Here is a 124,689-nt window from a genome sequence, read left to right as displayed (position 1 = left end):
GCCCCACTCTTTATTACTATAAGTTATTATCTTAAAAAGTTATAAGCAATTGAAAATTCGCCTCACTTTACTTACTTTTTATTTTAAAGACATAACTTTAAAGCTTAATATCTCGCTTAATATCCACATTTTAAGGTTAATTTTTAAAAATTTAGAATCACGTGATTTTTAGCTTTATTTGAATATATAATATGCTTATCTAAGCATTTATTTCTATTATTAGATATTTTATAGCCTTATAATACATTTATAGGTATTCTTATCTTATAATGTATTGTAATATATTACAATACAATACATTACAATACAGTATAGTAAAAAATACAAAAAATACAATACATTTAAAGGTCTACTTAATATAAGCTAAGGCTTATAAATAGTATAATAAGTTCTCTTTTATTAATTAATATATTAAAATAATTAATATATTTAGTAAAATTTATCTTTAATACTTTAATCAATTATTCTATTAAGAAATATTATTACTTTATATTTTATCTTAAAGATTTTATGAAGTATAAGAACTATTAAATTAAGTGAGTTAATAGCAGAGCATTAAAAGTAGTATAGTTTTATAGTTTTTATAGTTTCGAACAGACCTCTAAATGTATTGTATTTTTTGTATTTTTTACTATACTGTATTGTATTGTATTGTAATGTAATATATTACAATACATTACAAGATTAGAATACCTATAAATGTATTATAAGGCTATAAAATATTTAATATTATAAATAAATGCTTATATAAGCATATTATATATTAAAATAAAGCCAAAAATCACGTGATTTTAAATCTTTAAGAATTAACCTTAAAATGTGGATATTAAGCGAGATATTAAGCTTTAAAGTTATGTCTTAAAATAAAAAGTAAGTAAAGCGGGGCGAATTTTCAATTGCTTATAACTTCTTGATGTGGTAACTTATAATAGTAAAAAGTGGAACATTTTAAAGAGCTGATTTAGCTCTTTTAAATGATATAAAATTTTTCCTTATAACCCTTATAATTAGCCTTATAACTTTAAGTTAAAAAAACAAGGGTCTTTTTTCCTTAAAATACATTTATAGGTATTTTACTAATGTAATGTAATGTATTTAAATACAATACACGAAAATACAATACAATACAAAATACAATACACAATACACTTGTATTTACTATATTTGTAAGAGCTCTGGTTTCGAATATAAAAAATTATATTAAATCTAATAAAATACTTATAGAATTATAAGTTTTACGAATAACTAGTATATATTCTATACCATAAGCTTATATCAAAAAAGTGGGTCCTTATATAGCATTATAAGCTTAAAACTTTAAAAACTATATTTTATAGTTTTTATAGTATAGTATAGTTATAATGGTGGCTTAGGTTCTAAGGCATAGTAGGTCTGTTTCTTAGGAAGTAAGTTAGGTTAAATGCTATAAAGTAGCTTTTAAGTAGTATTATAATAAGGTTATTAAGAGTATAACTCTTAATAGTAAAACTATTACTTAAATTAATTAATAAAGATCTAAACTATTTAATTATAGGAATACCTTCTTCTTAAGTACTCGTTTATCTCTTTATTATAGTTCTAAATTAATTAGCTTAACTATTAATCCCTTTAAACCTTAATTAATTAGCTTAAGGTTTAGTTAATTTAATTCTCTTTAGTTAATATATTTAAATATTAACCTCTTTAATTACCTCTTAAATTACGTAGCTAGTTACGTGCTCTTACCTTCTTCTTATACCTATAGGTTATACCTATTTTAGCTAGTATAGTCTCGTTTTATATCTTATATAGTGTTATTTATAATATTATACCTCTCCTTTATTAGTTTTATTCTTAAGGCTATTAAAACAAGCTAGCTTAAGTATTATACGTTTTCTTTCTTTTATTATTATATGCTATTATATTAATAAATTATATCTTAAAATAGTAGTTTAAAGCTTTATTTACTTTTTCTCTTTACTAGAATAACCTTCTTTTTATAATAATTAATAATTTATCTTTATTCTTTATAAAGGCTTACGCTTATTACGCTTATATAGAACTTTCTTAATATAAAGCTTTTATTTTTAATTTAAGTTATTATATAAAGTATATAGTAGATAAGTAAGAGAATTATAATATTATAGGAGTAATCTTTTAATAGCTTTATAGTATTATAAATTAATATTATAAGCTTAAGAGGGAGCTTAAAGAAGCTAAGAAGTATACTCTAGCTAAGAATTAAAAGGTCTTATATTTATGAAAATAAAAGAAATTATAGTTTAAGAAAATAATACGTGTAATTACGCGTAGTATTAATAACGTTAAAGAGTTAAAACGTGTAAAATATAAGAAAGTAAAATAGCTTTAAAAGACTATAAGAGTTCTTTTTACTTCTTTTAAGAATTTAAATTTTATTTTAGTTTATTTCTTAAATATTAAATTTAATATTAAGTTATTAAATAATACTTAAGAGATTAATTAAAATGCGTTTCTTAGAAATAAAACTATTTAAGTAACGTTAAGTAATTCGTAAGATTTTTAACTAATTTTTAGGTGTTTTTAAAGTTTAAATATTCTTTTTATTTAATAAGGTAATAATAATTTTTTATATTTCCTTATACTTTAAGTATTCGTTTAACTTTATATTTATTAGTATCTTCTATTATAATATTTATAGTAATTCTAGATTTATTTAATGCTTTCTCTAGTAATAATATATAAAATATAAAATAAATTCTTATTCTATTTAGTAATAATAGTTTATAGTTAATATTTAAGATTTTCCGTTTAATAAGAAATAGTTTAATCTTCTTTTAATTAAGTCTATTACTAGGTTACTTAATTTTAATGTTTTTACGAATAAGATATACTTTATATCTCTTCTTTAGAATTAGCATTAATAATCTCTTTTTATTCGCGTAATATTTTATTTAGTTCTATAAAAATATTTATTTCTATTATAGGTGTTTTTATATTTCTATTATAGTCTTTACATGCGTTATAGCTACTAGTACGTTTACCTTTTATACTACGTGCGTCTTAATAATAGGGTTAAATCCGTAATTTACCCTAAATAATAACATTTTTATATTATTAATCTTAGAGCTATTATAAGCCTATTATACTAGTAATAGCTATTTTACCTAATTATTCTATTAGTAGTTAATATAGCTTCGCAAATATTATTCAAGTATTTAGTTTAAGATTTCTATTTACTTATTTAATTATAGGTGGAATATTATTAATAAGCTTTATTTAATCTTTATAGTTTTTATAAGGTATTTTTAAAAGTTTAAGGTAAATAATTTATCGCGATTTAATATAAGCTTTATTAGTAATTTATATTATATAATAACTATTTTAAAGAATATATATATTAAGTTCTTAGTATTACTTAATTTCTTATATAAAATATAATAGGCGTATTCTATAAGTTTATTTATAATAATTAAAATACTATTATAAGTTACTTTTATTATAGGTTCTTTTAACTTTAATAGTTTAACGATAAAGTCTATTATAATAGTTTACTATACTCTTTTAGGTAATAATATTAGTTATAATTCTTCGTATAGTACGTATTACGCTAATTTTACTTTATTACACGTATTATATTTCTTAATAACTTCTTATATTATTTTTTTACTTTCTAAAAAGTTATATAATCTTTTTAGCCTACTAATTATTTTCCTTATACCTTAATATTCGTATAATAAATGCTTATATATTTCTTTAATACGCTATTCTTAAAGTATATTAGAAAATACTATTATTTATTATATAAGAAGGTCTTACCTTTCTTAAATAAATGCGTTTTTATTTCTTAATTATTTAAGTAACTATTATTCTTAATATATAATGTAATTTATTACATTTATATTTTATTTAACTTAACTTACTAGATTATATTAATTTCTTAAATGCCTAATATAAGGTTCTTATTCTTAATAGCATATAATAAAGGTGTATTACTTACTTACTTATTCGATTTTAAGTTCTCTCTTTAGCTAAGCGCGTTTACTCTTTTATTTTTAAATTCTTTATGGTATATAATTTTAAAGTTATAATTTATAAGGGTTTTATACTATTTAATCTATTATTTATTTAAATTCTTTATAGTTAAGAATAATATAAGATTCTTATAATTAATATAAACCTTAATTTAATACTTTACTTTTATAAGGTAATATCTTTATTCTTTAAAGCACTTAATAATAGCTATAAGTTCTTTATTATAAATCCTATAATTAAGTTTAAGTTTATAGAGTTTCTTTAAGAAGAATATAATTAGGTATAATCTTTCTTAATTATCTTATTATTTAAGCTATTCACCTAATATAAAGACTAAGGCGTTTATTTTAAGCTTATAAGGTTTATTTTAATTAAATGCTTTTAATATAAGTTTTAACGTAATTAAATCTTTTATCTTTTAAAATACTATAGCTTTTAGTTTATTCTATTAAAAGCTAACTTCTTTTTTTATTAGATTTATAAGAGGTTATAAAATGTCTTTATATTCGCTTAAGAACTTACGATAAAAGTTTATAAATATTATAAATTCTTTAACTTCTTTTAAATTCTTTAATATAAGCTATTTCTTAATAGTTTTAATCTTATTTAAGCTTATTTATATTTCTTTATATATAAGTATATACCTTAAAAAGTGTATAATATTCTAGTAAAACTAGCATTTTAAGGCTTTAACTAAGAGTTTATTATTCTATAAAGTTTATAGTATTTTATATATATATTATTTATATTTCTTAAGGGTATTTAAATAAATAAGAATATTATTAAGGTATATAACTATAAATACTTTTAGTTATTTTCGTAAGATTATATTAATTATTCTTTAAAAGGTTATTAGTGCGTTAATAAGCTTAAAAGGTATTATTAAATATTTATAGTATTCTCTATTAGTTTAGAATACTATTATTTACTTATAGCCTTCTTTTATTCGTATAAGGTTATAAGCTTCTTTTAAGTTAAGTGTAATAAACTATTTAGCTTTTCTAACTTTATCTCTAATTTCTATTATAAGTGGTAATAGGTATTAATTCTTAATTATAATCTTATTTAAGTATTAGTAATTAATATATAATTATAATTTCCTATTCTTCTTTAATACTTATAAGATTAAGTATTCTACTAGGGACTCTAATAGTTATATATATCCCTTTTATAATATATTCTTTAAATACTCCTTAAGCGCTTTATCTTACTTAAGGTTTTAGGGATAAATTTTATTAAACGTTAGTTTAATACTAGGCTAAAGTTTAATCTTATAGTTTTAGTATAAATACTCTAGTAGTTCTATTTTTAGCTCTCTATTAAATAGCTTATTATACTTTAAGTATTTCTTAGAAATCTCTATTATCTTAGCTTTTAGCTCTCTAGTAATTATATATATTCTTAAAGGCCTATTATAGTTTAAATAAGATGCTCTTTATAAGCTACTCTTAGCTTTATAACTATATTCTAGTAAATTCTATTAAAGTTAACTAGTTCTTTAATTAACTTATAAATTACTCGCTTATAATTAGGGTATTTTTAATATAATATTATATTTTAAGATTACTATAATATTTAATATAACCTAGTATTTTATACCTTATATATTAATAAGAAGTTGCATTACTTTTATATTAACTACTTCTTAGCTATACTTTACCGCGATTTCTTTTATAATTATAAGTTAATAGAGCTTATTTTTAGGTATTTAAGGTAATTATAATCTATTAATAAGATTTAACGAGATAAAATTTCCTTATACTTTACTATTAATTATTACCTAAATCTTTTATTCTATTATAATTATATTAATTATAAGGTATATTATACTATTAATATTTATAGTATATAAAGACCTATTAGATCTCCGTTAAGGAATTAGTTTTAATTGTAATAATAGTTATTATTTCCTAATTCATTAATTTTATTCTTATATTATTCTCTAGCGCATTATTTTAGGCGCTATTATTAATAGTTATCTTTTAACGTATTATTAGAGCTTTCTTAGTAATCGCTTAACCTATTATTTATATTAATTAAACTTAAGCTAAGTAAGTTACTTATAATTATATAGTTCCCTTTCTTCTTATATTATAAGGTTATAGTTTAGGTAATATATACGTTATTCTTAATATAATATCATTTTTCGTTTAATATCTTAGAATTAGTTTATTATAATTTTAGTTATATTATAAGGGTTATTCTTCTTCCCTTTTATTCTTATAGAAACTATTCGTTACTTTACTTACTATTAAGATACGTGTAGTAATTATTATTATAATAGAAGGTTTATGTAACGGTGGCTTAGGTTCTAAGGCATAGTAGGTCTGTTTCTTAGGAAGTAAGTTAGGTTAAATGCTATAGAGTAGCTTTTAAGTAGTATTATAATAAGACCGTTAAGAGTATAACTCTTAATAGTAAAACTATTACTTAGATTAATTAATAGAGATCTAAACTATTTAACTATAGGAATACCTTCTCCTTAAGTACTCGTTTATCTCTTTATTATAGTCCTAGATTAATTAGCTTAACTATTAATCTCTTTAAACCTTAATTAACTAGCTTAAGGTTTAGTTAGTTTAATCCTCTTTAGTTAATATATTTAAATATTAACCTCTTTAATCGCCTCTTAGGTTACGTGGCTAGTTACGTGCTCTTGCCTTCTTCTTATACCTACGAGTTATGCCTATTCTAGCTAGTATAGTCCCGTCCCGTGTCTTATATAGTATTATTTATAATATTATACCCCTTCTTTATTAGTCTTATTCTTAAGGCTATTAAAATAGGCTAGCTTAAGTGTCGTGCGTTTTCTTCCTTTTATTATTATATACTATTATATTAACTAATCGTGTCTTAAAATAGCGGTTTAAAGCTTTATTTACTTCTTCCCTTTACTAGAATAACCTTCTTTCTATAATAATTAATAATTCGTCTTTATCCCTTATAAAAGCTTATACTTATTATACCTATATAGGATTTTTTTAATGTAAAGCTTTTATTTTTAATTTAAGTTATTATATAAAGTATATAGTAAATAAGTAAAGGAATTATAATATTACGAGGGTAACCTCTTAATAGCTTTATAGTATTATAGATTAACATTATAAGCTTAAGAGGGAGCTTAAAGAAGCTAAGAAGCGTGCCTTAACCGAGAATTAAAAGGTCTTACGTTTATAAAAATAAAAGAAATTATAGTTTAAGAAAATAATGCGTGTAGTTACGCGTGGTATTAATAACGTTAAAGAGTTAGAACGTATAAAACGTAAGAAAGTAAAATAGCTTTAAAAGACTATAAGGGTCCTTCTTACTTCTTTTAAGAATTTAAATCCTATTTTAGTTTATTTCTTAGATATTAAATTTAGTATTAAGTTATTAGGTAGTGCTTAAAAGATTAATTAGAATGCGTTTCTTAGGAATAAAACTATTTAAGTAACGTTAAGTAGTTCGTGAGATTTTTAGCTGGTTTCTAGGTGTTTTTAGAGTTTAAATATCCCTTTTATTTAATGAGATAATAATAATTCTTTATACCTTCTTATACTTTAAGTATCCGTTTAACTTTATATTTATTAGTATTTTCCGTTATAATATTTATAGCGATTATAGATTTATCTAGTGCTTTCTTTAATAGTAATATATAAAATATAGAATAGATTCTTATTCTATTTAATAATAATAGTTTATAGTTAATATTTAAGATTTTTCGTTTAATAAGAAATAGTTTAATCTTCTTTTAATTAAGTTTATTATTAGATCGCTTAGTTTTAATGTTTTTACGAATAAGGTATACTTTATATCCCTTCTCTAGGATTAGCGCTAGTAATCTCTTTTTATTCGCGTAGTATTTTATTTGGTTTTATAAAAATATCTATTTCTATTATAAGTGTTTTTATATTTCTATTATAATTACTATATGCGTTATAGCTGCTAGCGCGTTTATATTCTATGTTATATATGTTTTAATAATAGGGTTAAATCCGTATTTTACCCTAAATAGTAATATCTTTATATTATTAATCTTAGAGCTATTATAAGCCTATTATACTAGTAGTAGCTATTCTACCTAATTATTCTATTAGTAGTTAATATAGCTTCGTAAATATTATTCGAGTATTTAGTTTAAGATTTCTATTTGTTTATTTAATTATAGGTGGAATACCGTTAATAAGCTTTATTTAATCTTTATAGTTTCTATAAGGTATTTCTAAAAGTTTAAGGTAAATAATTTATCGTAATTTAATATAAGCTTTATTAGTAATTCGTGCTATATAATAATTGTTTTAAAGAACATATACGCTAAGTTCTTAGTATTACTGAATTTCTTATATGAAATATAATAGGCGTATTTTATAAGTTTATCTATAATAATTAAAATGCTATTATACGCTACTCCTATTATAGGTTCTTTTAACTTTAGTAGTTTAATAATAAAGTCTATTATAATAATTTACTATACTCTTTTAGGTGGTAATATTAGTTGTAATTCTCCGTATAATACGTGTTACGCTAATTTTACTTTATTACACGTGTCGTATTTCTTAATAACTTCTTATACTATTTTTTTGCTTTTTAGGAAGTTATACGATCTTCTTAGCCTATTAATCGTTTTCCTTATACCCTAATATTCGTGTAGTAGGTGCTCGTGTATTTCCTTAATAAGCTGTTCTTAAAGTGTACTAGGAATATACTACCGTTTATTATATAAGAAGGTTTTACCTTCCTTAAATAAATACGTTTTCGTTTTTTAATTATTTAAATAACTATTATTCTTAATATATAATATAATTTAATATATTTATGTTTTATTTAGCTTAACTTACTATATTATATTAATTTCTTAGGTACCTAGTATAAGGTTCTTATTCTTAATAGCGCGTAATAAGAGTGTATTACTTACTTACTTATTTAATTTTAAATCCTCTTTTTAGCTAAGCGCGTTTACTCTTTCGTTTTTAGATTCTTTATAATATATAATTTTAAAGTTATAATTCATAAGGGTTTTATACCATTTAATCTATCGTTTATTTAAATTCTTTATAGTTAAGAATAATATAAGATTCTTATAGTTAGTATAAACCTTAATTTAATGCTTTGCTTCTATAAGATAGTATCTTTATTCTTTAAAGCACTTAATAATAGCTATAAGTTCTTTATTATAAATCCTATAATTAAGTTTAGGTTTATAGAGTTTCTTTAAGAAGAATATAACTAGGTATAGTCTTCCTTAATTATCTTATTATTTAAGCTATTTACCTAGTGTAAAGTTTAAGGCGTTCGTTTTAAGCTTATAAGGTTTATCTTAATTAAGTGCTTTTAATATAGGTTTTAACGTAACTAAATCTTTTATCTTTTAGAATACTATAGCTTTTAATTTATTCTATTAAAAGCTAACTTCTTTCTTTATTAGGTTTATAAGAGGTTATAAGATATCTTTATATTTACTTAAGAACTTATAGTAGAAGTTTACGAATACTATAAATTCTTTAACTTCCTTTAGATTCTTTAATATAAGCTATTCCTTAATGGTTTTAATCTTATTTAAGCTTATTTGTATTTCTTTATATATAAGCACGTACCCTAGAAAGTGTATAGTATTCTAGTAGAACTAGTATTTTAAGGCTTTAATTAAGAGTTTATTATCTTATAGAGTTTATAGTATCTTATATATATATTATTTATATTTCTTAAGGGTATTCAAGTAAATAAGAATATTATTAAGATATATAACTATAAACACTCCTAGTTGTTTCTATAAGATTATATCGATTATTCTTTAAAAGGTTACTAGTGTGTTAGTAAGCCTAAAAGGCATTACTAGATATTTATAGTGTCCTCTATTAGTTTAAAATGCTATTATTTACTTATAGCTTTCTTTTATTCGTATAAGGTTATAGGTTTCTTTTAAGTTAAGTATAGTAAACCATTTAGCTTTTTTAACTTTATCTTTAATTTCCGTTATAAGCAGTAACAGGTATTAATTCTCAATTATAATCTTATTTAAGTATTAGTAATTAATGTATAATTATAGTTTCTCGTTCTTCTTTAATACCTATAAGATTAGATATTCTACTAGGGACTCTAATAGTCTTATATATCCCTTCTATAATATATCCTTTAAATACTTTTAAGCGCCTTATTTTACTTAGGGTTCTAAGAATAAATCTTATTAAACGTTAGTTTAATACTAGGCTAAAGTTTAATCTTATAGTCCTAGCGTAAATGCTCTAGTAGTCTTATTTCTAGCTCTCCGCTAAATAGCTTACTATACTTTAAGTATTTCTTAAAAATCTCTATTATCTTAGCTTTTAGCTTTCTAGTAATTATATATATTTCTAAAGGCCTATTATAGTTTAAATAAGGTGCTCTTTATAGGCTGCTCTTAGCTTTATAACCGTATTCTAGTAAATTCTATTAAAGTTAGCTAGTTCTTTAATTAACTTATAGATTACTTACTTATAACTAGGGTATCCCTAATATAATATCGTGTTTTAAGATTATTATAATATTTAATGTAACCTAGTGTTTCGTGCCTTATATATTAACGAGAAGTTACGCTACTTTTATATTAACTACTCTTTAGCTATACTTTATTATAGTTCCTTTTATAATTATAAGTTAATAGGGCTTATCTTTAAGTATCTAAGGTAATTATAATTTATTAACGAGATTCGGCGAGATAAAATTTTCTTATACTCTACTATTAATTATTACTTAAATCTTTTATCCTATTATAGTTATATTAATTATAAGGTATACTATACTACTAATATTTATAGTATATAAAGACCTATTAGATCTTTATTAAGGAATTAGTTTTAATTACAATAATAACTATTATTTCTTAATTTATTAATCCTATTCTTATATTATTCTCTAGCGCGTTATTTTAGGTACTATTATTAGTAGTTATCTTTTAACGTATTATTAGAGCTTTCTTAGTAATCGCTTAACCTATTATTTATATTAATTAAACTTAAGCTAAGCGAGTTACTTATAGTTATATAGTTCCCTTTCTTCTTATATTATAAGGTTATAGCTTAGGTAGTATGTGCGTTATTTTTAGTATAGTATAACTTCCCGTTTAATATCTTTAAATTAGTTTATTATAATTTTAGTTGTATTATCAGGGTTATTCTCCTTCCCTTTTATTCTTATAGAAACTATCCGCTACCTTACTTACTATTAAGGTGTATATAGCAATTATTATTGTAATAAAAGGTTTAATTAAGAAGTTTATATTCGATTTTAGGTTTATCTTTCTCAGTTAAATAATTCTTTTCTTCTTAGATCTATTCTAATAAAGGTTTACTTTTTAGTAAGGGTGTTTAGTATTCTTAAAAGTTATTAGGTATTAGTTAGGTTTTAAATTCCTAATCTTTATTTAAACTAATATTATTTACTAATATAAGGCTTCCTTTATTACTTATTATACTAAGATTTCGCGTAGGTAAGTCTTTTTAGTTTATAGTATAGAGCTTTTTACCTTTAGGAATTAGCTTTTATAACTTTTTTAAGGCTTTACATTTATTCGTAAAGTGTTTAGTTTTACTATAATTATAATAAGTCTTTCCCCTTTCCTTATTTATAGCGTTAAGTTCTATAAGTTTAGCGTAATACCCGTATACTATTAATATTCGGCGTAGCTTATTATTATTAGGTTTATTAAACCTAGTATATAATTTAAATTTCCTATAACTTTTTTCGTAACGTTACTCGTATAAATAATTATCTGCCTTAATAACTATTTTAATAAAGTTATTAAATAACTTAGAATAATCTTCTTAATAAATATTATTCTTTACTTCTTCTTTAAGTCCTTAATAAAAGACTTTTATTTTAAGTTTAATATTCTAGTTAAGTTTTACTATAATGCGTTTAAACTCCCTAGCGTAATAAGCTGTAGATTTAGTCTACTTAAGTTAAGTAAGTTATCGTGTAGCTTTCTTATACTTATTAGGATTTTTAAATATAGCGAGAAGTTATTCTTTAAAGGTTTTGTAATTAAAGAAAATATAAATAACTTTTACTTTAACTTTAGTATTATACTTAAGATATACGCGAAGGGTTAGCTTTTATTATTCTATTACTTTCCTAGTTAAGAGGTTATTAATATAAAGAATCTATAACTTAAATATTATATAGATTTTTTCGTTAACTTATAGGTAAGCTTAGGCTTATATAAGAAAGTTCCTTATATTACCCTTATAACTATTATATAATTTAGGCTTAGAGAATTTTAGTATATTATTATTATTAATAAAGGATATAGGTATAAGATTTTAAACTATTATAAGTTTCTCTTCTTATACCTTAAGTTTTTTATAGAGATTATTTTATTAGTTAAGAAGCTATTAATTCTACTTCTTAAGCTTAATAGTCTTATTATAAAGGTACTTTATTATCTCTTTAAGGTTAGTAGTTTTTCCGCTTAAAGTAAATATCTTAGAAGTTATTACTACTTAAAGTTTTAAGGTAACTTATTAAATAGAATTAATTAAAATATAATAGTAGCTTAGGTTTTAAGGTATAATAGGTTTATTTCTTAGAAAGTAAGTTAGGTTAAATGCTATAAAGTAGCTTTTAAGTAGTATTATAATAAGACCGTTAAGAGTATAACTCTTAATAGTAAAACTATTACTTAAATTAATTAATAGAGATCTAGACTATTTAACTATAAGAATACCTTCTTCTTAAGTACTTGTTTATCTCTCTATTATAGTTCTAAATTAATTAGCTTAACTATTAATCTCTTTAAACCTTAATTAATTAGCTTAAGGTTTAGTTAGTTTAATTCTCTCTAGTTAATGTGTTTAAACATTAACCTCTTCAATCGCCTCTTAGGTCACGTGGCTAGTCACGTGCCCCTACCTTCTTCTTATACCTACGGGTCGTGCCTGTCCTAGCCGGTACGGTCCCGTCCCGTGTCTTGTGCAGTGTCGTTCGTAATAGTTTAATTAAGAAGTTTATATTTAACTTTAAGTTTATTTTTCTTAGTTAAATAATTTTCTTCTTTTTAAATTAATTCTAGTAAAGGTTTACCTTTTAGTAAAAGCGTTTAATATTCTTAAAAGCTATTAGGTATTAATTAGGTTTTAAATTCTTAATCTTTATTTAAACTAATACTATTTATTAACGTGTAGTTTTCTTTATTACTTATTATACTAAGATTTCGCGTGGGTAAGTTTTTTTAATTTATAGTATAAAGCTTTTTACCTTTAAAAATTAGCTTTTATAGCTTTTTTAGAGCTTTATATTTATTTATAAAGTGTCTAGTCTTACTATAATTATAATAAGTCTTCCCCTTTTTCTTATTTATAACGTTAAGTTCTATAAGTTTAGTATAGTACTTATATATTATTAATATTTAGTATAGCTTACTACTATTAGGTTTATTAAATCTAGTATATAATTTAAATTTCCTGTAACTTTTTTCGTAATATTACTTATATAAACGATTATTTACCTTAATAACTATTTTAATAAAGTTATTAAATAACTTAAAACGATTTTCTTAATAAATATTATTCTTTACTTCTTCTTTAAGTTCTTAATAGAAGACTTTTATTTTAGGTTTAGTATTCTAGTTAAGTTTTATTATAATACGTTTTAAATTTCCTAGTATAATAAGCTATAAATTCGGTCTACTTAAGTTAAGTAAGCTATTATATAGCTTCTTTATACTTATTAGGGTTTTTAAATATAATAAGAAGTTATTCTTTAAAGGTTTTATAATTAAAGAAAATATAAATAACTTTTACTTTAACTTTAATACTATATTTAAGATATACGTAAAGGGTTAGCTTTTATTATTCTATTACCTTTTTAATTAAAAGGTTATTAATATAAAGAATCTATAACTTAAATATCGTATAGATTTTTTCGTTAACTTATAGGTAAGCTTAGGCTTATATAAGAAAGTTCCTTATATTACCCTTATAGCTATTATATAATTTAAGCTTAAAGAATTTTAATATATTATTATCATTAATAAAGAATATAAGTGTAAGATTTTAAACTATTATAAGTTTCTCTTCTTATACCTTAAGTTTTTCGTAAAGATTATTTTATTAATTAAAAAGCTATTAATTCTACTTTTTAAGCTTAATAATCTTATTATAAAGGTACTTTATTATCTCCTTAAAGTTAATAGTTTTTTCGCTTAAAGTAAATATCTTAAAAGTTATTATTACTTAAAGTTTTAAGGTAACTTATTAAATAAAATTAATTAAAATATAATAATAGCTTAGGTTTTAAGGTATAATAGGTTTATTTCTTAAAAAGTAAGTTAAGTTAAATACTATAAAGTAGCTTTTAAGTAGTATTATAATAAAGCTATTAAGAGTATAACTCTTAATAGTAAAACTATTACTTAAATTAATTAATAAAGATTTAAACTATTTAATTATAGAAATACCTTCTTCTTAAATACTTATTTATCTCTTTATTATAATTCTAAATTAATTAGCTTAACTATTAATCCCTTTAAACCTTAATTAATTAGCTTAAGGTTTAATTAGTTTAATTCTTCTTAATTAATATATTTAAATATTAACCTCTTTAATTACCTCTTAGGTTACGTAGCTAATCACGTGCCCTTACCTTCTTCTTATACCTACAGGTCGTGCCTATCCTAGCCGGTGCGGTCCCGTCTCGTGTCTTATGCAGTGTCGTTCGTAATAATAGTATAGTATGTTTTTAGAAAATTACATAATCTAGTTTCTAAGCTTATAATAAGCTAAAAGGACCCACTTTTTTATGTGAGTTAATTGGTTATAATATTAGTTAATTTATGTATTTATTATTATAATTCAAGTATTTTATTAGATTTATTATTAATTATTTAAGCTTTTTTAAAAATTAAAAATGTAGTTTTCTTGTTAATGCTCTGGTTAATAGTATACTTATTTATAAGTATAATTCTTAATAGTATATTTTCCTTTTATTAATTAAAGTAAAGATTTTTTATTAAAAGTATTAATTATTATAAATTCTATTTATTAATATAATAAATTTTATTATAATTATTATTATAATAATTAATATTATAATAAGAAAGTACGTAATTAATAATAAGTTTATAAGCGAATAATAATTACGTTTACTTTTTATTACTTAAAGTTTAAAGATACTTTAAGATCTTATAATTAAGCGAATTAAAAGGGGTAAGCTTTATTAATTTCTATTTATAAATAATTATTAATATATATATAGTAAGATATAACTTATACCTTATAATTATATTTTATATTTCTTATATTTTACCTATTAGTATTTATATATTAGATTTAATAGGTAATTCTTTTTCTTTTTATATAAGAAAACATAAACTTATATTAATATTTTACGTTAAAGAAAGGTAATATAAAGAGAGTAATTTATTATATACTTATAAAGATATTTTCTTTTAAAAAAAATAAAAAAAATTATTATTATATATAAGTATAATATAAAGAATTATAAAAATAATAATTTAAAAGAAAGGTTATATTTAATATTAAAAAGTAATAATTTAATATATTATAATAATAAGACTTAATAGGTTAATAATACTAGTATTATATATACTTTATTTATTTAATTAAAATAAAAAAATTTTTATTATAAGCACTTAATATATTACAAGAGAAGAAATTAATTATAATATATATAAGGTTTAATATTATTTAATATTATCTTATAACCGTCTTATAATTATATTAGTATATTACTAGTACCTAATATACACTATATTAGCACCGTACTAATTTCTAGCACCGTGCTATTCAGGTTAACCGTGCCTTAATAACCTTAGATTTTGGTACAGCTACGGAGGTTACAAGCGGTGCCACACGCCCCGCCCATATTACCATTGACTCTTCTTGGACTAGTGTCTGGTACTTGGCCGCCTCTATGTGCCCCGCGCAAAGGCAACTACGGGCGTTGTTCAAGCTTAACCAGGTAATCGATTCATAAGTCGTCATCGATCTCCTTGCGGAATCGCTTAGACTGATCTATGCCGCTTCAATCACAGAACGTGTTTGTCCAAAAGTTTTGGACTGGGAATAGGAAGATGCCGTTGCAAGCGGAGACTCGCAGGGCTAGGAGGACGCCCAACGCGTAAGAAACCACCAGTTGACCTCTTCCTATTGCTTGCGACATGCCGACTATTGCTTGTTTCCACTATAGTTGCCGAATGTGCAGCAAACATGTGACTGATTTGTTTCCATAGCTGTACGGCATGTCGACAAAGCAAGATTAAATGTTCTGGAAGGCAGCCGTGCCAAAATTGCCAGCGGCGGCTTGTTCCATGCAAGTTCGCGGATGCTAGCAGCCACAAAGTCGTCGTAACAGGCAAATACCTCGACGACCTACGGAGGCGAGCACAAAGGCAACAGCCGTCGCCTTCGACTACAAGGAATTCGGAGCCGCAAGTGTATACACGGAGTCGACCCGGACCGTCTTTGACCACAGAGTCATCGCCACCTCTGGTGTCCGGCAAGACGCCGCCGGCTCCGCAAGACGCCTCCAGTACGGGTCTGTTCCCAAGGACAAAACGGACATTTAATAATGCCCTCGGCCCGGATAGTGACATCCTCACCCCAAATTACTGCCCAACTGATAGTTGCAGGCATCTTACGTCTTCCATGTCGATGTCGGGTGACCAGAGCAGTCTGCAGGCCGAGGAATGCCCCGATGTCGCGATACAACCACAAAGCGAGCCACCGAGTGAGCCAGAGTTTCGGTTGCGCACAGATCCTTTTGTTATACCTTCAAGGACAATTCCAAATTTCCAAAGAAACAGGAGACAATGGAGTAAGTCAGCACCAAAAAACCGCCTACATCTTTGGACCGTAACTGATTCGACTTTGGCTTTGGTAGTCTGGCTCTCTCCCTGGTCAACATGGTCCTTTACCGTGCGTCTGATGCTGACATTGGGTGAGAAGCTACGGCCCGGAAGCCCTTCCCTTCCGCAAAACGTGCTCGAAACAGAGGTGTACGAGTTCCCATGGCCGTCTTTTTCGTCCTCAGAAATGAACATCTCGGGTCTTCCATCGCTAAATCATGCGCTGTATCTCTTTACCACCGTGAAATTCCATCTCGGGCAGACCTATCGACTGTTTGATGAAGAAGAGTTCGAGAGCGAGATCAGGGACTTTTATGCAAACGCGGTACAAAATGTGTCACATTACCGCGTGTGGTTTATTAAATTTCTCCTTGTGTTAGCCTTCGGCACCGCTTTTCCCACATCTCACACGACGGCTCAGCAACCACCGGGTGCCCAATTCTTTTCAAGGGCTATGGCCCTCATGCCAGGCCCTGGTTGTATGTGGAAAGAGAGCATGCTGGGGATCGAAATTTTGGCCATGACGGGCCTGTACCTCTTCTGTATCGATGACAGGGAGTCGGCTCATTGCTATGTAGGTCACACCCCCTTGTGTTATGGCGACTCAGGAAACACTGTTTCTAACGGTCTCCCGTCTTATCAGCTCAGCAATGCGATACGCATCGCCCAAATGGAGGGCCTCCATACACAGCTTCCCCAAGAAGAACTTGGTGCGGAGAAAGTGACGTATTGTCGGGACCTCTGGTGGACATTGTACATTATGGATCGTCACTTCTCTTCGTCGCTCGGGTTGCCCATGTCGGTTCAAGACGGTGACATAACCACACCTGTTAATCCGCCCAATGTAGGCTCGCAAAGTGACAGTGCACGTAGTCTCCAGGTCAATCTTTCTCACCTAATGTCCATCATCGTCACTAGTAAGGCTATGACATCCGTTATTTCCTGTCTCTTGGGCTAACATTCGGGACATAGCGGTCTATTTGCCCACCCGAACCGCTCTGACTTCATTCCTGGAGCAGACTCGATCTATCCTGCATACCCTGGCGCATCATGCACAGGAAATAGAAAGAATCATACGTCTGAAGTTTGACAATTCACCAGGAGCCATGCCTAGAGAGACGCATTATTTAACCATGTTGTACCATCAGGTTCGACCTCATCGATAGTATACCCCCTCTCATTACCACACCCTGCTTATATTTTAACGTAGTGTGTCATATTTGCGACCCGTCCGCCGCTTCTTGCAGCTCTAAAGGAGCGGTCAGAGTTACTGGGCCATCCCGACGATGAGAACTGGGATAGCTTTTTGGCCCAAACGGCGACTGTCATTTCTGCTGGCATCAAATCAGCCGCCAAAACACTTCAGATTCTGTCCAAAGAATACAGCTTGCTGGGTATGTATCTAGTGTGCAGGCAGCAGTCCGCTCAAATTTCTGACACGAGATTCCAGAGGTATTTTTACCGTATGATGTTGAATTTGCCTTTGGAGCCGCCCTTCACCTGACCATGGCCAGCGCCGTCTTCCCCCACGTGGTGGACTATCAGCATTGCCGACATATGGCTCGTCAGATTCTTCATGAGTTGGTCTCTAGAGGCAACCGCATAGCAAGGGCGAGGACGGCTGAGCTTAAATATTTGGAAACCCTGTGTGCCGAGCTGGCGGTTCAAGGAAGGAGACAGGGCCACCAGACCCTGACATTGTCCCATTTGGAGAGCGAGCTGATGGAGTCGTGGGGTGCTGACACTGGAAACGAGGCTAGACTGTCCGTTGGAGATCATAATTTAGGCGCAGGCATGCCAGAACCCGATGTCTCCCTGCAAGATCTTGGCCACGATACGTCGAGCAACATGGATTTGCTCAATAGCATTGGCATCTCGGCTGACAATTTCTTCTCTATAATACAACAGATGCCAGATCCGGAGACACTTTCGGAAAGCATATTGGACTGGGACTTATGGAAGGAAGCAACTTGAGTAAGTACGGAAGAGGGGAGTAGTTCTTATTCTTGGGAGCCGTATAGATTGTCAGGAAGCATGAAAGAAATACATCACTCAGTAGCACTAAGATCAGGGAACTAGGGGATGAGATTTTGTCGCCTTAAACATGCACATAGATATGGCTTCGTTGAGAGAATGCCCCAAGCATCGACTCCCCCTTCAAATCTGAAGACGCAAAATGTATGTGAATGTACAGGTTGTCAATTTTCTGCAAGAAATCCAGTGTGTTTTATTGTGGCTGCCTCGGAAGGATCACGAGTCAGCCGAAAGATCTACGGCCAAGCGTCTTGAATTGGGCATCCCAACCCCTCTATTGCAGCTGAGAATTTACAAAAATTGAAATCAAATACAGCATGCGTCTTTAGAATCCCGTCTTTACAATTTGACACACTAATCCATTAGTATCATTGAGACTTGAAATTGCACATAGTAGGCTCACACTTACCCAGCTACCTCCACACGGCTTTGGGCAGCACGTCTGGCCAGATTGACACCCCTTTTCTAAGCAGCTTTCCGCTCTGCAGTCGGAGATTCCCCCCGTCGGGCACCTTGGATCCCAGCCTTGAGCAGCCACGACTGAACTCAGAACGAGCGCCAAGATTGTTGCCGAAGTCTTCATATTCAAGGATGTTATGATAATTTGATGGTGATTTTTGCTGGATATACCGGCTTCGAGATCAATAAAACACTAAACAAGATGCTTTTATGGATGATAGCTTGAGACATACAGAGGTCCCAGACTAGAGATTAAATACTGCGAACGGGCCGTGCTTTGTTTCCGAGTGTGGCCTCATGGCTCCGAGCTGACAGACTCGTATGACTCGGTTGGCATGGTCTAATCCCGTAAAAGGATCCAAAAAGACAAAAGCCCGCAGGCAATGCCGCAATGACGCAAAATACTATTGGCTGGGGGGAAGGCTGAGCCATAAGCGTGCTGACGTGTCTACGTGTAAATATGTGTTGGGAATAGGGCGGAAAGCCCCTGTCAGCACATTATATGTAGTCTGACTAGCAGTCATGCTTATTTTTTGGCTGTTGATCGGGCGATTCCCAGAGACTCTTCGCGCCTCTGCTTCCGCCAATTGTCCGTCGCTCAAAGTGACTTATCACAACTCAAACAATCGATGCAAAAGAGTCAGCAGACCTCCAAGTTGGGGAAATCACAGGGATGTTTCCATGGAACTAAGCCTAAGCCTCGGTGCGGCTGATTAACACCGAGCCCGAGCATCCGGTTCCAGTCCGCCCGGCTCAGGGGCTTGTTTGCCCTTCGTAACTTGATGGTAAGAACACGCACAGCATTCTCCCTCCTTTATGGAAATGGTGTAAAGTTGATCCAGAGATTATGGTATGTCGAAGACACTGCGCAGTCAATGGCCCAGAGTGTGTTCTACGGCGTCCACCGTGATTCCCAAGTCGCTTGTATGCCCAATGTAAGCAATAGCCAACGGAGATGATTGACGGCTGTATCAACTCAGCCGCAGTTGCCCCAAGAACACCCATTTGTTATTAAAAACCTTTCATCACATTGAATTGCAGGATACGTGGTCGTCGCAAAGTTATCACTCCACGTAGCGTGAGGCGCAGCAAGTGTATCTAGCGTTCAAGTCCGCATGATTATACTATGGCTTGGATTCAGATTTCCTTCTCTTCGCTATTTCCGCCGTCCGGTACGCCCTTTGGTCGAATCGTTCTGAACCCGGCGCCGCACTCCTGGATTACCACGCCGATCTAATTGTCACACGGTTACACGAGGGCTACGATCACGGGACCTAGGGAAAAAGGCCCTCAGCGGCTTCTTGTATTTATAGAGCTTCTTAGTCTATCCATGCCTTGAGAGAACCAAGGACCCTTGATACCAAAGACTGTTATTAGATAAACTGAGCTATTGCTCTAAGCCCTCACTGAGCCTTGTCACACTAACCGCCGCACCTACTCCCGGAAATTGCAACTAGCATTGCTGTAGCCAGTTCAATTCACTATGAAGTGACAAAGGAGTTGGGCAAGGGGGATATTTGCATCGGACTATATGTTGTGGCTGGCCTGCCAAGCCATCCACGATGACGATGTATACCGGCATGTCCGTCCCGTCGCGCCAGCCATGAAACTAGATTGCCCGTCCATAATTTTTGGTTGGCATGGGGTTCGGGGGTCAAGACTTGTTTGCCTCTGATACAGAAATATTGGGAACCAATGAAATACGTCGCCTCGTCTGACACGAGCATCACTAGCTTAGCATCGCAATCAAGCCTTTTCACCAGCCTGCTACCAGACGAATAAGAGGAAACTTGAAATCAAATTTTAAATAATGATATTTTCAACACCACGTGGCTGTTGCTACTCAGAACGGCAAATCTTTTGCCGGGGCTCGACACACTGGCAAATACTTGACGCCGACGCGGAGACTATTGGTGTACCAGAAGCACTGGTTAAAAAGATGTGTTTAGAGTCAACATCATTGTCTTAGTAAGCTTCTCTCGAGCTTTATAACTATAAAATCGCACACCAGTGCCTATGATGGAACTTCAGCCGGAGACCTCGTTCAGCTTCAGGTAGGCATGGGGCCTGATGCAGTAGACGCTGAGAAGCATAAGACCAGATTTCTCCGGAAGAATTGTGATAAAGTAGGGAATACTGCCCAGACTAATAATGTCATTTCGGACTTGTGTATTTAAGGAATCCAATTTTTGCATTCCTAGTCTAGACCTACTTCGAAGGCATTGCTTACATCTAATTTGTAGGGAAGGGATGACTGTCCCAGAAAGGTTGTTTTCCGCCATTCATGACCACACCTGCCTTCATCAACATCAACGGCTCTTGGAAATAAAAGCACCTTGAATATTGTGCAAACAGAATTGTATCATATGTGAAATGCAATAGGCTCAGATCCTTCGGCACAGCCGGCAGCAATCTCCATGATGTGCTGGCTATCGCCAGACATTGGGCTTTCCGGGACCTCTGCTTGGAGTCAATGCATAGCAAGCATAACAAAGAGTACACAATTCCACGACACATACAGGGTGGAGCAATTTTATTGAGAGTTTCTTAAAGACACTGACTACTAGAGTAATGCGCGTGAGCAGCCAGAACTCTAAGAGATGCTCAAGACTCGACAAATATACATTCAGTCTCTCCAGACCCCACCTATCTTCATAATCATCTCGCTACAGCTATTCTGGAATTCATTTATTGCATAAATCTGCCTTTGCAGTTTCTCCAGCCCAAGCTCGTCGAAGCAGTTCGTGAATCCACTCCTTCTCCAATGGACGCGGGTTCGGGTATTGATTACCCGTAGCAATTTCGGTCGCTTTATCAACATCGCCCTCCTCCATTCCCAAGTCCTTCAGTGCCCGTGGCACCCTCAATTCTTGGAGTAACAGCTCCAGACCGTGTAGAGCGTCTCCATTGCTTCCAGGAAAGACAGAGGCCAACTTGGCCATCTGCTCGGGGATGGCAGGTGCATTATAAGACAACGCATGCGGCAGCACGATGGTGTGTGTCTCTGCATGGGAAAGTGCAAACGACCCCCCGAGCACATGGCAGAGCTTATGATGAAGTCCCATAGATGAGCTCCCCAGGACAGTACCGCAAAGCCAAGCGCCGTAGAGAGCCTCCTCTCTTGGAGCTTTGGACCCTGGGTTGTGAACAATCTGCGGCAACGCCTCTGCCAGTGCCTTTATGCCCTCAAGCGCAAGCATGGAAGTGATGGGGTTGGCATTCTTTGCATAGAGCGCCTCTATGGCATGGGCAATCGCGTTGATTCCAGAAGTACTGCAGATTGCGGGCGGCAGCGTCATTGTAAAGTCTGCGTCGTATATGACGACTGCGGGTAGAATTTTGGGATCCGATCGCGTGGTCTTGTTGCCATTATGCGTTTCGCCGAGGATGGGCGTCATTTCCGAGCCTGAGTACGTCGTGGGTATGCTGATATGAGGTACTCCTGTGCGAATGGAGACGGCTTTACCCAGGCCGATCACTGAGCCGCCGCCAATTGAGACTACGCAGTCGGCGGCGACTGAGTCGAGAAAGGCGGTTGCTTCTTCGGTTACAGAGGTCGGCGTGTGTGCTTTTGCGTGGGGGAAAGTGCCGGCCATGGGAATGGAGGCGGCTTGGATGATGTCAGACAGCTGATTTGTGAAGTTGCTCTTCCCGGGCGTAGAGAGGAGAAGTGGTCGAGAAACATGGAGACGTTCCATCTCAGCTGGGAGCTTCTTGACGGAGCCGGAGCCAAAAATGACTCGGCTTGCAAGGACATTGTATTCGAATTCCTTCATCTTGTTTGCGAATTCCGACGAGATTTAGAACAACAATGCTCTTGTCGAGTGCAAATGGGAAGTCGAATCAAAGGTGTGAGGACTTGACGGCTGCGTCCGGCGCCGGCTATGAGTATCCAATCAGTATATCAGCGCATCATGCGCGATGCGGAGCCCCATGGGGAGTCCGGATCGGAAGTTGGAAGCTCGTTCCGGATGAGGCGGGGTTTTCCGGAGATGCCGGGCCCGGCAGATGCCAAGCGTCTTGGTATAGCCAATAACAACTTGAATGATTAAAAGCAGGACACATCCCGGGTGCCGGCGCGCAGTCCTCTTGAAGCCGATCAAAGCCCGCCCCTCGAATGTCGGTTGGAGAAGCGCGTCGTCAATTGAGAGTAATATTCCCACCGCAGTAACCTACTTTCTGTATCCCATCCATTTCAAGCACGCACATTTCGCACCATGGCCGCTCCTGTCAGCTTGAAGGATCTTACAATCGACAACGTTACTGAAAATGTCCACGCCATCAACTCGCAGTGCGGCAATCTGCGGTTGAAATATATCCTGGAGCGAACGGTCGCGCATCTGCACGAGCTTGCGAGAGAAACAAGACTCACTACAGACGAATGGATGACAGCCATCCTCTTCCTAACGCAAGTTGGTCAGATTTCATCCGACGTCAGACAGGTATGAAGTCTATGGATCCATAATGACGCTCAAAGCTTATCTTTCCCCCCAGGAATTCATTCTACTATCAGACGTCTTGGGCCTGTCTCTTCTCGTGGATTCAATCGATCATCCCAAACCGAAGGGCAGCACTGAGGGCACCGTCCTGGGGCCCTTCCACACTCACGAGGCAGAGCACGCCAATGCCGGAAGCCTCATATCGCATGATCCAGACGGCGAGCCCCTCCTTGTCTTATGTACCTTGAAAGACACCGACGGAAACCCAATCTCAGGTGCCGAAATTGATGTGTGGGAGACCGACTCGAAGGGGTTCTACGACGTGCAGTACACGGACAGGGGCGGACCGGATGGCAGGGCCGTGTTGACGAGCGATGACATGGGCAAATTTTGGTTCAAGGCCATCGTCCCGGTGCCGTACCCCATTCCGCACGATGGGCCGGTAGGGAAGCTCCTCAAGGTGCTGAATCGCCACCCGTACCGGCCAAGTCACATGCACTTCATGTTCAAGAAGGATGGGTACGATCCTCTAATCACGTAAGTCCATGCACAGTCTCACAAGCAGCTTCATTGAGCATCCACTGACATGCATCTGCAGCGCGCTGTATCTCAAGGATGACCCTTATGAATCTACCGATGCCGTTTTTGGCGTCAAGGACTCGCTCGTAGTACAGTTGAAGAAGCTTGAGGATGAAGAACTAGCGAAGAAATACGATGTCAAACTAGGTTCTGCTTTGATTACCTATGACTTTGTCCTGGTCAAGGATGAGGCTGCGGCTGCACTGCGCAGACAGAAGGCGGAAGAAGCCATGGCAAGTTTGGGGCGTACATTCAGATTCATTGATGACCTTCCTGTTCCCCATGTAGATTAGAACCATTCACATCGTTTAGGTAAATACTAAACCAGTTTTTGGCAATTTGTAAAAGGTCTTAGTAGAGGGCTTGGGGTCAATGGCTCATTTCATCTGATAACGTCTTTGGTATCAATGCTCTTGGTTCCCTTCAAGGCCTGGATGACTAAAGAGGTCTATGTATACAAGAAGTTAGTGAGAACCTTGTACCCTAGGTCGCGTGATCGTAGCCCCCGTGTAACATCTGTGTGATACAATCCAAACCATTTATTTAGTACATATTCTCAGCAAACAGCCCCTATCCCACTCGACCTAGGCATCACCAACAGCCTTCACACCATCATCGATATTAGATGAACGTCTAGCCCATCTCCATACAAGCTATCAGATGGAAATGTCGCAAACCCTTGGTCCGACACATCCTTATCTGCTGCTGTGAAATCTTGCAGCAAGTTTGGATCTATAATAGACGCCAATAGGGCAGGATCCTGCCCAGGGACAGCATGGGAGAACAACGTCCTTGACAAACTGTTTCCAGCTTGGTTTGGCATATCGTCTACGCCTAACTGGCCCTGAGATTCGCCAAATTCATGCCCATGGTTCGTCGCTTCGGGCCGGGCAGATTGATCCCGCTGGCTCTGAACACATGCTCGCGCCACCTCCAAGCCTTCTCTTATCAAATTCGCACTTCGTCGAGCTACAATAGCTTCCTCCATGGATTGGAGAATATCCTGGGCTTTGATGACGTCGTCGAGGAGTTCGTTACTAGACACAGCAGTATGGCCAAGCATAACAACGTACAGGACGATCATCCCAGCATACAAGGTATACGTGGAGTTGTACCACCACGTCCGAAAGTAGTGTCGATTGGTGTACGCATCGTACATGACTCTGATTGTGTCTCGGGCCGCATCTAGACAAGAGTCGACGTGTCCTGACAACTGTGCTCGCGTTCTGCTCATAGGTGCCTCCAGGAATAGTCGATGCAAGACAATCCTAGCGTTCAGATACCTCAAGTATAGAACGAGCTTCTGCTTTGCCGCCCATTCTGCTTCACGGAAAGATACCCGGCTGAAATCAAGGTACTCGGGTAGCCGATCCTTCCAGTCATCAAGAAGAGCATCAAGCTCCTTTGCAACCGCAGACTTTTGCAGCAAAGTGAGGCCCTTTGAGTCGTAGTACAGTTCTTTCGAGATGCGCCTCAAGATTGCAGCGAAGTAAACCATTTCGTTAATCATTGCAACGCTACAGTTCTCCAGCTCAGATTTGTGGGAGACGGTGGATACCTGGTCTCTGATACGTGGCAGACTAATTTGGTAGTTTCGAGGCTTTCCAAGACTGTCACGGCGACCTGCGCTGCAGCTCATGTCTATTTCGTGAGAGTAGATGCACCACCAGGTGCGTCGCGCGGCTTTGTGATCTTCGATGGAACTCGACATGGATTCTCTTGCTATTCCAATGGCAAGTGCAGTTCGGACAGCGTGCCCACAGTACATATAGCACGCATGCGGCTTGAGAGAGTTTTGACAGTACAGCGACTTCGTAGAGGTTAACATGGCAGGCTCAGAAGACCATGGCTGGAGAGTGACTCACCATTAGAAGAAGGGTTTGGGCGCTCTCCAGTGAGCAAACTTCAAAGACATCTCCGAGCAAAGCCCTGGACTTTCGGAAATATTTCCTCGACAGCGCCTGGCTGGAAAGTGCTGAGCTCGAGTCTTCACATTGTGCTGGCTGCTTCACACACGAGCTGACATCTGGCTCAAAATTCTGGGTTATGCCAGGGTCAGCAATGAGCGCCCCAACCGCTACCACGATGTTGTACAGGGCGAAGAAATGCCTAAGATGCTTGTTCCTTTCAAGCGGCGTGTGTACGCCCCATATTACCTCCTCGCATCTTGCTGTAAACGCAATGGGATCAAGCATGGGATGAAGATGATGCAAGTTGCTCATGTATACACGGACGTATTCTCGTTCTAGCCCTTTCCTGGCAGCCTGCAGAGGACTATCAGGGACGGGATTTCCCTTGGAGGCAGCGTGAGCAGACGAATGAAGATTGCTAGTGCTCTCTCCACTGGCACTATTTTTGGGAGTTGACGTGTGGCCGTCACGGTGCATGAATTCCGTATGACTTTCATTTCTTATGCGGCCCAGAGCAGGAGGAGCATCCACGGAAACGCCTTGTTGGTTTTCAGTTACACGTGGAGGTGTTTTTGGCCTCGACAGCGGCTCTAGTGCTTCTTCGTTTGAAAGAAGATTGACAATGGAAACCGGTGACGGAGCAGTAAGACCAGGTCCCGAAACAATCCCTCCAGATGCCCACGGGCTACTCTGATCCCGAAAGGAGGACGGCTCGCTGGCCCTGCCGCTGGCAGGAGATAGATAGGACGTTTCTTTGAGGCTGCCGGAGTTTGGATGCCCAGGAGGAAGATGCTCCTGAGCATACGCAAAGAATTGATTGAGAAGCACAAAGTTAGAGGACGTGCCGTAGAACTCAGTTCCGTGAGTGTGCTGGTTGACATCTCCTACTACATCAGCATTATCCGACGGTAGAGGTGGTTGCGCAAAGGCTTTGGCCGAATGTTAGCAGAATTTCGTGCAGGTACTTTGGTGAGAGGGAAGAATTGAACTTACCTACACGGTCTGATCCTTGAGAGTGTTCCAAGGTCGGGCACCCCCTCGACAGCTCATCTCTGCCATCTCGAGTAGACGGGACGGTTGGCAAACGGCGTTGCGGACTTCCCGCGCCCCGTCGATCCGAGCCAGGGACACGGCTATTTCTAGTCCGATCATTTCGTCTTCGGAGTCCATACGTGCACTCTTCAAGGTGCTTGATGCAGTTCGCGCACGGCTGTCTCTGGTCACACTTTGCCTTCTTGGCACGGCATCGCTGACACGCGTGCGATGCGCGCGGTAGGTTGCGCCGGCTGGGCAAAGACGGGTTTGGCTCGGCCATTCCTGGGCGTGTTTGTGCAACGGGAAACAGATCTTGACGGCATTCCGTCACCTGTGGTTGAACCCCGATTAACAAGCTAGGGTCGCGAGGTGGACGGAAATTTTCGGTCCTCGTTTGCCTCCAAGCTGGAGATGCGCCCACTCACTTACCTGGTAAGTTACTCCATACTTATGGAGCAATTTGTAATTCCCCCCCGCATCCAAAGGGAGCTAGGGGAACCATTACCGATGCAACAGCCGCTGAAGACACTTTGGGGCCTGGGCAACGTTGGGTGGCGTTTCATCCGGGGCCCCAGCTTCCGGCCGGATAAGTCGTCAAATATCCCGGCCGGAAGCCGGAAGTTCCTGCGAGAACGAGTGGAAAGCACAGGAGCAGACTCCCTTTTTAAGTGTATCCTTCTTACCGAGTTTCTTTTACCTCCCTTTACTTAAGATAACCGCGACTCCGATCATCGGCCTGGCTTCCATTGCCAAGCGGCGTCGAGTCTGCGGTGACAAAAACCACATCCCGTTCGCAGAATGCCCGTCTTCCAGGAAACTTCAAACGCCGCAAGAGATCTCAGAATCTTGCCGTCGCGCGCTCCTCCGCTACCAAGGCTTTCTCACGGGCGCGATGACACGGCAAGCTCCGCGGGGAATCATGAGGTGGTAGTCATAGGTGTAAGCAATATCATTTCGACAAGACGGTCGCACTGCCTACTTACAACCTGATACTAGGCCGGGCCAAGCGGTCTTTTCCTGACCTTGTTACTAGCCAGGTATGGCATCACAGACTCTTCACTCCTCTGCCTGGACTCCAAACCGGGGACACTGAAGGCGGGCCAGGCGGACGGACTGCAGCCCCGAACATTGGAGGTGCTCCAGAGCCTTGGGATAGCCGAAGAAATAATCAGCGAGGGCTGTCATATGGAGGAGGTGGCATTTTGGAACCCGGCGAAATCAGTCGCGCAAACAAACGGCAGTGGCGCGCAGGTCGGTAAAGGCATCGAGAGAACCAGCTTCGTCCCCGATGTCAGCGTGCCTGCGCGCTTCCCTTTTGAAGTCACCATTCACCAAGGCCGCATCGAACGCATCCTTCAGGAGAATCTCCATCTTTATGCGCCCAAAAACACAATTCGAAGGTCGCATCGCTTCCTCGAGTACACATTCGATGACAGCCACCCCGACTTTCCCATCCTGGTCAAGTATGAATACGACCTCCCGGATGGGACGACAGAACAGGGCACCGTTCGAACAAAGTACCTCGTGGGAGCAGACGGCGCCCGCTCACTTGTGCGAAAGTGTATGGGTCTCCAACTCCAGGGCGAGACAACTGATCACATCTGGGGGGTGTGCGACTTTGTTGTAGACACCGACTTTCCCGATATTCGCAAACGGTGTGCGGTTCACTCAGACGCAGGCTCGGTCATGGTGATTCCTAGAGAGCGAATCGCGACTGGTGAGTACCTTACTCGCCTGTACGTTCAGGTATCTGGTGAGGTTGCCCAGGATCGGGACGGTGAAACGGACAAGAAATCAGCGGACAAGAAGAGGCGTGGCGCCGTCACCTTGGAGTACATCTTTGAGCAGGCGCAGGCAGTTTTTGCACCATACAAGATTAAGATAAAAGAAGGTACAGCGCCAGACTGGTGGGCTGCATATCAGATCGGCCAGCGTATGACGCCCAAGTTCACTGCCAGGGCCAATGATGGCGTGGACAGAGTGTTTATCGTGGGGGATGGTGAGTTTTTCCTGCATGCTTTCTTTTTTTGATGACTGCTGATTTGAAAAAGCTTGCCACACTCACAGCCCCAAAGCTGGACAGGGCATGAACGTGTCCATGATGGACTCTTACAACCTGGCATGGAAGCTTGCCCACAGCCTCCACGGGCTGACCCCTTGTGTCCCTTCTGGAGCAGCGGATCCTGTTCTAGAAACCTTTGAAGAGGAGCGTGTGGATGTCGCTCGTCAGCTCATCGAGTTCGATACGCAGTTTTCTCACATGTTTTCCGGCCAGATTGGCTCTGCAGATGCTGAAGCAGCAGGCCTGACGCACGAGGAGTTTCTCCGTGTTTTCAATGAAGGAAACGGCTTCACCAGCGGTTGCGGTCTTCATTACAAACCCAATAGGCTTGTAAGAGCACCTGCCGACACCTCCAGGGAGTTGACCCCAGCCGAGTCGCTTTCTGGCGCGTTGACGCCCGGCAGGCGGCTACTCGATGTCCAGGTGAAGCGATATGCCGATGCCAACACTCGACACCTACAAGATGGTTTGCTTTTACAGTTTCCACTCAACCACGGATAGACATGAGCTGACTTTTCTTATAGAAATGCCATCAACGGGCCGCTACCATGTCCTCTTGCTTGCAAGCAACGACCTCCTTGACAAATTCGGCGCTTCTCAATCAGCCATACTATCGTCCATCGATACTATCCAAAAGTTCCCGACAGGCGCCATCAACCTCGTAATACTTCATCCATTGACTGAGCGATTCGAGTGGGTAGATCTACCTCCAAGTGTCAAGACATTTGCCGAGATGCGGACGTATGGATTGGCGAAGAATGAGGACGCGTACAAGGTGTTTGGCGTATCCAAGGATGAGGGAACCATTGCAGTAATTAGACCTGACGGCTATGTTGGCATGCTAGCGCCTCTTATGGGTTCTAAACTGGTAGAGGGTTATTTCCATGGTTGTTTAATTAGCATTTAAGTTCTCCTTTACTCCTCCTGTAACAATTCAAAAGCCTTGTCTGTGTATGTACACAACAATGAGTTTCACCACCATGGCGATTCAAATACTTCGCATCCTCGGAGGCAGGCGGTTTGCTAAGTGTAGATATGAATGTAAAAGTACGGAGTTCTGCGGCTCAAAAGCTGATTGGGCATAAAGCCCGTGAACGCAGCCTCCATGGATACGATCGAAGCGGTTCTCCGGGAGGACAGGGTGTAGGCTGGTATGCACAGTCACGCCAATAACGGCTCTCATTTACAGCCATGTCAATCAATATTTCGTTTCGGATGCATATCCGAAATATTGACAGGATCCGGGGCCCCGACTCGGTCCCCGGATCTTGCTCTCAGCCGCCTCCGGAAGATTTCCACGTCCGGGGTACCCCAGATTCAGTCACCAAATGCCGGAAGGAAGAACTGAACCATAAAAGTGCTCACCTGTATCCTCTAAGCTCCCATCTATCTTCGTTACTCACTATCCTGGACAAGGCCTTGGTTCTTCGTAATCCCAAAAAAGGCCGTCGTGCAAGTCAGTTGCGTTATTGAGTCTTTTATTTATGCCAGTTACTCATAGCTCCTTTAGCAGAACCTACACCTATGAACCGAGCAGGAAAACCCTGTAAATGGGAAGAAAAACCTCTCGATAGTGCTCGTACCTTGTCCCGCCCATCTCAGTATCCATCCGGGGTCTGTAGTGATGAACTCATGTCCAGTTTCGGGCTTTTAAGAAAGAGTTCAACGACATCAACCACATCTCTATTCATTGCACACGAGAGAGGCGTATCTCCTCCTTCGTTACCGAGTCTACCTTGTCACCGGCATCTAGGAGGGCTTTGCAGATCATTCATGGTTCCGACTTTAGCCTCATGATGGTACGCTGGTTCCTAACATCTTGCGTCCCTTTGCCATTTAATGAGGGTTTCTAGCACATCGGCATGACCTCCCTTGACCGCAAGCTGAATGGGCGTATTCCCGGCTTTAACCCCCATCATGACCAATGTTTCTTCTCTAGCTTTCAGCTTTTCGAGGAGCTGCCGCACCACCTCGATGTGGCCCTCGCGTGCGGCCAAGTGCAACGGCGTGGAACCTTGGTTGTTTTGTGCCTCCATTGCGTCTTGGAGTATCCTAAAGCAGCCATCATCCCCCTGGAGCTTCTCGTAGTAACTTAGAATTATGCCGAAAATGTCCTCGCGGCCAGACTCGGCGGCATGGTGCAACGCTCGATTGTTTTCTCCATCTACAGCGTCAAGCTTAGCACCCCGGTCAAGAAGTTTTTTGACTGCGCCAGGTTGCTGACATCTGATGGCCTCGATGAGAGGCGTCCGACGGTATTTGTCTAATATTTCGACATTCGCGCCGCGGCCTGGATTGGTGTCTGTCTTCGTATTCCCGTCCTCATCAGCCTTCTCCTTTCCGACAAGAAGCGCCTCGATGACGTCGACATGGCCAAACTCGCTGGCGAGATGAAGAGGAGCCTTTCCGAGAAATATGGAGTCTGGTTCGTGATTTGCATTGAGCAGTTCTTTAACCAATTCATGATAGCCAGATTCAGATGCCATGTGCAATGGAGAAAAATCAAGTGAGTCTTCACCCTCCATTTCCAGCATTTTGGTCAGCACCCGACCTCGCCCGGACAGGGCAGCGAGGCACAAAATGGTCTCATTCTCGGCACCAGCTTCCCAGAGGGAATCAATGATTGTCTCGTCTTTATTATCCACGGCAAATACAAGCGCCTCAGAGAGGATATCGGCTTCCCACGTCCGCTTCTTGAGCAGCGTGCGGACAATATCACTACAGCCGAGTAAGATCGCAAGGTGGAGCGGTTCGGAGGCCATCTCTGACCATCCAAAGCCGTCAAAGTGTAGCTGTGACCACATTCGAATAGGCCTGGGCTCCTCCAAGAATGCGCACGCCTTTTCGTGAAGGCTTGGGAAGAGATCATGTTTCGCCAAGTTGTAGTGCTTGGACCAGTACTGGACGGCATAGTTGAGAAAATCGTACTCATTCCCCTCGGGAAACGTGTCGAAATTGCTGTCGTCGAAAATAGGCTTCGAGTTCTCTGTTTGCGAAGTCACCAAAGAGAGGTAGCGGAGGCACGACTCGGCGAATTTCGCATGGTCATCGAGCTCGAACATCCAAGTGCTCTCTTGAGGACCGTGCCGATCTTGGAGGAGGAACTCCCGAAAGCTGCTATGAACAAACAAGACGTTGTCGTGTTGGATCTTGATTAAGTTGCCAAATACATGTTGGATATCTGATGCGAGATCCTGGGGCAACTTTCTCCGCAGTTCAGAGACGGAGACGACGTCGTCTTGAAGAGCCAAGGCGAAGGCAAGCTCGGTCATGCTCAATGGCCGAAACGCATGAACCATCCAAGAGAGTATCTTCCCCGACCACAATCGTCGTTCTACGGGTATCCCGTCAATAAAGTGTTGATATATCCCAAATGTGGTGAGAGGTAGAGAGCTCAGCTCTGTCTCCAGCTCTGCGTAAGACAACTGAGGCTGGCGTACCTGTAGCCATGTTGTAATGAGTGAAATGTTAAAAGCGTCACCAGCGGCTCTCAGTTTCTCCTTTATAATGCTGTCAAACTTGCCCAGTTCCGGTCTGGCTGCAAACAACAAAGAAGTCTCACGAGCAATCACTCTCTCCAGTTCATTCTTCTTTTTATCAGAGTCTTGATCTCTCTCCTGGATAATCTTGATCGCACGTGCAGACAACTTGGCGTCAAGATCGGGAGTCTTATGGCTGGTGACTGCGAGCCTGAAATTGCTGGCTGGGGTTTCCGAGTCCGCCAATAATAGCAGGTCATTCAAAAAGCCGCTGCTGGAAGGGTCGCACTCGTATCATGTTGACAAAGCAAAAGGTCACGCCATGGTCTTTATGTGGGCAGGAGAGCAACGAGCGGAAAAAGGCCCATAAAGGTTCGATTCTCCAGGACGGTGACACACAGTACGTCTTATCCTCAATCTCCTTGTAGAGAAGCTCAACATGTTTGAAGAGGCATGGTTGAAGAATCAGCAGTTGGTAGCTCAAAGAAGCAAACATTTTGTACGTCGATCGACATCGGTCGTCGCGGGCATCGAAGGAATATTTAATGATGTTGGCATCTGGAAATTTCTCACGCGCCTCCCTTTCCAAGACGCTCACCGAGGCGGCGAGGTCTGAATTGGCTCGCCCATATAGCCACAAAGGGCTGCAAGACGGCCCAATCCAGTCCTTGTATGCGGCATTGTCGAGAATCCATTTGAATTCCTCCGGAGTGGACGCAAAGAGTTGGGCATCCCCGCCGAGACAATCTTCTGAGTCAGCCATGGAGATCGATAAGTGTATGAGGCAGTTCCGATATAGAGATCTGAGAGCTGAAAACGGGTTGGTTAGCGACAAGCTCTATGAGTAGACTGGCCATAATCACGAACATTCCTCCCTCCGCGTTATTCCTGTGAGGAATTTTGTAGATTTACCCCTTTTCTCGTTCTCTTGAAGCCCATGACGGACAATACGGTGGTCGTCTATCGGCCTAGAAATTTCCTCGGGAATTCCCATCGTTGATGTTTGCTTGCAAAACGCCTACGGCTTTCATGTTAGCCGATATGTATTTGAAGGATGTGAGTTGGTTCAAATGAGAAGGGGGAAGCGGGACGGGGTTCCAACGCACCGCCTCATCGACATTCTCATAAAAACTAACGATATAGTATATCTTGGCCACGACTTGAAAGCTCTTGCTCAGGTCCATCAACGTCTGAGCTGACTGCTCAAAGTCTTCGGAAAATGTGCAGGCGTCCTGACTTTTTCCCTGCAGCATAACCGTTTTGGTTATACTCTCCCACGACTCGAATTCGGTAGATCGGTGAGGAGTGCCAATGAATACCTGGATGGAGGCGTCAGTGAGAAGAGCATAGATCCTTTATTGCGAAGCTTACCAAGTGGGATGTATTCTTTGCAACGGACAAGTATTTTTCATTGCTCATGGCAATCAAGATGGCCTGCTATATATCAGCTCATGTTGGCCGCGGGGAGCCTAAGAGGCCATCATACTTGCTTAACTACCAACCCTCCAAGGTCATAACCTATGAGGACTAATGATGGAGCCTAGGAACCAGATTCAGGTTAGTTGTAGTTCAAGGCTCGTGGTCTGCGACCAGCGATTCGGGCATGGTAAGCCGGCTGAGAAATGCTTTGCGTGTTCACCGTTGATTGCTCCAGTTCCTTCTTCATTCTCTGTAGGAGCTGAACAGCAGCCTTTCGGATACTCTTGGATGAGATCCCTGCCTGGAGATCCAAGGTGTTTGCGAATTTTGTTATCTCGGGGACTTCGTCACGCTTTCCCATAGACTCTTTCACCCACGTCATGATCTCCCCTGTATCCCAGCCTTTGGGATCCTCTCCGATTCCCTGAATGATGGCGATACTTGCAGACAGCGTCAGCTCGCAGTATCAACGGGCATGAGAATCATTTCCAGTCCGCACAAAGCGGGACAACTTCTCAGTTACATGGTTACGTACTGCAAGTTCCCCTTCCGTTTCTGCATCATACCCCCTCCTGAGCAGAGGTACATCTCTTCTCAGCCGATCAATGTAACGATGAGCAATGCTTTAACCAAGTCTTTTTCGGTGGAAATAAGTATTTTGAACTGCAGGCTAGCCAACTTTTGGGAATAGAACCAGATATATAACTGTCAGGATTCTGGAGTAAAACGTTTCATGACTGGCTCACGGGTCAACTGTCGGCCTTTACGTGTCTGAATGCGGAATGCGACGAGGTACCACACAATGTGGTAAGTGCTCGAGACCATGATCTGACACAATCTCTAATTTTCTTGCCTTGGGTGACATGTTCTTTTTACTTACCTTTATTCTATTCTATTATAACTATTACAGTCAGTATTTGGGTTGCATTAGACTCGGAAGCTTATTCTTTATACGAGCTTGCAAGCTCATACTCCATACAAAGAGACCATATCTAGCTTTTAAGCGGCAAAAGGCAATTATCTGGGGAAATTTTCACAAATTCTCCAGACAAACAATTCTGGAATGCAAAAATTCGAAACTAAGCTCAGACCTCCCAGCAGTATCATAGCTTCTGTTGTACTACCATGAGTGGAGGAACATCCGGCATTCAAGGTTGGTATCTCTCTTTGTCCTTCACACTCCTGACACCTCCCTTCAGGCCAACTGCCGCGACCAACGAGTAGACTGCACATGCACTTCTCGTTTGTTCTATTTATTCACGGTTGATGTTTGGCGGGGATAAAATTTTGCTCCGGAACTGGCTATCTAAATATAGTATCTCAGTCTCCTTTACATCATGATGCCTTTTGTGAAGGTAGTCCATGGATTCTCGTACTTAAAATCATAAATACTGGTTAAAACATAATTTTAAAACCGGGACAGCTCATACCTAGTATAGTCCCAAACGCAGAGGAGACCCGATGGTGGAGGTTGCTTCCACTCGTCTTTTTCACCTTTTCAGGGCCACAGAGGGAAAAGGTAGCGCCGAGGGCACATGTAGAAGCTGAATATAAAGTTTTATCGGCCAAGAGCCGCTACTGCTGGATCTTTTGCTACATGGTTCAATGGTCAAAACCGATAATCACCCCGATAACCTCTCACAGCTGTTACTTTTCCGAGGGTAAAGCAAGCTGAAAGCTCATATACAGCTGATAAGACTTCTTTTAACCTAAGACTGTTCAATGTGGTCGAGTTCGTCAACAGTTGCGTGAAGAGCTGCGACCAGGGCTTAGTTATAAGGGCTTGTAACAATATTCGATTCAGCTAATAATTCGCTTTGGTATTAAAAGTCCTTGGCTTCCATCTAGGCCTTTGGGGTTAAATGCCCCTTATTCATACAAGGCAGCGGTGAGCAAGCGAGGCTGGAAGCCTGAGGCCTTAACTAGGACTCAAGCCCTTGTGTAACTATCGTCAGATTCAAGGGGTTGCCCGTGCCTTCCATACATCGTGACCTCCGTGTGGCAAGAGCAGCAGATACAGCAGTTCCAAATTCGCGATCAGAGTCATAAGGAAGTACAATAATGGCAGCTTCCAAGGTGGCTGCGCGATGGGGCTCGTTAAATTCAACCACTCCAATGAAGTCCGCCGGAAGGTTGTTCAAATCCAACAGCCTCAATCAAGCCCGTCTTCGTCTCGAAGCTACCTCACCGATCGCCCGGCTCATCAATCACAACAGCCCTGCTACGAGCTCATAGTCGAGCTAGCCGATAGGCCGCCCGCCGATTTCAATTTAAACCACCTTTAGTAGCGGCCATCTTGTTACAAATCTGCCAAAGGCGGAGGACCTCATCCATATGGAGATCGTATTGCGGTGTATATATTGGTACCGGTCGGTGTCTTATTACACATCTAAACTATGTATTGAGCTATATCGACTGCGTTAGACATCATCATTTGTGCCGCCAGCATGCGTTCTTTTCAAGATTCGTCGACCGGGTTACATATATGAGCTGCCCCCAGCTAGCGTATGGGGAAAGCATCTGGCAGCACCCTCAGCTACTTATCCCTTCAGGTTGTATTGTTAAAAGTATCATGAACAGCAAGCAGAAAAGAGTTGGGTTAAGAGTCTGGTGGGCTGATCTAATTCGAGTCAGCCGTGCTTACGATAGGCTTGGTAAGCGCTTCTTAGCCTAGTAGGGAAGGCGGTCATACTGAGATAATACAGACAGGAATTTAGATTTGCTAAGATTATGGTCCACCCAATAACGTGATCCGTTTCTAGACCCGCTCGTCAATAACTTTGTGATATTTTATCTCATCAATCGTCAACACCTTGCTTCCGAAAAGTCCTGCTATATATTATAAACCATCATAGACAGTTTCTGCCAGATTGGTGACGACTTTATGACTCAAATTCCTTGAGCTACTTCATTTTATGCAGCTGGCACGCGGACATATTGCACGGCTTGACTCAGGTTGCTGGGCTCCAGAACTGTGGCATTGAACGGCTGAGCTTCAACGCTCAACACCCTATTATGAAGATTACTCTTTGGGACTCCTGCAATTTCTTTTTAAACTAAGAGATCAACGCTCAACCATTTTCTAGTCTTTAACTAGGCGCTGGAGAGGAAATGGCTGCCGAGGGGAATGGAGCGCGAGATGCTGCGCATACAGGCACCGTTAATAACTCATCCGACCCTGAGCAGGAAACGACGGCAGACTCACGGATACTGGTATGTCAAATCACCAAGTAACTCATAGCCATTGAGATGATTTATTAACGGTCTTATCAGGAGAGCCTTGGTTACAAACCCGTATGGTGACGACTGCTTTTGTTCACTTCTGCGAACAGAATCTTACTTTTTCTAGGTCTTGCATCGGACACTGAACCTTTTCCATAACTTTTCGACTACTTTTGGTGCGCGAGCTACACTTTTTGAAGTCAAAATAGTCGACTAACAAATGCAGCGGCCCTATACTTCATCGGTGGTGTTCGAGTCACATTTGCCACTGGCATTGCAGCCGGCGGCAACCTCGCCTACTGGTACAGCCACCAGCGCCCTCAAACTAAAACGTTTCTAACGGGAAAAACAGGACAAGTTTCATAGTGACGTGCGTATTTACTTTCATCACCGCAGCTGTAATTGCGGAAATATGCTCGTCGCTTCCCTTGGCCGGCTCCATCTATCTGTGGGCAGCAGAGGCTGGCGGTCCACGCTTTGGACGTCTGTTCGGCTTCATTGTCGCGTGGTGGAGTACTACGGCCTGGACTACTTTCTGTGCAAGTTCGTTATTCCCAGACGATTTATATCGTTTGGAAAGATGGCGCGGTTCTGACATGTCTGCAGGCAACACCCAATCGGCCGTCAACTACATGCTCTCAGTAGGTCTCCAGCCGACCCCTTTCTTCCAGCATACGTACTAATACACAAACAGGAAATCGTAGTCTTCAATCTCGACTTCCCCTCAGACGCCTCAAGCGTCAAATTCCGAGCTGTGCAGTGGGTGGCGACCGAGATCCTGCTCGCCTTGGCCGCAATTTGGAACCTCTTGCCTCGTCAGTCATTTCACGTCCTGCTCGAGAACTATGTTTATATACTGACAGTCACAGCGCGATATTTCAAGTGGATCTTTTATCTGTCCACATCTTCCGTCATATTAGACTTCGTATTGAACATGATCTGGCTTCCCATTGCCGCCTCCAAAACCTATGGCTTCCGTTCTGCACACGACGCGTTTATGACCACATACAATGGAACAGGGGCTCCAGCAGGATGGAATTGGTGTCTGTCTTACCTAGCTACTGCTGGTGTCTTAATCGGCTTTGACGCATCCGGTCACGTTGCTGAAGAGACTCGGAATGCAAGCATTTCAGCAGCCCGGGGAATCTTCTGGAGCACAGTTGTCAGCGGATTTGGCGGTTTTGTGGTTGTCATCCTGTTCCTATTCTGCGTGGTGAGTTCTCATTTACACATCTAGGAGTTAGGTAGCACTTTCTAACGAGTAGTAAGCCGTCATCGGACGTGTTTTTTAGCTTCGGCGGCGCACAACCGTTTGTGCCATTGTATGCGGCCATTCTCGGTGACGGCGGGCACATCTTCATGAACATAATCTGCATTATTGCCCTTTGGTTTGTAAGTTGAACCACGGCAGTGCCTATTTGGAAATACCAAAATATCAATACCAAGATGCGAGGCACTGTAAATCTAACAAGCTACTCTAGAACACTGCCATTGCAGTCCTCGCCGCGTCACGACTCGTGTTCGCCGTTGCCCGCGATGGTGTGTTGCCATTCTCATCCTGGGTATCCCAGGTAGTTGACGGGCAGCCACGCAACGCCGTCATAGTCGTTTGGGCCGTGGCGGCCATCATCACTTGCACAATACTGCCGTCCTCGGTAGCATTTACGTCTCTGGTCTCCGCCGCCGGCGTGCCGTCTGCGGCAGCGTACGGGCTTATTTGTATTGGCCGCCTGTTTCTCACCCCCAACAATTTCCCCAGAGCTGCTTGGAGTCTAGGGCGCCTTAGCAAACCCTTCCAGGCCATTTCTATTCTATGGAACGGATGGGTGGTAGCTGTGCTTTACTCGCCGTATGCGTTCCCTGTGTCGGCCGCTACATTCAACTATGCGCCAGTCATTATGGGCATTGTCACCATCTTTGCTTTGCTTTCGTGGTGGTTTATTCCGGCTGAGCGGTGGCTACCCAGCGAGCGAATTCAACAAACGCTAGATGCAAAGACTCCAGGCAGCCAGCAGAGTTTGACTGAGGGTCATATGAATCCGAAATAGTAGAACTGTGTTTACTGTGAAGGCTTGCCGACATCCACTGATTAGATTTCAAGTAATCATGAGATGTACATCTTCAACATGGAAGTGTTTTACACAGGCATTGCCATCCTCGATCATTACTTCTCCCGGAATCATTGTCGCCCTCTATATTACAACCACTTCACTTCAACTATCGGCATTTCTACCATTGCATCTAACACTGCGACAGTAAATGCCAGCATCACCTTTACCTGGTGAAATATCCAGCAGTTTCCCTTTACAAGCTGCCCAGCTGCCTTTTTCCCTTACATCATCGGCGCTACATTCTTGGCGGCTACATATCTACTGTAGAACAATGGGAAAATGGCCTTTAAAATGTGTTATATTTCAGCCGAAGGCTGACTCTACATTAATCCATAAGTTTTCCGAATAATGAGGGTTTGGTGCAGGCTTGACAAATAAGTTTCTATTGGTCCAAATTTTGTATGGGAAATCGCGAAAGAAGGCTGGATTGGTTGGTGGCTCTAGAAAAGTGGGTAAAGGACAGCCACCGTCTGTCGGTGCTTCTTTGTTTACTTCTCTGTTTACAATCGTTTACAATCGTTTACAATCGTTTACAATCGCTAAATTTGCCCAGCGATCTGTTCGTTTGCTTGGCCAGCAGCCTTTCTTCCATTATTGAAACAGATGTACCGCATGGTTGGGTATGGATTATGATTCTAGGGGTAATATTAGTCCTAGATCTGAATTGGCAGTCCATTGCCCGTCTTGCGACCGAACAAAATCACCAAGTAATTTCGTTAGCAGGAGGAAATCTGCCAATCCAACTACAACCTGTCTGGAATGCCGGGACCACCGCAATTCCGAGGTAACTGACACCATTGATATACTATATATGCCTCCCTAACCTGATCAAGCGTGCCAGGTCCAAAGGTGCCGTCCTTGCATTGAGAAAGCTGGCTGTCCGTCCTACCTCAGCTGAGAGATCTGCCCCGAAAAGAACCGACAGAGACGCTGGCCTATCGCCTCCTAACCAGAGATCTGGAACCCAACCTACATCGCCAGAGAAGCTACGGCAACAACATACAGCTAGGAGTTTGTTCGGAGAGCCAGGCAGCCAGCCGCAGATAGTGCTGGGGACGCCGATCCCACCAACCCAAGCGAGCTCGCGGCTCTTCCGGGCTCTAGCTCCCTCACCGCCTGTGCCGCCCTCGACCGATCCTGTCGCCTCACATTCTGATCCATCTACTGTCCGAAGCAGCACGACTGGTGTGGACTACTCTTACCTGGCTGTTAGGTTCCACAAGGGCGGGAAGGACTCGCAAGATGATGCCTCCAAGGCCGGCGCCAGGGCCAAGCAGGCCACTATTCGGCGCGACCATCGTTCACGACGCCGTGCAGGGGAGGCTGTGTCACTAACTCCCACAATCTCTCAACTCGGCGTCTTTGAAGGTTCTGATGGTCCTGGAGAAGGTATCCTTGTGCTGTGGTCCCGGCAGTTTGTTCAAGCTAACCACGGAACGTAGCTGGGAGTCAAGATCGACTACAGGCAAATGAGCTCCCAGATGGGGATGGAATGACCAAGGAAGCGGATGACAGGGGACAGTTCTCTGAATCTGATGTTGACGTCGAGGACTATTTCAACTTGCTGCTTTCACCTGCTCGACCACGGAAGTACCTCGAACACCTAGGGGTAGAGTCTGATTCCGATCTAGGGGACGAAGACGGGAACGATAATAGCAATGCCTTGGACGAAAGCCCTCTTCGCTATTGCTCGCGGCAGCCTTCCAGAAAGTCAGGGCCTCGTCGCCGTGCTCGCCGTGGTCCTGCCCCTGGTACAGGAGGGCGGCCAAAAAAATCTCAAAGGCAAACTCGATCGTCGGGGCCGCCACGACGGTACCGGAGTCCAGTGATGATTCCACCTGAAGAATCGGCCGTATTTCACGCACAAGATCCGGTGTGGAATGGGGACCTGGACGCTTGCGCCTTGACCTGTCGTGATAAAGCAATCCTCCGTGAGTTCTGGACAAAGCTGGACAATGACCAAATGCAATTTTGTGGTCGATGTCAAGAGCGTTGGTTCCAGATGAAGATCGATTCTGATGGCATTTGTGCGCGTTGCTGTCGAAAGGATGATAAACGCGGCCCTGAAGAGCCGTACTTCTTCTCTGTGGACAACCAGTTGGATTTTGGCTCCGTACCGACTCAATTGCCTCAGCTTACACCTACTGAAGAGTCTTTAATAGGCCGTGTTCACGTCCACGTGAATATTATGCTTGTGCGGGGCCAGCAGTACAAATATCGGGGACATGTTGTTCACTTTCTCCGCGAGGTTGGCTTGGTGTACAACCAACTCCCGCTTTTGCCGCGGGAGTTGAACACTGTATTACTCCGTCCTTCCAATACGTCGTCCCATGCAAACCTTAGCCGGCAATTCACCCGCCAGTTCCGTGTACGCCGCCAGCCAGTTGCCATATGGCTTAACTACCTCCGGCGCCATCATCCTGGCTATCGATGCATCGTCATCGACGAAGAGCGGCTGAGTCAATTGCCTCAAGATGGCAATGTCCTGGACGACATCCCCCAGAGCCAGGTGGAGGCTGCCGAAGTTGGACCCGAGGAAGATGAGGAGGCAGAACCGGACCTGGAGGACGAGGCTGCGGTGCCGGACCTTTTGGCCAAGGACACGGAGCTCGATGCTCTGCGGTCTATTCTTGCCGGAGAACCAGAAGCTGAACCAAGGCTTTCCACAAGCTTCCAGGAGCAGGTGCAGCACGAGCTGCAGCTTCCGAATATACGGCGCACACCCATTAATGAGTTCAATCGCTCTCATGCCCTACTCTCCTTAGCTTTTCCCTGCCTCTTTCCTGACGGGAGAGCCGACTTTGTTGAGCCTCGGCTACGGTCAATCGACTACAAGGACTACATCGAGCACGCGATGCGCTGGCATGACGGGCGTTTTGCACGCCACCCGACCTTCCGCTTCGTCGCCTTCAATACTCTGATGCGGTCACAGGCCCGTGCACGGTCCAAATTCTTCGTGAAGCAACACGATGGTAGTCATGAACCGCTCACACGGGAGCAGCTTGTTCAGGCACTGGAGCACAGCGAGGACCCTGAGGCGCAGGTGCTAATCAACTCAATCACAAGACATGCGGTACCTATTCGCGGCACGCGCCCCTTCTGGAACAGGAAGAGGCAGGACCTCGAGGCCTATGCCTACAACCTTGGATGTCCTGGTGCATTCATCACATTCAGCCCGGCAGATTTACACTGGCGGAGTCTCTACCAGCACATGCCCCGATATGATGAATGGCTGGCTGCGTCCGAGTCCGAGAGGATGGGTCTCTCGCGCCAACTTTTGCGTCAGAATCCTCACATTGCTGCTTTCCATTTCTACCGCCGATACTGTTTCTTTCGAGATATCGTGTTAAGCAAGAAGTTCAACATTACGGATTACTGGGATCGGTATGAATGGCAAGGGCGTGGCAGTCCGCACAACCATGGCCTGTACTGGATGGAGAATTGCCCAAGAGTCGACATGGTGGATGAAGCCGCTCGTGATGTTTTTGCACGCACGTGGGGATTCCACATCACTGCCATTAATCCTGAGCCGACTAGGACTATGCCCCAGGGTGAGGGTAACCCCCTGAGCGTAGATCCACTGAGTACAGAACTGACATTCCTGCGTCTCTCACAAATCGTCAACCGCTGCCAGCGCCACAGATGCAATACCACATACTGCTTACGCGTAAGGAAGAGAACCGTTGATCTGGCGAGGGATATGGAAGGCGCTGCTGCAGATATCGAGGCGGCCAATGCGGCCAATCCAGAGCGGGAGTGTCGTTTTGACTTTCCTCGTGCCTTGCGGGAGCTGGCCGCAGTGATCAGGAAGGAAGGCAAGTCGTACTATGTCTTCGAGGCGGCGCGGAATGACAACCTCATGAATCACTTCAATCCCGCCATTATACTAGGCTGGCTAGCCAATATCGACATATCTCCTTGCACCAGCCTACAGGCGGTTATTACGTACGCTGCCAAGTATTGCAGCAAATCTGAGAAGAAGACTGAGCCTTACTGTAAGCTTGCAGACCAGGTTTTGCCGCACACGGCACACCTTCAGCCGCTATTATCCTTCTCCTCTCGCCTGATGAATAAGCTGATTGCCGAGAGAGATTACTCGGCGCAGGAGATTTCCCATCTTCTCCTTAACATTCCTCTGCAGGAAGGCACGCGGATGGTGGTCTCTGTCGACTGCCGTCCTTTGGAGCAACATGCACGTTCGTATCGCGTGGATGAAGATGTCAACGAGACCGTCGGCAGCTACAGGAGGTATCTCGAGAGAAATGACCAGCACGAGGATGCAACTTACCTCGAGTACCTGCAATCGTATAATCTCAAGACGTGGAGGAGACTCGCTGCCAACGCGAAGAAGAGAGTCCTGTCTTACTTTCCTCGATACAGGTCCGTGGAGGCATCTCCCCAGTTTGGTGACTTCTGCCGTGTTAAATTGATGATGGCTCATCCGCATCGCTCTCCAGAGGAGTTGCTCACCGTGGGCGGGCAGCGGTTCGATTCCTTCGCGGCTGCGTACAGGTTTTGCAGAGAGCAGCACCGTGACACCCATGCGGACGATCATTATGGGGAGCCAGATACAAATGAATTGAGGGCTGAGGACGACGAATTTGAGCTTGAGGTCCATGAAGAGCCCATTGTGGATGAAGACTGGCATGAACTCGCCCGCATGCTTCCCGACCGCCCGCTGGAGGAAGAGGATATCGACATGCTCGGCCGCCGAGACATCGACATCAATTATGATTGGACCCCTCACGTTGGACGGTATACTGATGACGGTATTCTCAAGGGCGACTACTGGAAGCAACGCAAGGCGGCAAACCGCCTTGACCTTGATGTGGATCATCAGCCCTTGGAAGCTCGAGATTCCCTAAACCGGGATCAGCGCTTAGTATACGATACCGTGATGGACCACTTCCTGAATCAGGAACCCTCTCAGTTGCTGCTCCATGTGGATGGTGGAGGTGGTACCGGGAAGTCATACCTCATTAATTTGCTCTCCGCGCACCTCCAAGCCGCTGCTGCCGGGAGAGGGACACCTGTTTGGCGTGCCGCGCCCACTGGCGTCGCGGGAAATCAGATATCGGGCACTACTTTGCACTCCCTGTTACACCTTCCAATCAACAAGGACTTCAAGCCCCTCTCGCCCACTGACATGGCCCAGCTCCAGAAGAAGCTGAAGGACATCAACTACCTGATCATCGATGAGAAGAGCATGCTGGGACTGCGACAGCTTTCTTGGATCGATGACCGCCTGCGCGAGGCGTTCCCGAGTAGGAATGAGGAGTTCTTTGGTAGTCTTAACATCCTTCTGGTTGGCGACTTCTTCCAGCTTCCACCCGTGCTACAGAAGCCGCTCTATTACGATAAAGAGGTGCAGGGAGTGGAGATCAAAGGCAGGAACGCATATAGACGCTTCGATAAATCAGTCTTCTTGAAGGTTGTCCAACGGCAACGGGGCGACGATCAGAAGGCGTTTCGCACAGCTCTCGAGGAATTGCGGCTCCTCCAACTGTCAGTCGAGTCCTGGAAACTCCTTTCCGGTCGAGTACAGGCGAAGCTAGATGATCTGGAGGTCGCCAGGTTCGCCAACGCCTTGCGAGTATACGCCACGAAAGATAGGGTGAACGAATATAACCACTACCACCTCGACCGCCTCGGCCGGCCAGTCATTCAGGTCAAGGCTAAGAATGTCGGCCTTGGCGCGGCTGCGGCGCCTGATGACAAGGCGGGCAACCTTGCGAAGCAGATCCCTATATGCATTGGCGCCCGTCTGATGCTGACATCTAACCTTTGGCAGCCAGTTGGTCTCTGCAACGGCGCTCGCGGTACCGTTTACGATATCGGCTGGGCACCGGGGGCTGACCCAGTCCAAGACCCTCCCTGTGTTATCATGATGGAGTTTGACAAGTACAGTGGACCTGTGTTCCTGACCACCGCTGATGGCAGAAAGATTGTCCCGATTCTCCCAGTAGACAGGGACTTCCTCATCGGAAGCACTCTCTGCACTCGCACGCAGTTTCCCCTGATCGTATGCTACGCCATTACGGTTCACAAGTCGCAGAGCATCACTGAAGATGTCATCGTGACAGATCTCTCCTGTCGGGACTTTCAGACTGGTTTAAGCTACGTAGCTGTCTCTCGCGTAAAAACGCTCCAGGGCTTGATGCTGGATGCGCCCTTTGATCGTGGTCACCTGTTTTACGAGTCTCCACCAGAGGGTATGAAGATGAAGATGAGGGATGAGCGGCATAGAAGACGACAGGTCCTTACACGGAATCCATATAGGTCAGACCACGGCTCTGCATAACTAGATAGCTAGCTAAATGTAATGGCTTAATAGTTGCTTGGCCCAAGGACTCCCAGCCTTCGGATGATCGTACCCCTTGCACCCACAGCTCTAACGTGCAAGGGGTGGCGTAGTATTTTATTTGGGATTCCGGGCCTATTCGGCTCGTTGGCCGAGCAACAGCCTTACTTTCCTCATGCTTCAACCGTGGCATTGCTAATTCTACCACGCCGCGGGCAGTGCTTAGCTTTGGAAAGTCTTGCTCCGAAGCTTGAGTAGCCGGCAACGGCTGCAATAGAGATGTGTCCAGCCATGTTGAAGAGTCGGAATGGGCGTTTGAGCCGAGATGTTTTGACTGATGTTGATCATCAGTCAGATGTGCTATAGAGAGAGAAAAATCCTCCTCGTTCTTGGTTACGTCGACCGCCTCACAGGTTTTCGACGGCACAGCTGGAAGCACTTTCCCCATACCCGGTTGTGTCGTATCTGGTGGGAACTCCATGTACTTGGACATTAGCTCATCCAGAGGTTCAAGATCGGGCTTTCCTTCCAAAATGAAGCGGTGTCGCTCTCTGACAACTCGTAAAAGTCTCCAGAGAAGGTTTCAGTGCAGGTATCGCTATAATCACCGCCACGAGCTAAGAACTGAGAATCTAGCATCGTGCTTGGTGTGGTGAGGTAAGTTTCTGGGTAATGGTCGAGTAACTTGATTCTGGCGATCGTGAGGAAGACGCCCAATCGAGACTTGACTCTTCAAGCGACTCAAAAATGTTGCTACAAGGTAGCACGTTAGATTCCACCTCTGATGCGTGGGCTTTTGAGTCAAATTCTGTGTCTATCACCTGTGTTCGCACTGATGTGGTGTTGGGGATGTTGTAGCCATGTGCGTCATGAAGATGGTATAGACCCGACTGCTTACTATCGGACGAAAAGTTGCATTCGGCACAAAACCAGTCCCGTCCGTGGACTTGTTCGATGTGACGAATGGCATCAGCATCCCTGTGCCAATACTGCAGCCGATCAGTGGGCGAAATTTCCTCAATTTGTTTGCAAAGCGTGCAGAATGCAGGACGCAACAAAGTATGTCGGTAGGTGATTGAGCAGCAGTATTTAAGGCGTGAGAGGTGGTTTTGGCAATCGTCTTGCCAGTCGCCGTTTTTATAGAACGCCATGCAAAAGAAACAGAACGTGAGATCCGACTGGCGCCCGCCTTTGAACTCCTTTGCTCGCGCTTTAAGAGTGAGCGATGTAGGGTGTGCGCGGAGTCTTCCAACATATTCATCTTTATAGAATCTCCAAAAATCTTTGAGCTCATGGATAGGTGGCATTGGCGTTCCTTCTTGAAGTAGCAAATCCTTGTACATGTCAAAGTTGGCACTGCGTCCAGCTTTATCCCAATGCCAGCTACGTAAGTCTTGGTAAAGTTAATAGCATATTTGTTCAGCACCCGGTCATGCTTCTCTTTGGCCTTGTCATCGAATTGGTTCAGGTCCCTTAGCTTGTCATTCTCGACATGTTTGTCAGCTTTCCAGCCGCGGGATCTTGCACGGTCCGCAACTGCGGCCGGGTCGGCCTGTCGCAGTCGCTGCGGTCGCGAAGCGGGCATGATTTCGAAAGGCAAATATCGCAGGGGGTAATATGAGATGGAAGGTGGTAGAAAGAGGATATCGAGATAGCAAAGGATGGGAGGATGAGCGGCTTTTCAACTTGCCATCCCCCTCCCCGCCGACCGCCCATTGATGGGGCCATGTTGGTATTTCGAAAAACTGAAATGTGAAAGTTGGTTGCTGGATGTTGCGTCGCGCGGCGGTCGCGCGACCTTTATGAGGCGGCTCACCCAGGCATCCAGATTTGAGGCGGCTCACCCAGGCATCCAGATTCCATGCATGGCTCAGCCGGTCTCGATCAGCCGGCCCGAGCCAAATCCGCAAGTTCCTTGGGACGCCGGCCCAGAATTCACAGCCTCGAAATCCAAATCTCGCGACATACTCAGGCCGAGGAGATGAGACGCCAGTGAAGCATACCGCGAAGAGAGGCTTGGGCTATTACTTAATGGAGTAAATGGCACGGCTAATAGACGTTTTGGCGTGTGAAGCATCGCGTCGATAACGCATTGGTGTGTGTTATAAAGTACTTGGGTTCGCGTGCATATTGCGTATGTATAGAAGTATGTCGCATTGTGCACTAATTAGTGGCCGAAGCAGAGGCTAGTTTCCAAACGGTCCAGAAACGAGACACCCAAGCGGCAATAAGGCTCTGGGTTAACGTTTATACACTCCCGCAGACGCATATAGTAGCGAGATTAAAATATAACGAGGATTCGTGTTGCTAAGACAGAAAATTGTCATATTAATGGCAAAGACTAACACTGAACGCTTAGAGATGATTCACGGGTATGCAATACCACCCTGGAGTGATGGTATACCCGTAATGGGCGACTATTGTGATGATGTTAAAATGGACAGGAAACTAATCGACGTGAAAGGCATCATCATCGCTACTACCTTCTCATAATAAGGTGACACGGTGGGAATGGAAGATATTATACGTGACACTACGATTAATAGTCCCGGCGAGGTCCTGGCTACTGCATGACCATTGAAGCACGGGATGAATAGAGTTCGTCCGCGGCGGAACCGGCAGCTATTGCGATGGCGCTTAAATGCATGCTTGCAGGGCTCCATCGCTGGGATCTAACAGTTATAACAAGTAACCGATTGGTATTTTAAGTTATCCAAAGACCACGGCAATAATCGGGCTAGTGCACCATGTGGGTGCTAGTAGAGGACGAAGCTTTTACACTGAGAGCGCTCGCTAAGACAGCAGCAAGGAGAGCGGTAATGTGCAGGAGACATCAGACGTATAACCATACCAAGCTAGATCCATAAAGCTATAGCTGGCTAAATTTAGCCTGATAACGAGTAAGGAAACTGCCGGATAGAGTTGGCAAATACTCAAAACAGGTAAACACGGCATTATCGGGAAAGCATACGCGGGAATCGTATGATCAACTGAATATAAGAGAATCGAATATCCTAGTCCAATTAGAAACGGGTATAGCAAGGCTTAATAGCTTTCTTCACAGAGTTAAGGTAACAGACTTAAGGCTATATAAGTGTGGTTAATTACTAAAAAGACTAGAATAACTTCTGTTTTAATGCAGGAAGTGGATAGCGTAACGAAATATCTTACTTGACTGCTGAGGGAAAAAGATGAAGAACCTCTCAATGTTTCTTAGAAGGGAAAGCACTGTCTGACAATGACAAGCGGAAACCAGACATGCGAGCCGTGAAGGCGGTGATCAGAATCGCAACAGCGACGGGAGCCAGCGACCACCGAATTGTAGATCTGATACACGAAATCATACTAATAATAAAACAGCCTCAGTATTAGCAGATCGTGCTTCAGCTGCTGGGAATAGGTCGCTGAACACTTGGGGAATTGGCCTTTAAGCAGGCCTGTCAAGGAATAAAAGCGACGAGACGGAACCATGCAGTGTAAGAGAAAGTGTGGGCGCTCGAGGTGTTATGTGAGTATGTATCAACATTGAATTTATTGAGTCGTAAATAGCCTTTCTGCCTCGGCCCTCTGGGGACTTCCCTCCGAGCGGAATAAATTCGTATCGGTACGGAGTATTGAGCGTCGATTTTGTGCTGTTAATTTATGCAAAGGATCAAGAGTTATGCATACAGCGACTCAATGACTAGCAGCAATGTCCAGGTTCCCAATATTGATATTGTTCTCTTCACCGAGGTTGACTCGGTCTGCGGTGTGACGAGTCATGGAGGTGGGGGTTATGAGACGAGGTAGGCCTGGCATTGTTGTATTCAAAGGCCACCCCCACTGACTTCACTCTTTGACCTCTCCCTCTTGAGAGGTCGCGACCCGGAAAGGTGGGGGCGTGGTACGAGTAGGCCAAGAGTGAAACCCCATTCCTGGGGTCTTGTCATGCTAAAAAAGTGTATATTATATGTAACAAAATTAATTAACTGATTAATTAACTAGTTAATTTATTTCAGTAATAAGTATGGCTTTTCATTAAAAAAAGATTTATTAGCTAAATTACCAAATGTAAAGCGTGGTATAAATAATACGTATATACTCGCTAGGGTATTAGTATAGTTATCACTTGATAATTTTGAAGTAGATAGGTACTGTTCCACCGTCATCATCCGATTAGTTGTTAACCCCTGTGACTAGTACCCACAATGCTTCGCAGTCTCTATAAGATGCGCTAGGATTTGATATCGGCCCAAGGATCTGGGAGATTATTGATTATGCTCATGAGTCGTTTATACTTGGGTTGTTTTCTTTGCGAGTCTGGCCTTGCCAGCTTCTTTTATTCTGTATAAATACAGCAAGGTATCCAATCTAATTATTGCCGTACCATCTGCCAACAGCAAACAGCCTTCGCCATCATACACAGTCATATTTTGCCCATCTTTAGCAACCTACTGCCAGCTCCCCATCTTTACAATGGTGCGCATTCCTGCTATTGCACTAGCCGCCACGTGTTCTGCTACTTTGGCTGCAGCAGCAACTATTGATAAGAGGATAGTAGGCGGAGAAGATGTTGCGGATGGTGAAATCAAATTCATTGTCAGTCTTCGTAATCAGAATGGGACTCATTTTTGCGGAGGCAGTCTGTTAGACGACCGCACAGTTCTCACGGCTGCTCATTGCCTTGTCAGCGAAACAATACATATTTCCTCTGTGACAGCTGGAACAGTGGTAACTATACTACCCGCCTTTCAGTCTAGTACTTTGGTGCAGCTGATGGAATATTGAGCAGCACAGAGCTAACAATTGCGGCAGTCCACCAAGACAGGGGGAGTAAATGTAGCAGTTGCGTCTGTCAAGAAGCACCCCAATTACAAACCAGGCTCGCCCAATGAATGCCGAAAGGGCATGCAGTTGTCTGAATGTAGCGACCAGAAGGGCGCTCGGGAAGCAAATGATATTGCCATCCTAAAATTATCAACTCCGATTGAGAAGAGCGACACCATTGACTATGCCAGGCTTCCTGCGGCCGACCGGGATGTCGCGGGCAAATCCGCCGCGATAGTTGCTGGCTGGTAAGTGCCACGGCTCAGCACTGCAGCATATATGTATGCTAACTTGCGGGATAGGGGCTATCAAACCCCTATTGGTGTGCGTCCTCAAGATGATAAAGGGAGACAGTCTATCCGTCCTGAAAATCTTAGCAAGGTTGTCGTTGATGTTCTCGCACGCGAGGACTGTATCGCCAAGTACAAGTACCAGAATATAGGTGACAGAGATACCATAATATGCGCTGGTGGACAAGGCAAGAATGCTTGCAGGGGGGATAGCGGCGGTCCTCTTTTCGACCCGGAAACAAGGGAGTTGCTTGGTGTCGTGTCATGGAGCACCCAGGACATAAGAGCACAAGATTTGTGCAACAAGACTCCCACCGTGTATACCAGAGTTAGCAGCTACACGGACTGGATCAACGACAATCTTGGCTCTAGGGCTAGCTCGTGTGGCACTGCAGCCGCCCTGAAACTGAACGGGCCCAGTGTTTCAACGCCTTAGTGTTCTACCAAGCTCGTGGAGTGAGCCCCAACGCACCGGAGCTAGAGCTCCCTGAATGCGCGTCGACAGAATACAAATATGCGCGGACCAAGAATCACGCCGAGATCAGTGCGTAGCCAACGCTAAGATGTGCAAAGAACAGGACAAGTTGCCTTTGGGGGACCTGGTCAACCTTGCCCGGTGTTCTAAGAAAGATCGTTAGATGACAAGTATAATTTTAGGGCTCAGCTTAGATTCAAAACAATACTAACGATGGGAAGTCGACTGTTCTCGTTGTATACTGGGTATGGTAGGCTTCACAGTGTGAGCATGATAGTGTCGTTATAAGACTTATTAAAGGATTTTTTGTCTTGTATTTCCCCTATAAATTTGTAATATGCTGACAGAAAATGCGCCTCTAATTGCATGCCCACACATTACTTATATGTTGCGATTGCCAAGAGTTCCCTTTTGCAGGCATATCAGCTTATTAGATATCTTATTTAAACAGTCGACATAAACCATGAGCGATAGGGCACTCTGGCAATCAAGGGCAAGACAACTATAGTAAGGCACAACTGCCAACCTGCTCCCCTTCATAATCCGTAGAGGCGTTGAAGAGGGAGGAGGCATGAAGCTGGCGATGGGTGTGCTGGATGAGAGAAATGGCTGAGCACATAAAAGTTGCAGCTGAAAGTATACAACGTTTATAGGCCGCATTATACCTACTCACCGCGACTTCCGTACACATCCCCCGAGGTTTTCCTTCTTCCTCTCCTCCGCTGCCTCTTTCCTGCGATCGGATTCATCGGCATCATCGACTGTCGCCTCCGCCTTCTTAGAATTTTCATACGATTCCTGATCCTCTTGCTTAGCCTGCTCCTCCTAGTCCTCGATCTCAGCTGCCAATCGTTTGACCTCCTTATCAGCTGCCGTATCCTCCCCCGTTTTCTTCTCATCCCTAAGCTCTTGCTCTCGTTTCTCCTTCGCTTCCTTCTTCTCTTGCTGCTTGCTCCGCAGTTCTGCTGCTGCAGCCTTTGCTGTATCCGACAAGTCATTATACAGCTTAGAGCTGTCATTATCCCGCTGCTTGATCGGCAATATACAGCCGCTTTCTAGTAGGCGGCCTTGTACTCGAGTCCCTTGACCCGATCCTTGACGCTTCCATACGGGTCATTCTCTGGCTTCTGCAGAAAAACAAGTAAATATTAATAGGGGCTTCGCTCCAAGACTACGGACGAGGCCAATAGTCATCCACGCGTCTTCAGCACACGGAATTGCGCGGGTGTAGTACTCACCCTGAGGATCATTTCAACATTCCTGAAAGTGACAAGCGCAGGATAACTGGGCTTGGAGCAGAGGGCTCAATTCAGTCTTTAATGATCGACTTTGAGGTATTGGGATAAGGGCTTGATAGAGGGCTTGTGAATAGCTTCGAATGCAATCCAATAGCCATCTTTGGGTTAAAGGCCTTTGGTTTCATCAATCTAGGGTTCTGACCTCTGACCTGTATATATACACGATATTTTAGGTGTGTGTAACCTGACCTGGATAACTGAGGTATCCGGGTCATGGCTGCCTTAGGCTTTCATCCTTGAAAGCCCTGTCTGCCCTCCTGACCTCTTTGTGATCCCTCGCGATGCATTCTTTATGCTAATGTTGCCGGTTGCGGCTGAACGAGGATGTATTGACCGCCCTCGGAGGGATACGTCGCTTCCGTGTGACAGGTATCAAAGGTCCCTGGGCTTCCGTGGGGCCTTGAGGGACCCAAGGTCTCTATAAACCCTGATGTCAACAAACAAGTTGCCCTAGGGATAGGCAACGCGGACAGAGCAAGAGATGTAATTTATCCCCTTTAGGACACGGCCTTTTAGGTGCCCTTCGGGGATCCTGCCGGGGGCCGGCTTGATGGCGTCAACAACAAGGTTCATAATACTACAAACGCGATACTATGAAGAGAAATACCGCAATCCCCATTTTTGTAATAATCAATTACCAAAGAGTATTTTTACTTTAGTTAAATAAAGGCCAGGGGATGCCTATATTATATATTAGATTGAAGAGGTAAAGCGGAAGCTTGCCCACGTTCCGTATTCACTTACTCAGCCACCCTTTTCATCCGCTTTACCAAGAATTCGGTGTTTGCTAGAGACCTGAGGCATCCCTTGCTTAGGGTCTGACCTCGGGCCTCGTGATGCCTTCTTTGTTATTATATAACCGTTGTTGACCCAACGCCTTTGTTGCGGTTTCAGCCCTGTGACACGCTGTTTAGGCAGTACTGAGTAGAGCGACCGTCTGCCATCTACCTTCGACTCCCATGATGTCCGCCACTTCGAGGATACCGAAACTTGTCAAAATATTGACAGCGAGACGAAGCGCGGCCACGTTGTGACTTTGAGAGACCCGGAAAGAAACTCGATGGTGAGTCTCTGACATTCTTTCTGCCAACAAGCACTCCTATGGCCATCTGCAGCCCGTTATAGCACACAGCTCTTCACATGGCTTAGTAAAGAGAGCATCTTCACCAAAGAGACGTTCAGGGGCCTGCTGTGTTCAATTCAATCAGCCTGCGCTGGAAAATCGGTATTTTGTATCATCAACGGCGTTCATCACTATACCGCCGAGGAGCGGGACGAACTGTTGCGCGATCTCGACGAGATGAGAACTTCATCGCAAAGCGCATTGAAGGTACGTGCCATTGGCTACACCTCGCATACGCATCACGGTAATCCCGAGTCTCCGCTAGTAATTGACTTGCAGGAACGAATTCAAGCAGCTGGGGAGCTCGAGCGGCTTGCCAAGGCAAGGATAAGGAACATTGCTGCGGCCAACCCGGTTTGGAAGACCCTTGACCTTGAATCCGAAGGAGTCAAAAGGCTGTGGACGGGATCCGCTACACTCTTTGAGTTATCCCAGAAGATAGACTTCCTCGAAAAGGCCGAGGCCCCTTCCACCCCCGATGAGGTCATTACTAGAGTCGCTACTCTTCACTCGGACTTGGAAGTTTTCTTCAAAGCTCCGGCGACTAAATTTGAATTCTTACATGGAAGCTTAGGCGCAGCAGTCTTGCCCTGGCTCACTCGTTCGGTACGGCCCATGACGGTACCGGAGCTCGCAGTCTGTGCCGCTCTTGCTCGCACGAGCATTGAGACGCTCACATCGCAACACCTACGGAAGTCTATTTCCGGAGCCTACGCAGAGACCTGGAGGACGCATTTGGCCCGATAATCAGCATCTCAGGGGAGACGGTGGAAATGCGGCACCGCATCTACCGAGACCTCGTTCTCGCAACTGCAACTCTCTATTCGAGGGCGATGTGCATCTTCACATACTCACCACGTGTCTCATGTACCTCAGGCAAATCGGCCCAGGGTGGGAGCACAGCACAGAGTTCCAGCGAGAGCACAGACTGGCAGAATACGCGGCTCTCTACTGGCCGGACCATTATCATCAAGTTAGGAGCAAAGCCGCCGCAAAGCCGGTGGTGCTATTACTACTCCAAAATGAGGAGCAATTCATGGTATGGCTGGACATATATACTCACTATGCGACCCGACCCCCCCCCCCCCCCCCCCCCCCCCCAGCAAGAGTCATTTCCAAGGACGCCATCCCAAGTAGCTGCGTACTTGGGACTCACAGAAGTGCTCTCGGAACTTGTCGTCAAATTGGATCGATCGAAGAAAGATAAAGAGCTACCAAAGGCCACGGAATACGCCGCAAGAAAGGGTCATGCGAATGTGGTTCGAGTTCTCGCTGAACTCGGTGTCAAAGCCGAAGGCGCGCTCCTCGGAGCCTCCAGGCTCGGCGACGAAGCTACTGTGACTGAGCTGCTCAAAACCCATCGTACATACATAAACTCCAGAGGCGGGCCGGATGGAGTCTACGCGCCACTTCTAGAAGCAGCCCGTTGTGGACATGTCGACAGCTTTGCGAAGCTCCTATCCGAAGGGGATCCTGTCGCCATGGCAGCCCATACGAAACTCACTGCACTGCATCTGGCCGCAAGGATTGGTCAATTGGCGATTGTCCGGCTCCTGATTACCGCCCAAGTTCCTGTGGCGAGCATCGATGAGCAGGGCTATCGTGCTCTTCACTACGAGGCAGAAGGGGGATTCGAGGAAATTGTTAGCATGATTATTGCCGCAAACGACTCGGAAACTCTACCGAGGAAATCAAGAGTCTGGCGAGGGCTCTTAATCAACGGCCGACAAGGGATCTGAATACCTCGCTTCATCTAGCAGCATTAAATGGACATTTGAAGACTGTGGAAATTCTACTTGCCCACGACGCTAAGCCATGGATTCTGAATGACCGGAAATACACGCCGCTCCATTATGCTGCCGAAGGGGGATTCCAGTTAGTAGTCAGGAGGCTCCTTGGCGCTGTGATGGAGGATCAAGGGGAGCGGTCGATCATTGAAGTTCAGCTATTACTCGGCGAAGCTACTCGCATCCCGTCGCCAGTCGAGCTGGCTGCCAAGAACGGTCACCTAGGCACCATGACGGAGCTACGAAGCTGCGGCCTCTATAACAACAGTAAGATTCTTTCCTCAGCATTGGCTACGGCATGTCGTGAGGGAAAAGACGACTGTGCCTTGTACATCCTTCAGTGGTACGACGAGGTCTACTCGGCCGGCGAACATTGCGGGATCTAGGCGGGAATACCGCGCTCCATCTCGCCGCACGGCATGGAAATGTGCGATTATTCCAGAGGATTATGGATTCAAAATATGTCCCGATCGACTCTCTCAACAACAGGAGACTTGATCCCCTTCACATTGCTGCGTCTTTCGGGCGTCTTGCCATCATACAGTTGTTCAAGGATGGCTCGGCTCTCGGTGGCACAACGGCTGATGGAACTTGGAGGACACTTCTTAATATCGCAGCAGTGGCCGGCTACCTCGACGTCGTAAGTGGCTCCTAGACTACACGTCACTCAATAAAGAGACTGTTAGGGCAGTCGAAGACACCAAAGCCGTCTGGTAATGGACACGGCACTAGGCAAGCACGAGCCGATCGTTAAGCTCCTGCTAGATTCCAAATATGCAGCACCGACTGTTATCTCGTGCAAAGAGCGGTGCTGAACGGCTGGAAAGACATCCCGAAGCTGGTGGCATAGAGAGACGCGTCACTTCTCAACTGGACGGACGACACCACCGGTAATACTGCCCTACACCTCACGGTGGAGAAAGAAGACCCTGATATGGTAGAGGCGCTTCTAGCGGTCAAAGCTGATCCCAACCTTGAAACAAGAAGGGTCGGCTGCCTATTGCAATGGCCGTAGAGACGGATAATCTGCATATCGTGACCGCGCTTCTGGGCGGTGCACCTGCACTTGACGTCGACCAGCTCGATATGGATGGTCTGACACCTCTCCTGAGAGCATGCAAAATGGCGTTCAAGGGCGGACATGATACCGCCAAGCTCGTCCGGGGGGTCTTGTCTAAACGCGGAGCCGACATTGATCTGAATGCCAAATTACCTGGCAGTGATGGGGGGTTATGCGGGAATGACTCCCCTCCACCTGTCTGCGCTCCTCCTTTTAAAGCTGATGGAAGAAAGGAGGACACTATCGACGAGGAAGACATGTCGAGGGCAACGACCATACTGACAGCCGCGCCAAGAGCAGTGAGGAGGAAAAAAGGAGCGATGAGAAAGCAAAGGATGAGCTCCACGAAGAAAGCGACGAACTGCACGACGAGCTCCTCAAGTTGCTCCTCGACTTTGGAGCGGACCCTAACTTGAAGGATGCCACGGGCTCTACACCTCTTCTGCTGGCTGCGGGAGCCGGACATATCAAGGCACTCGGTGCTTTGCTAGATCACAACGCCGACCCTAATATCAACGATACTGGAGGATCGACGGCGCTGCACCGAGCCGCTCAGTCTGGCTGCGTCGCCTGCATGAATCTGCTCGTAAAGAAGGGTGCGAATATGAACGCAGTCAAGTTGGACGACGATGCTGACCGTGGGTCTTGGGGTTTTACGCCACCGGTGCTCGCGATAGCCCATAGGCAGCTGAGTGCCGTCAAGGCATTGCTTCGCCTCGGGGCAGATATCGGACGTGCCGTACACGGTGCCGCATTGTGTGGCGGGTTGGACATGTCCAAGACGGTCCATGGTAAATGCCCGGATCCGTATATATTCGACTCTGGTTTGGGAACGCCGCTTTGCCTTGCTGTGACGGCAGAGACCAAAGACGTGGCCTCGTGTCTCCTGGAAAACCCCAAAGTCGCGACAAGTATAGCCAATCCCATCGGCCAGACGCCCCTGACTATTGCCGCCATTCTGGGCAATTAGGACATAGCCAAGTCTCTGGTCGAGAAAGGAGCGGATCCCAATAAGCGAGATCACCAAGGGAGAACGCCACTGGACTATGCAATCCTGTCCACCAACAAGGAGTTGACCAAATTTCTCTGTCAGCATACGAGGCTTGGTTTTCCACTAGACGGCGTCCGTGGGCACAGTCCGTTATATTTGGCCTGTCGCATGTCAGACGACGACATGTTCAACGAGATGAATGAAGCCTGCAAAAAGCTCCAGCCCGACGAGTATTTGCGGTTGTGTGAACTGGCAATCCACGCAGCCATGGTGTCTGGCAACGACGGGCGCCTCACCACGCTGCTGAACACGCCTGGCATTAAAGCAACCGTGGAAGATGACGCCTTTGCAGTGCGCCAGGCCTTATTGCCGCGAGGAGATGGAGAAGCAATCCTAGGCGCTGGCGCTACCGACGAGTCATTAGGTGAGATGAAGAGACCTACGCAATGGCACCTAGACGATAGGCATGCCACACTCTCTCCACGTATAGGGGCAGAGCAGACGCCGCGAGTGAGAGACGCCAAGATGGTAGAGATAGTTAGTGAGTTTGTGCTATAAACCCTCATCTCCGAATTTTGGTCGCACGAGCATCAACCTACCATGGTTTAGCTATAATGCGAGACGTGGTTGAAGCAGCTGTAGCTCGAGCGAACCATTGTATCCCAGACGGCCAGGACTTTTTCTTTGAAATCCGATTGCAGAAATGCTACAAAAAAGGAGACCAGTACGTGATATCAAGTGGCTATTTTTTTAATCATGCTCTGACGAATCAAAAGAAATCTCGGCATTGGTCTCTGCAGTGACATCGCTCCTCCGGATCGCATGCTCGGCTTTGGAGACCAGACCATCTCCTGTGGCTACCATGCTGACGACGGGTTCGTGTACGCAAGTGGTGTGCGTTCAACTGGACTTTTCAAAGAGAGAAAGTATGGTCAAGGGGATACTGTTGGATGCGGAGTGGATGCGGACAAGGGAGTCATCTACTTCACCATAGGTGGACAGCGACTAGGTACGGCTTTATAATTCCCCTCTACGCCGTACCCTTTCCTCAGCTGAACGTGACTGTAGTGGGTGCTTTGCACCGCCCTTCCGGAAAGCTTTATCCGGCCGTCTTCTTCAACACTCGCGAGACTGGCGTCAGCATATCTCTGGAGAGAATGTCGAAGCGATTCGGCGCAAGCAAAGTCAAAGTGGAAGACGACTGATGGTTACGGCTCGAATGGAAAATTCCTTGTGCAACGAGGCAATGGGATAGTCACCTTAAACATTATGGCCGAGGAAGATGTCGTGAATACGACTAGTAATAACGCTTTTACTATTTTTATTTGGTAGCGCATAAAACGTAGAGTTAGAACTAGAAAGTAAGTTATCATCTTTAGTTTATAAAATGGGCCTAAATTCCGTAGAATACATAGAATTAAGCAAAGACCAAGTCCAAATTTCATACCATTTATTAACTTTTTAACTTATTTAAAAAAAAAAAAATCAAAAAAACGGGCTAGATGGAGGGCATCTAGGAACACTGTACCTAGGCCAGGGAACCGTAACTAACCACGCAAGTTAATACCATTTATAGCTGCTTATCATGACATGTACATCCCTCTGTACTCCCTTGGGTCAGGCACATTGGGTAGTGTCTCTCACGGAGTACAGTGGTGGCTTCTGCGGGTATAAGCTGAGACAGCTGCTCCAAACGTATTACGAGTCGAGTTCTGAAGCGTCAACTCGTCCATAGTAATCATGACTCGCCAAACTCAGTGGAAATTGAGCTAAAGTTGGTATGGTGAGGCGATTGGTCTGACTACTCCGAGGTATGATTTGTGTGCTTTGCAGACGTTGTTATTCTTTTAGCATTTAATCAAGTAAAGGTGGAGATTGACAAGCCGTTAAAGGTAAGGACTCAACTGGTAGGAGGTCAGACCAATGTAGAGGTATATTCGTACTATTTAATTCGCTATTCTAAGCGATATGAGATCCTAAAGGACTCATACTCCCTTAGGCTGTGCTAGATAAGCCACAAACAAAGCCTATTGGGCTAACAACGGCCACACAAAGAGGTATCACGAGACCAAGATCAAGGCTTCGGGCCCAACGGCTCCTTGGGCCTTCAACCCTTACCGCTTCTTGTACTAAAAGAGCCCATGAGTCATCCAGGCCTTTAAAAACCAAGGACTCTAACACTAAAGCAGGTTATTAACATGAATGGAACTATCGTTCCAAGCCTTCACACAGTGGACCCTTGTCACAGATATCACACATCTTCTTACCATCCGTCTTTACCAAGTGAATAATGGATGAACATTTCCGATTTTGGTTATTGGGGATGAAGGCCAAGATGGGGCAACCTGCCCCTGCACTACAAGCATCGTCGGAAGTGGCTGAATTATAGGGCTCAGCATACGGCAGATGATCTGTCGGTTTAAACAGGTGTAATAGGCATCACAACCATGTGTAGAATCACAAAAGAAGAAAAGAACAAGACAAGAGGTTTCGCCCCGCGCTAATACTGTTAGTTGTTTCGCAAGCCGTCCTAGCAGGTACACGAGATGGACTTTTGAAACCCAATCCGCACCAAAGGGACCCGCAGCCCTTGGTTCATACTCGGCAATACACCAGACACCAGATAACATTCCCGACAATGCAGTTACCCACATTGTTCCGAGGACGACCATGATGACGTCGGAGGTTTGAAGATGGTGGATTGGCTGCTGAGACTAAATTCGAAACAATGGCCAGCTCCACGAGCGATGCTAGCCCAAGGGCCCATCTTGTCATGCCGCGGCAAGCATGACACCAAACGGAAAACATGATCTTCTGAAACAGAAAACTCAGGTCACATGTAGGGCCTGCATCTCACGAGAAACGGCCAAAGCGATGACTTCTCAAACCACCACTCGAGGTTCAAACTCGCAAAAAAAAATCTAATGCATTGCCCTTGTTTCGTCGCAAACCCTGCTACATAAGCATGTCCCTAAGCTAATCAGTTGATAAAGCAAAGGATGGACCGCCAGTGATAGAATTGGCCGTGCGAGGAACCATGCCATTTGTCTTTTCATCAGAACCCTGCGTCGAGGCCGGACCTTGATGTGAGGTACAAAGTCGTTACGATACCTTTACAAGGCAGTGAATCAAGTGGTTGGAAACCACCAGCACCTACCATCGCCATGAACCTGCCCAGACTCGTCACCCTCCTCGCCGTGGCTTTCCACGGCCACGCCATTGCCATAATCCAGCCAGAGCAGCAAGGTCAACTCGCGGGAGGAGGAGGCGAAACGGCAACAGACGGCGCCATGTCCAAGAGAGCACGGCAGCCATCCGCCCAGGCTATCGACAACGCCGCAAGAGCCTGGCAACGAGACACGGGCGTCGTGTCGAATTTCCTATCCAACGCCGAGTCCATGGGCTCGCAGCAGCTCCAGCAACAGGCCCGCATTGCCCTCTCCGCCGAAAACGACGAGCTCAACCACAAGGCGGTGCTGGACCAAATGTTTCTCAAGGGCTCGCCCAAGGATCGAAAGGCGTCCGTCCGACAAGCCAACAATGTCCTGGACACGCAGGGCACGTTTCAGTTTGTGGTGGACGGACTGCAGACTCTTTCGAGGCGCGGTGCCAGAATGTCGCCGGGCCAAGTGAGTTCCATGGTTCGGGCCATCAACCAGGACCGGTGTCCGAATGTGCTGCCGGCGATTGACTCGTACATGGCTGCGGCTGCTGGCGCCGGGCAGGGCGGGAGGGCACTCAAGGCTATACGGCCAACTCAGTGCTGAATACTTTGAGTAGTGGTCCTAGTTCTACTTGAATTGTGACGTGTTGCCCGATGTACTCTACGCTAGCAATATGAATACAAGAGTGCGTGTATACCAAGTCGCCCGAAAAGGACGACAGTTGCGCTTTGATCAAAGGTGCTGTATTTTCTGCAAAATGCGGCGAAACCCAAGTTATACATGTACATCCCTCCGCAATGAGGATGAACTAGCTCATGCTGTTCACTTTTTGGCTGGCTTTGTGGTGGGTTTCTTCTGTTTCAGCTAGTGCTGGTGTTTAACGCATCGCGATGCGTTCATGGTGTCTTGCGTGGTGAGTTACGGTTCCCTGGCCTAGGTACGGCCAAAATACAGTGTTACTGGATGCCCTTCATTTAGCCTGTTTTTATTTATATCTATTTTGATTTCTCTACAATTTAATCTGCGTCTCTACACCATGTGGTTTTAAAATTTGCCGTGTTTTGAATGCAGTTTCATGGGAAGTGCGCCGCAGCATAATTCATATAAATTGGGGAGATTGCTGGACAATGGGACTCCTCAAGGGGGTACAAGCCGTCCGAAAATTGCAGCATAAGATTGAAGGCCAAGTCAAACGCATCCATAGCATCACCAGGAGCCCAAATGTTAGGGAATGAATCAAAGTATGTGCATATGCGACGGTAGAGAAAAAGATGTCAATCTGTCTCATCTATGTTCTCATGATGTTGACAATATAATGTCGTATGCGTACTATTAATCGTCACGTCGTGGCGACCGACCTTGACATGGCAAGGCGTGTGAGCGCTGACGTGCCATCAACTCGACTCCCTGTGTTGTCCTCCAGAATCAATCCAAGGAACCCGACCTGATCCCTGCCGACAGCCCCCAGGATTAGATGTAGCAGAAGCCAGGTGGTTGTGTAATCGATAGAAGGTCTCAGAAGCTAGCCCAAAAAGAAGCGACCCAGCGCCCCGTCTTCACCGCCGTCAAACCAACCGTGCAGATCATCCATGGCGGCAAAGTGTCGCGCATACTCCAAGCCTCTCCTGCGTTCCTTCTCGGTCCGTTCCCACGTCCACTCGGACGTCTTGCCGTCGTCGGGCTCGCCGGCGCTGACGATATCCCCCGTCCCAGAACTTCCGCCATTGTCGGCCAAAGTCCACCCCCCGGGGCGCTCCGGCAGAAGCCCGCTCGCCCCGAGCATAATAGCAGGGTGGATGGTCAGCCTGCCGAGCTTAAACACATAAGAGGTGACGGCGGTTGCGAAAATCTTCTTTTCCCAGTCCTGGGGTTTTCCGGGGGTGGACCTCGTCCGGCCGCAGTTGTGGGCGTCCCAGGACCGCGGCAGCACCGCGCCCTTCTCGACAAAGTGTGTGGCAATATATAGCCACTTTCGGTCCCAGGACAAGATGCGGGACCACATCTCGTACTTCTGGAAGGGCTTGATCTCTCTCTTGAACGAACAGTGGACGCCGCCTATGCCAATATTGAAGGAGCCTCGGGCGGGCTTGGACGGGTTGGACGGGTCCATGACCAGGCGCGTCTTGGCATTGCTTGCGGCCAGATGGCCGGCGCGGGCGACCAGATGCGAGACCAGATGCGAGCGACTTATGTCGAGGTCTGCGAGGTAGGTTGAGTTTGACTTGTGTAGACGGTAGTCAATCTCGCCTATGGAGGCGTGCGACTCGCTGATGACGGGGTGGAAGAGCTTGTCGGGCGTGTGGGCATGGAATTCGCGAACGAACAAGTGCAAGATCATGGCATGCCATATTCTGACCTGCGTGGGAGAAGAAATGTCAGTCTTTTTGCGGTTGTTTCGCAGATTTGTGTGCACATCTATATCCATACATTCCAGGCAAAAGGCAGGCTCTTCCAGTTCAGGGCCAAGAGCACGGTGGCCAGGATGCGGCTATAGCTGCCAGGTCCTGTGTAGAAACTCATGATGGCCTCGAGTGCATTGAATCTGTGTAGCGTGAATGCCAAGACAGGAAGCAATCCCAGCAAGGCCATTCGGGCCCACGTAGCTGTCGGATTGGGCATGATTGATGAGGATGGCGAGAAGATTTTGTTGCAGGAGCTCTAATAGCTCTCGGAGAGAAGCACTGGCGGGCAGGATATTTTCTTTCCGGGGGACGCCGACTTGGAAATATAATGTCAAGTTGTTTCCCAGGTGCCGTCTTTTTGCCATGAGAGGAGTTTTCGGGCACGGGAATAACTTACACATGGCACATGCAGGGAAAGAACGAACCAGGCCCGTGTAACATGCTAAGGCTGCAGCCTCAAACAAACAACCAGCCGCCAGCTGGCACGTTGGAGCCTGAAAGCATCAGCAAGTCACCCTCGAAGGACAGGTCATCAAATGGGCACCAGACATGATTGAATTGCATTGACCTATGATGGCTTGACGTGTCACAATTCACCGAGCTACTACCTAGGTGCAGAGTGCCATCAGCCTCGAAGCATATGCACGGCAACGGAATAGGAATTGGGAAATTTCTACGGAGTAGGTATCCAAGTACCTACCAGGCATGGACTCCTTGGGTCTTTCTCACCTGCCCTGTGTTTTTTTGCTTTCAATGTTGGTCCTCAAATGCAGCCATCCAGTCCAAGAAAAAAAATCTCCAGCTCAGCCACCCCCAACCTCGAATGCCCCAGACAAATCTGCATTAAGCTACTCCGTACTTCTGCTACGAACACATCTACCAACCAAACCACCCAGGTAGGTGTTACCCAGCACTTGAGTCATTTCACGGCGAACTGACGTTGATCGTCTTCTCTTTGTGGCGTGAGGGCAAGTCCAACACCCAACACAAGCGACGAGTCCATCTTCATTCCCGGCACCCCTCTCATCGGCCTCGAGGGTGAAGGCATCTAAGCTATATTGGGTCTTTCAAAAATAATCAAAAATTACTCAGCCATCGCGAACTTTGTATTGTGCTTGCAAAGGTCCCATCCAAAATATCCTTACACTACATCCATCATCAGTGCAGCACCGCCATCTTCACACAGCAGATGCAAAGTGTTTGCGGTGTGGGTTGTGCGACACCGTCGAGTAGTCTTCTCCATGGTACACTTGCTCCTCGTTAATACCACCAAACGATACCGTAAAACCCCGACTGGTGAAGTTGTTGGATAGCTGAAACTCTCCATCACTTGCCCCCGAAGGCTTTCTCGGCTTCTCTATCGAGTGCTCTCCTCTGAGCCTGTACCAATACTCCCGGATCTGCAAAGCACCAGGCCATGTCGGTAAGTGCAATTTCCACAGCCGGCCAAATAGCGGCCAGCAAATTGGAAGACAGGCGCAGATGATGCCCGTGCCACAATGCACTGATGTCCATAGCTGCGTCTTGGAGAAGGAAGGCTGGCGGCTTCCCGGGATATATCCAAAGCCGGTCTTGAGCAAGCCCGACACGATGACACTTTCATTGATTGTTAGCCGTGGTTTGCGGTTATATAGAAGTTCAAGTACCTCCCGGGGGGGGCGTTGTATGTACTCACAATGCACCTAGGAGGAACACAGATCCCACGGCAACCTTTTGCTTCATGCCCAGTTGCAGTCCAAGGACGACCTTGATTGGCAACAGCAGAATCAAAATATCGATCAAGGCCTCGCATACACCGCTGGCGAACCAGTAGATGTTGAAATTGAAGCAGTACCGCGGGTCGGACAGGCTGTTGATCCATACATATTCCATGGGGATGCAGTTCGTCAAGTCGGCGACTGTGCAGCCCACCCAGAAACCCACTACAAGTACAGACAGTATCATGACTATTCGGCGGAACCGCTCGTCCACCGAGAAGAGCCGGTTATACATGAGCAGGATGGACAGCTTTGTCGTCGACGTTATGGCAAAATATATGACCGTCGTAGCCCAACTCAGCTTGGTGTACAAAACGTCCTCTGGTGCGTACTCGTGAGTATCAGTCACCGCGGTGGCCGTTTCGGGGCCCGTCGGGTTGCCAGTGATGGCTTGGAGAGATGTTAATCTTGATGTTTCTCAGGAAGGCCGGTGATGCATGTTTTGGAGGAGAGGGGGGGGGGGTTTGCGAACCGCATATAGCCAGAATGTCCGTCGCAATCATTGCAATCAGCGACACCACGATCAGCCAGTCGTCCCATTTCAACTTGGCTTTTCGGGAATGTCGCACGTAAAAGCGCGCCACGACCGCTGCGATTGCCAGCACGGCCATGACAGCTCCCACGCTTAGATTTACAATCTCGTCCATTTTAGGCGGATATCTTGGGGACCGTGTCTCGTGAAGCAACTCGTGAGCTTGAGAAGGACATACTATCCATCAAGTCATCAGAGGAACTGTCCAGCTGCATCCAGTCTACTGCTGGCTCTGAGTCTCATCTATATTCATACGAGCGCCACAATCCCTCCATGACGGATGACACCGACGGGGGCATCGCTATGCCCCCAAAGACTACTCACTAAGACCTCGCGGCAGAAAAGAACATGGTATGGTGTGCCTTCCAGAACCTCGTACAATATAATCAAGGTTCAAGGCACACCCCTGCCGCCTGGAGATGCATCCAAAAGTAGCTGCAGCGCTTCCAAGCGAGTACGCCACACCTGCGAATCACCTTCATCCGCTATATCTATACATGTGATCCCCCCCCCCTTATGAGAATTTAGTTCATCCTCAAACAGACATGACTAGAACATCCGATCACTAACAAGACCTGTTCCGTCCGGTGTTACCTCTACCATACCCAACGCGCAGCCTGCTTCCCATCTCCGGCACGCCAAGCTACCGGCTTTGTATACGGGCGTAATCCTCACCGAGCCCACAACTATGCAGCCTACTGCACATGGTTAGTTGCTGACCACTTTACAAGAAGCTTACAGGTCTTGAGGAGCGTGGTTTCCAGCGAATGAAATTCAATATGTTAAAGCGCCGATCAATCGCCCTGGTCTTGGTCTACATGAGTGCTACGCTGACTGCCTGCCAGCACATGAGTGTCATTGAAACAAAAGCACTCAGTGCTCTCACAGATGGGAGCCTATAAGTGTACATTCCCGGGCTGACGGCCCCCACAGTCCACAACTTTCTTTGGGGGAATGAATGTTCGGGTTTCTAGATGATGCATTCGCCCAGAGTCGATGTCAAGGGCGGAGACTCAGCTCCTGCCTTCGAGGAGGATTCGCGGAGTTGATGTCAGAGGCCAGCGGAAGGGATGATTCTGAAAATACAAGGCTAGAGCGGTTTTTTTTAAAATGGACGGCGTTTGGGGCGAGACAGAGGTGCATGACGCGAGGTGGTGCGGAGTGTTCTTCCACGGTGCTAGTTCAGGGCAGAACTATTACGATGGGGGATTGGCATCGTTCCCATGTAAGGTTGAATGTCTTGCGAGGTCTCAGGCTAAGTAAATAGCTGACAAACCACGAAAGACGAACAAGTTGGTGACCGTTGATGGTTGCTTGGTTCACCAGTTTGAAGATGCCAAGAATCAGGGTGAAAGAGAAGATAATCCACACTTTCATGTCCCGCCAATCCAGATTCCTTGATCCTAGGTTCCTGGCCTCGAAGCGTCTCATTTCAACGCAGTATAATGCTATACCGTAGAGATGGGCATCACATGTTGTCTTTTCGCTTGAAAAGGCGGCATCCATAGAAGGGGAATTTAGACGATCTATCACGGAATAGAAAAAGCTTTCAAAACACAGTGAAATATCAAAAAGTAAATTGACCATGAGATACCCACAAAGCATACCTCATCAACAGAATACCTGTAGCCCTACCGAGCACAGGTAAACACAAGCCTCATCTTCCAGCGTCACACTATGGACAAAATCAAGTCACTCCTCCCCACGACCAACCTCGCGAAACGTCAAGTAAGGCCCATCATGCACGGCGGAGAACATGTCACGAATACGAAACTCATCACCACTTTCGACCCTGTTGCACTCCACCACCCACCGAACACTCCTCGAAATCAAAGTGCCAGAGCGTCTTGGCAATGACGAGACTGGTCCCCATGTAGGCGACAGACTTGCCCAGGCACCCGCGCGCTCCTAGCGAAAACGGCGCAAACGCGTCCTTGTTCGCCTGGCCGGACGCAGCGTCCAGCCAGCGCTCAGGCTTGAAGACGAACGGTTCAGGAAAGTACTCGTCGTTGTGAAGCAGCGAATACGTGTTGACACCGACATGCACCCCCCGTGGAATTACATGGCCGTCAACAACGAGTGGCTTCGCCGACGCCTTGGCGCCAGAGACCTCTTCTCGCCAGAGCGTGCCCGGAATCGCCGGCGACATGCGGAGGCTTTCGTCGAGGCACGCCCGCAAGTAGGTGCAACTCGCGAGCCGTGCGCCGCTTCGGATATCGCCATCACGGGCGAATGCAGAGCGGACCTCCTGGCGTAGTCGCCGATAACACCGTGGGTTGCGGGACAGGTAGAAGAATAGAGCGCTGAGTGTAGTCGACGTCGTGTCGCTCCCTGTCTTCGGGTAAGAAACAAGTTGTCAAGAACAAATGTCCATGCAGAGGGTACTGACCAGCCAACATGTGCCAAACCTGCTTCGGTCTGCACATCACGCACCCACTCGTCATCGTCTCTCGGAATGGTCGATTTGGCCGACATGTAAAGAAGCTCCTGCTTCACGTGCTGGCCCTGCGCGAGGCGAGTGAGGATGATCTTTTGCAGCGTCCGGAGGTAGCGCTTCCTGCTGATGACGGACCAGAGCGACTGCAGGGCCCATATGCGCATGGCCACCAGCGACGGCAGCTGCATGCCGACATTGAAGAAGAAGTTGGCCCGAGAGTACGACAGGACGCGGTGCGTCGTTTCGGTCTGCAGATTCAGGGGATACTTTGAACAACAGGTGGCCCATGACATCTACAAACAGATACTTGGTCTGGTTGGTCATGTTGATTGGGCCGCCGGCGTCACGGCAATGCTTTCGTATTTGTTGTAGGAAAATGTCAATCTGCTGAATGAGGACGGGCTCAAATGCCTGGAGTGATTTCGGGGACAGAGCCCGCCCGACCAGTTTGCGCTTTTTCTGGTGCAGGGACTGGTCGATTGCGTTGAATAGGCCGTAGACGCCGGGGGCTCGCTGCGATACAAGGTACGCCCTCGATTTGGTGACGTCGTTGTTTTGGTATATATCTTTGAGGCGTTAGTGCTTTGGCACAATTCCATGATTCAATGTGTTGGCCTGGTCATCGTACCTCGCAAAGCCCTGACCGAGCTAAAGACCAGTTTGTTGGGTCCATGCCTCACTACCGAGCCTAGAACTCACAGCCGTCAATATAGATGCTTCTTCATCCTCTGGACATGAAAAGAGCCTACCATATTTTGCATGGTCATCGAGCGTTCTCTCGTGAAGAACGGTATGGAAGGCATAGAAAGCGCCGTACAAATCGGAAAGCTTGGCTGTGAACGGCCCCGGATATTTTCGCAGTGGATGGAGTAGAAGCCGATAGAGGGCGAGGGACACAAGCTTGTTCATGTTAAAATATTTACGCTTATAGTGAGAGATATACATGGTGTATACATACATATACGACAGCAAGCCCAGTGGCGTAGACAACGACTCTTGGGAGTGTTGTTTCCGAATACATGGTGACTCGTTGACTCGTTTTTGTCAGGTGAAAGACTCAAGGTATAGGCTGAACATGGGGAGATGCTATACAGTCATGGTGAGATAAATCACTCGAAACGGCAGACGTGTTTTCAGTTTCAAATGGGTTCTTATCTCTTCCAGATACGTGTATACTGGCCAAACCGTATTGCAAAAACTCTCTACTATAAAAGCACAATAGAAGCGGCCAGGCTCAGGATCGCCGGATGGTGCCTGGCATAACCACCAATAGCAACACCAACGAGACTCGCAAGAAACACTTGTTTGCAGAGAAATCAGGAGCCTGGTACAACAGCCTGCTCAGCTTCCCATGTGCAGTGAGAACAATAACCAGATAATGGCTTCGGAGGCTCAAGCCTTCTTCGCAGGCGCATGTAGCCCCCACTGAATAACCTCCTCCCCCTTGCATCATCATCACATGGCCCGAGGTTTCACAGCGGAGATCTGACGTGGACTGTGACGGCAATCGTAGTGCAGAGTATTCCGTGGCGCGTGGCGCCGCCTGCTGTATGACGGCGTCTACCACGCGACGATCGTCCAATATGATCAAAGTGGCCACTAACCGACGATATAAGACAGTCGGGGGCCAGGCAGAGCGTCCTCAACCTTCCCCTTCGGCGCCACCATCTACACATCCTACCCAGAATATGTTTCCTGCAGTCTGACCAGTCTGACAGTCCAAAAGTATCGCCAGAAATCACATCAATAGGAGTTGAGGCATTTGTTTTGCTGCCAATGCTGACTACCTGAGCCATACTCGTATCCGTGCGGAAAGCAGGCGTGGAGAAGACGACCGGCTGGTGCTTACATGCATAAAAGTACCCTGATACCCTGTCCAGCAGCGGCTTACCTCGTGTTGTAGTACAAAAGTACCGGCCCTAAGGCTGATAAAGGTGTGTAAGGTACCAGACGTCCCATGGCATAAACGATGGGGGCTGACCACCTGCCTAGGCATTCCAGTAGTGTTCCTTGAAACATACAAGGCTGAAGAGGTTAGTTGCCTTGACTGCCTTCGTCAGAACCGCGTTTAAGCGATGATGAATGTCTGAAGTAAACTTTGTAGCGCCTTATACGGTATAATCCACGTCTCCGTCGAGTGGGTTTCACAATACGCAGAAAGGCCAATTGGCTCGGGTGATAGGAATAGAGGTCGTTGTTGCGGCAATACAGGTGATTATTATTCGGAACTTGACATTATTCGAACTTTGACGAAACAAGGCAAATGACAAAGTGAAAATCGACCAATTGGTTAAACCAGTCCTAAGCTGGGGTCTTGGATTCCTTCATGCCCGTGCTGCCAAATTGGCGGCCCCATTTGCGCACCTTGTTGTCCATATCCCCGCGCACGACTGTCATGATGATAAAAATCAGTCCGGCGAGAATCCAGTCCCCGAGTCCCCTAAAGAATCCGCCTCTGATGCTACCTCCCAGCATGCTCCGTTTGACCAACCCCGTCTGGAAGTCGGTTGTGATGAGCTCCTGTCCACTCTCTAACCCCTTGATACTCCTCGATGCAATAACTTCGGGTGTTTGCGGCTCGTCTCCTTCCTCGAGCATTTTGGTTAAATCAGATTTGATCCGATTCTCGGCTTCAAAACCTTCTGTAAGAATGCCCGCAGGGAAGATTGTATGCAGGCGGACTCTCGGCTCGTTTGGATTGGCGGCACTGTACAAATTCATCTCTTGGGAAAGGGAGTCCGAAAGAGAGCGAAGCGCGGCCTTGGTGGGACTGTAAGGGGAATAGCCAGCAAGGCCATAGAAAGCCAAGAAGGATGCGGTGAAGATGATGTGGCGTTGGAGGGTAGAGTTCGGTTGGGACCCAGGCTTATCGGAAGAGCCAGGCAGGTTCGAGGTCAAATTCCTGCGCGATGGCTGCAGCCAGCATTGCAGGATGGCGTGTGACATGTATAGGCTGGTGAAGTAGTTGTTTTGCATCTGCGTGGAGAACTCGGTCACCGGAGTGTCGATGAACAGGGTTGGGTGCGAAGTACCGGCGCAGCACCACACCTGCAATTCTAGGCATTAGTATTCCCTAGCTTAAGAGAAACACCCATCCCTCTAGGCAGAGGGTGCATCAAATCGAGCAAAGTACTCAGCAGGAGGATAGGGGTGGGAGGTGCAAAAGTTGCTCACAATGTCGGGTGGATTGCCAAAATTCCACGACACCACCTCGTCCACAACGCGGACAGATTCAGAGGCGATGGTGAGGTCGGCACTGATTTGATGGAAAAGCTGGGTTTCGGGGTTTAAAGCGTCGTTCTGTTGTTGGATCAGCTTCACATACCATCGAGCTTATACGACGAGCGGAGGGCCTACCTTGACATTTTCGAGACCTTGAAGAAGCTTCGCTTGATCGCGCGCAACAATAACAACGTTGGCACCCTTTGCCGCGAGCTGGCGTGCGACGGCCAGTCCCAATCCACTCGAACCGCCAGTAATTATGGCTGTCTAATGAAATTAGTAAACCGTGGCTGATGCTAGAACAACGGCTTTAGATTTCTCACCCTCCCGTGGACCTGAAACGCATTTGTTGATGGCATAGTTGCGGCGGATTCCTCCAGTCGGTAGAATGGCGGCGGATTCTGCAGCTTGAGCTTGCTAGGAACAGGAGCTTGTGCTTAACGAACGGCAAAAAGGATCGGTATTGACAAATAATGACAGAAACTGATGGACTGTTGCTCAGTGCATGCGTTTTGCTGTTGGAGAAGATTGATCGAAGTCAAAGACAAAAGGCGCCAGTCGACCAAGCGGCAGCTGCATGTCGAGGAGATTGGGAGTTGGGCGAGAAGGGAAGAGAGAGAAGAGATGAAACGACGCGGGGGGCATTTTGGAGCTGCAGAGTTTCTGCAGAGCCCCAAAACCTGTTGAACTTGTGTTGCGTCGTGTTGGTTGTGTTGTTGTACTGTGTTATTTGGTGCAGCCCCATGTCGCCCAGTCTGTACGACAAATTGTCCATCACACTTGGGCTGAGATGAGATGGCAGGGTCATCATGTACCCGTTGGCAACTTACTTAAGTACTTGAGTAGTGGGCTAGCCACTTAGTCGCTGACGGGTACCTGCCAGGGTCCCCATGCTCCATACCGACCCTAACCCCATATGGACTAGTTTTGACAGGTCGCCGGCCCGTTGGTGGTCAGTTGGTCAGTTGGTCCGTACGCATCACCCCACCCATTGACGTCCCGTCTCATTCCAGTTGCCGCGCTCTCTTTTTCTTTCTGCCATGATGAATCAACCCTCAACTCCTCGTTTCTAGCATCCAAACATGTTGGCCCACCAACTTTTTTGCAATGCGCAGGTACACTTATCTCCGGAGGCCCATATGTACATCTTGTCCCAACACGAATATGGAGGGTGATGTCTTATTTTCATGACCCTTGCCACACACGAGCCTCGTGCTTTATTCTCTTCGGCAAAAATCTGCCAAGCTGCTCGGCAACTAATAATAGCCACATGCAGCCCACTATCAGCACAAACAGTCACGTAAGCTCCTTCGCTACAAAGGGAGAAGCCATTACGAGGTATGAAAAACGTGATTCGACAGTCTCCGTCAGTTGAAACAAGAGCTTACGGAAATCACCTAGCGCTTGTGTGCATAGCCATGTTTATGCAAGTATTAATGCATAGTCTTCAAGGGACGCCCCTATCATGATAATCAGGAATTCGGTTCTTCAGGTCTCCAGTCTAGTCATCAAGCCAATTTACCCTCAAAACCCCGATACAGGAAAAGCAAAATTACGAAGTGGGTTCCCAAATTTTCCGAGGCATGCAATGCCGCCCTCCACAAGCCGTATCCAATCTAACATTATGCTTGATAAGAACATCAGTTGGGGATGCGGGGATGGCGAGATGGCAGAAGAAATCCTACACTACCAGCGGCTTTCTTGTCCACATCAGTAGGGAGGCGGGGACTTGCAGCGCCGCCGAGACGCAGAGAACAAGGGTCTGACGACTGTAACCCTCTGCTAGAGTGTATCGGATCTGCTCCTGAACCATTGTGGGCAGCGTGGCAAGGACAGTGACTAGGGAGTCGGCACCAGCGGCGCCCAATTCTTGGAGTCGTGATCTCGCGAAGCTAGTTGAAAACGGAGGTTGAGATGGCCAGAACCATTGAGCTACCAATAAATCTGAATTGCGATGCAGCCCCAAGGCCGATAGCTAATGGAAACAATTAGAGTCTTTTCCCTCTCCCTTTCTCCGAGACACAGAGGACCAAGGGCAGAACTAACCGTGGTCGCGTTTCTCAATGACAAACGGAACCATCAAGAATAGCAAGGAGAAGTTTATACCACAGCCCCATCCGGCAATGAGCTCATAGCCGTAGATTCGTGCTGGTATTTCTAGCGTCGCAGGCAGTGTTCCCAGCAGACCAAACCCAAGTACCTGCAGGCAAGAGCCCGCTATGATGAGATACAAAGGTGGCACTTTGTACCTTCCCACCAGACTGGATGCAAAGATTGAGCTAACCGGAATGGCTGCGGTGAACGGAATCAATCGGACACCTGCGTCGAGTCCAGAAGTGCCATATACCAGTTGAAACCTCTGAGGGATGATGAACATGCCAATGACTGTAGGTCCTCCCAACAGCGAAAAGTTGCTTTGACATGTCTGTCAGATTTGCACCGCTTGAAAGAATGGTGAGGGGAAAAAGTCTTACAGAAATATACCCATCATCCGGCGGTTGGTCAGCAACCTCCAAGGCAATACTGGTTCTCGCGTGCCGTTGGACAGCGAAACATGCCTCTCCCACAAAATGAGCACAGTGCAAAGAATTCCGGACACAATTAACAAGGTGATGACGTATGCGGATTTCCATGGAAAGAGCTTATCGGCCTCCTCAAAGGCAGCTGTTAACCCGAGTACGGCCAAGAGAACCAGGACAGTTCCAAGTATATCTACACGCCCCAGCGTCTTTTTGGCACTGTGATGCATCGCGTTTGCGGTTGTTTGGCGTCTATCTTGACCGTGGTGTGGGAAACCACTTGGTATAGACAGGACAGATATAACAAGTGCCGGAGCGGCTATCGGAACGCTGTCATGGCCTGTGTTAGCCCGGTTCCCAACATCAAAAACGAGAAATTTTCGGCAAAATTTTGACAAACTTGATAATAAAGATCCATCTCCACGTTGTATTAGCGGCTATGGCTCCGCCAATAATGGGTCCTACCAAAAGAGCTACAGCATTGGTTACAGAAATGTTCGCCACAACTTGCGCATACTTTTCTGGCGGAACGAGATCGAAGACCATGATTGTGCACAGAGAGAAACATCCTCCCCCGCCGATGCCCTGGAAGGCTCGGAAGACAATGCTGCCACATGTCAGTTCATTGGAATCTCGACCATTGTACCATTCCATGGCAGGGACGAGTCCTTACAGCTGCGTCAGTGTCTGCGAGGCACTACAAGCGGCGGAAAAGATGATAAACGTGGCCGTGGACAGTAAGAAGATGGGCTTGCGGCCGAAAATGTCACTGAACTTGGCAAAGATGATGATGACAGCTGCCTCGTACGTGTGAGCAATCGACATGGGGAACTGAAGCCTGATTCAACGTACCGACGTAGCCTAGCAGGTAGCTAGAAACCACCCAGCTTACATCGTCAAAGCCCCCAAGGTCGGTGGTGATTGCAATCAATGCTGTAATCAGGACGGGAATCTCCATGTTCGTGATGAACATCATGGTAGCGATGCTATTTCAACAAAACGTGTCAGTTGCATTGCTGCTTTCCCACCGGTTAAAAATTACTTACGCGACACAGATGAACCTAAACCGAGGGCCTTGGATATACTCCACGGAGACTTCGGCGCTGCGCAGCGAGCCGGAACGTGAAGTGACTCCTACATCATCTGAAACCGAGTTCAATTTGGAACCTGTAGATATATCAAAGGAGTAGCCGTTTAAGCCGGCACCTGCTTCTCGTGCCATGATAGCCAGAAAGCCAGGTTGGATATCTCTTGCAGGCAGGGAATATTCTGAGGAAGAAATCAAAGACGTTATTTTCCAGTCTATCACGAAGCGAAAGTTGTGAGTCTTCCCGGAAAGCCAAGGATTATATCACTTCAATAAGGTGTTGACGAGCCTCCTTCATGGGGGACCGGTGGGTATGAATTACTGATGTGATGGTCAGCGCTTACGGGGAGGGTTGCATGCAGTGCTACGGATTACTAGCGGCATGAGATACTTGCAACACACAAGGCAGACGAGCTTGGCGGCTGATTCATCCCTGTCCAAATGGTACTATTCTGTGTATGCAAGGTTCCTTCCAAAGCGGCCCCCAAAAAACACGTCTATACTTGCGGAGGTGACTGCAGCAGTTAATCATGCACATCTGCTTGTCATAGGCCCAAGACACCGCCTCTGTCGAATGTTGCCTTGAGTAAGGCGTCCCAGCCTGCCATGCGTATCGGTCTTATCATACTTGTCATTGCATGAACTTTTGTGTGTGTATATTCGACGCCTCCCGCTCAAACCAAGTACAGTGCAAGATGCGCAAACCAATTTTCGACAATGATACGCCTGGCTGCTTGATAGTAACCCCCAAAAACAGCGTTAAAAGTTACACTCGGTGCGGGTCACTCACATTTAAGGAGTAAGCCTCGCAGTGACGTGGCCTGTAGAAGAGCGTTTCCTGTATACTTGCACACGTGGACTATGAAGGGACAATGCTCCTTTCGCTGCTTAGCGGAAACAAGAAAGGCCAACTCATATGGGGTCCGTTAGAATTAAACCTAGTGTGGCTCATGACACTTGCAACTCTTGGATGAAATGCGACAGAAAGAAAGCAGGCAACAGGAAATAGTGAATAAAGGCGCGGCTCAAGGATAAACGTACCACGTACCACCGCCCAGCTTGCCTTGAGCCACTCAACACCTCGACGAAGCTAACAGAAGTATATGGATTAGAGTCACTAGATAACTTTTATGTTGATTCTCAAGCCCATTAATCTACAGCAACAACAATCACGAGATTGCTAGTTGGCTTTACCTTGTTCTTTGCATGCCGTTAGCGCGGCGGTATTTACGGCCTTGAGTAACATTCGTTAGAGACCTTGCGCGGTGCAAAACGCACAATCAGGCACCAAAGCGGCTTTTAAAGATGAGATGAACCTGTCTCATCAGGCGGAACCTTGGCTGGAGAAGAGAGTGTACAATTATCAGTTGGCCAGCTCGTGGCAGTCTAGACATGCTGTCTCGAGCTCTTAAGCGGTTTCGATGCCTGCATCCAAATTGGCAACCGGGAAGAGAAGGTGGCTCGACGGGGGTACTCTTGGCATCGCACTTCGCCATGCTCGAGACCAAGGAGCCATAGCCGATGGAATATTTGTCCAGAATCATAGTAGAACTCTACAAAGTATATATCGGCGGCAGCCACGAGGTTGAATTGCTCAGTGACGCAAATCAGGCATGCGCCAATGAGCTGGTCGTCATCAGTGACAGCCACGAATCCCCCAAATCACTGCTCTTCCTGACTACATATGTAGTATCCTCCAATCTGCTCAGCGCTCTCGAGATATGGGACAGGGTCACTTTCTCGACATGCCCTCCGCTTCATGCTCGATTCTCTGTCGGCATGCGCTTCTTCGCAGCGTAGTAGAGCGCAGTCCTTTTTCTTTTCGGAATCCATGCCACCAACGTCGTGACCAGTCTGAAGACGAGTTGATCATGGCAACGTTGCCAGTGATAACAGCCTGTCGTAAGCCTGTGGCCGCCCTGCAACAGCGTAGCGTGACTTGTCAAATGCCAAGTCACTGGTCGCTTTGTAGAAATGGCTAGCTGGCCCACGATCTACATATGTAGCCATCCATCTGCAGTAGCTTGTAGAAGAAGCAAGCTCATGATGGAACTATGTCCTCCATTTTCAGCACAGAAAAGAGCTCTCGGCTGAAGCATTGACGTTGGCCCCTTGGTTCAACAACCGCCTCCTCCGTTCGTCATCTTCTAATGGCTGGTCACTATCAATGTTGTCAGAGTTATAGTCAACATGGCCAGGTCGTTTTTGCAGTGCAAGCAAAGCAACTTCTTTCATATGAGCGGCGAAATGTGCCCGAAGAGCTTCACTCGAGAAGACGACACTTGATCCCTTCTTCTGGGGGTTGAAAATCGTCGCCAAATGGGCAGCACGCCAGCACCTTGTCACGGACTGGTCTTCGTGCCGCGCTGCTGAGAGTCCCGACATGCGTTTCGGGAACCCCATGCTCCTGATACTGCGTCTCCTGATCAAAGATGATGGGATCGTGAGAGGGGGCTCTGCACTCCCGTGCTTGTCCGTGAGCGCTCTGCATGTGGCTGGTCCAGGCTTTTGACGTTGCGAATGTGGGCGGACCGGTCCCATGTTGACAAAGCTGCACCTCGCGTCAAGGTCAAGGAAGCCCCTGAATAGGCCCTTTCTTTCTCTAAAAGCCGAGATGCTTCATCTGCGAAAGCTCGTCCTCTAGTCATGACGTTTCCCGGCACGGCGAGGCCACTTTCATCCGTGGAATACATCTACGCAACTTGTTAGGTTGTGCTGCCATTGTAGGTATCTCTACTCTACGACTTACACAGGCCACTGTTTGAAAAGCGTTTGGCATGAATGATGAGCAGAATTCTCCGCGGCCTGACATTCCATCCGGCCCATGGCTCTCTGTATTCTCCAGATAATGGAGGAATATGCCTCGTATCATTCATGAAAGTGTGTTTTCACATGTCCAGAAGAGGTTTACCAAGTGTGTGAGGTGTTTATCGTCACTGGACACCCTTGTCCATTTGGAAACGGGGAGACACTCGAGCGCAACGTTGACTATCATTCCATTATAGCGGTAATCAGTCCCCAGTGGTTCGACCTTGGACTAACTACATGTAACCGAGGGGTGGGCTTCACTAAACAAGAGTGTCAGAATCTGTTGAATTTATAGTTCAGTATGAAGGCGGTTCTGTCAAACCTGAAGCCAAGTCTCTTCGAGGCCACGAGACGGCAAAAGAATGCTTGTCGGAGCAGCGGCCTGGCATCAGTAGCGCCAGCAGTCTGCCCACCCGACACGACGATGGCTCCATTAGAAGATGGAAGGTCGGTTCTGCGTATTGGAGGTTGTTGAACTCAAAATCAGGCGGGAGAACGAGAGCATCAGATATTGAACGTATTGCTGCATCCGTCAATGGCGCTTCTCTAATGTGTTCAGGGACGGTTTGCGCACTGCTCTCTTCTCTCAGCTTCTCAAATGCCACATGTAGAACAGGGCTGCTCTCATTCGGGTACCCCCTGTCTTGAACTTGGGCTTCGCGAACAGTCATGCATTCTGGCACTGCGTAGTGACAGAGGCGATTTGCACGAACACATGGTAAGCAGTTGGGCAGCAGTCCGTCGCACGAAGAGTCTGGTGCATTAGTCACCCTGGTATACTGGGTATACTGCCCTGAGGTGACTGGAGCTCTTTGCCACTGTCTTTCGCTTTCTACAAGTTCTTACACGACTCTTCTGTCTCTTGCCAAAATGGAAGCTTGGTGTGATTGCTGGTTAACATGGCGTCGATTCTCGCGACTACACTGCGCCGAAAAGCTGAAAGGAAGTTTTTGGTATTAAAAAGAGAGCAAGCTGCAGACAGAGTCTTCGGTATGAATAGCAAGAATAATGATAATTCTTCTCATAACGTGACAGATGTATCGACTCGAGGAGGTTCTATGTGACTAGACACTATGGCAGGCTTATATAAGTACTAGCGACTGTTACATGTTCAAAAGCCGACCGCTGCTTGTTTAATTGCCCGTTCTAGACCATGACCCAGCCCCTGCATAGATTTAGTTGCCAGAGACTCAAGAGCACGAATTAAACTACGCGCAGTTGGAGCACACCAAACTATCCTGCTGCATAGCCATAAGCATCTCTTCCATCACTCAATATCAAGGCTCTCGGAAATCATACTGATACTCAGCACAATAGCAAATCGTACCACCGCAGCTGACCCTCTTATCCGGAGGTCTGGACATTTCGAATGCGAAGCAGCTCTCTTATCCCGGACCACGTAAACACAATCTGAAGCAGCCTGGTGGATTCGAATTAGTAGAATGACGAAACAAAGGACATGTAAACCCACAGCTCGACCACCATGAGAATTAATATCGCAATCCCAACTGCAGCTGAGCTTGCTGTAGCTTTCGGATCGGATCTGGAGATGTCGGGTCTCGTGAAAGAGACCAGAAACCCGAATGCGATAGCGTATCCGATGCCCAAAGCGCCATCATAGAGCACTCTTCTCCAATAATGTGACCGGCGATTAGCACCAAGGATACACCACACCTCAAAGGAGCTTGTCAATAGGGTGGAAATGCATGGGCTCAGCACGGCCGCACCCCATTTTCCACGAGGAACCACAGAGAGGGTGATGGATGCCAAAATAGTTAGAGCAATGGAGCATAGGATGCCGAAAGAGCGAGCCGCAAGATAGACGTGGCGGTTTGGCGAGCCTTGGGGATACGGACTTCCATCTATGCCACAGCTCACGGCTCCCCGGCGAGTTGTCTCATGTTGCCGATGGGCATGAAAAGACGACGCATCTGGTGGCTTGCGCATCGGGTCCATTTCGAACCGTCCCATATTTTCGTCTGGGAAGTTTCTAGCCATGTTGGATTCTGGAGGAACTGTCAAACACAGCGATTAGAGTATCCGGCGGACTCAACTATAAATACTCGACAAAAATGCCTGTTCCATGAACCTTGATGCTTCTTTACCTACCGAGCTGGCTGGTCGGCATGAGGTCATGGTCCAGCAACGATACAGGAATTGCTGGTGGTCCAAAGGGTGGTCAGCTCGTATCTCGCTTTTGTTGCAGCCCCGTTCGCCGACAAATGCCGCGCCTATTGGAACCCACAAAGACAGCCACATAAATGTGAATGGTTGACCTCGCGAGCCGTCAGTGGCGGATGGCTGCGCTTCAGGCCGGTCTTGTTGGCGGAGAGACTACTGACACATTTGCAAGTGTTTAGCTCAGGGCCACCTAGGCCCTTCCTTCAGCCCGTCGCTGCATATTCCTATGAGTGGACGGCCAAATTGATGAACCATTTGCTATTCCCAAACACCGTATGAGGGGGATGGCCAGCTTTTTTTGCCAGTTTACGCATGTTTTCCAAGGTAAGTGTCAGGGCCGTGGAGATGTAGAAAGCGCCAAGAGGACACACTGATCAGGTGGATATCGGGAAGAGAATAATCGCCTAAGAGCTGCTATTACTAGAGTTTTCTGTTTCCTGACTTTACGGCAAAGCCCGATCATCATCGTAATAATGAGCCTGAGTCTTGGAAGAGGACATGGCGCTGCGGTCTTAATTCCAGTCAGGGCTCTTATATGTAAGTCTTTATAGCTTCCTACAATGTCATAAAGCATTGAATAAGTACTCTAAGTACGTACCCTTTATACGGGTAGTACGCTCAAGAACACACATCGCGGGAATGGCCTGTCAAGTCCAAAGAGAAGGGAGCTTCGTGTATTCAGAAATATATTTATATGTACAATCCCGTAGTAAGTACGGTACCGTAGCTCAGTTACAGTACCTACATCTACGACAAGGTCCCATTACTACCCTCCGCATCAAACAGTTTATCGAATCATGCGAAGATTAAAAGCTTAAACACAAGGTCCTTAACTAAAATCAAGACCCTAACGCCATGTTCTCATGTAAGACCCAGGGTTCATTGAGTAGACGGCCTCGCAGGCATAAGAAGCTTTGCATCGGCTTTTCTTAGTGCGTCTCGTGATCTCTGAAAGTTACAAGTGCTTTTTTGCATGGTTTAGACGGAACTGTTCCTCCTGAAGACCGTCTCTCACTGACGTCGTCCTGGTCGCTTCCTGGACACTGCCAGGTGGTCTACCACCAGCAACCTTGGGGAATACATTATCACACGGCATTGGCCATTGACTTGGTAAGATTCCTTCACTCACTGATAGATCGAGTTTATAGCAAGACTATCAATTAACTAAAGCACCTCGCGTAGGCCTAGAGCATCCCTGATGGACCAAACGTTTCCCAGCGACCTAGAGCTTCATCGTACGAGATACACTATTCTTGGGGATAGGTATAGTTACGAAGATTCATAAGCTAGGAGGACATCTAAGTGTTCAAAGTTGTAATACTAAGCACATTCTGATTATTGTATATGCTTACACTACCTTCGTTGTCCAAGATGAGCGGTTCATTTCCGAATCTCAACTTCCAATATCATTACCATATGGGGTGACAGGTATCTTAAAGCTACTAGAAGATTTTTTATCGGTACTATACAAATTAATAAGATAATGATCCGTCCAGACGGCATTTATCCGGAAACTTATGGGCCATCAGAGAAATCGCACCCAACTGTGAAGACGCCTAGATTGTATCCGCCACAATATTGCGAAGCCGCCAACTCTTTCAACAGTTACTCCTCAACGCTTCCTATTTTTTCCATGTACACTTAAGCAGCAATTGACCATTCGATACCCTTGAGAAGCGTGCCGTCTCCATCACGACCCCCAAACGCCTCCCACATATCCAAACACATATCGATAGACTGTTCACTGCTCTTGTTCTCGTCCGCAACCACCGCCTGCTTAGAAACCCCATTGTACGTCATTGTAATAACCTTGCCGCAAAGCTTATTGTTCTGCGCCTGGCCGTGCGGATCGAAGATGCCCGAGGGTAGCGCAACCAAAGATAATTTATCAGGGTCAATGTCCTTGAAGTAGGTGCTCAAGCCGCATGCTCCGTGCTCCCAAAAAGCACTGCGGCAGTTTCCTAGGTCCCCAAACATAAATATCGAGCCATTTGTGTCTTTACCAGACACGCCGTTTGGGCTTGGGCTTGGATTTGGGTTTGGATTGGGCTTATTGCAGGCGGGTGATGCTAATGCGGTGGCTGCAACGGCCAGAGTCGTAGCAAATGATGACAATTGCATTATGAGCGGTGTTTTTAAGTGTCGCAGTAGTAAGTTTTTTCTCTGTGAGTCGATGGACAGTCTTCATCATCGGCGAAAAATGCAAGGCGTGCTTCAACTTTCATGGCAAGTTCTCACTATCCTCAGGTAGCATCACCCCGGAAAATCATTCCGTCTGAAACAATTGGACTGTCAGAGACATGGGCCAAAATCTGATGATTTTACTCGGAAGCTAATCTTAACTCATGTATTACCTGCTCAATCTGGCATGTGGTGCGGAGTGGTACGCGGGCCGCTAGCAAGGGCGGCATGAGAATTACGGAATAAGACAACCCTTCAATGTTAGAAACATGAAACATGCAAACAGAGTTTCTTGGCGCTCTCTGTTACGAGTCAAGACGATGGATATGGGCACTTGATTCGAGGATTGTTGTTTGCTTATCAGTCACCCCGGCTGTTTCAACAGCGAGCTGACGCCTGAATCGCAGAGCCTAGTACAGGTCAAGAACAATTTATTTGCATGTACTATATAGCATATCTTTCCAAATCCTTGAATTAACAGCTCAAAAACAAAGAGAGACTTATTTCCCAATAGGCTTATTTTCCCTTCTCAAGGAGGTTTCTAAGTTGTCGCTTGTTATAACGTACATTGCGGGATCGCACCTGCCACCTTAAGCTGCATCAATTGTCAGGCATTAAGTATTTGCTACATTGCAGGATTTGCTTCTAGGGTGTTCCTGGAATGTTTCAAGCCCTGAGATTATACGAATAGGACACAGCCGAAATCCAGTGGTTAAGGGGTACATTTGATGAATTCTTTTATTTTCCATTGTAAAATCTCCCTTGAGAAGTATTTGTGGCCCTAAATCTACAGGAATCACAGGCCTTCTAACCAGACCAACCGCGCGTTGACTCGGAAGAACTTGACGTGCTAAATGACCCCTGGAAGTGGACTCATAATGGCAAGGACTGCTTGACAAAGTAAGTGGATAATGGAATGACCACTGTAATGGCTTACGGAACTCATGCATTTTGGAATAGATACTGGATTTCTTCTGGTGTTGTTACCTGGGGAGCTGTACATTTTACATACCCTGGACATGACTGGTATAGAGGCTAGTTTGGAATAAATGATTCTGGCTCGTACAAGTTTGCGACTAACAAATTCACAACTCTGTATTACCTTTGTACTGACGTGGTGGCTAGAATCTGGAAAACAAATGAAGCAAAATACAAAAGGTCGGAAACAAGCCATGGTCCCTAAACGATATCTAAAGATAGTTTGTATCCTCGATAGAGTAACAACAGTCCAACATGTTCAGAAGAAATTTGCATACACGTCTGACACCAGAGCATCGGCACTTCCTTCATACTTACCACAACACAAGTAGCCGACGTAGATTCGACAGTACCCAGTGGAGGCCTCTGGGCTCTTTCTCTTCGTTTTCCGCTGCATACTCTTTCACAGGCTTCTCCAGTTCCTAACTCCAGGTTTTGTCCTTATAGTCGTCCCGTCCACGATCGCAGTTTGTGAAGCCCTGATGAGTGTACTGTGTGCTGGCCAGCACGACATTCCACATCGCACCACACTTCCACATAACCAGCATAAGGCGCCACATGAGCCTGATTTTTTCCGAATGCTTGCGAGACAAGCAAGCTTCGAGGACATCTGCGCAGTAGGTGGCCTCTACCGGCAAGCGGGAGTCTCTGCCATCTGCAAAGTCTAGCACTGGGCGCACAAGTCTCGTGATTACGCCTTGGAGATCCTTGAAGCCCGATTCTTCAATACGGTCCAATTCGACCCTCTGACTATCCATGACGAGCTGGCCAGTGTTATATGTCACACCGTTCTGGCTTGTAAAGGTGCTTAATGTAGGTGCTAATAAAAGCTTCTCAGGGCATACGGCATACTCTGCCGACGGAGCGATCCTACTCATGAGAGCCACCGTCCGATGTCGCAAGTTGTCCAATTGCCACCAGTGCGTGAACAATATTGCAAGCGCCCCGGTGTTGAAGGGGTCGTTTTTCGCATACCACTCTACCTGCAGCTATCACCCCTACGTATACAGACCACAAGGCTTCCAGCGACAGGTCGCCCCGTGTCAACGAAGGGATGATGTTGCTAATCTCGCCGCATGAAACGTCTGGGCCAATGTCAATCAGGTCATGGACCGCACAACCAGTTCCTACCATAGCCAAGCTTGCCTCGTCGCCGGGGCAGTCATACCAGACGTGGCAAAAGACAGCGTCGGCTAGTCCTATATCGTGACAAGGCGGCCAAATCATCCCAAATAGCCACGCAAGGGCTGGGACTTGAGGCCCTGCCTTGCATCTTCTAGTGCCGCTTTTGCTTTGAGGGCTGTGAAATTGCACCCTACTACCGTGACGATGTCTAACAAGTGCTCGTTCAGTTCAACGTTTCCGGTATCATGCCCGCGCACAACGGCAAATGTGTTGCTTAGCTTCTCGGCAAGATGTGTATTGAGGGTGCCTGCCGAGTAGTCGAACATGAATGAGGAGTCCATGAGGGCCCAGAGCCCGGCTATGCTGCCGCCATACACACCTCTATCGTAGCCCAGTGCCATGGCAAATAAGCTTGTATTGCGCATGCCTCCCCTCAGACGCTCGCGGTCGCATAGCGCATTGTAGGCATCCGTGGGACAGGTGGCATAACCACTGAGCTTGGGGGGCAGCGGCCCCCTAAGAGGAAGTTTTGGAAACCGAAGCAGCTGTAGTAGACGTCCTCAGTCCGCCTATCTGGGTGTCAAGTCCGGAAGCCATGGTAGCATCTCTCATCTGGAGAAGTTGAGCTGCAATTTGGTATAGCTCCACGCTGCACATGACATTACTCAACACTCGAGCGTTGCGAAGTAATCCCACGGAGAACATCTGGTAGGCCAGCTCATCTTGCGGGCATCCCAAGACAGGAATATGGCCTTGGTATCTGAATATACCCTCGTCTACCCCGGTCTCATTGGCATGACGATGGAAGCTTTGCGTGGCTCGGGCCTCAGTCTTCTCTGCATGAGCTATACACTGCATGTCCACCTTGGCCAACGTCCAGGCCGTTGCCGCCGTGGTATGTGATATCGTACCTTCCAGCTTGTATACCGTCTTGGACACCCATTTTTCGACAAGAAGGAAGCCCGGGGTAGGCGGCACATTAAGCAGCTTGGAAAGGTTTGTAGTCGACACCTGCGTGACCCTACCCATATTTCTACCCTCCAGTCTAGCAAACCACTGGCTAGGCAACTCGATCGCATCCCATGATGGTGAACGACTGCATCCACCGCAGTATTGGGCGCCAGGAAAGAGAAGTTGTGCTACAGAGGGCTTCTTTGATATTCCTTCTTTGTTGCCCTTTGCATTCCGGCCCCATGACTTGGCAACAGCCTCTGCCGCCACCTCAGCCTGAGATACGATATTCTGAAGTTTTTCGATGCAGCATTGCCCTGGATTTTCGCAACTCCATCCGCACTTGAATGATCTGCCAATGGGAGATGTCGATGGAGCAGGGCCTGCGTTGTGTACTGCCCTAGCAAAGGTTTCAGAGTCGTCACAGTCTATGCCGTCCAAGAAAACTCTCTGTTGTCGATCCAAGTTCGAAACACTTCCTCCTGTTGCTAATGCTGGCAGGTACCAGTCTTTGCTCTCGTATGAGAGGTCCATTTGTGGCTGTTGTGGCTGTAAGGAGTTGTGTGTAAAGGGTACAGCCGCCCTGTAGTTTAACACAAAGCAGGAATCAAAAAACAGAAGATTTTCCAATGAAGAGGAGATGGAGGAAACCCTCAGCGGTAGTACAGACGAAAGGGCTTCTTATGGCAAATCCGTATAATCCGATCCAGGCCTAGATGAGTGTACACGTCAAAGAGAGCAATTGCTTTGGACACCTGATGCGGCATTTCGTGATGAGAGTCTCAGCTTACGTTGGTTTTTTGCTGTCGACTGACTGTAACCGGGTGGAAACGGCTTGCAAAAGGTCTCTGCGTTCTGGTCTCCTGCAGAATTAAGTCTTCTCCGCTCTTCTCAGACAATCAACAGCTGAAAGGTAGTTCTAGGCCTCATTCTTGCCTCCATTTCTGGGTACATTTCTTGCCACATCGGATGTGACCAGTCCTTTCTGGGGCACTGTTCCGGATAGTAATACTGCATTGACGGACAGGCCGACGCATCTACCACGAGGGGGATGGCCGATACATGAAAGAACTGCTTTTAGTGGTACCCATAGATGTCACTGTCACATCTATAACTACCTAGATATGTATACAATTAGATATACTATAATATTAAAGTTTTGCCCATGGGTACCCATTTCTGCGTTATGTGGCATAAATACTCCGTATTAATGACGGGATACGCGGTGGTACGTTCACACTCCCGCCTTATGGTTGGTGAAAATGCTAAGCCAAAGTGGGATCGGCTTGGCTTTAACATTAAGGAAAACTGGGATATATTATAGTGAAAAACATGCGTTCGAAAGTGGGCATGCGGAAAGCCCGATCCAGGGGTTACAACAGTCCCACCTTTCTATGCGGCATCACATAAGGAGTAGTCATGTATCGTATCCTAGGTCTTGCCGAGCTGTTGCATTCTCAGAAAAGTCACATGTCTAGCAGATACATCGAGTACGGCTGAACAAGCGGGGTAGCGCAACCAAGCCAAATCTCCCAACCTGGACGGCTCGAGTGGGAGGGTGCCGAGACAGATTCTGTCAGGTGTGATGATATGTGATGATATCTGTGAGGTACATGGAATTATCAGTCGTTGCTATGCGAAGAAACCTCCACGTAGCGTTGTAGTAGCTTCGGAGTAGTGCGGGACGATAACAGACAGTCTTCAGCTAAACTATATATTTCCTCTGTATCACTCCTCAAGGGGAGAAACCATTACCACCGATATTTCGAGCACGGTCTTGCGTTGACGCTAACTCTACGTATACATCCTTCTGCCAAACAACCTCAATTTCTCTTGTCCCTTTACCATGAAGATTTCAATTGTCCTTTTCTCAGCTCTTGCTGGTCTTGGAATGGCCAGTCCGACGGCAAACGAAAACTTACAACGCCGAGCTTGTCCTGTTGGCGCTGACGCGGCCCTTAAAGCTGGCGTTACCGTCGTGCGAAGCATCGATTAGCCCACCCAACCTTAATGAAGCTTTGGATGCGGGCCAGAAATGCTTTAGAGAAGTCCTAGGCTGCCCAGTGCCTGGCCAGTGAGGAAGTTTAGGGAACGGACGTTTTGTTAGCTTCGGCCGTTGTATGGAGTTCTCTCTCGGGAGTTTAAGCTCGGCCGGCCGCTAGCGGGCTCATGTGCTTATTGAATGTCAGCGATGGGTTCGGTAGTGCTTGACAAAATACGTAGCCAAATAACAGATGCTTTGTGGTGATTAGGACCGGCTACATGTGCCTAGTCCCATCTGGGAGTCCGAATGGAGACCGAGTGTTCGTCTTTGAGTCTTCGTCGAATTCTCCTACCTCATTCGTCGTCGAGTTCATTTACGACCATTACAAAGCAGCTGCCAAGTTTTACGAGACACTTGGCAGGGAGTTGATTCGTGTTGGGCTTGAGAGGACAAGGAAGACATGTAGCTGACCACCAACATTACGAGGAAAGAAGAAATGGGAAAATGAGAAAGGAACTGTGGTTGTCTTTTGCAGAGGTCTGGAAATTGAGAGCCATTATCGAGTTTAGCGCCAGTTAAATGCCATTTAAAAACTGAAGTTTGTTGCAGTCGTTACTATAATGTACTAGAATATTCGTGCTGCGGAGTCACTTGGAATAGATATTGCATCCTGCTAAGCACAAGTCTTTTACCTTCTGCTTAGCTTTGAATAAACTCGCAACAGTTTAAATGCTCTTCAAAATTTGTGCAAGTTATGCGGAGAGCTCAAAAGCTTGGTGATATGAGACGGTGCCCGTAGGCGTTGGCTTACCCCAAGTAAGAGTTATGAAATACTCCGGAGGCACCCCTTGCAGTTGCAGAGAAGAACCAGGCCTGAAACCAAAACGCGCATAATACTTCGGGTATCCCACGACAACGCATCCAGCACCGTGGTGAGCCTGAAGATCCGCCAACGCCCGACCCATTAACAACGGCCCAACACCATGTCATTGATACGGCGGTAAAACGGCAATTGTTCCCAGCCCGTACCAATTCTCACCGCTATACGAGATATTTACAGGGGAGACGGCGACATGGCCGACAATTGTATGCGTGGCCTCGTCTTCTGCGACTAGCGAGATGAATAGATAATTCGCCTTACGAAGGCCTCGGACAATGTGATGCTCATTATGGTCTGAATGCTCGGCGTTTGTGAATGCGACTAAAATGATTAGATCGATTGTTAGCGTACCGTTTTCTCTCTCAGGTCGGATACGAATCTGCTTCGGGCTCGTCATCTCTCCGGGATTGCAAAGTTTTGATGCTGTCTGAAATATGTGACTTGGAACGAAGACGACGACGACGACGACGACAATCATAATCATGAAAGGCTCAAGACGAAGTACGATCAAAAGCGAGAACCTCAAGCAACATATGATTCTGGCTAGGAATTGCTCACAATGAATGAGTCATCGCGAGTTATTCGGCGAGGGCCGCTGGTGCCCGCCTGGGGAGTAACGCTACGGAGACGGCTCATTGATGGCGGCCAACGTGGGCGTTACTGCCGTTAGATCGACAGGAGCTAGAATTATTTCAACTGTAGAGGGCCAAGAAAAACGCCTTCGGCCGACGATGTCCATGCCGTCGAGCGACAAAGATGGCTGGTGAACTTGTTGCAGGCACCAACGACGATAGGATTAGCAGTGAAACGCGTGAGTCGTACGGCTAGAAATTACCGCTTACTTTATGGCGAATCCTATTGACGGATTATGCAATCTTTGTATAATGAGATGCTTCCACAAAGAACCAGATTAGCTCCGTTTTGCCCGCTTGATTTCGGTAGCGGTCGCACTCGGCATAGCAGTGTCTTTTCCGCATGTGTAGAAAGCATATGGTAAGATAGGTCCTCACGTTGACGCATTGTTTATTCATCAGGATTTCTACATATTTCTCTCAGGCCCCTTCAACATGGATTTTTTCGACGTGCCACTTGCTAAGCAAACCTCCCCTTTTTTGCCCAAAACCCAGTGACAATGTTCCAAGTCTGCCGTGAAAGAGTCTCTAGTATAAGCATTTAATAATTTTGCCCAAAGCGTGCTCTCTATGACCCTGGTTGTGTTCCATAATGTCCACAAACGTGATGGGCACGACATGGTCGGCCAGTAGCAGTCAAACAAACTACTTCCCCATATCTATTAGTCGCACATTGAAAACGAGGACTGATGACGCCCTACTTGTCAGACCAAAAATAAATCCTCAGCCATGGATATTTCACGAGGCACTTGGTGGATGGCAGTGACGAACCGGCCTGTGAGTTGGACGACAATTTTGCCCCCATGGTGATCACCTACCTCATCGACCTCCGAGATGAGCCGTGTTCCTGTATACGCTCAACCGGAAGACTCATGTCTCTTTGCATTGTCCACACGGTCGATCATGGTAAAGCCAAGGTTCTATGATGGAAAAATTGCTCACGCATAAAGGTGTGGACCTTGACTACGTTAGAGAACACCGTTCACCAGCAAGTAATAGCAATACATAAATTGAAAGCCTTTAAACTTGGCGGCTTTGAAATTGACTTCAAGTACGGAGTATAAACGGTCTTTTAGCTCTTTCAACCCGATTCGTCAGGATACTGGGACCCTATTGCTGCGGTTATATTCACGAATAACTCGCAAACAAGCTACTCACGGGTCGATTACCCTAGGGCGGTGAAGGACCTAGTAGAGCGATTAAAACTGCACTCCTCCTCCGAACTTATGTAGAAAGAACGGGGATAGATGTCAGTTAAGCCAGGTCATTGTTTTGCCTCGCCCTTGATGGATTCCGGGATGACTGTGTCCTTCCTCCAGAAACATCGATTTGAGTCATTCTGTGTATTAGAGATATCAATTCACTCAACTCTTGGCAACATCTAGACTCTATTGAGTATATTGATTTCAAAAACCAGAGGGCTTATAGACATCAAAACTCCGTACCGAGGCTTTTCATCCACGGTAAGCTAGCGAATCGCCGATACCATCTAGTCATCCTGCGCGTCTCAAATGGGAGTGCTGATTACGTTATCTTATGTACGTAAGCGATTTGGTAACCACACCAGCGGTAGTGAAACGAAGATCATTCAGGTTACAAACTGACCCAGTAGAATTGCTGTCAGCATCGTTTTCGGACGGTGACTCTGCGACAGTCATCCTCGGCCATGCAGACCTTTCCATACGAGCACCGCAGAGCGGCAGTTCGGCAAAAAATAGTTGGCTAAATGCATCTAAAACGCACTTGTGACGTATCGGCGGTGTCGTTACATCGTGGCCGTGCATCGAGAGCAGCCGAGTCATTGTCCGTCCTGGTCAACATGGCCCTCACCATAACATACTTTCGTACTAGTCAATTGCCTGAAATCAAGTCAAAACTAGCTCTCCTGGCGCAGAAAACCCGCATACCAATCTTCTGGATTGATAGGCTCTTCGGGTATCACGCCGAAAAAAACATGGCTGGTAGCCCAGACGCAGTGTACCTCGGAATGGTTTCAGCCCAGCGCAGATCGCTTCGCTGTTGCCGACTTGAGGCGAATCGCGAGAGGCAGCACGGGTCGGCCGCCTCTCTGATTCCCCAGGGCGATTCGATTAAAACCCGCGGGACGGCAGCTGCTAATTTGCGCCGCCAAGAGACGGCGAAATGCACATGGATCGCCAGGAAGCCACATCCCTACTCGACGAGGAGCGTGAGCAAATTATCATTCCCGCCAAGGCCGCCGACTCTGGCGCCAATGACGACTCAGGTAGTTCCATCGAATGGTCAGCGTCTTTCGAATGGCGGATTGTGGCCTTGCTGGCCTTTGCCGCGTTTACAGTGTATGTTGATCGATCCGTCAACTTACACGGCTGCTTCAAACTGATGGCACTTCAGCACATTCAACTGCATATCGATATTCCCGGTAGCAAATACCGTCATACGCGACTTGAACGGCGGCAATGCCACCAGGACGGATGCAGTTCTCGTAGTCACGATATGGGAGCTGGGCGAGGCGGCAGGGCCGCTCATCACCGCGCCTCTGTCCGAGATGTTTGGGCGGTATCCCGTGTACGTTATTTGTAATATGGTGTTTGTTTCGGGGGTGGTGATGTCGGCGCTTGCGCAAAACACAACCATGTTTGTCGCGGCACGCGCCGTCGCCGGCATGGCAGTGGCGTCGAATGTCCTGAACCCAGCTATTATTGGCGACGTGTTTCCGTCAGAGCACAGAGGATCGGCCGTGAGCATCGTCATGCTTGCATCGCTCGTGGGTGGCAACTTGGGACCACTCTTGGGCGGAGTTGTCTCGCAGACTCTGGGTTGGCGTGCCGTTGTATGGATAGGGGCCGTGCTGGCCGGCATTTGCGCGCTGCTTTTCTTGACTTGCTTCAGGGAGACCTATACGAGTTCCTTGGAGGAAAAGAAGCACGCCATTCCGGGGAAGGAGGGTGTCGGTGATGTTGAAACTGGCATGGACTTTGAGACGAGCTCGTCCTGTCTGCTGGACGCGGCTCTGCGTCCTGTCCGCTTGTTGCTCGACTCCGGTGTCCTTGTATGCCTCTCCCTGTTTGGGTCCGTGGTATTCGCACTCTTTTACGTCATTTCCGTGACACTGCCAGGTATTTTGGAGGGGGTATACGGGCTATCAGAGGCGGAAACAGGATCAGCCTTCTTGGCAAATGGTAACTATAACACTCTACTGGGCTTCACTATACAAAAGTCTAGGCTGACTGTGCTCCTTACAAAAGGCATTGGATCATTTATCGGCATCGTGCTTTCCAAGATGTATCTGGATAAGACTTACGTCAAGCTACGCAAGGCCAACAACGGAATCGGCCTACCAGAGTACCGACTCCCCGTGACGATTATCGGCGCTGTTCTGCTGCCTCTTGCAGTGGCTTTGTATGGCTGGTGTGCGGCCAACGAATTGCCGCTCATGCTCCTTCTGCTATCTGTTGCGTTGATGCGGCTGTTTCCAATGTTGGCCTTTGTGCCGTTGATGACATACATTGTGGATGCCTTTGGTCTCTACTCGGCGTCTGCGATGAGCGGCGTCATTGTTATTCGGTGCCTGGCTTGCGTGTTATTACCACTGGCTACGGTACATATGAGCCAGGCTCTCGGCCACGGCTGGGGATGCACTTTGCTTGGCGCTGTCTGTATGATACTTGCGTTGATTCCCATGGCCATTCTCCGTTACGGCCAGCATTGGAGACAACGGTGCAGGTACACCAGCACCTTTCCAGCGCATAAAGCCGACCGTTGATTGGCGTTGACTGAAATTATGGTTGATAGTCCCAAGAAGCATGTATATAAGGATAGAGGACCACCACCCAACACCATGCATTTGTCAGACTCGTAGACAAAGGGTTGATTCTCCCTTTAGAATGGAACACGTGCGCCACGACGAAGCACAGTCAAGCTGCGCAAATTGACAGCTATATTGCCGCTGCCTATGTGAAATCCTGTTGGTTGATCCAACCCAATATATGACACGGTACATGTCATTCGTAGTCCTTGGTGGGCTACACATTAGCTAAATCAAGTCTATGTATATGCTGCTCTTGAGGTAGTTTAACGCCAGACGCCACATCCATGACTGAGTCTTTCCCAGGCTCATGTCCAATTCGTAACCCATACCATTGCCGCTGTTTTTGATGCTCTCCATGACATTTACAATTGCACCTCGTTCAAAATGCGCACCTCCTCACCCGGCTTAAACGCCGGCAGCCCGATGAATGGGCACGTGGAGCACCTGAATGCATCTCCCAGTGAGCAATTATTGCACGAGCCTGTTTTGCCCTTGACGGTGAAGTCCAACTCATTCAGATCGTTCGTGTCAAGCTTGATAGCTTCGAGGCCGGCGTTGGCTTGCGATCGTCGCTCTTTCTCTTCGGCTTCGAATTTAGCGGCCAGACCGCAAGTGCAGTCTTTGCAGGGACGGCGGCGCTTCTGGGGCTGGCACTCAGTCGCTACCAACGATTAGCATTTGACATGGATCACGATTGCTGTGCATCGTGGGAACGTACGCGCTTGGGGTCGTCTCTTGAGATCTTCTTCTCCCAACAAATCATCCTCATCAATCAAATCGTCGTCGTCGTCGTCGTCGTCGTCGTCCAGCTTGCTAAAGTCAAACTTTTGCACTGGCGCTGGGGTCTTTTTCTTGCCGAACCGCAGGGGAATGACGACTTCTTCCTCTTCTTGCTTCTCAAAGCCACCATCCGTGGCAACAAGGCCGGAGAGAATGGCCTCTTTGGACTCGGCCGCGCCCAGCTGACCGCCCTGGAACTGCAATCTGCCGCCGACCCTCATGGCGGGGACTAGCGAGGCAAACAGGTGGCGGTTCAGCAGTCCCGCAGACTCGGCGGCGCGCGAGCCATCAGCGTCGGTGAGAACGAGCACCAAGTCATATGTCGCGGCGGGCAGAGACACGAAGCCAGCGGACAGTCGGTCGAGCATTTGGAGATCGGTATTGGCGCGGTCAAAGGCCGTGAAGATTTGTCGCAGCTTCTCCTCGTGAGCGGCCACCGACGGCGGGGCGAGTAGAAGATTGCGCTTCGCAGGGGTCGCCACCGCCGCCAGGACCGCAGAGGGGACGGGTGCAAAATCGTCCGTGGGGTCGATGAAGACTGGGTGAGGAGCCATGATTTGTGTCGAGAGCGTCTCTCCGTGGTAGTGATGGAGTTGCAAGGCGATGATGGACAGCACTTCAAAAATGAGAACGAGAGCGGCGGCAGAAATGTCTGTGCCGGGGTTGCCAAGTTGTACTTCCGTGACTTTTTCTGCAGTAAGCCGACGTCGGCATGTCCGCGGGGAAGATGTGGTGCGGGATCAGTGGCTAATTAGTCAGGCAGCATTTGTAATCGCCCATTGGTCGGATCTCTCGTTGGCAGGGCTGGGTGACTGGGTCCCATGGCGCAGCAAGGAGGACTGCAGGCGGCCACAAAATTAAGTTGTCGCGTCGGGTGGCGGCTCCTTGCCTCCGCCCTTCTCTCACCAACGAGTCTGGACACTTCCGTTTGTCATCATCTAATCACCACGGCTGATATCGCACCGTGTAGCTCTCAGGCGGCTTCGTCAGAGGACAGACCACGGACGATTTAGTCCAAACACGCTAAACAGCGACAGCGGCCACGTGAGAGTCCGGGCGCTCTGGGAGTGATGATGCCCTTGCATCCGCATCCGGAACTGCGTACTGACATCTAGCAGCGGCGCAAATAGGGCCGGGCGTCATGTGTAAATGTCCTTTCTGGTCGGACTGTTGAATTTGCATCATGTTTTCGCACTTATCTTTGTCACGTGCATGGTCGTCTTCGTGCCCATGAGCTCCAGTCCCCAAAGTAGGGACTCCAAAGTAGGGCCTGTGGTGGAACTCAATGGCATCCTCGAAATCTTCCGAGCCAATATTCTAGATAATGTCTATCATCCATGTGAGCCAAAAGGGCAGAGGCGACCACTTGCGAGTACTTTTGTCGACGAATATAACCCGCATTAAGTTGCTCAAGTTATGTAGCCCTGTTTTTTTTTTTTGGGAGAATGCACTCTTCCAAATCCTATATATTGAACTGAACTACCTACTCTTTACCAAGTTGGCTTCCTATAAATAAAGGGACATGACCGCCAGACTGTGAGCTTTAAACAATAAGTTAACCATCAAGTCCATTCTTCTCGGTAAGTCAAGCAGTGTTCGAGCTCGTTTTGATTCTCCGGCGGAATGTCGGACATTGCTTATTAGCAACTAATTGGCAAGTGGAACACTTAGTCGCCAATGAGAACCTATGTAGTCTTGATGCGAATGCTTCCTTACAATTCTGAAAAAGGGGACCTGCAGTTGGCGCGTTTAACCCTCCACCGATGACGTACAGTGTCACGTGCTTTCCCCCTTCGTAGGCCAGGCACAGCCATTGTACCTTTCAGAACTCAGCCCTCTAATTGGTTCAGACCCCTACCCTGACCTCTCAGTTGAAAGATGCCCCTGGGGAGATGCAGGCCATCATGTGCCATGCCATCCCATTCCACGGCTCTAGCCGGAAGGATGCCAGCACTTTGAGAAGTAGGACAGTCTTGCGCTTTTCCAACCGAGGTAGTACAGTGCTAGCACTTGAGGCTTTCAATGGCATTGTTTGGTGCTGCACAGTCTCGCGTAGATGACGAGCGCAATCACTTCGTCGAGGCCATAGGGAATCGCGAAAACGACATCCGACAACTGGCAACCGCGCATCATCCAAATGCCTTGCCATGCGAGTTATTCCGTCTGCCCGGATCCAGAGGCTTCATGGCACGCGGAACTTTTAATATCTGCTTCTTTGTACAATTCCCTACAGGCGAACGATGGGTCGTTCGAATCCCATTGCGACCCTGCCTAGCAGTCTCCGCACGAAGCAAGCTAGAGAGCGAGATTGCCACCATGTCGTCAGCTCCCTCCGTCTGCCCATGTGTTTCTCTTGGCATACTGACTGGTGTTAGACTTGTAACAGAAAGGACGACGATTCCCATTCCCCAAATTGTCGGGTATTCCCTAGCCGAGACGTGCGATCCTCTGTCCACATACATTATCATGGAATATGTTGAGGGGGGGACTCTGTCTATGGATCGACTACGCAGCGCAACCGCCACACAGAGGGACAACTTGTACAAATCTCTAGCCAAAGTCTATACACAGCTCAGACGGCTGGAGTTCCCTGCCATTGGAAGGCTCGGTCAATGTACAGACGGGTTTGAGGTATGTCGAAGAGCCCTGACTATAGATATGAATGGTCTGCAGATCGAGGGACTTGACCCATTTTCCACGCAAGCCTCATATCACGACAAGAACGATTCGCTAGTTTCAGCAAATGACTACATCGCCATGAGATTACAAATCAGCTGGAACGCCTTTTTAAAAGGTCGAAACAGTATCGAACAGGGCATGGCCGCTAACGTTTTATATCATCTGCAATTGTTTTGTAAACATGTTGAGAAGTGGAAAGACCCAGCGCTCGATCGGGGCCCTTTTGTCTTGACCCATGGCGACCTTGGGCCGCAGAACCTCATTGTTGATGACACCCTAGAAATCAAAGCCGTCATTGATTGGGAATGGAGCCGTGTAGTACCCGTGCAACTTTTCACTCCGCCTCTGTGGCTCACCTGTCGAGATACTCCTTACGTGACTGCGCCTAATTCTTACAAACTCTATCTGAAGAAGGCCTTGTTGAATTTTCTTGAAGCCGTGAGGACACAAGAACTGAGCACATTTGGCGAAGACCGACTGTTTGAGGAGTGGACCTCGAGAAAGGATAATGCCGAACCTCTTGTGGCCAATGCTTTGGAGAACTGGACCGATATTGACTGGTTCGCCTACCTGTATTTAAGTAAAGGCGACGATGCAAAGTTAGAGGAAGACGTCAGATCCTTTATTGAAGCTGACCCCATCCGGGGCCTCATCACTCGAATGAAAGAAGACGACACCATCGCCTACATGGAGGAGATGCAGCAGCTTGAAGATATTAAAGCGCGATCCGCTATGCCCGGAAATCGTGTTACAATTTCAAGGCTGGCTGATTGGATGTCATCAGAGCACATGAAGTTGTGGACCATGCAAAGCTTACCGCTTTTTGCAGGGGCAGGTATTGTTTTTGTTGGTGGACTATTGGTAGGAAGGAAACTAGAGGCTATCCCCAGGCTTGTAGCAGGTTTATCTCTTTCTGTATCTCGTCTTGTCTCTGGGTCAGCTCCATGATCTTGTCCTCTAGGGAGTCAACCTCCTCCTGGAGCTGAAGGCTTGAAACCTCCTTTTGCCGCTTTGCTCTGGCCGCATTTGAGGAATTCATTTGCCGTGCAACCTCTCCCGACATTCGGCTTAATATTTTGCTCATCTCTAATTTCAATTGCTCAATGCTGGCTTGCACTTTTTGCAGCTGACTCTTCTTCTCCTCCAATTCGGCAATCCGAGCGTGGCTTATTTTGTTTGACATGATGGAGCCTTCGCATGTAAAAGACCTATTAGCATCGCAGATATCAAGCTTTGGCGAGTGAATTACGTACCTGTTGCTGTGATCAGGAAGTCGATGGTTTAGAGTAATAACAGATGCACATCGTGCGGGGTATTTGTATTCAGTTGGATGACATGTGCCCAAGAAAAGACCTCGTTGGTTGCAAGAACACCATAACATCTGTTAAACGTGGTTTGAAAGAGCACAACCTCACTACGCAACATAGACTGCCTTACCAACAAGGCTTTTAGTGGATGCAACTGGAGGTAGTTTGTCAGACGCGACTGAGCTATTAACTTTGTTGCTTCAAGCTACTGTCGAAGATGAATTTTCCTCTCAGAATACTGGACGTTGCACATCCATTAGACCTTGGACATGGTCTTCTGTACCAAATTTTAATACATGTCTCTGGTCAAGTGTTCTTGAGGATAGTGTCTTTGCTCTATTAATTGATAAATATTATTTTTTATTCTTTCGTCTAGACTAATATTCATGTTTGCACTGCATCAGGTAGGGTCTAATTATACAAGCACCATGTGCTGGTCGTAGCTAAACCAGAAAACCGAAACATACCGAAGGCCAAGTCTTTTGCCTATAGATCTCACATATGCAGCGGCTAGTTCGTTGATCCTGCATCTCCTATAGCAGGAATGAGCAGGTCAAAGCAAAAGTTTAGAAACAAGTCGTCACGATGGCTACGTACGTGAAATCCAACCAAGGGACCAAGGCAATGATAGCGGGTGAACTAGTAATGTTCAGTAGAAGATGAACGGGTATTTCGAACAGCCTACGCCACAAGATCAGGCTTCATTACGACTAATTTGTAATAAGAACAAATGCCAACTATTGCCCGAACATGGCATGAAGAAGCGCCCGGAGACCGCTGAATAAAGTCAGTGCTTTCAAGGCTTCTCGGCCTCCAGAAACATACCATGTTGATTCCGTGTTCGGTGTCATACTTGGCCATTGTAAACCAACACACGGCGAACACGTAGGCTGATGCTCGGTATGGACATGAACACGATATGCTCACTTTTTGGTCAGCTGTTTGACTGTGGTGTCGGCCCGGGTATATAACCCCTCATGTTTTCCGCAGATTTGTGCCATGCGCAAGCGACTTTGTCTTCTCGACACACTGCATCACGAACCTCCAAGCGACTCTGTCTTGGCGACATACTATATCACGAATCAGCATCCTCTCCCTGACAAACTGCGCCAAGATGTCGCATTCGACTTCCCGGGGCGAACGGCGGGTTGTCCTATATCGCGGCCGGGCCGACGAGGGTGTCTCAAGGGAACAATGTCTCGTCCGGTATGAACAGGACTCCGACCTCGCCTCCTTGGAGTATTCGTACCCCGATGGCACAGTGGACGCCGATGACGAATTCGAATCGAATGAAAATTGGCCAGACACGCCCCAATTCTACGACCAACCCGGCCCCATGGCCCTAGTCCGATACGAACGTGGCACCTCTCACAACCAGTCTCCAGCTATCGAGGAGAAATTGGTGCCTGCTTCAGATTATGGTAGCGGCCATCATCACTTCAACGCCATCACAGCTTGGTGGTCATGGTCATGCATTCCCCGTCATTACGTGTGGACGCGGGCATACTCGAAAACCGAGGAGCGCAAGGTCCTCAAAAGATTCGAATCAGACTTAGGCATCGACCTGCTGGAGATGACCAAAGACCTGCGTGAAAGCGATTGGGATTTTTATGGGGGTAACGCTGGCCCATGGATTGTGACCATCACATACAACCAGAATGACACGCTCTCATATGCATTAATCCGCAAAGACGGCCGACTCAGAGTGGTCGGAATGGACCTACGTGCAGATTCAGATGAAATCAGTGCCCTGTCGCAATGGGATGTGATTTATCAGGAAAGCCCTAATTCTAATAATACAGTGGGTTTCCAGTTGCCGTGTACAAAAGGGGACCCTGAATTGCACCCGTGCAAATGGTTGGTCCCCAGCGATTATCTCCGGAACAATCGCCTTTATTACTCGGAAGACGAAGTTCGTCAAATGTCGACTCCTACCCAGTAGTCAACAGATATTGGTACACATACAGGGGCTTCGAATACGGTGTTCGCCATCTACTGGCAACCTTGTGGCAGATTCTTGCGGGGGGTGAACTTTTTCCGACACCCAAGGGTCACGTTTCTGTTTTCTATTTCTTCCGTTTTCTAGCCTTGTGGAAATCGGCTCCGCCGAGTATGACAAAGTCAACGGGCAACGGATCACGTCAGTCTTGGTCGTCCTGTGGCTATTCGCACCACTCGTGCTTGGCAGCAGTTCGGCCCAAATTTGCGCCGGTGTTGGACGGGTCAGAGGGCAGGACGGGTATAATACGGGTGTACCGGCAGTTATTTCGCTTTTATATGAAATCGATGTTTTGAGTAAAATGAAGTGACCAACAAGTGCAGGTTTCGTTGCTTCGCCACCATTCGCCGGCTCGTGTTTGTGTGCTCTGTCAAGCTCAGCCCGGGGACTTGGGCAAACAAGACCGATGGGTGGAGTGTAACGTGCGCCGTTGCCGTTTTCGCATGTATCTTTGCTAGAATTCATTATGAGCGTCATACTACACGGGTTGAAAAGCGTGAAAAATGCACATTTTTGTCAAAGCCGGGGGACGCTCTGACAAGGGCAGGATGACTGGGCTTGGAACATGACAGGTTTAATTCAATCTTTGAAAATTAACTTGAAGGTATTAAAAGTCGCTGGTTTTTAAAAGGCCTTGAGGGACCATAGGTCTTTATATATGCAAGAAGTCCGCGTATGTGAGAGGCCTGAGGCGGATGTCCGACATCAGGCCCTGTGGCAAGGGCTAATACGAAAGGGCTTGGAACAATCTTCAATTGAGCTAATAATTCGCTTTGATATAAAACGTCCTTGATTTTCTCAAAGCCTCTGGGGGCAAATGACCCTTTGTCTATACAAAGCGCCGTGAGCAAAAGAGCCTTGGCCCTGAGGCCTCAACTAGGTCTCGAGCCTTTGTGTGACTATCGTCAGGTTCAAGGGTCGGCCCGTGCCTTTACAACGTGACCTCCATGTAACAGGCCTCTTGATACCTTCTTTCTTGTTGCGTGACCGTTGTTGGCCCAACGCCTTTGTTGTGGCCTGACTGTGTGATACACATGCCGCTGGCCGGACCGACATGAACATCGTAGATCGAACAGGGGTTCCGCACTCTCGTAGTACCCAGCCGCAGACTGGCTAGCGTTGGTATTTTGCTTTATAACGGTTCAGGTTTGGATGATATGTATAGCGTTATATAGTGCTAAATGCATCCTTGCTCGGATATGTCTTATAAATATCTTTGACATGTCAACAAAACACTTCATTTATACAAAAAGTATTTAAATTTTCAACTTGAGAGCCATATTTACGGAGCCTCTCGATATCAGCCTCGGTCGAGGGGACACTGTCACGAACCGAGATCATTGTTTCGGGAGTCAAGCTTGGATAAGGGAGCTCGAGATTTCAGCGAATACAAGTGGTGAGAATCACGTAGCAAGCAGAGGTCAGTGATTCAATGCTATAAAAACGTACGTAATAGTCATGTTGCGCTTGTCATCAAGGGCCATCAGGTATCACGGAGGCGTAGAAATACGTTGCGAATTGAGGTATAACGATTCATAAATAAAAGCCACGCTCTTGGAATTGTACCTAGTTGTTGAACTGGGCGGCATGTGTCCACGGACCTACATGTCCAAGCCAAAAAATAGCCAGAGTATCAGCCTGCAAGCTGCCAGCGAGCACAAATCGACCCTCCTCATAAGATTCCCTGTTCTCATTCAAGAGTCATAACACATGTAACACATCTACAAACTAGCGAGGGCAACTGAATATAAAGATGTGGCCAACACTATCTCATCTATCGTCCGACTTGGATCACGTCAAAAAATCGTTGGATCCAAGCAGGTCAGATAGAATGCTAGGGTCGAAGTCAAAGCCATTGTTGTTTCCTCCCGGCTGAAAGTTATTGCTTCCGGGGGGGCCGTTGGGGGGCTGGTTATCGAAACCGGGGAAGGTATTTGGGGGTCCGTTATTATTGCCGGGAAAGCCATTAGGAGGCCCGTTATTAGAACCCGGGAAGCCATTGGGAGGCCCGTTATTAGAACCCGGGAAGCCGTTAGGAGGCCCATTATTCGAATCAGGGAAGCCATTAGGAGGCCCATTATTTGAACCCGGGAAGCCATTGGGAGGCCCGTTATTCGAATCCGGGAAGCCATTAGGAGGCCCATTATTCGAACCCGGGAAGCCATTGGGAGGCCCATTATTCGATCCCGGGAAGCCATTAGGAGGCCTGTTGTTGGAACCCGGGAAGTCGTTTGGCGGCTGGTTCCCATTACCAGGTCCTGCGCCGCCACAGTTATTTGCAGCGTCTCGGGCAAAGAGTGCGTAGTTTTCGGCATTGCTTAGACTCTGCTCTGTCGAAAGGCTCAGGGCATTTCGTTTGCCATATGCAACATCACGCGACGCCACCGTGGTATGGGACATCTCGTGTACGAGTAACTCGCCCATGTTGTCCAGATTCTCTCCGCAGCCCGGGCCCTGGCCCAGGTTTTGTCGGCGCTGACGGCCACCCGAGGACATGCGAAAGGCGCTGCGGCAGAGCCGTATATGGCCCGGACCGCTCGATTTGATGGTTGCTACTGCCGCCAGCTCCAGGTTGCCGGTTTGCGGAAGAGTGCATGGCTCGTTCGGGGTGCACTCAATGGTGATGGGTTGGTTCCCGCCATGGCCGCAACCGTCAGCAATCCTGGCAAAGTGTTGTGCCACTTGTTCGGGATCGTTGGTCTTGAAGTAACCCTCAAAAATCGATGATCCTTCTCTGGCCGCCTGCTCGGCTTTCTTTGCTAGCTGGGCGCAACTTGCGAGGGCGGCATCAACCTCTTGCTGGTTATTGGCACAGCTCCCGTCTTGGTTTGCGCGTTTCTGTTCAGCCAGTTCGTCCTCGTTGATCGAGCAACCGGTGCCGTTGAGAACACCAAGCTTTGCAAGACCCTCGAAAGTCTCGGTGAGGCTCGGTCCTGCTCCGGATTCTAGAAAAGATGCACGGCCGCTGATGGACAAGGCCATGACCGTGGCCGGGCTCAAAGCCGTAACAATTCCAATGAGTCTCATGTTGACTCTGGTCATTCTTTCTGCATCTGTGCCTTTTCAAAGTATGGGGTGCAATGTATGTAGGAATAGACGACTATGACACGATCAAGATGCCCTGGCGTGGAAGCAGGCAAAAGTTGTGAGCATTTATATGGCAATTCATTACCCGACCTGTGCTTGAAGACGTTCAGATATTTCCATATATCCAAGCCCACAAATCCCACTTAGAACCAAGCAAGCCCTATCCAGGTGTTTCATTCCCAGCTCAAGAATATCATGCCCCCAGCTGACCGCTGGCGCAAATGGCGGTGCTACATGGATTGGGCGAGTTGTACTTGATGCCTAGAGCGTGAATACTTGGCAAGTCGCATAGCGCAAGTTGCACGACACGAGATTGAGGAGCACGGAGTTTTAGTACTTTATGCACAGGATACTAACGGGGGTCAAGGGTAGAAAATAACGTTTCGCTGCGTATAGCTCACAGCAGCACTCTCAAACCCAGGTAGCAACGGCTGAGAAAAACGTCCTCAGCCCTTATTCAACGTTTCAAGCCGTACATGTCCATGGGTCGGTCCCAGTTTTCGAAAGTGCCACGGGCTTGGTGTTCATGCCAGCTCATGTTGGCTCACTACTAGACGTCAATCCCTCGCCTTCAGGGAGACTGGTAGGAATAGTGCTCAAGATGAAGGCGAATATTTGACCATGACATATTCGATGGTGAAGACGACGGTATCTGGCGATGGACAGCTGGGGCCACGCGAACCCGAGTCATTCAGCCAATATGTAAAAGTGAAACACGATCAAATGCAGTAGCGTGTTAGCACTGAAGCGAGTTCTTGCCCACGACTAACTAACTAACTACATCTTGATAGGCCCAGAAACGCAGGCCCCGCACGTGCAATATGAATGTGACATGTATCGGGTCACATATGCGCCGACATGACATAAGAGTCAAGACGCGTGACGGGGGATATCAATCGCCACAGCAATTTCTCGCGGGCGGCTTGGTTGGGAAACTCTACGCATAAACCGCCTCTCCAACTACTCAATTAGTTACCAGGATTCCTTATCCATGTGCCGAGCACTTTAATACTTGCCGTATCACCTGGCCAAGGTGGTCCCTAGGTTGTAACAGTTTGAAACTGAGCCCAGTGGAGCTTCTCCAGTCGATCATGGTGACATCCCGGACAGCAGATCGACAAGGGCCAGCCAACTTCAAGTTTCCTCCGTCGAATCGGAGAGGGGCCGGTATTTCCCTGAATGCTCCGTAGCAACCCTTGATTGGCACATGTTTAGGTTTCAGCACACTCAAATCGAACCACCGCCCACCCATCCCGCGAGTAAGTTCATGATGTCTTGTTTCGGAGAAGGGCCAGAACCCAGCATCAAAACTGCTGTGATCCGTGTTGCAGCTTCTACGGTCAGTGTAGGTTGACCTTGAGAACGAGCTGTATTTGTCCCTATAGCAGGGTAGTGCAGGTCACATCTTATGCCACCAAGCGGCAGTATACTTGACTTCCGGGTAAGCAAAACATCCTCCAAAAAAATTGATTGACTGGTGCGTATACGGCTAGCAGCTATGGGGCGCATTTACAGTGGACTGGTCCTTCATTAAAAGTATCTAGCTAATGTGATATCTCTTTCTACAGCTGGGAGAGAGCTGCCTGTAGATTACATCTAGAACCTTGTAACATGGATAAAATACTACGCCACCCCTTGCACGTTAGAGCTGTGGGTGCAAGGGGTACGATCATCCGAAGGCTGGGAGTCCTTGGGCCAAGCAACTATTAAGCCATTACATTTAGCTAGCTATCTAGTTATGCAGAGCCGTGGTCTGACCTATATGGATTCCGTGTAAGGACCTGTCGTCTTCTATGCCGCTCATCCCTCATCTTCATCTTCATACCCTCTGGTGGAGACTCGTAAAACAGGTGACCACGATCAAAGGGCGCATCCAGCATCAAGCCCTGGAGCGTTTTTACGCGAGAGACAGCTACGTAGCTTAAACCAGTCTGAAAGTCCCGACAGGAGAGATCTGTCACGATGACATCTTCAGTGATGCTCTGCGACTTGTGAACCGTAATGGCGTAGCATACGATCAGGGGAAACTGCGTGCGAGTGCAGAGAGTGCTTCCGATGAGGAAGTCCCTGTCTACTGGGAGAATCGGGACAATCTTTCTGCCATCAGCGGTGGTCAGGAACACAGGTCCACTGTACTTGTCAAACTCCATCATGATAACACAGGGAGGGTCTTGGACTGGGTCAGCCCCCGGTGCCCAGCCGATATCGTAAACGGTACCGCGAGCGCCGTTGCAGAGACCAACTGGCTGCCAAAGGTTAGATGTCAGCATCAGACGGGCGCCAATGCATATAGGGATCTGCTTCGCAAGGTTGCCCGCCTTGTCATCAGGCGCCGCAGCCGCGCCAAGGCCGACATTCTTAGCCTTGACCTGAATGACTGGCCGGCCGAGGCGGTCGAGGTGGTAGTGGTTATATTCGTTCACCCTATCTTTCGTGGCGTATACTCGCAAGGCGTTGGCGAACCTGGCGACCTCCAGATCATCTAGCTTCGCCTGTACTCGACCGGAAAGGAGTTTCCAGGACTCGACTGACAGTTGGAGGAGCCGCAATTCCTCGAGAGCTGTGCGAAACGCCTTCTGATCGTCGCCCCGTTGCCGTTGGACAACCTTCAAGAAGACTGATTTATCGAAGCGTCTATATGCGTTCCTGCCTTTGATCTCCACTCCCTGCACCTCTTTATCGTAATAGAGCGGCTTCTGTAGCACGGGTGGAAGCTGGAAGAAGTCGCCAACCAGAAGGATGTTAAGACTACCAAAGAACTCCTCATTCCTACTCGGGAACGCCTCGCGCAGGCGGTCATCGATCCAAGAAAGCTGTCGCAGTCCCAGCATGCTCTTCTCATCGATGATCAGGTAGTTGATGTCCTTCAGCTTCTTCTGGAGCTGGGCCATGTCAGTGGGCGAGAGGGGCTTGAAGTCCTTGTTGATTGGAAGGTGTAACAGGGAGTGCAAAGTAGTGCCCGATATCTGATTTCCCGCGACGCCAGTGGGCGCGGCACGCCAAACAGGTGTCCCTCTCCCGGCAGCAGCGGCTTGGAGGTGCGCGGAGAGCAAATTAATGAGGTATGACTTCCCGGTACCACCTCCACCATCCACATGGAGCAGCAACTGAGAGGGTTCCTGATTCAGGAAGTGGTCCATCACGGTATCGTATACTAAGCGCTGATCCCGGTTTAGGGAATCTCGAGCTTCCAAGGGCTGATGATCCACATCAAGGTCAAGGCGGTTTGCCGCCTTGCGTTGCTTCCAGTAGTCGCCCTTGAGAATACCGTCATCAGTATACCGTCCAACGTGAGGGGTCCAATCATAATTGATGTCGATGTCTCGGCGGCCGAGCATGTCGATATCCTCTTCCTCCAGCGGGCGGTCGGGAAGCATGCGGGCGAGTTCATGCCAGTCTTCATCCACAATGGGCTCTTCATGGACCTCAAGCTCAAATTCGTCGTCCTCAGCCCTCAATTCATTTGTATCTGGCTCCCCATAATGATCGTCCGCATGGGTGTCACGGTGCTGCTCTCTGCAAAACCTGTACGCAGCCGCGAAGGAATCGAACCGCTGCCCGCCCACGGTGAGCAACTCCTCTGGAGAGCGATGCGGATGAGCCATCATCAATTTAACACGGCAGAAGTCACCAAACTGGGGAGATGCCTCCACGGACCTGTATCGAGGAAAGTAAGACAGGACTCTCTTCTTCGCGTTGGCAGCGAGTCTCCTCCACGTCTTGAGATTATACGATTGCAGGTACTCGAGGTAAGTTGCATCCTCGTGCTGGTCATTTCTCTCGAGATACCTCCTGTAGCTGCCGACGGTCTCGTTGACATCTTCATCCACGCGATACGAACGTGCATGTTGCTCCAAAGGACGGCAGTCGACAGAGACCACCATCCGCGTGCCTTCCTGCAGAGGAATGTTAAGGAGAAGATGGGAAATCTCCTGCGCCGAGTAATCTCTCTCGGCAATCAGCTTATTCATCAGGCGAGAGGAGAAGGATAATAGCGGCTGAAGGTGTGCCGTGTGCGGCAAAACCTGGTCTGCAAGCTTACAGTAAGGCTCAGTCTTCTTCTCAGATTTGCTGCAATACTTGGCAGCGTACGTAATAACCGCCTGTAGGCTGGTGCAAGGAGATATGTCGATATTGGCTAGCCAGCCTAGTATAATGGCGGGATTGAAGTGATTCATGAGGTTGTCATTCCGCGCCGCCTCGAAGACATAGTACGACTTGCCTTCCTTCCTGATCACTGCGGCCAGCTCCCGCAAGGCACGAGGAAAGTCAAAACGACACTCCCGCTCTGGATTGGCCGCATTGGCCGCCTCGATATCTGCAGCAGCGCCTTCCATATCCCTCGCCAGATCAACGGTTCTCTTCCTTACGCGTAAGCAGTATGTGGTATTGCATCTGTGGCGCTGGCAGCGGTTGACGATTTGTGAGAGACGCAGGAATGTCAGTTCTGTACTCAGTGGATCTACGCTCAGGGGGTTACCCTCACCCTGGGGCATAGTCCTAGTCGGCTCAGGATTAATGGCAGTGATGTGGAATCCCCACGTGCGTGCAAAAACATCACGAGCGGCTTCATCCACCATGTCGACTCTTGGGCAATTCTCCATCCAGTACAGGCCATGGTTGTGCGGACTGCCACGCCCTTGCCATTCATACCGATCCCAGTAATCCGTAATGTTGAACTTCTTGCTTAACACGATATCTCGAAAGAAACAGTATCGGCGGTAGAAATGGAAAGCAGCAATGTGAGGATTCTGACGCAAAAGTTGGCGCGAGAGACCCATCCTCTCGGACTCGGACGCAGCCAGCCATTCATCATATCGGGGCATGTGCTGGTAGAGACTCCGCCAGTGTAAATCTGCCGGGCTGAATGTGATGAATGCACCAGGACATCCAAGGTTGTAGGCATAGGCCTCGAGGTCCTGCCTCTTCCTGTTCCAGAAGGGGCGCGTGCCGCGAATAGGTACCGCATGTCTTGTGATTGAGTTGATTAGCACCTGCGCCTCAGGGTCCTCGCTGTGCTCCAGTGCCTGAACAAGCTGCTCCCGTGTGAGCGGTTCATGACTACCATCGTGTTGCTTCACGAAGAATTTGGACCGTGCACGGGCCTGTGACCGCATCAGAGTATTGAAGGCGACGAAGCGGAAGGTCGGGTGGCGTGCAAAACGCCCGTCATGCCAGCGCATCGCGTGCTCGATGTAGTCCTTGTAGTCGATTGACCGTAGCCGAGGCTCAACAAAGTCGGCTCTCCCGTCAGGAAAGAGGCAGGGAAAAGCTAAGGAGAGTAGGGCATGAGAGCGATTGAACTCATTAATGGGTGTGCGCCGTATATTCGGAAGCTGCAGCTCGTGCTGCACCTGCTCCTGGAAGCTTGTGGAAAGCCTTGGTTCAGCTTCTGGTTCTCCGGCAAGAATAGACCGCAGAGCATCGAGCTCCGTGTCCTTGGCCAAAAGGTCCGGCACCGCAGCCTCGTCCTCCAGGTCCGGTTCTGCCTCCTCATCTTCCTCGGGTCCAACTTCGGCAGCCTCCACCTGGCTCTGGGGGATGTCGTCCAGGACATTGCCATCTTGAGGCAATTGACTCAGCCGCTCTTCGTCGATGACGATGCATCGATAGCCAGGATGATGGCGCCGGAGGTAGTTAAGCCATATGGCAACTGGCTGGCGGCGTACACGGAACTGGCGGGTGAATTGCCGGCTAAGGTTTGCATGGGACGACGTATTGGAAGGACGGAGTAATACAGTGTTCAACTCCCGCGGCAAAAGCGGGAGTTGGTTGTACACCAAGCCAACCTCGCGGAGAAAGTGAACAACATGTCCCCGATATTTGTACTGCTGGCCCCGCACAAGCATAATATTCACGTGGACGTGAACACGGCCTATTAAAGACTCTTCAGTAGGTGTAAGCTGAGGCAATTGAGTCGGTACGGAGCCAAAATCCAACTGGTTGTCCACAGAGAAGAAGTACGGCTCTTCAGGGCCGCGTTTATCATCCTTTCGACAGCAACGCGCACAAATGCCATCAGAATCGATCTTCATCTGGAACCAACGCTCTTGACATCGACCACAAAATTGCATTTGGTCATTGTCCAGCTTTGTCCAGAACTCACGGAGGATTGCTTTATCACGACAGGTCAAGGCGCAAGCGTCCAGGTCCCCATTCCACACCGGATCTTGTGCGTGAAATACGGCCGATTCTTCAGGTGGAATCATCACTGGACTCCGGTACCGTCGTGGCGGCCCCGACGATCGAGTTTGCCTTTGAGATTTTTTTGGCCGCCCTCCTGTACCAGGGGCAGGACCACGGCGAGCACGGCGACGAGGCCCTGACTTTCTGGAAGGCTGCCGCGAGCAATAGCGAAGAGGGCTTTCGTCCAAGGCATTGCTATTATCGTTCCCGTCTTCGTCCCCTAGATCGGAATCAGACTCTACCCCTAGGTGTTCGAGGTACTTCCGTGGTCGAGCAGGTGAAAGCAGCAAGTTGAAATAGTCCTCGACGTCAACATCAGATTCAGAGAACTGTCCCCTGTCATCCGCTTCCTTGGTCATTCCATCCCCATCTGGGAGCTCATTTGCCTGTAGTCGATCTTGACTCCCAGCTACGTTCCGTGGTTAGCTTGAACAAACTGCCGGGACCACAGCACAAGGATACCTTCTCCAGGACCATCAGAACCTTCAAAGACGCCGAGTTGAGAGATTGTGGGAGTTAGTGACACAGCCTCCCCTGCACGGCGTCGTGAACGATGGTCGCGCCGAATAGTGGCCTGCTTGGCCCTGGCGCCGGCCTTGGAGGCATCATCTTGCGAGTCCTTCCCGCCCTTGTGGAACCTAACAGCCAGGTAAGAGTAGTCCACACCAGTCGTGCTGCTTCGGACAGTAGATGGATCAGAATGTGAGGCGACAGGATCGGTCGAGGGCGGCACAGGCGGTGAGGGAGCTAGAGCCCGGAAGAGCCGCGAGCTCGCTTGGGTTGGTGGGATCGGCGTCCCCAGCACTATCTGCGGCTGGCTGCCTGGCTCTCCGAACAAACTCCTAGCTGTATGTTGTTGCCGTAGCTTCTCTGGCGATGTAGGTTGGGTTCCAGATCTCTGGTTAGGAGGCGATAGGCCAGCGTCTCTGTCGGTTCTTTTCGGGGCAGATCTCTCAGCTGAGGTAGGACGGACAGCCAGCTTTCTCAATGCAAGGACGGCACCTTTGGACCTGGCACGCTTGATCAGGTTAGGGAGGCATATATAGTATATCAATGGTGTCAGTTACCTCGGAATTGCGGTGGTCCCGGCATTCCAGACAGGTTGTAGTTGGATTGGCAGATTTCCTCCTGCTAACGAAATTACTTGGTGATTTTGTTCGGTCGCAAGACGGGCAATGGACTGCCAATTCAGATCTAGGACTAATATTACCCCTAGAATCATAATCCATACCCAACCATGCGGTACATCTGTTTCAATAATGGAAGAAAGGCTGCTGGCCAAGCAAACGAACAGATCGCTGGGCAAATTTAGCGATTGTAAACGATTGTAAACGATTGTAAACGATTGTAAACAGAGAAGTAAACAAAGAAGCACCGACAGACGGTGGCTGTCCTTTACCCACTTTTCTAGAGCCACCAACCAATCCAGCCTTCTTTCGCGATTTCCCATACAAAATTTGGACCAATAGAAACTTATTTGTCAAGCCTGCACCAAACCCTCATTATTCGGAAAACTTATGGATTAATGTAGAGTCAGCCTTCGGCTGAATTACCGAGACATTGTTCAAGCATCTAGCACTTAGTGGTAAAGACGTCTTCTAAGAATCTCTCTCGCTGAAATTCTAGGGGAGATAGAAAGGGATTAAAACCCCACCACCGGAGTTTCCCCTCCTTTTGGGTAGTACAACGAAATGCAATTAAAAAACAATCACATTTCAGTGTCGGAGTTCAACAACCTCATTATAAACCGGATTCATGGGTTGTACAGATGCAGACAGAGCTGGCTGCATAAACCGTCCCGCCGTTGTGGTAAGACAAAGTGAATGGTCGACCAGAGACCGATCATGGAGGCATTTCGAGTAAGCCTGCTGTGGGGGGGCAGCGAGCTGCTAGTAGACATGAGGAAAGTAGGGAGGTTCAGAGATTAATGGAACTCGTTCTACAAACCTACCTAGTAGCCAAGATTACCTGCTTCATCCCGGTAGTCATTCTGCTATCAACACCCAGTCCTGACAGCCAGCACACTGTATCACTGGGAGCGTGGACTCCACGGCGGTCAACAAGAGGCTCCTTCTTTGTACACAATAATATGAATAGTCAACTTTTCAAACGCCCGGATCTTTTGGTTTCGATTTGACATGACAACGTCACTTCCTCTCTGTCAACTACGGCCAAGGGTCCATGGCATATTGCAAGGTAAGAATGTCAGCGTTCAGAAACGGCGGCTCCGATGTCTCAGCCAATATAATTCTGCCCTGACTGGTCGCTTGGTCATCCGAGTTTTACACCATGGTATAGGTGGGCTAAATTGGACATGCAGAAACTGACATCAGCAACCTCCAGTGAGCTGTTAAAGTCCGTCAGCTCGGCCCAAGCAGGTAGAGACATGACTAGTAAAATTACAAAAGTGAAAGGTTTATCTAGTATCCTTAACATTACTTTGTGGTTTGGAATGATCTAGCGACTGCCCGATGATTACCATTTGCGGCCATATAACTACACGTTGCCGAGATCCGAAGCATGGCCAAGCAGTGTTCCCGAGCTTCGTGGTACTCCGTATGGACGGGTGGTATTTCGGATATCCAGCAGCATATTTTGATGCTATGATTCCTTGTCATCGTTTCACTGAACCCTGCACTGTAGTAGGCAGGTAAGCGTAATACACGCTGTCCTACACACCATGCCTCGCTCTCCACCAATTGTTGACATGGAGGCAGAGACGGGTGACACTTTTGATGAATCTCATCAGTCCGATGTTAATCGGAATTGGTACCCAGCGCGTCCGACGCGGTGAGACTGATGAGCCGTTATCTCACCCGGTGGCCTCTCGCCCGTGGCGGCGAGGTCGACGCGCTCTGCTTCGGCGCGGCGTTGGACGAGACTAGCAACAAGGGCTGGAACTCTGCAAGGACAATTTCTCTGACACATCTATCATTCTTGGGATGGTGTAGGAAGAAGTTTTCTCAGCCAGCCTCACCAGAGGGCTCAAGGTGCACATACATTATCTGCACTTATAAGATTTTACGAGCGCGTAGTTTAGTAATCACGTCCGTCAATCCTTGTTGAATTCTGGCGTTACAGCGCATTTTCGAGAGTCAGTCGGCAGAGATGTTGAGAAATGTTGTACTGTCAGTGCGATGCTCGTCGTTGTCCTTGGACAGTCCGCTCGACACACTTTGCGCCGTGGCCAAGTATAAAAGAGCGGCAAGCTGCCGTAGGATCGCAAATCAGCCCAGCTACATTGAACCAAAGTCAACTTTGAAACCAGTCATCAAATCAAGGGTAGCCAAAAATGCGTCTTTTCCTTTTCCCCGTCCTCGCCATGTTTTCGGCTACCAATGCGCAGCTGGGAGTCGTTGTATTTACTTCCTCGCTTCTCCTTATGTATTATTATTTCAGAGTCGCTCATTCAAGATAGGGTGATCTATATAAAAACACGAATTGTACAAGCAAGGATCCGATTCCGACTTATCTATATAGCGGGAATTGTACCCGTGTCGAAGGTTTTGGGTATGCGTGTCGTCAGGTTTTCTTGTTAAAGATGTTGAAACTAACTAGTGGCAAAATAGGTCCATTTATCCCAGACTTGATAAATCTCCCAATTGCCACAAGTATTTGTAAGTACTGGTAAAGAACGCTGAGGGCCGCTGTAGCTGCTACTAGTCTCTGATAAAATGAGCCAATAGGACGTTGGACTGCCGAGGCCTGTCCGATCCAGTGGACTTGAATAGTAACAAATGCAACTCATTCGACAGAAATGGCGCTCCATTTTCCATTATATGTTACGCTAGGAAGTGGTAAATGAACGGGGGTTCGCCAGCTTGTGGCTACTCGGGGTTAGAGGTTCTCCCAAGGAGAGCTCTTGGTTGTTGTATGGACTTTTCGATTGGAATTCAACCTCGGCCGGCCAAGGCCGGACTGTTATTCTTGGCATATAACTTCTTGATGCCTGAAGTCTAGAAAGCGATGATACAACCAATCCATGTCTCCACGCCATTCTAGTTCCTGTTGCCGCGTAGCGCCAGCTAAGTGTGCCTAGAGTTTGATGAAAGGTGTCCCGTAAAATATTAAATATTTACTAGTCATATTGGCTATATTACTTATACTACTGCAAAAAATAGGTTTTGAAGATGGTCACGTAGACCTGCCGCTAGGCTGACTGGTTGTCTTATAATCTCGTCATCTTCAGCTACCGTCGGTGACCCTCATTGGTCATAGTATAGCGAGGTAGCATCACTGAGCGGATTCTTAGGAATTAAATCCCGTCAGGGTTGATATTATCTGCATGGGAAGTTTTCTTTTGCTCTTGACTGTGAAAACACTGTTAATGTGTCACACGGGTGTTGCACGACGACTGTGATCACGAGACCTAGGGCATAAGGCTCCCACTGATCTCCAGTATAAATAGAGTTCTCTTGGGTCATCTCGGCCTTTAAAAAAACCCAAGTGCGCTTCATACCAGAGATTGTTGTTAGATGGATTGAGTTATTACTCCAAGCCAGACGCCCTACTGAGCCCTTGTCACATAATGCTACCATAAATCTGGTCGAAAAAGACTCTATTCCACCATATGACAGGGACTGACAAACTCCATGAAAGCTAATTTTATATGAATACCATTTGCTTTCTACCCCTAAGCGCCGGCAAGACATACTGATTACTCTAGAAACCTCTCCAGGCTTGAGATGAGATGGCCCTGCAACAAAAGAAATCCAATTGTGGCAGAAGGTAGTGTAGCTGTTTCTATATGGAATTTAACCCAAGACTGAGCGCACATGCCATGAATGGTTACGTGTGTAAGTTTTATAGCTGACATGTAGTTTTCAAGTGCAATGCTGCTGTACCCCTTTTGACAATGACTGCAAAGTACACCCCAAGTAACTTGTCGTCGCAATCACTTGATACATATTCGACCACATGAAGCGCATAAGGTGAAACATTTGACTCGGACGCAGCTGACATTGGGGAAAAGCCAGTTGATCAAAGTGCCAACCGTTCGCAGTCGGCGTGTTAGGAGCTGGTCGTCTTCTCCCAGCTGCATCGTCAAGTATTAGCTAGTCAGACGGCGCATAGCTGGAACAGGGTCAGACGCACAGATCAAGAAATAGTTTCCATAAAATGGAAAACAACACGCCCTGTAGACCATTGCATAGAATTCGGGTGGCGAGGCCTCGTCCGAGAAGTCCCAGCACTCCATCCTCTTGAATCACCAACTTGACGGCCTCGGCTGAGTACAGTCATTAGACGAAACTCAATATGGAGAAGAGGCATAACTCTTACTGTAAGAGACTCTGGTGTCGTTGACTTGACGGTATGTCTTCACGACTCTCAAGGAATTTGACACGGAGTCAGAAATAAGGGATGCGATAAATCCGATGAAAGCTAGACGCAGCAACCATAGGAATACTTCCGATTTAGGTGGCTCCTGGATGGATTCGTTTAAGAGATTATACTGCAGCATGTGAGCAACTATTAGAAATTAACGTCTTGTATTCCAAAGTTCCGCTTACCGTGGCAAACCACGGATAATGCCCGACAAACGTTGCTCCCGCCGTAGCGAATGCTCCCCACCACAATGTCGCAATTCCGTATTTATGGAAGCGCTGGCGCAGCAAGTCGATTCCACTCGATCCTTGAGCTTGGAGAGTCGTCTTTAGAGTATCAATGGGAGTGAGGACCATGCGGAAGCCCGCAGCACTTGGCACACATCTTAGCGTAAAGAACTACCATGTGTTGAAAATCATCCATATCCATACCATAGAGAAGCAAAAACAGTCTTTGCAGGCGAGGGCAATTTTCTCAGGTATGAGTTGGACTGTAGCAAGGCGAGAATGCCAGCGTTTGCAGCGGTATCTCCAAACCTAGCAAGGGGACCTGAGAAGAGTGCCAGTTGGTTTCCAGATGCTTATTTGGTAGTTTCAACAGTTCAACGCATGCTTGAGCTACATACCTTGAACAAGCGCGGCCGTGAGACCCTGATAGTAGCGACCGAGCCCTCCTGCGTGATATAGGGTCTGGGTTGCAGTCCTAAAAGAGGTCCCAAATCGGTACTGGTAATTCATTATCGTTCGCAGCGGCTGTTTCTTTGTCAGTGCCTGTTGTCTCATGAACGTATATGAAGAGAAGATGCACCATTAGCAGCAGCACTTGTAGAACCATAGCTGCAGCGCCGCTGAGACCTCCACCGAGCGCTTTCTTAAGCGCATGCCTCAGATCAAACTATGATACAAGCAGGCGCGTCAGCCGTGAATAGATCCGTGTATTATCAGTCGCGAATAGACCAACATCAACATCGCTGCCCGCATCGATCCAGCCCTTGATAAAAACAATTCCGACGACAACTCCGAGGACGGCCCAAACGAGTCTCCAGTAACCGCAGCTACCCCTCCTGGGCTCAGATTCAGGATAATCGACCCGCGGACTTGATGGCTCGCCGTTTAGCAGTGGCGTCTCCTCGCGAGGATTGCTTTGGGACTCTATGTCACCCTCGCGCGCCATGTTATGTACTATCTCCCAAACCCGAGCGTCAACAGGTTGGGGCAAGGAATGAAGTTGGTGAAACCGGACCAGCAGTGTGCAGTGATATTCCGAGACCCGCAATCTAGCGGCTACGTCTTGGATGACAAATGCAGGAACCATGGTGGTTGAGACTCGGCGACGAGCAGGCAGGGCCATTGGGATTGGTCAGATAGAGTCTGATGCAATACCGACCAATATGGCGCATTCCCACATGCGATGACCACAGGCACGTTCCGATGTGACCGCATCGGCCTGAATACCATGTGCGACTGTTGCAAGACCAAGGATTGATATGTGAGCTCAATTCCCTTCCCCCGCAGTTGCTTCTCATAGGGATCGGCGTGTGTTTTTATGTTCTGCATTTCTTTGAGACATTTCAGCCGGCCTAGGATCCTTCTTTATTTGCCTGCATGCTTATACTATGAATGGTCTCAAGTCGGACATCAAATCGGTTGCAATTATTGGCGCCGGACCCGCTGGTACTTCTTCTTGCCTGTTGATGAGGTATTCTACAACAGTTCCGAGCTAATCATCAACCACATAGGTGCAGTTGCAGCATCCGCTCTGAAGGCTGAGAACTATTTTGATCGAATCCAAGTATTTGAACGCCGAGAATCAGCTGGTGGAACCTGGTTTGTAGCCAAGTGGTCGGAAATGTAGAGGACCTCGTTGTTTTAACCTTTAGCCAGGATACATGATGAAGATCCAGGTCCAATTCATCCTGTCTATCCGGGAAAGCTACCGACAGAAACCGACCAAGCTCTAGATATCCCCCGTGACTTGCCTCAAGTTGTCCCTCACATACGGCGTGAGCGGTGGACTGCAACGCCCATTTACAACATGTTGACGTGAGAGTCCTGTGAATCCCGTGAAAAATCCTGACACTGAATATGTAGCTAGAACCAATGTCCCCGACATAGCAATGTGCTTCTCTGATTCGAGATTTGCGTACGGCCCCTTTGTGCCACACTATATTGCCCGGCAATATGTTGAGAATTACTTCGCCATCCACAAGACAGATGCCTTCCTACAGCTGAACATTACTGTGGAGGATCTTTCGAGCGTGGCTTTGCCAGAGCGCGGCGGCGCCAGAGGTTGGAAGCTGACACTTCGCAAGTACGACGCCACCAGAAACGTCGATGTGTGGCGCGAGGAGTTCTTTGACGCTGTGGTGTTGGCTAACGGGCACTACTCGGTTCCTTATGTATGCGACAACGCCCAAGCACATTGCAGTATGCGCAAAGCTGATCCGAACGATAGGTACCACAAGTCCCCGGCCTCGAGGCATACATTACCGATTTCCCGGGGCGGGTATCCCACTCAAAGTTCTACCGCTCTCCCCTACTCTACGAATCCAAACGAGTTATTGTAGTCGGGAACTCCGCATCGGGCCACGACGTAAGCGCGGACTTGGTCTCTGCTGCCCAACACCCCGTCTACGTATCCCGGCGCTCCAAGTCAAAGTGGGATGGCGACGAACCGCCATTTGGAATATCGTGGAAACCCACCATCCGGGAATTCCAACAAGACGGTAGAGTCGTATTCAGTGACGATACATACTTGGACGATATCGACGCGGTGATATATTGCACAGGCTACAAAGCTTCGTTTCCGTTCTGGAATGAACAGGCTAACAAACAGCCCTTGTGGGACTATAAAGCCGACAGGCTGGTCAAGAGCTACTGGCATACTTTCTTCCGCGACTACCCAAACCTCGGCATTGTGGGACTTCCGAGGACTCTGACATTTCGAAGCTTTGAGTACCAGGCTGTCGCGCTTGCGCGGCTGTGGTCGAACAGAAACTCCATCCCGCTTCCGTCGCGTGAGGACCAAGAGGCGTGGGAACTGCATCAAACGGAGAAGACGAGAGCCCGCCGTGGCAAGTTTCACGATATTCCGTGGGAAAATGGCGAGACAACCGAGTACTTGAAGTACTTGTTCAACTTTGCGGGCCTTGGAACCATAAGTGGCGAGGGCAGAATACCGCCCGCTCTGGGGAGGGACTTGGTTTGGGCCATAGAGAATATACACAAGTATCCAGAGCATACAACTCAGGGCAAGAAGAAGGGGGATGGAGGAGAAACCGTGGAGGAGGGTTGGGTTTTGGTGGCAAATAGCTGCATGAATCACTTGGGCTTTACTTGATTAATTAATACTAGCTTTTTATTAAAACCATAAAATAACTGTAATAATAAAAAATCTTTATATTAAGTGTATTTCTTTATTAACTTATTTAAAAAAAATCAAAAAAAATAAGTTAAATAAAGGTATTTAATAACACTATATTTTAATTATATTAAAGCTAAAAAAAGTGAAGTAAGCTATTAAATAGTTAGAAATAACCTATATAATAGGGGAGAGAAAAGCTTAATATTAAGCTAATATTAAGCGGAATATTAGAAGAACTAAAAGTTTAGTAGCTAAGTAAAGGTAGCTATATTTAGAGCTATAAAAGTAGTATAGTTTTATAGTTTTTATAATTATTTATATAATAAATAATATTAAATCTAATAGAATACTTATATAATTATAAGTTTTATAAATAAATAAAATTAACTTTATACTATAAGCTAATATAAAAAAGTCGGTTCTTATATACTCTTATAATCTTAAAACTTTAAAAACTATAAAATATAGTTTATATAGTATAATATAATATAATAAGTTTTTAAAAAATTATATAATTGAGTTTTTAAGCTTATAATAAGCTAAAAGAACCTATTTTTTATATAAGCTAATTAGTTATAATATTAATTAATTTATGTATTTATTATTATAATTCAAGTATTTTATTAAATTTATTATTAATTATTTAAGCTTTTTTGAAAATTAAAAATGTAGTTTTCTTGTTAATGCTCTGGCTCTAATAAGGATAAAGAGGCTATTTATAAGTTTAAGAATCCTAAAAAAATCAAAGAAATTAATAGGATTTTAAGGGATATAAATAAGAAGATATAGGTAATGTAAGATTGTAAGAGGGACTAGAAGTTAGGTAGCTAAGTAGGGGTAGCTGTATTATAATAACTAAAGCTTATCCTATTTGCTAGTTATACGAGATATAGGGGATATAATCTTAAAGCTCTTATTTCACGTAACGTTATTAATCGCGTTATAAGTGGGTAGGGTTTCTTAATTACCTTATAATTATTCCCCTTTACTTTAGCTAGGCGCTAAACGGCCTTAATACTCGCTTATTAGTTATATAGTAATATATTATTTATTAACATATAAATAATTTAAACGTTTAATTAGGGTTAATCGCGTTATTACGCGATTAATCGCATATATAAATTAATATAATCTCTTTATACTTTTATTAGTTATTTTCCCCTTAAATATTATTACTTATCTTATTCTTTCTTATATTACTTATTTAATCTCTTTTCTTTACCTAAGAAACTTTATTTTATTAAGCTAATTACCTATTATTTACTATTAAAATAATAAATATTAATATTAAGCGTTATTTTTACATGTATTACCTGTATATAATAGTAAATATCTATTATTATAGCTTTTTGAAGAAGCTTAAACTTCTTAAGATTTATTATACTTTTAATAATAATATAAGCTTAAATATTAGCCTCTTTAAGCGCTATTAATAATATATTATACGCGTTAATACGTGTAATTTAATTAATTTATAACTTTAAAGAGTTTTCTTATAATTTTATTATATTTTTATTAACGTTTATATAGCTTATTCTTATTATAATTAAAGATATAATTAATCTTTTACGTCTTTTAAGCTACCTTTAATAGCTTATAATTACCTTAATCTTAAAGAATAAGAATAATAGTAATAATAATACTAGTTATATTTTTTCGCGTATAACTTATATACGCTTTACCTAGCTTTTATTAGAAATTATTCGTAGCTTTAATTACGCTAAGACTATTTATTATATTACTTATAGGCTAATTAATATAATAAAGAGCTTATAAGTGCGCTTTTCCTTAATTTATTATAATATATTCGCTAGTTAATTCTCTTTTTTTAGGTTACTTAAAGTGTCTATTATTAGTATATAATAATCTAAGAGTAGCTTTTAATTACTTAAATTCTCTCTTTATAATTTAATAATATAAGTAAACTTCTTTACTAATAACTTCTTATTATTTTACTTATTTATTATTATTAAGTAAGTTATAACTAAGTCTTTAATAAATAAAAAGTAACTTAAGTCTTATATTTACGCTTATCTAACTTAAGTTATATTACTTAAGTAATAGTAATTTATTACCTTTATAATAATATAAAAAAGGTAATTATTATTAATAAATTTAATAATAATTTACTTAAAAAAGGCGCTTTAAGTGCTTTTTTATTAATTCTCTTTATACTTTAAGCGCTATTTCACTTATTTTTTATTTAATAGTTTATTAGCTTAAAAGTTAAGATAAATAAAATTAATAATAGTAAGAGTATAACCGTTTAATTTTCACGTAATAATCTTTTATTTATAGTTTTCTTATAACGTTTTATTAGCTTTTTATTTATTCTTATTTTATTAAAATATAATAATCGCCTTAAATACATTAATTATATCTTTAATAGCTACCTATTAATTATACTTAAAGAGCTATTTCTTTTACTTTATTAGGTAATAAGTATCTTCTTAAAACTCTCTTTAATTCTTAACTTCTTTAACTTTATACTCTTTATTATTCTCTTTAAGATTAGGTATTAAAAGTGAGTTTTTATTAGTATTTTCTTACCTTTTTTATAGCTTTAATAGGCTAATATAAAAGATATTATAAAGGTAATTATATTATTCTAATAATATTAAGTAATATACTTATTTTTTAATAGTTTTTAGAATTTAAAAGGGTTTAATATAATAAGAGATAAGCTTTTATTTTCTTATCTTAAATTTAATATTCTTTATAGTTAAGCCTATTAAGTTTCTCTTATATAAGGTAAAAGGTATATATTATTAATTATAATACTTTACTTAAAATTCTATAGCTTTTTATTAGTTAATTTAAAGTTATTCCCGTACTTTTTTAAGCTTAATTATACGAGTTTTTATAATAAGTACTCTCTTTTAATAAGCTTTAACCTTAAGGTAAAAGCGAAACTCTAGGTTATACCTTATTAAACTATAATTAAGTAAGTAGCTTATTATACTACTCTTTACGTTATTATAGGCGAATTAAGCTTATAATAATAATTACACTTATATTAATTAATTACCTATAATAAAATAATATAAGTAATACTTTATAATTTAATTTATTCTTTTTATTTACTCGTTTATTTATAAGTGAAAAGCTATTAAAAGCCTTCTTTTTATCTTAAATAAATAATAAAGATTTAACTAGAATTAACTAATAAATATTAGCTCTTTATTAAAGATAATACCTTTTAATACGTTAAATTAAAGTTTAACCTTATAATAAAAGAGTTCTATTAGTTTTATAGCGTTAATAGTAGTATTAATTACTAGAAAAAGAGAATACTAAATAAATTAATCTACTATTATTAGTATTATATTAATACTTTACTTAAGGTACTTTATCTTAAATAGCTTTATTATAAAGCCTATTAATATTTTAGCTTAAGATTACTATAAAATTAATAGTAATTTAAGCGCGCTATATAAGCGATATTATTAGGTTATTATCTCTTAATAAACTATATAGCTTATAATATAATCTTTTACTTTATCTTATATATATAGCTAGTAAAAGTTATATTATAATAATTTTAAGGTTCTTTTTATTTTAAAGTAACTTATTAATAGATTATTATAATATAGCTTAAGTAACTTTTAATATATCTTAAAATCTTAAAGTATAATTACTTTATTCTTATATAATAAAAGACTACTTTTATCTTTTATTTAATTCTTTTTTTCTTTTTATTTTACTATTAGCTTATTAGTAAATTACTTTTATATATTTAAGTTATAACTTTAAGCTTAAAGTAAGAGTTCTTTAAGTAATATAAATAATTTATTCTTATAAATTAATTATTACCTTATAATATACCTTACTTAGCTTTACGTAATTATACTTATTACACTTACTGTAACGACTGTTGCACGGAAGGTCCAATAGGAGTCTTCGACGTGTAACGCTAGGTTCCCAAGGGATAAACTAGGTTGTAGTTTATGTTGGCAGAGCCACTAGGGCAGTCAATCTGAGCAGTTAGGTGTTACGTTGGTAATAGGTTGTAGACCGTAACCAAGTGATTAGAGTCAAAGAGTTGTAAGCGAAGCTTAGGTTAATGTAATAATTTATGTTAAAAGTTAAGGAGCTAGAGTCTATCTATGAAGCGAACCTGGGGGTCCCTATATACTATAATAATCATTTATCCTAGACGTAAGCAATAGCGTTGCTCACGTTGCTTTTATCGTGATTACTTACACTGCTTACTTCGTGTATAGTGAGCACCTTCTTACTAGTAGCTCGTGCTAACCATTATTCCGTGGTCCCTCCTGCCTATGCTACGCGGTAGCTTATACAGTTCGGCCCACTTTTATAACCTATACCGTAGCTTACGGCTGGGTTATAACACGATATCCCCTCTCCCACGGTCTTATCCTTAAGACCCAAGTTTATTTTATAAATAGCCTTATGTCCTGTTTCTTCCATTAGTAAGTTTTCCTTCTTCTATCTTCCGTAATGTCCTTCTAACGCTATGTTTAGTTATCCTCCTAGAGTCTAAAAATTGAAACCGAGGTTGGATTCCGCGCGTTGTCGAGATACCCTAGTTGTATACATAGATTCTTATGGTTTTAACATTATGCTATATTCGTTTTGTTTTGCTCGTGGTTTTCGCTGTAAGATAATTAAGCGTTCTTTGAAATGTGGAGAGTGCGTGCGGCGGGGGCGTTCTTATAATGCCTCTAGCGTCGCGATCAATTCGCGTAGGTATCTTCCTTGTGTGTTACTGCTTCTTACTAATGAATGTCTTTTAGTTAGTCGAATTATTTCTAAGTTAAAACGTTTAAACCAGGAAGAGGAGTCTGCTAAAGAACTCCTTGCCTCTCATCGTGAAGCGTTACGTTAGGCGTAAGCTAATTTAGACGAATCCTTAAATCGTTTAAAGCGATTGCGTAAGTAAAAGCGTTAATTGCTCTTAAAAGGGAATGAGATAACTTGTTTAGGTTTATAGTTGTTAGATAAGTTAGATGAGAAGGAGCGTCGCGAATTTAAGGCTGTTATTAATGCGTAATTGTTAGGCGCTATTAACGTGTTAGATTAGAACGCTATGTTTAGGGATGCCTTGTTAAATGCTACTGGTAATACTGCTATAGTAGGTGCTAGCAATTCTTCAAATGCTTTGTAGGCTCCTATATGTTTTCCTCGTCTCTATAGTTTTTCCATTTAATAAGATATTAGCGTGTTTTGTTTCTTATCCTTATGTCTAAGATCCGTTTTACTTTATATTCCGTTTCGTTTATAACTTTAATATCCTCTTCTACTAGTATATTATCTAGTGCTTTTTTAAGAAGTGAAATATGTACTATAGGATAATTTCTCATAGTTTTTAGTAATAAAAGTTCGTAGTTGTTCGTCGATATTCGTTTTTTAATAGCGAATAGTCCTAATTTCTTATAGTCTAATTTATCGCTTAGTCGCGTTGTTTTAATGTCTTATTAGAGTAGGTAAACTATGTCTCCCTCCCTAAAGATTAGTCCCTTTAATCTTTTCCGATTATAATATTATGCCATTCTATTTCGTATGAATTCCAATTCGTATCGCATTTCTTCATGTAATTTCTTTAATTCCTCTACTTATAGCATTACTCGTTCTGCTTGTGGTCCTTCATGCTGTGTTCGGAATACTTCGAGATTAAATCCGTAATTAGCGTAGGCTAGTATTTGCTTTATTAATTCTAATATTAAGCTATTGTAAGCTAATTGCGCTATAGGTAACCATTTTACCCAATTATTCTGCTAATAATTAATGTAGTATCACAGATACTATTCAAGCGTTTAGTTTAACCTTTCTGTCTGTCCATTTATTTGTGGATGGTATGTAGTGCTTAACTTGTGGTTTGTCCTAAGTTATGCTATAAGTGCTTGCTAAAACTTTAAGGTAAATGTACTTCCTCTATCCGATATAATTTCCTCTAGCAGCCTATAATTGCTTCCTATTATCTGTAAGAACATATATACAAGTTCTTCTATATTACTTACCTCTTTATACGGTAAAAAGTATCCGTACTTTATGAGTCTGTCTGTAACCACGAATATACTATTATATTCCATATTAGTTATTAGTTCTTTTAACATTAGTAGCTTCGTAATATAATTAAAAGCTATTAATTCCCATAGTCGTGTTAGTACTAGTAATGGTTGTAACTCTTCGTATAGCTTATATTGAGAAGCCTTACTCTTTCCGCATTATATGCATTCGTTGATAACCTTTTTAACCATTTTCTTAATTCCTAAGAAATCGTATTATCGTTATATTCTATATAGTCTTTTGCGGATTCCTTAGTGTCCGTAAACTGGGTGTTTATGCATTTCCCTAATGCATTCTTCTTATAGCTCTAGTAGTATCTAAATCTTTTCTCCATACATTAGTACTCCTCCTAAGTAGTATACGCATCCCATTAATACGTCTCTAATGTGTTATATGTTGTCTCTTGCCTATTAGTGTACTTTATTATATACTAGGTCTTCTTACTATACTTTTATAATGGCGTTAAGCTGTCTTTGCTAATAATTACTATTCTTATTAATCTTAAGGAGTTGTCCTATTACTATAGGTACTCTTATGTTATAATTGCTTCTTTAACTTAGAGCGTCTACTCTCCCGTTTTTAGATCCTTTTTAATGGATGATTTTATAGTTGAATTCTAAAAGATATTCGGCCCATTGAATTTATCGTCCATTCAATTGTTATATTATCGCAAAGTGAGAGATATTTTTATAATTAGTATACACCTTAACTTTGTATTTGCTTCCTATAAGATAGTGTTTAAATTCCTTAAAAGCATTAATAATTACTAGGAATTCTTTGTTGTAGATGGGGTAGTTGAGTTCTACTCTATAAAGTTTCTTTAAGTAGAATGTAATAGGGTATAGTTTTCCGTTATCGTCTCTTTATTTAACTTGTGCTCCTAGAGTAAAGTCTAATAAATTGGTTTTTAATTCCGTTTCCTTTTCTGGGTTAAAGGTTCTTAAAACAGGTTCGGATATAATAAGTTCTTTAATCTTATTAAAGGCATATTACGCCTTATCGTTTTAATTCCATTACTTATCCTTCTTAGTAAGTTTATCTAAGGGTGCTACGATTTCGCCGTAGCTCTTAATAAATCTCTTATAATAGTTTGTAAAGCCTTTAAAGCTTTATATATCCTTAATATTCTTTAGTGTTAGCTAGTTTCTTACTGCCTTAATTTTTATTTTTTCCATTTATATCTCGTTTAGTCGTATTATATGTCCTAGGAAGTCTACTTCCTGTGTATGGAACTTGCTTTTTACTAGTTCAACTAATAGTTTTGCGTTTTGTAGCGCTTATAGTACCTTATGTACGTGCGTCTTATAGTCTTCTAGGGTTTTTAAGAAGATAAGTATATTATCCAGATATACCACTATAAAGTTATCCAAATATTCTTGTAGTACGCTGTTAATTATTCTCTGAAATGTCACTAGTGCATTAGTAAGCCTAAATAGCATTACCAAGTATTCAAATAGTCCGAATTTCGTTCTAAAGGCTATCTTCTATTCATAGCCTTTCTTTATTCAAATTAAATTATATGCTCCCTTTAGGTCCAAAGTAGTAAACCAATTTATATCGTGCAGTCAATCTCTTAATTCGAAGATAAGCGGTAACGGTGTTTAATCTTT

General features: G+C 45.2%; 34 protein-coding genes across 37 annotated transcripts; 16 read left to right on the top strand and 18 right to left on the bottom strand.

The window, feature by feature from the left end:
* Window positions 1-17,000: 17,000 nt before the first annotated feature.
* On the top strand, window positions 17,001-18,934 carry J3458_019365 (uncharacterized protein; the record flags this gene model as incomplete). The annotated part of the gene is made up of 5 exons (XM_066121489.1): window positions 17,001-17,387; window positions 17,457-17,730; window positions 17,786-17,961; window positions 18,024-18,207; window positions 18,264-18,934. 5 exons carry the CDS (start codon window positions 17,001-17,003, stop codon window positions 18,785-18,787), a joined length of 1,545 nt encoding a protein of 514 aa, XP_065973515.1. The 3' UTR covers window positions 18,788-18,934.
* Window positions 18,935-21,990: 3,056 nt separating this feature from the next.
* On the bottom strand, window positions 21,991-23,082 carry J3458_019364 (uncharacterized protein; the record flags this gene model as incomplete). The annotated part of the gene is made up of 1 exon (XM_007813605.1): window positions 21,991-23,082. One exon carries the CDS (start codon window positions 23,080-23,082, stop codon window positions 21,991-21,993), a length of 1,092 nt encoding a protein of 363 aa, XP_007811796.1.
* A 374-nt stretch (window positions 23,083-23,456) lies between these two features.
* On the top strand, window positions 23,457-24,617 carry J3458_019363 (uncharacterized protein; the record flags this gene model as incomplete). Its single annotated transcript, XM_066121488.1, has 3 exons — window positions 23,457-23,748; window positions 23,801-24,282; window positions 24,344-24,617. Exons 1-3 carry the CDS (start codon window positions 23,524-23,526, stop codon window positions 24,615-24,617), a joined length of 981 nt encoding a protein of 326 aa, XP_065973514.1. The 5' UTR covers window positions 23,457-23,523.
* A 75-nt stretch (window positions 24,618-24,692) lies between these two features.
* On the bottom strand, window positions 24,693-27,655 carry J3458_019362 (uncharacterized protein). The gene is made up of 3 exons (XM_007813603.2): window positions 27,228-27,655; window positions 26,190-27,163; window positions 24,693-26,134 (listed from the first exon to the last, which is right to left on the bottom strand). The coding sequence occupies exons 1-3, from the start codon at window positions 27,547-27,549 to the stop codon at window positions 24,929-24,931; spliced, it is 2,502 nt and encodes an 833-aa protein (XP_007811794.2). The 5' UTR covers window positions 27,550-27,655; the 3' UTR covers window positions 24,693-24,928.
* A 412-nt stretch (window positions 27,656-28,067) lies between these two features.
* J3458_019361 (uncharacterized protein) lies at window positions 28,068-30,279 on the top strand (the record flags this gene model as incomplete). Its single annotated transcript, XM_007813602.2, has 4 exons — window positions 28,068-28,208; window positions 28,266-29,268; window positions 29,321-29,797; window positions 29,856-30,279. The coding sequence occupies 4 exons, from the start codon at window positions 28,068-28,070 to the stop codon at window positions 30,236-30,238; spliced, it is 2,004 nt and encodes a 667-aa protein (XP_007811793.2). The 3' UTR covers window positions 30,239-30,279.
* Window positions 30,280-31,142: 863 nt separating this feature from the next.
* Window positions 31,143-32,603, bottom strand: J3458_019360 (uncharacterized protein; the record flags this gene model as incomplete). Its single annotated transcript, XM_007813601.2, has 1 exon — window positions 31,143-32,603. One exon carries the CDS (start codon window positions 32,601-32,603, stop codon window positions 31,143-31,145), a length of 1,461 nt encoding a protein of 486 aa, XP_007811792.2.
* Window positions 32,604-33,066: 463 nt separating this feature from the next.
* J3458_019359 (uncharacterized protein) lies at window positions 33,067-34,611 on the bottom strand (the record flags this gene model as incomplete). The annotated part of the gene is made up of 6 exons (XM_066121487.1): window positions 33,067-33,620; window positions 33,678-33,828; window positions 33,917-34,129; window positions 34,182-34,247; window positions 34,297-34,350; window positions 34,450-34,611. 6 exons carry the CDS (start codon window positions 34,609-34,611, stop codon window positions 33,067-33,069), a joined length of 1,200 nt encoding a protein of 399 aa, XP_065973513.1.
* A 2,434-nt stretch (window positions 34,612-37,045) lies between these two features.
* On the top strand, window positions 37,046-39,942 carry J3458_019358 (uncharacterized protein). 2 transcript variants are annotated; one of them, XM_066121486.1, is made up of 9 exons: window positions 37,076-37,442; window positions 37,503-37,523; window positions 37,579-37,627; window positions 37,678-37,753; window positions 37,804-38,092; window positions 38,146-38,266; window positions 38,321-38,664; window positions 38,721-38,843; window positions 38,933-39,942. In XM_066121486.1, exons 1-9 carry the CDS (start codon window positions 37,341-37,343, stop codon window positions 39,497-39,499), a joined length of 1,692 nt encoding a protein of 563 aa, XP_065973512.1. In that variant the 5' UTR covers window positions 37,076-37,340; the 3' UTR covers window positions 39,500-39,942. The 2 variants fall into 2 exon arrangements, with proteins under 2 accessions (XP_065973511.1, XP_065973512.1); XM_066121485.1 differs by having other exon boundaries at window positions 37,046-37,442; window positions 37,503-37,994; window positions 38,058-38,092.
* Window positions 39,943-50,318: 10,376 nt separating this feature from the next.
* On the top strand, window positions 50,319-51,651 carry J3458_019357 (uncharacterized protein; the record flags this gene model as incomplete). Its single annotated transcript, XM_007810389.2, has 3 exons — window positions 50,319-50,573; window positions 50,658-50,917; window positions 50,972-51,651. 3 exons carry the CDS (start codon window positions 50,319-50,321, stop codon window positions 51,393-51,395), a joined length of 939 nt encoding a protein of 312 aa, XP_007808580.2. The 3' UTR covers window positions 51,396-51,651.
* A 608-nt stretch (window positions 51,652-52,259) lies between these two features.
* J3458_019356 (uncharacterized protein) lies at window positions 52,260-52,684 on the bottom strand (the record flags this gene model as incomplete). Its single annotated transcript, XM_066121484.1, has 2 exons — window positions 52,260-52,535; window positions 52,673-52,684. The coding sequence occupies 2 exons, from the start codon at window positions 52,682-52,684 to the stop codon at window positions 52,260-52,262; spliced, it is 288 nt and encodes a 95-aa protein (XP_065973510.1).
* A 1,348-nt stretch (window positions 52,685-54,032) lies between these two features.
* On the top strand, window positions 54,033-54,602 carry J3458_019355 (uncharacterized protein; the record flags this gene model as incomplete). The annotated part of the gene is made up of 1 exon (XM_066121483.1): window positions 54,033-54,602. The coding sequence occupies one exon, from the start codon at window positions 54,033-54,035 to the stop codon at window positions 54,600-54,602; it is 570 nt and encodes a 189-aa protein (XP_065973509.1).
* Window positions 54,603-54,877: 275 nt separating this feature from the next.
* On the top strand, window positions 54,878-55,697 carry J3458_019354 (uncharacterized protein; the record flags this gene model as incomplete). The annotated part of the gene is made up of 2 exons (XM_066121482.1): window positions 54,878-54,894; window positions 54,976-55,697. The coding sequence occupies 2 exons, from the start codon at window positions 54,878-54,880 to the stop codon at window positions 55,592-55,594; spliced, it is 636 nt and encodes a 211-aa protein (XP_065973508.1). The 3' UTR covers window positions 55,595-55,697.
* A 64-nt stretch (window positions 55,698-55,761) lies between these two features.
* On the top strand, window positions 55,762-56,028 carry J3458_019353 (uncharacterized protein; the record flags this gene model as incomplete). The annotated part of the gene is given in 2 exon segments (XM_066121481.1): window positions 55,762-55,909; window positions 55,928-56,028. 2 exon segments carry the CDS (start codon window positions 55,762-55,764, stop codon window positions 56,026-56,028), a joined length of 249 nt encoding a protein of 82 aa, XP_065973507.1.
* Window positions 56,029-56,647: 619 nt separating this feature from the next.
* J3458_019352 (uncharacterized protein) lies at window positions 56,648-57,672 on the top strand (the record flags this gene model as incomplete). Its single annotated transcript, XM_066121480.1, has 2 exons — window positions 56,648-56,861; window positions 56,936-57,672. The coding sequence occupies 2 exons, from the start codon at window positions 56,648-56,650 to the stop codon at window positions 57,670-57,672; spliced, it is 951 nt and encodes a 316-aa protein (XP_065973506.1).
* A 189-nt stretch (window positions 57,673-57,861) lies between these two features.
* J3458_019351 (uncharacterized protein) lies at window positions 57,862-58,251 on the top strand (the record flags this gene model as incomplete). Its single annotated transcript, XM_066121479.1, has 1 exon — window positions 57,862-58,251. One exon carries the CDS (start codon window positions 57,862-57,864, stop codon window positions 58,249-58,251), a length of 390 nt encoding a protein of 129 aa, XP_065973505.1.
* A 264-nt stretch (window positions 58,252-58,515) lies between these two features.
* J3458_019350 (uncharacterized protein) lies at window positions 58,516-58,898 on the top strand (the record flags this gene model as incomplete). Its single annotated transcript, XM_066121478.1, has 2 exons — window positions 58,516-58,702; window positions 58,762-58,898. The coding sequence occupies 2 exons, from the start codon at window positions 58,516-58,518 to the stop codon at window positions 58,896-58,898; spliced, it is 324 nt and encodes a 107-aa protein (XP_065973504.1).
* Window positions 58,899-60,857: 1,959 nt separating this feature from the next.
* J3458_019349 (uncharacterized protein) lies at window positions 60,858-61,460 on the top strand (the record flags this gene model as incomplete). The annotated part of the gene is made up of 1 exon (XM_007810387.2): window positions 60,858-61,460. One exon carries the CDS (start codon window positions 60,858-60,860, stop codon window positions 61,458-61,460), a length of 603 nt encoding a protein of 200 aa, XP_007808578.1.
* Window positions 61,461-61,911: 451 nt separating this feature from the next.
* On the bottom strand, window positions 61,912-63,689 carry J3458_019348 (uncharacterized protein). The gene is made up of 2 exons (XM_007810386.2): window positions 63,285-63,689; window positions 61,912-63,213 (listed from the first exon to the last, which is right to left on the bottom strand). Exons 1-2 carry the CDS (start codon window positions 63,474-63,476, stop codon window positions 62,380-62,382), a joined length of 1,026 nt encoding a protein of 341 aa, XP_007808577.1. The 5' UTR covers window positions 63,477-63,689; the 3' UTR covers window positions 61,912-62,379.
* Window positions 63,690-64,437: 748 nt separating this feature from the next.
* Window positions 64,438-65,663, bottom strand: J3458_019347 (uncharacterized protein; the record flags this gene model as incomplete). Its single annotated transcript, XM_007810385.2, has 3 exons — window positions 64,438-64,855; window positions 64,935-65,406; window positions 65,489-65,663. The coding sequence occupies 3 exons, from the start codon at window positions 65,661-65,663 to the stop codon at window positions 64,438-64,440; spliced, it is 1,065 nt and encodes a 354-aa protein (XP_007808576.2).
* Window positions 65,664-67,325: 1,662 nt separating this feature from the next.
* On the bottom strand, window positions 67,326-67,697 carry J3458_019346 (uncharacterized protein; the record flags this gene model as incomplete). Its single annotated transcript, XM_066121477.1, has 1 exon — window positions 67,326-67,697. One exon carries the CDS (start codon window positions 67,695-67,697, stop codon window positions 67,326-67,328), a length of 372 nt encoding a protein of 123 aa, XP_065973503.1.
* Window positions 67,698-67,770: 73 nt separating this feature from the next.
* Window positions 67,771-69,006, bottom strand: J3458_019345 (uncharacterized protein; the record flags this gene model as incomplete). Its single annotated transcript, XM_066121476.1, has 6 exons — window positions 67,771-67,879; window positions 67,938-68,233; window positions 68,283-68,551; window positions 68,614-68,673; window positions 68,735-68,885; window positions 68,944-69,006. The coding sequence occupies 6 exons, from the start codon at window positions 69,004-69,006 to the stop codon at window positions 67,771-67,773; spliced, it is 948 nt and encodes a 315-aa protein (XP_065973502.1).
* A 1,030-nt stretch (window positions 69,007-70,036) lies between these two features.
* Window positions 70,037-71,980, bottom strand: J3458_019344 (uncharacterized protein). The gene is made up of 4 exons (XM_066121475.1): window positions 71,531-71,980; window positions 71,343-71,474; window positions 71,160-71,285; window positions 70,037-71,033 (listed from the first exon to the last, which is right to left on the bottom strand). The coding sequence occupies exons 1-4, from the start codon at window positions 71,564-71,566 to the stop codon at window positions 70,287-70,289; spliced, it is 1,041 nt and encodes a 346-aa protein (XP_065973501.1). The 5' UTR covers window positions 71,567-71,980; the 3' UTR covers window positions 70,037-70,286.
* Window positions 71,981-74,395: 2,415 nt separating this feature from the next.
* On the bottom strand, window positions 74,396-74,948 carry J3458_019343 (uncharacterized protein; the record flags this gene model as incomplete). The annotated part of the gene is made up of 3 exons (XM_007810382.2): window positions 74,396-74,523; window positions 74,579-74,712; window positions 74,773-74,948. The coding sequence occupies 3 exons, from the start codon at window positions 74,946-74,948 to the stop codon at window positions 74,396-74,398; spliced, it is 438 nt and encodes a 145-aa protein (XP_007808573.2).
* Window positions 74,949-81,443: 6,495 nt separating this feature from the next.
* J3458_019342 (uncharacterized protein) lies at window positions 81,444-81,923 on the bottom strand (the record flags this gene model as incomplete). Its single annotated transcript, XM_007810380.2, has 1 exon — window positions 81,444-81,923. One exon carries the CDS (start codon window positions 81,921-81,923, stop codon window positions 81,444-81,446), a length of 480 nt encoding a protein of 159 aa, XP_007808571.2.
* Window positions 81,924-83,383: 1,460 nt separating this feature from the next.
* J3458_019341 (uncharacterized protein) lies at window positions 83,384-83,839 on the bottom strand (the record flags this gene model as incomplete). Its single annotated transcript, XM_066121474.1, has 1 exon — window positions 83,384-83,839. One exon carries the CDS (start codon window positions 83,837-83,839, stop codon window positions 83,384-83,386), a length of 456 nt encoding a protein of 151 aa, XP_065973500.1.
* Window positions 83,840-84,184: 345 nt separating this feature from the next.
* On the bottom strand, window positions 84,185-84,487 carry J3458_019340 (uncharacterized protein; the record flags this gene model as incomplete). The annotated part of the gene is made up of 1 exon (XM_066121473.1): window positions 84,185-84,487. The coding sequence occupies one exon, from the start codon at window positions 84,485-84,487 to the stop codon at window positions 84,185-84,187; it is 303 nt and encodes a 100-aa protein (XP_065973499.1).
* Window positions 84,488-84,602: 115 nt separating this feature from the next.
* Window positions 84,603-85,571, bottom strand: J3458_019339 (uncharacterized protein; the record flags this gene model as incomplete). The annotated part of the gene is made up of 1 exon (XM_007810379.2): window positions 84,603-85,571. The coding sequence occupies one exon, from the start codon at window positions 85,569-85,571 to the stop codon at window positions 84,603-84,605; it is 969 nt and encodes a 322-aa protein (XP_007808570.2).
* A 4,479-nt stretch (window positions 85,572-90,050) lies between these two features.
* Window positions 90,051-92,342, top strand: J3458_019338 (uncharacterized protein). The gene is made up of 2 exons (XM_066121472.1): window positions 90,051-90,851; window positions 90,907-92,342. Exons 1-2 carry the CDS (start codon window positions 90,676-90,678, stop codon window positions 92,276-92,278), a joined length of 1,548 nt encoding a protein of 515 aa, XP_065973498.1. The 5' UTR covers window positions 90,051-90,675; the 3' UTR covers window positions 92,279-92,342.
* Window positions 92,343-92,412: 70 nt separating this feature from the next.
* Window positions 92,413-93,780, bottom strand: DRE2_2 (electron carrier). Its single transcript, XM_007810377.2, has 2 exons — window positions 93,042-93,780; window positions 92,413-92,984 (listed from the first exon to the last, which is right to left on the bottom strand). Exons 1-2 carry the CDS (start codon window positions 93,655-93,657, stop codon window positions 92,686-92,688), a joined length of 915 nt encoding a protein of 304 aa, XP_007808568.2. The 5' UTR covers window positions 93,658-93,780; the 3' UTR covers window positions 92,413-92,685.
* Window positions 93,781-95,027: 1,247 nt separating this feature from the next.
* Window positions 95,028-97,005, top strand: J3458_019336 (uncharacterized protein). Its single transcript, XM_007810376.2, has one exon. The coding sequence runs from the start codon at window positions 95,126-95,128 to the stop codon at window positions 96,728-96,730; it is 1,605 nt and encodes a 534-aa protein (XP_007808567.2). The 5' UTR covers window positions 95,028-95,125; the 3' UTR covers window positions 96,731-97,005.
* Window positions 97,006-98,111: 1,106 nt separating this feature from the next.
* J3458_019335 (uncharacterized protein) lies at window positions 98,112-99,373 on the top strand. The gene has a single exon (XM_066121471.1). The coding sequence runs from the start codon at window positions 98,204-98,206 to the stop codon at window positions 99,029-99,031; it is 828 nt and encodes a 275-aa protein (XP_065973497.1). The 5' UTR covers window positions 98,112-98,203; the 3' UTR covers window positions 99,032-99,373.
* A 1,506-nt stretch (window positions 99,374-100,879) lies between these two features.
* On the bottom strand, window positions 100,880-102,115 carry J3458_019334 (uncharacterized protein; the record flags this gene model as incomplete). Its single annotated transcript, XM_007810375.2, has 1 exon — window positions 100,880-102,115. One exon carries the CDS (start codon window positions 102,113-102,115, stop codon window positions 100,880-100,882), a length of 1,236 nt encoding a protein of 411 aa, XP_007808566.2.
* Window positions 102,116-112,809: 10,694 nt separating this feature from the next.
* On the bottom strand, window positions 112,810-114,917 carry J3458_019333 (uncharacterized protein). 3 transcript variants are annotated; one of them, XM_066121468.1, is made up of 8 exons: window positions 114,647-114,917; window positions 114,494-114,580; window positions 114,312-114,438; window positions 114,118-114,235; window positions 113,872-114,058; window positions 113,642-113,813; window positions 113,456-113,588; window positions 112,810-113,396 (listed from the first exon to the last, which is right to left on the bottom strand). In XM_066121468.1, exons 1-8 carry the CDS (start codon window positions 114,857-114,859, stop codon window positions 113,372-113,374), a joined length of 1,062 nt encoding a protein of 353 aa, XP_065973494.1. In that variant the 5' UTR covers window positions 114,860-114,917; the 3' UTR covers window positions 112,810-113,371. The 3 variants fall into 3 exon arrangements, with proteins under 3 accessions (XP_065973494.1, XP_065973496.1, XP_065973495.1); XM_066121470.1 differs by having other exon boundaries at window positions 113,456-113,813; XM_066121469.1 differs by having other exon boundaries at window positions 114,312-114,917.
* Window positions 114,918-115,145: 228 nt separating this feature from the next.
* On the top strand, window positions 115,146-117,025 carry J3458_019332 (uncharacterized protein; the record flags this gene model as incomplete). The annotated part of the gene is made up of 5 exons (XM_007810373.2): window positions 115,146-115,174; window positions 115,425-115,512; window positions 115,570-115,728; window positions 115,781-116,084; window positions 116,141-117,025. The coding sequence occupies exons 3-5, from the start codon at window positions 115,721-115,723 to the stop codon at window positions 117,023-117,025; spliced, it is 1,197 nt and encodes a 398-aa protein (XP_007808564.2). The 5' UTR covers window positions 115,146-115,174; window positions 115,425-115,512; window positions 115,570-115,720.
* Between the last annotated feature and the right edge of the window lie 7,664 nt (window positions 117,026-124,689).

The sequence above is a fragment of the Metarhizium acridum genome, assembly GCF_019434415.1.
Source record: "Metarhizium acridum strain ARSEF 324 chromosome Unknown scaffold_564, whole genome shotgun sequence".
NCBI lineage: Eukaryota > Fungi > Ascomycota > Sordariomycetes > Hypocreales > Clavicipitaceae > Metarhizium > Metarhizium acridum.
Note: the sequence above shows the minus strand (reverse complement) of the source record. Positions and strands in the feature narration are given on the sequence as shown.

Excerpts from the sequence above, each read along its gene's own strand:
- J3458_019358 (XM_066121486.1), top strand. The coding sequence starts at position 37,341 with ATGGCTGCCGAGGGGAATGGAGCGCGAGATGCTGCGCATACAGGCACC. Across the intron at positions 37,524-37,578 it reads AGAGCCTTGGTTACAAACCC|GTCTTGCATCGGACACTGAA; the intron begins GTATGGTGACGA and ends TACTTTTTCTAG. Across the intron at positions 37,628-37,677 it reads TAACTTTTCGACTACTTTTG|CGGCCCTATACTTCATCGGT; the intron begins GTGCGCGAGCTA and ends TAACAAATGCAG.
- J3458_019336 (XM_007810376.2), top strand. The coding sequence starts at position 95,126 with ATGGCATTGTTTGGTGCTGCACAGTCTCGCGTAGATGACGAGCGCAAT.
- J3458_019348 (XM_007810386.2), bottom strand. The coding sequence starts at position 63,476 with ATGCCCAATCCGACAGCTACGTGGGCCCGAATGGCCTTGCTGGGATTG. Across the intron at positions 63,214-63,284 it reads GCCTGCCTTTTGCCTGGAAT|GTCAGAATATGGCATGCCAT; the intron begins GTATGGATATAG and ends TCTCCCACGCAG.
- DRE2_2 (XM_007810377.2), bottom strand. The coding sequence starts at position 93,657 with ATGGCTCCTCACCCAGTCTTCATCGACCCCACGGACGATTTTGCACCC. Across the intron at positions 92,985-93,041 it reads CAAGAGACGACCCCAAGCGC|CGACTGAGTGCCAGCCCCAG; the intron begins GTACGTTCCCAC and ends AATCGTTGGTAG.
- J3458_019362 (XM_007813603.2), bottom strand. The coding sequence starts at position 27,549 with ATGGCCGAGCCAAACCCGTCTTTGCCCAGCCGGCGCAACCTACCGCGC. Across the intron at positions 27,164-27,227 it reads TCAAGGATCAGACCGTGTAG|CCTTTGCGCAACCACCTCTA; the intron begins GTAAGTTCAATT and ends ATTCGGCCAAAG. Across the intron at positions 26,135-26,189 it reads CCCAAACCCTTCTTCTAATG|TCGCTGTACTGTCAAAACTC; the intron begins GTGAGTCACTCT and ends ACCTCTACGAAG.
- J3458_019335 (XM_066121471.1), top strand. The coding sequence starts at position 98,204 with ATGTCGCATTCGACTTCCCGGGGCGAACGGCGGGTTGTCCTATATCGC.
- J3458_019338 (XM_066121472.1), top strand. The coding sequence starts at position 90,676 with ATGCACATGGATCGCCAGGAAGCCACATCCCTACTCGACGAGGAGCGT. Across the intron at positions 90,852-90,906 it reads GCCTTTGCCGCGTTTACAGT|CACATTCAACTGCATATCGA; the intron begins GTATGTTGATCG and ends ATGGCACTTCAG.
- J3458_019344 (XM_066121475.1), bottom strand. The coding sequence starts at position 71,566 with ATGCCATCAACAAATGCGTTTCAGGTCCACGGGAGG. Across the intron at positions 71,475-71,530 it reads CGTTTCAGGTCCACGGGAGG|ACAGCCATAATTACTGGCGG; the intron begins GTGAGAAATCTA and ends TAATTTCATTAG. Across the intron at positions 71,286-71,342 it reads AAGGTCTCGAAAATGTCAAG|AACGACGCTTTAAACCCCGA; the intron begins GTAGGCCCTCCG and ends ATCCAACAACAG.
- J3458_019333 (XM_066121468.1), bottom strand. The coding sequence starts at position 114,859 with ATGGCGCGCGAGGGTGACATAGAGTCCCAAAGCAATCCTCGCGAGGAG. Across the intron at positions 114,236-114,311 it reads CACGGCCGCGCTTGTTCAAG|GTCCCCTTGCTAGGTTTGGA; the intron begins GTATGTAGCTCA and ends CACTCTTCTCAG. Across the intron at positions 113,397-113,455 it reads TGGAAACTATTTCTTGATCT|CTGGGAGAAGACGACCAGCT; the intron begins GTGCGTCTGACC and ends TTGACGATGCAG.